The 144,179-nt window shown below is 42.3% G+C and overlaps 2 protein-coding genes, 2 long non-coding RNA genes and 1 pseudogene across 6 annotated transcripts in view; 3 read left to right on the top strand and 2 right to left on the bottom strand.

Annotated features, from left to right (window-relative positions):
* Window positions 1–19,194: 19,194 nt before the first annotated feature.
* On the top strand, window positions 19,195–19,858 carry LOC125931547 (uncharacterized). The gene is made up of 2 exons (XR_007460459.1): window positions 19,195–19,628; window positions 19,770–19,858. It is a non-coding gene; the product is annotated as an uncharacterized LOC125931547 (long non-coding RNA).
* Window positions 19,859–22,435: 2,577 nt separating this feature from the next.
* On the top strand, window positions 22,436–79,543 carry SMS (spermine synthase). 2 transcript variants are annotated; one of them, XM_049643586.1, is made up of 11 exons: window positions 22,436–22,832; window positions 46,251–46,371; window positions 50,096–50,186; window positions 50,734–50,798; window positions 56,492–56,667; window positions 57,454–57,608; window positions 58,597–58,686; window positions 67,193–67,307; window positions 68,539–68,618; window positions 73,723–73,838; window positions 75,533–79,543. In XM_049643586.1, the coding sequence occupies exons 1-11, from the start codon at window positions 22,451–22,453 to the stop codon at window positions 75,570–75,572; spliced, it is 1,431 nt and encodes a 476-aa protein (XP_049499543.1). In that variant the 5' UTR covers window positions 22,436–22,450; the 3' UTR covers window positions 75,573–79,543. The 2 variants fall into 2 exon arrangements, with proteins under 2 accessions (XP_049499543.1, XP_049499544.1); XM_049643587.1 differs by lacking the exons at window positions 73,723–73,838; window positions 75,533–79,543 and adding an exon at window positions 68,947–70,410.
* LOC125932419 (uncharacterized) lies at window positions 66,835–66,920 on the bottom strand (annotated as a pseudogene).
* Window positions 79,544–97,913: 18,370 nt separating the features above from the next.
* PHEX (phosphate regulating endopeptidase X-linked) overlaps window positions 97,914–144,179 on the top strand; it is a 223,282-nt gene continuing 177,016 nt past the window's right edge. The window contains exons 1-5 of one of the 2 annotated variants that reach the window (XM_049643585.1): window positions 97,914–101,955; window positions 102,807–103,081; window positions 104,397–104,632; window positions 109,329–109,397; window positions 117,602–117,763. In XM_049643585.1, coding sequence (XP_049499542.1) covers window positions 104,515–104,632; window positions 109,329–109,397; window positions 117,602–117,763 — 349 coding nt within the window. In that variant the 5' untranslated portion in view covers window positions 97,914–101,955; window positions 102,807–103,081; window positions 104,397–104,514. Of the gene's footprint in view, window positions 101,956–102,806; window positions 104,633–109,328; window positions 109,398–117,601; window positions 117,764–144,179 lie in introns of both variants that reach the window. The other variant, XM_049643584.1, reaches the window with a different exon arrangement.
* On the bottom strand, window positions 106,795–110,649 carry LOC125931546 (uncharacterized). Its single transcript, XR_007460458.1, has 2 exons — window positions 109,274–110,649; window positions 106,795–107,383 (listed from the first exon to the last, which is right to left on the bottom strand). It is a non-coding gene; the product is annotated as an uncharacterized LOC125931546 (long non-coding RNA).

Below are 144,179 nucleotides of genomic sequence, written 5' to 3' on the forward strand. Positions count from 1 at the left end.
GAAATATAATATTTTATTTCATTTATATTTTTTTAAGATTTTTTAATTTTTAAGTAATCTCTAACATCCAACATGGGGCTCGAACTCACAACTCCAAGATCAAGAGTTGCATGCTCCACCAACTGAGCCAGCCAGCCACCCCTGGAATATAACATTTTAGCCTGTATCTCTTGAGAGTAGGGATATTTTGCTCCAAAGTCACAATATTATTATCATATACAAGAAACTTAACAATGCAGCAATATTATCTAGTATATAGATCACATTCACATTTCCCCAGTTGTCCTTCAAATGTCCTTTATAGCTATTTTTCTCCCAACTCAGTATACAATCAAAGACCATGTAGTGACTCTTCCATATGAGACCCTAAACAAGAATTCCTGAACTGAGCCCAGTCAATTCACACAAAAAGAGGTAGTTTTAGATCTCTTTCTCTATATGTAATCAAGAAATAATATATACACACACACACACACACACACATATATATATATAATTTATTGACATGATTTTAAGCTTACAGAAAAGTTGCAGGAATAGTACAATGAATTCCAAAAAGTCTAGAGTCACCAAATGTTAATACTTTGCTATATCTGCTTTATTCCTCTTTTAGTCTCTATCATTGATCTACTCTATCGTTATCTCTCTCCCTCCCTTGTTCTTTTTTTTTCCCCTAGTTGTTTCATTTTTTTTTTTAATTTTTATTTATTTTTTAAATTTACATCCAAGTTAGTTAGCATATATAGTGCAACAATGATTTCAGGAGTAGATTCCTTAATGCCCCTTACTCATTGAGCCCATCTCCCCTCCCACAACCCCTCCAATAACCCTCAGTTTGTTCTCCATATTTAAGAGTCTCTTCTGTTTTGTCCCCCTCCCTGTTTTTATATTATTTTTGCTTCCCTTCCCTTATGTTCATCTGTTTTGTCTCTTAAAGTCCTCATATGAGTGAAGTCATATGATATTTGTCTTTCTCTGACTAATTTTGCTTAGTTTAATACCTTCTAGTTCCATCCACATAGTTGCAAATGGCAAGATTTCATTCTTTTTGATTGCTGAGTAACACTCCATTATGTGTATATACCACATCTTCTTTTTTTATTTTTATTTTTAATTTTTTTAGTGTTTATTTATTTTTGAGACAGAGCATGAACGGGGGGAGGGTCAGAGAGAGAGGGAGACACAGAATGTGAAGCAGGCTCCAGGCTCTGAGCTGTCAGCATAGAACCCAATGCGGGGCTCGAAATCACAGACCTTGAGATCATGACCAGAGCCAAAGTCAGAAGCTCAACCGACTGAGTCACCCAGGCGCCCCTATACCACATCTTTTTTATCCATTCATCTATTGATGGACATTTGGGCTCTTTCCATACTTTGGCTATTGTTAATAGTGTTGCTATAAACATGGGGGTGCATGTGCCCCTTCGAAACAGCACACCTGTATCCCTTGGAGTATGCCTAGTAGTGCAATTGCTGGGTCGTAGGGTCATTCTATTTTTAATTTTTTGAGGAACCTCCATACTCTTTTCCAGAGTGGCTGCACCAGTCTGCATTCCCATAGTTGTTTCTGAACTAAGAGTTAGCAGTAGTATGATGCTCCTTTATCCTTAAATATTTCAGTCTGTATTTCATAAAAATAAGAAATTCTCTTATGTAACCATATACAGTTTAAAAAACAATTAACATTTATACAATGCTATAGCCTAATCTCTATACTAGATTAAGATTTCATCAACTGTCCTAATAATGTCTTTTATAGCAGAAAACAAAGCCTCTAAAATTCCAAGATATGCAGTTGCCTTCAGTTATCTTGCCTCTTTAGACTTTTTAAATCTGGAACACTTTCTGAGTCTTTGTATTTCATGACCCTGACATTTTTCGAAAAACTCAAGACAGTTATTTTGCAGATGGCCTTCACTTGCAGTTTGTCTCGTGTTCCTCATGGTTAGATTCAGAGCATGCATTTCGGGCTGGCATGACCGTGAGGCCCGTGAGGTTGGTTCAGGCTGGTATCTGCCAGTGAGTAAAGTTACTGCTTTCACCTTTCTAATTAATAAATTTTGTTTAAAGAGATACCTTGATACTCAGTAAATATCCTGTTACTATCCAAACTTTCTCCTGCTGGTTTTAGGACTCACTGAGGATTTTTTTTTTTTTTAAGATTTTACCTTTAAGTAATCTCTACACCCAACCTGGGGCTCACACTCACAACCTCAAGATCAACAGTCATGTGCTCTACCCACTGAACCAGCCAGGCACCCCAGGACTCATTGCCTACATCAGTTATTATTATGACAATGGCCAAATGGCCAAATGGTGATTTTTATATTTCCATCATTCCTTCACATTTATTATCTGCCTTGCTATAGTAGGGAAGATTTTCTCCTCTTATTTATTTGCTTGGGTTTGTTGTTGTTCATTCATTTAAATGTGTAGTCATAGATTCTTACTTTATTCAATAAATTATAACCCTTGGGGCACCTGGGTGCCTCAGTCGGTTAAGCATCCAACTATGGTTCAGTTCGTGGTCTCACGGCTCGGTTCATGGGTTTGAGCCCCGCATCAGACTCTGTACTGACAGTGCAGAGCCTGCCTGGGATTCTCTGTCTCTGCCCCTCCCCCACTCGCGCAAGAGATCTTTCTCTCTCTCTAAAAAATAAAACTTTAAAAAACACTAAAAAATAAATTATAACCCTTAGTGTTATTTACATTTATGCTCAAATTTTTCCAGAGTTTTTCAAAATGGCTTCTGTGACCTTTTAACATGTCCCCACCATGTCTTGAGCACTTCCTTACTTTTTGGCACAAGATGATCCAGGCTTATCCTGTATTTTCCTTGCTCCAGTCCTAAAATCAGCCATTTCTCCAAGGATCCCTAGTTCTTTTTAGTGGAGAATGTTATTTAGAAACCAAGATCTGGGTTCTGGGTATGTTTAATTTTGTTGGGATTTGATTACTTCTAGACCCTCTCAGCAGACAGAGCTGGGAAATAGATACATGTATGTACATATACATACGTATGCATATATAACACATGTGTATTGAATACATACATAACATTCATACATATCTATATCATTTCTATTTCTAGCTGTCTCTACGTATTAAAACTGATACTTCTGGTTCCAATCCAACACAGCAGTTCCATAATTGTAACTACCTTCTCCAACAATGAAAATCTGGATCTCATCATTCACAATATATTGACTTATTCAGTTAATCCTAGAATGCATAGACAGTAGTTTCAGAATTGTGATCTCATGCCTATGCTAAAAAAGCTTTCTTACTAGAGTGCAATATTTGTTAAGAGTTCATTTTCCCTTTAGCCTTGAGAGCTTGTGGTCCAAATTCTGGGTATCAAAATTACTTTGATTAATACCTCCTTCCCCGATGTGACTATGTTATGCATTTGAAAAGTGCTTCTGTTTATTTGTTGTATTCAATTTTAAGATCCCCTAAATTGTTATTTTAAGCCACTAAATTCAGCAATGGATAACCAGCAACCATGGCACCATATCATGAGACACTTGATGTCAGTTTGCCCCATTATCATTAACGAAAAGTTGGATCATTTGGTTAAGGTCTCATGTACCAAATCACTCCATTATAATTATTCAGTAATCTGTGGGGTGTCTTATCTTTTTTCTTTAGTAAGTCTTGATACATGAACTTAAGACCGCCATAACTACAATCGAGGGACCCTACTTCAGAGTTACATTTTTCTCTTTGGAAATGCCTTCCTTAATACCATAGGAATACAGAGAGAAAGCTAGCACCTATTGACTGATTACCCAGCAGGTGGACTCCACAGCTTGCAGAGAAGGTGGAAACCCAGCTGTGATGAAAACACTTAATTCTATTTGTAGTTCAACAGAGTCTGTGCTTGAAACAGAATGCTACAAACTGTAGGTTTTCCAACTTGTGATTCTGATCCCAAATCATGAGATTTGGAGAAAGAAAAGAAGCAAAAAGCAGTCTTTTTATTTTAGGCTTTTCATAAGGAGCTCGGATCGGAAGCCCACTGAGAAAGAAGTCTATTAAGGACACTGCTTATCACTTTCAGAGTAACACAGTTGTTTCCTAGTTAGGACAAAGGTCCCACCATGTAAAATTAGTCTGTTCATGTTGCTTTCTTGGTTAAGTCTTTTGATTTCTGCTTTTAAATATATCGTCTGATCATATACAAGCAATTAAATCACAGTCCTTTTATATTCCAAACTTACAAACATTCATGGCTAGGGACACCTGGGTGGCTCAGTCAGTTAAGCATCTGACTCTTGATTTCGGCTCAGGTCATGATCTCACGGTTTATGAGCCCTACATTGGGCTCTGCACTGATGGCATGGAGCCTGTTTGGGATTCTCTCTCTCTCTCTCTCTCTCTCTCTCTCTCTCTCTCTCTTTCTCTGCCCCTCCCCTGCTTGTGTATGCACTGTTTCTCTTTCTTTCAAAATAAATACACTTTTAAAAATTTAAAAAACACAAATGTTTACGGCTATATCTCTGGTGCCTAGGATGGCACTTAGTAGGGGTTGAGTGTGTGCATACACGCATAAGTGAATACATGGGGATTCTCATTCTTTTATTCATACCTTACAGATTTATAGCCTGCCCACTGTCCTGTTAGATGCCAGGAATTACTGTAGGCATTGAATCACAAAGGTTAATAAAATACAGCCCCTGCTTCAAGGGCTCACAGGCTAGACGGAAAGAAACCTAAACAGTGAATTATAAAACTTGGGAGGGGGCAGACACTGATAGAAATATGCACTGGGTTTGTTGTTGTATTTATAATGTATTTATTATAGGGGCGCCTGGGTGGCGCAGTCGGTTAAGCGTCCGACTTCAGCCAGGTCACGATCTCGCGGTCCGTGAGTTCGAGCCCCGCGTCAGGCTCTGGGCTGATGGCTCGGAGCCTGGAGCCTGTTTCCGATTCTGTGTCTCCCTCTCTCTCTGCCCCTTCCCCGTTCATGCTCTGTCTCTCTCTGTCCCAAAAATAAATAAAAAACGTTGAAAAAAAAAATTTAAATATAATGTATTTATTATAATACACTGTCCATGTATTCACAGTTTAGACGCATCGAAGTATTATTCATGGGGAAGTGCAAAAAAAGAAAAACCACAGCATCTCAGCAAGCAGCACAAAGAACATATCACAATTCTAGAAAAGACAGGTGGAAGACACCACAGTCTTGTATACATATTTATCAACGTCATCACCATCATCATCATTTTTTATTTTTTTATTTTTTTAACGTTTTATTTATTTTTGAGACAGAGAGAGACAGAGCATGAATGGGGGAGGGTCAGAGAGAGAGGGAGACACAGAATCTGAATCAGGCTCCAGGCTCTGAGCTGTCAGCCCAGAGCCCAATGTGGGTCTCGAACTCACGGACCTCGAGACCATGACCTGAGCCGAAGTCGGACGCCCAACCGACTGAGCCACCCAGGTGCCCCCATCATCATCTTTTAAAAGGATTACTTGAATTAGCTGACGAGTACCTGGGGTAACCAGTGTTGCTAAACTGTTTCAGAGTAATGCACTTTTATAGGAACAGGGAAGAGAGGGGTGAGAAAAGGCCTCCTACAGTTAACCTGAGTTAAAATTGTAAAATGCTTTTATGAGATTTTTCTTAGTGTAAATTGTAGTTTTAAAAATGAAGACAGTTGGAGAAGCACCTGGATGGCTCAGTTGGTTAAGTGACGGACTTCGGCTCAGGTCATGATCTCACGGTTCGTGGGTCCGAGTCCCGTGTTGGGGTCTGTGTTGATAGCTCAGAGCCTGGAGGCCGCTTCAGATTCTGTGTCTCCTCCTCTCTCTATCCCTCCCCTGCTCGTGCTCTGTCTCTCTCTCTTTGTCTCTCAAACAAATAAACATTTAAAAAATAAATAAATAAAATAAAAATAAACACAGTTGGAGGGCACCGGGGTGGCTCAGTCGGTTGAACATCCAACTCTTGTTTTCTGCTCAGGTCATAATCCCAGGGTCATGGGATCGAGCCTTGCATCGGGCTCCACATTGAGGTGGAGTGTGCTTAAGATTCTCTCTCTCTCTCTGCCCCTCTCCCCCACACACGCTCTCTCTCTCTCTCTCAAAATAAAAAAGAAAAAGAATAAAATTTAAAAATGAAGACAGAAAAAAAAATTAAGACCGGGTGCCTGGCTGGCTTGATCAGTGGAGCATACAACTCTTGATCTCAGGGTTATAAATTCATGACCCATGATGAGTGTAGAGATCCAAAAAAATAAAATAAAATAAAATAAAATAAAATAATAAAATAAAATAACCGCCCCCCAAAAAAGTTAAAAATGAAAGTCAAAAAAGAAAAGTATTTACAAATCATGCATAGGTCCACCCATACATAATGGTAAACATCTTTGTTTATATGCTTATTTTTCTAGAACATATACATTTTAAAATACACAAAAATAGAACCAGTCTGTATATTCTCTTTTGTGACCTGCTTGTTCTCACTTAACAATACTCTGTGAATATGTTTCTGCATCAACAAATATTCTATGATTTCAAAGTTAAGGGAAGCATATATGGAAAGAGAGAATGTTGGAATAAAATTGCCGACTAAGCTACAAAGTTAGATACAAATGCAACTATTAGTATTGTCATTTTTACCAGGGGAAATCATTTACAGTTCTGCTAGACAGAAAAAATTACGCACAGTCTAATCCATCTTTTCTACAAGTTAACATGTATATATGTAATTTCATGGAATCTGGGCCCTATCAATAGTAATTAGTAAGTTAAAGCTCCATTTCTCTAGATCTACACTATTCAACATGGTAGCCACTAGCCGTATGTGGCTGCTGTGCAACTGACAACCTGAGTTGTTGTTTTTTTTTTATATCGTGCATGTGCCTCTCACCATAAATAATTGATTTTTGTTCAAGTATAATTAACATACAGTGTTATATTAGTTATAGGTGTACAATATGATTCAACAGTTCTATACATTCTCAGTGCTCATCATAAGTGTACTCTTAGTCCCCTTGGTTTTTAATTTTTTTAATGTTTATTTATTTTTGAGAGAGAGAGTGAGACAGAGTGTGAGAGGAGGAAAGAGAATGAGGGAGACACAGAATCTGAAGCAGGCTCCAGGTTCTGAGCTGTCAGCATACAGCCTGATGCAGGGCTTGTATCACAACCGTGAGATCATGACCTGAGCCAAAGTTGGACACTTACCTGACTGAGCCACCCAGGTGTCCCATCTTAGTCCCCTTTATGTCATTCATCCCTCCACTCACCTCCCCTCTGGTACCATCAATTTCTTCTCTAGAGTTAACACTCTGGGGTTTTTTTTTGTTTGTTGGTTCTGGTTTTGGTTAGTCCCTTTTTCTCTTTGTTCATTTGTTTTGTTTCTTAAATTTCACATATGAGTGAAATTATATGCTTTTTTCTGATTGACTTTTTTCACTTAGAATTATACCCTCTAGATAAATCCATGGTGTTACATATGGCAAGATATCATTCTTTTTTATGACTGAGTACTATTTCATTGTATATATGCCACATCTTTATCTGTTCATCAATTGATAGATGCTTGGGTTGCTTCCCTATCTTGGCTATCGTAAATAATTCTGTAATAAATAAGAGTGCATATATCTTTTCAAATTAGTTTTTTCATTTTCTTTGGATAAATATTCAGTAATGGAATTACTGGATCATGTAGTAACTCTATCTTTAATTGTTTTTAATTTTTAATTTTATTTTTTTTAATTTTTGAGACAGAGAGCATGAGTGGGGAAGGGTCAGAGAGAGAGGGAGACACAGAATCTGAAGCAGGCTCAAAGCTCCAAGCTGTCAGCACAGAGCCTGACATGGGGCTCAATCCCATGGACCATGCCATCATGACCTGAGCCGAAGTCGGATGTTTAACGAACTGAGCCACCCAGGTGCCCCTCTATTTTTAATTTTTTGAAGAGCCTCCATACTGTTTTAATTTTTTAAATTAAATTAAATTAAATTTTTAAGTTTTTATTTAAATTCTGGTTAGATAACATACAGTGTAATATTAGTTTTAGGTGTATAATATAGTGATTCAACATTTCCACACAACACTTGGTGCTCATGATGACAAGGCCACTCCTTAGTCCTCACCACTTATTTCGCCCATCCCCCACCACTTCCCCTCTGGTAACCATCAGTTTGTTCTCTATAGTTAAGAGTCGGTTTCTTGGTTTGCCTCTCTTTTTTTTTCCCCTTTCCTTGTTTGTTTCTTAAATTCCATATGAGTGAAATCATATGGTATTTGTCTTTCTCTGACTGACATATTTCACTTAGAATTATATTCTCTCTCTAGCTCTATCCATGGTGTTGCAAATGGCAAGATTTCATTCTTTTTTTTTTACAGATATTTTTTAAGTGTTTATTTATTGAGAGAGAGAGGGAGGGAGAGGGGAAGGGGCAGAGAGAGACCAAGCAGACTCCACACAGAGCACAGAGCATGACACGGAGCCCGATCCCACCACAACCGTAAGATCATGACCTGAGCCACAATCAAGAGTTCCACGCTAAACCGACTGAGCCATCCAGGTGCCCCTTCACTCTTTTTTATGGCTGAGTAATATTCCATTGAATATATATACCACATCTTCTCTCTCTCTCTCTTTTTTTTGCCCCCTCAGATCTAGGGTTAGGGTTAGGGTATGTGCCAGGGTGTGGGTCTGTGCCTGGTATCCTGTAGTACAGAGACCTCTCCAGAGGGTTAGGATTAGGGTAGGGATTAGGGGTTAGGGGTTAGGGCTAGGGTTAGGGCTAGGGTTAGGGTGTATGCCTGGCATCCTATAGTTCAGGGACCTCTCTAGAGAATAAACCCCAAACTTCTGCTGGAGTGAGAATAGACATGGAAGCCTTCTATCAAACTGAGACAAGGAAGGTTTTGGGGTTTTCAGAAATATTACCCATTCTTAAATGTTTGGGGTCTTCTCCAGAATAACTAGGCTGCTTTTCAGCTTTTCTTATCATGTGTTCAGGAAATGTTTTAAATTTTATTTTATTTTTTTATTTTTAATTTTTTAGAAATTAAATTTATTAATTTTAGCTTAATTTTAATTTTCAATTAATTAATTTTAAATTAATTAAATTTGGAAATTATTTATTTACTTTGAGACAGAAAGAGAGGCACAGAATCCCAAGCAGGCTCTGCCCTGTCAACGTAGAGCCCCATGCAGGGCTCGATCTCACAATCCAAGAGATCATGACCTGAGTGGAAATCAAGAGTTGGACACTTAACGAACTGAGCCACCCAGGTGCCCCTAAATTTTATTTTAAAATTGAAATAGTGTAAACTATTTTTCCATTCCGTTCCATTCTATTCTTTTTGGGGGGAGATCAAACCATTTTATTCAAAGGCTTCGGGGAAAAGTCAAAGTGGAGTAGAAGGTGATCTACGTTCTCCGCTCAGCAGGAATCTTGCGAACCTCACAGTCGCCAAAAGCCCATTCAATTCTATTCTTTTGGTAGGACATTTCCCTTAAACTGTTGCAACTCATAGATATCGCTGCACTGTACTTCCTGGCTTTAGTAGGTGAGTCATCTCCAGTATTACACATAAACACATTATCACTCTAGTTAGGATCAGAAGATTGAGTAAATTCAATAATTCAGTAACTTCCTATGTACTAATTTAACATGGAAAGGTGTTTACTTGAACTTTTTATACAGAATGTACCACTTACACGGATGCATTCGTGAATCATAATTGGTAACTACACTGAAATATTTATGCACACTGAAATATTTATGCTTTAAACTATGATGGAATTAAACTATTTTTTTTATTTTTTATTTTTTCAACGTTTTTTATTTATTTTTGGGACAGAGAGAGACAGAGCATGAACGGGGGAGGGGCAGAGAGAGAGGGAGACACAGAATCGGAAACAGGCTCCAGGCTCCGAGCCATCAGCCCAGAGCCTGACGCGGGGCTCGAACTCACGCACTGCGAGATCGTGACCTGGCTGAAGTCGGACGCTTAACCGACTGCGCCACCCAGGCGCCCCGGAATTAAACTATTTTTAAAATAAGAAGTATGGACTAATTTTTAAGTTTAAAATGAAGGCATATCACTGAGGGAGAATTGAGTGGAGATGTAGATACTAGTAATGTGCTAGAAGAAGGAAAAAAGAAAGAGATTAGGGGCACCTGGGTGGCTCAGTCAGTAAAGCATCCAATTCTTGATTTTGGCTCAGGCCACCATCTCACGGTTCATGGGATCAAGCCCTGAGTCAGGCTTTGCGCTGATGGCATGGAGCCTGCTTGCGATCCTCTCTCTCCCACTCTCTCTGCTCTTCCCCCACTTGTGTTCTCTGTCTCTCTTTCTCTCTCTCAGAATAAATAAATTTTAAAAAGCACAAAGAAATTAGAAGACAGTATGTTTTAAGTGTCATGTAATTTGCTGCAGGAGAACAAAACAGAAAAACTGTTTGTTGTTTTGTTGTGTAGAGACTGAATAAAGATAATAAAATGGACAATAATACGGGACATTTTTGGCAAATACAGAGCAAATTTGATGAGAATAGTCAAGAAAGAATCAATAAGATTAGTTGCCTGCATTCAAAATTGAACATTCAGTGAAAATTGTTTTAACAATGATAACAAGTTCTGAACTTGTAACTTTGGTCAGCTTGACAATGGTTTGGATTTTTGTGCATAAAAGAAAACCAGTTTTAAATTGCTCAGTTCTCTGAAACAGACTGTATGAAAAGCATCATGGATGCAGTTGTTAAAACTGTTCAACATATATGTGTAAATGCTTTGACTCATCACCAGTGGTTTTGGAACTGTTGAAAGAAGTAGACAATGATTTTAATGATCTTGTGTTTGTTGCCAGTGCTCGTTGGTTGAGCCACAGAGAGTTTTAAAACTTTTACTGTGCTGTTGACTGCAAGTCTAGATTTTCTTGAAACAAAAGGAATGCTTGCTAAATATTCATTAATAAAAAATGGCGATATGATTTACATGTTTTCCCATAGATATTACACTGCATATGAACAAGATAAATTTGAAGCTCCAAGGAAAGGAAAAGCTTATTTGGGATTTAACTAGACAGAAATAAGAATTTTTGTTAAAATTGACACTTTTCATGATTCAAGCCAATAATAATAATTTCCTACATTATTCTAACATGAATCAGTATGCAGATTTTAATTATAATAGGGTTATGTAAATTGGCTATAAAAACTAAGAAAAATTTTGAAGAATGCTCATTTATATTGATAAATTCAGCATTGGTTTTCAAATAGCACAATACCCCTTTGAAACTAATACTGAGTTGACACAAATTAATGAATTTACTTAGCTTGGAAAGATGTAGTTTTGAAGTCAAAGAAGTAGCAGAAACCCAAAGACAGTGAGGTCGTGGCAGACACAGGAAAAAGTTTTGAAAGATGTAAAATAACAAAGAAAGATGAAGTAGTAAAAGAACCAGAAAAAGTGAACAAAGATTGCCGAATGTAGTGAAATCCCAGGCATGTTGGGGGAAAAAGAATACACACACATACGCATGTACATGCTTACACATACATGTGTGTTTGTATACCATTCATCACCAATGTGAGGCTCTCCTCATCCTGAGCAACAGGTGGGAAGGACAGGCAGAGGAAAGGTTGATTGATCCAGGATTGATCCAGGGTTTCGAGTGTGCAGGGACAGAGGACTAGGACTTGAGGACTTGACGGTGAGAGGACCAACCACAGAGAATGGAAAGGAGGTGAGTGAGAGAGTGAGGAGGAGATAGGGTGGTCCAGGGACTCACATCCAAGGTCCTGATGTGATCAAAGAATGGGCACAGCACACATATTCTGAGTGGCCCATGACCTGTATGTGACGCTGCCTCCTCTCCTGCCCTGCTCCAGGTATCCACAATTACTGAAGCTGAGATCAAGGAACTGACACAGGGCATTGGCCGAAATCTTCCACCCAGAAGCCCAACTCCTCCCAGGATGAGGCAGCTTTGAGCTGAGGTCATACAGGTGTCAAAGTTGGCAGTGAAGGTGAGCTAGGACCTGGAGGCCTGGTAGAGTGGCTGGATAGGGCATGGACCTATTGGGGATTTTGATGAAATCTGTGAGCAATGGGCTGAAAGTATCAAAAAGGAGACCTTCCTGTTTTCCTCACCCCTGCACTTGAAAAGGCAGACTGTTTCCCTTAAGTCAAGCCTGCCTGTTACCAAGAGATTCAAGCATGTCTTAGACACTGCTGTGTCATATATGCCTCAGGAGCATGGGGTTTTTGTCCTTCTTCTTTTTAACATTCTGTTTTCTGTGCAGTCACCATTTGATAACCTTATTTTGATAATAATTTTAACAGAAAAGTTGCAGAGTACAAGGAGCTCTTGTTTATCTTTACCCAGTTTCAACCATCATGGACACTTTATCCCATTTGCTTTATCGTCTCTCTCTTTCTCTGCATATATATATGCGTACACGTATCTATACATGCATATGTAATTTTTTTTCCAAACCAAGAGTTAGTCAGAGACATGATGCCCCTTTACCCAAAAAGCTTCAGGGTGTAATTCCTAAGAACAAGGACGTTCTGTTACGCAACCGCAGTGCACTGATCAAAGTCAGGAAATTGAACATTGCTACAAAGTTATTTCCACAGTCCTTGTTCCACTTTTGTCAATTGTTCCAATAATGTCTCCTATGGCTATTTTTCTTTCCTGCTCCAGGATCCAATCCAGAATCACACATTGCAATTTAGTTGTTATATATTCTTAGTTTCTTTTCATCTGGAACAGTTCAGTTCCTCAGCTTTTCTTTGTATTTCTTGACCTTGACATTTTTTGTAGAACATGGGCAATTCATTTTGTGGAAGGTCCCTTAGTTTGAGTTGGTCTGATGTTTCATCATGATTAGAGGAAGGTTGTGCATTTTTGGCAAGAAGACCTCAGAAAGGATGTTGGGTCCTTCTCCGTATACCGCAGCAGGAGGCACGTGAGGTCAGGTTGGCCCAGTCAACAATCTTACCTTTACTTTGTAACAACAGCAGAACGTTCTTTTAGCTTTATTCTTCTCATTTGGCAGGTATCTTGCATTGCAGTATGATTTTCTGTTTTGCACAGGCATAATAATGTGAAGTTTATATTTTTGATTAATTGCAAATAACCAAAATGCAATAAACTGGTGTTTTTTTTTTTTCTTTTTTTTAAGGAAGCATGTTTAAAATAATATGTGTTAGGAGCTCCTGGGTGACTCAGTCGGTTAAGCGTCTGACTTCGGCTCAGGTCATGCTCTCACGGTCTATGAGTTCGAGCCCTGCGTTGGGCTCTGTGCTGACAGCTCAGAGCCTGGAGCCTGCTTCAGATTCTATGTCTCCCTCTCTCTCTGCCCCTCCCCCGCTCATGGTCTGTCTCTGTCTCTCAAGAGTGAATAAATGTTAAAATTTTTTTTTAAAAATGTGTTAATGTTCACTTGTGGGGTTTTAATGTCAACTGGTATACTTAGATTGAAACCAAATCTATTTCAGACAAAAACGAGAAAACTATATATTTGTAAATAATTTTGAGAATATGCAAGTTAAGACTAAAAAAAAAACTTCCTGACACAATGAACATATTTGGAAAATAGTAACATCAATATATCCTTAGAGTGTTAAGACTTTTATGATTAACATGGTGATATGCCAGGCAATACATATAAAACCAGAAGAAACGTATGACTTAGTGGGGAGGAGTGAATTATCATCTACAATGCGCATCTTAAGAGTAACTGCTATATAACAATTTTAGGCAGATTCTCAGAGCCTGACAGAGGGGGGTCATGGGACTGGTTGTGCCAAGGGGAAGAAGCTGAAAATGGAGCCAAAGAAGATTTTAAAATCAGAGCTGTGCCAACATGCATAAATTCACTTGCTTTGAAGAAGCTGCAATGGGATTCAGGAACCGGTAAAAGAATATTTATTGTTTTGTCTTTGCATGACAAAATGTGATCTCTTTTTCTTCTACCCTTTCCTTAAAACAACAATTGTCTGCATGTAGAATGAGTATATTTTAAATGAACCACTCAGTGATTTTTATCTGCTCTCATTTCCAGTACTGAGCAGCAACATGATAGACTAGAAATTCTCCTGACTTTTCGGCACCTGGGTGGCTCAGTTGGTTAAGGGTCCGACTCTCGGTTTTGGCTCAGGTCATGATCTCACAGTTCAGGAGTTCAAGCCCCACATCAGGCTCTGTGCTGACAGTACAGAGGCTGCTTGGGATTCCTTCTCTCTCCCTCTCTCTCTGCCCTTCCCTGCCTCTCTGTCAAACTAAATAAATAAACTCAAAAAAAAAAAAAAAGAAAAAGAAATTCTCTTTATTTTATAGTCAGACTGACCCACGTTCCAAACCTCACTCTGCCACAGACTGGCATGTGGCCTTGAGCAGGTCACATGGCCCCAGTGTCTATGTCTTTAAACGGGGAATAAATTTTGCTGGATTGGAAGGATTAGAAATGACATACTTTACAAATACTGTGGCCCATAGTGGACAGTATTCAATAGTGGAAGTTGGACATAAGAGCAATATAGTTTAAAGAAAAGAGCCCTGAACTGGAAACTGGGGTACCAGGATCCAGGTCCCTGGTCCCTGGTTCACTAACAAGCACCTGACCATGGCTGGTCATTCAAATTTACTGGATTGTAGTCCAAATAAGGAAGGAGTGTTGGTTGGAGAGAAACAGAGGTCAAGTACAAGAGCTGACTGCCACGCTGTGGGAACACGGCTGAGCAAGTGAGTGGGCTGTGGCTGACATTGATCTGAGCCTTGAATGATCACGTGTGGGCCTTTCCACTGGTCACAGGAGGTGTTTCAGGTGAGGACAAAGACCCAGGGGACCGGTAGGTAAAAGGGCAAAGCGTTGCCATGCGGCAAAATGGCAGCTCCACTCCAATCCCAGTGCAATCAGCTTCGGGGACTACCTCTGAGTGTTGAGCTGTATCAAATACATTTTAAGATAAATGGACCCTTTGCGGGCTTTGGAAATCTTTTAGCTCTGCCGTAAAAAAATGGCAACTGAAATGGGAGTTGCTCTGTAAGCGCCCATGTACTCACCATGTGGACTGGGGCAAAGGAAACTACCAGTTAGACATTAGTCTTAACTCATTAGTAATTTGTAATTAATCCTTCTATGGGGCTTTTTACACATTAGGCACTGATCTAAGTGCTGTATCTCCATTAATTCACTTAATCCTCAGGACAATTGTGTGAAAGAGGGATACTCCCTTCACAGATGAAGAAACAGACGCGGAGAGATGAGATCATTTGCCAAAGGTCACCGGCCAGCAAATGGAAGAATCAAGATTAGGATCCAGGCTGGCTGACAAAACCCCTGATTCTAATCATTCTATGAACTGTCTCTAGAGACTGAGGAAGGAATCATTCTTGCAGAAAAATACACATTTAACTAGCACTGAGAGTTGAGAATTTAGCCGCATCTTCAAGTACAGCTGTACTTAAATGCTGCATTCAGACAAAAAGCCAGGCGTTACTTTTGGACCCAACTACACTCCATTATTTTCTTTGGTAACACTTTTAATTATGTCATTATTTGGGCATAGGCGCTTAGGTAATGCATTGCAATAAATAAGTCTTCCCTCCCCCTAATGTGTCATTCTTTGCTGGAAGTGAGAGGAGAGGAGGAAATGGAGTGGGTTGGACAGCATTTCATGTAGGGGCTTTGTGTCAAGTGGAAGTTCTCTTAAAAGGCCCGGGGAGCCAGTGTGTTAAGCTTCTGCCTCTTGATATCTGCTCAGGTTGTGATCTTGTGGTTGTGGGATCCTCACGTCGGGCTCCATGCTGAACATGGAGCCAGCTTGGGATTCTCTCTCTTCCTCTCTCTGTCCCTCCCTCGCTCATGCGCACTCTCGCTCAAATTAAATAAGTAAACATTTTTGAAAAAGGCTGGCCTGGTGTATCTTCTCGGGTTGTGTGACAGAGACTCAGGTTGTCAGTTTTCCTTCTAAGTCAGACTTTGTCAAGCTGGGGGAATACTCTGGGGGTGTTCAGATACATCTCAGGGCACTGTGAGTCTGCAGGGGTAAACACAGCGGCTGCAGGGTAATAGCAGGAACTGACTCTCCATGTCTTTGTGTCCTGCCTGCTAGGTCTAAAAGGGTCAGCAGGGACAAAAATGAGGATTATGACTGTCTTGAGGAAAACCTGTTTTGTTATTTACTTGTCTTAAATAATTATCCAGAGTTCTATCAACAAACTTCTCAGGGCTTCTGAATAGGCTGTGGACTGCCTGGCACTCTGGGGGGTGGGACTTTGGGTCAAACGATGAGGAACAGAGTGGGGAAATCGCACGGGCTGCCTGTCATCCTCATCTCCCTCCCCAACCTCTGAACCCAGAAGACCTGCTCTTTGCTTGGGGTCCTTTGGGGTGTCAAGCATAATGTTCTAGTCCTCAGTTTATTTCAAAGACACAGATATTGAAGGCCTACTGTGTGCCAGGCAACATGCCAAGCACTGGTGAAAAGAGGTGTCCTGAAGGAGCATGGTGCTGAGAGTAAGGTGTGCCTTAATAATGATATCAACATCTTCATCACCGTCTCTACCTACCATTTACTGAATGCTTGTCACATGTCAGATGTTACCCTCTGTGCTTGTCATGTATTTACTCAGTTAATTTTCACAACAGCTCTATGAGGTGGGTACTATTATTAGCTCCATTTTACATTTTACAGAGGTGGGGAAGCAGGCCCAGAGAACTTGGTGAACCTGTTCACTGTCACATAGCTAGTAAGAGGTGGGTTAGGAATTCACCCCAGGAATTGTTTGCTGGAGATAGGCAGTAGCTCCAGAGAGGAGGGAGGCAGGACACCCTCTCCAATTTCATACACACCCCGATGGGGAGGGGCACCTGCTGGTGGGAGGCAGGTGGACTCATACATCTTGGCTTTCCGGAGCTGTAAGAAAGTGCAGACATGTTGAGACACAGGCAGGGTTATCAGAGGTGGTACCATGAAGGGGGGAACAGCCGGACTAGAGAGCCACCTGTCTGGCTTCTAGTCTTGGCTTCACCATTTTCTAGCCATCGAACTTCCTTGTACCTCGGTTAACCTGTTTGTAGAATAGGGATAATTACACCTGCTCCTTAGGGCTATTGTAAGGATTAAGAAAGCATTTGAGACTGAAGAATGCTCTTCTCTGGGAAAACCACAACCATGAGGCTAGTTTCCCAACAGCCTTCAATTTTGCTCATTTTCGTGAATATCTCACTTCAACTCCATCCCATCTGCCATTTGCTTGAAATTTGCTTGAGGTAATGAAGTTCACTTAAAAATTTCTATATAGCAGGGCTGCCTGGCTGGCTCAGTCAGAAGAGTTAGTGACGATCTCAGGATCATGAATTCAAGCCCCATGTTGGGCATGAAACCTACTTAAAAAAAAAAAAAAAAAAAAAACAACTTAGGGGCACCTGGGTGGTTCAGTCGGTTAAACTTCTGACTTTGGTTCCGGTCATGATCTCATGGTTCCTGAGTTCAAGCCCCGCATTGGGCTGTCTGCTCTCAACACACAGCCTGCTTGGGATCCTCTGTCCCCTTCTCTCTCTGCCCCTTCCCTACTCGCAGGCTCTTTCTCCCTCTCAAAAATAAGTAAACATTAAAAAAAAAAAAACTTAAAAAAATTTCCATATAGCTTTACTTTACAAACTTGGTTTAGCTACAAGTCTTTTTTTCTATTTTTCAATTGAGATAAAATTTATATAACAGAATTAGCTATTTTACAGTGAAAAACTCACTGGCCCTTAGTGCAGGTACAATGTTGGGCGACAACCAGCTGTATCTAATTCCAAGACACAAGACATTGTCATCACCCCCAAAGAAACCCCATACCCACTGTCCCCTCCCCCCACAACCATTAACCTCATTTCTTTTTTTTTTTTTTTAATTTTTTTTTCAACGTTTTTTATTTATTTTTGGGACAGAGAGAGACAGAGCATGAACGGGGGAGGGGCAGAGAGAGAGGGAGACACAGAATCGGAAACAGGCTCCAGGCTCTGAGCCATCAGCCCAGAGCCTGACGCGGGGCTCGAACTCACGGACCGCGAGATTGTGACCTGGCTGAAGTCGGACGCTTAACCGACTGCGCCACCCAGGCGCCCCTAACCTCATTTCTATCTCTATGGAGTTGCTTGTCCTGGACATTTCAAGTGGTATCATACACTATTTGTCCTTTTGTCTGGCATCTTGCACTTAGCATGATGTTTTTGAAGTTCATCTATGTTGTAGCTTATGTCAGTCCTTCATTCCTTTCTATGACTGAATGATATTTTGTTTATCTCTGCTCATTTATCACTGGGAATTTGGTTGTTTCTACCTTTTGGCAACTGTAAATACAATTGTGTACAAGTTTTTGTTTGAACACTTGTTTTTTATTTGTTTGGGTACATACCCAAGAGTGGAATTGCTGGATCGTATGGTAACTGTACGTTTTAGTTTTTAAGGACTCGCCAAACTGTTTTACAGAGTGGCCACACCATTTCACATTTCCACCTGCAATTTCCTCATGGCCTTGCTGACGCCTGTTACTTTCTGGCTTTCATAATGTATTTACTTATATCAGAACTATCCTTGTGGGTGTGTAGCTGTATGTATTGTGGTTCACACTGCTTTTTGGTTTTGCAGTGGCACACTCAGTTTTGTGTTGGAATCTGCTGGGTTTTTCTTTAGCAATCCCCATGTTTGGGTGGCACCTCTGTCAGGTTCCGGGCAGCAGCCGGTTTTAACCTCATCCTGAGGTGATGCCAGTATGCAGGCAAAGTTGAGAATCGCTGTGTCAAAGATTCCAAACCAGTCTAAGTTACATACTTTTTAATCAGAAATTCACATCACGTTTAACTTACTGGGCCAGGCCCACATTTATCTGAAAAATAGTGGGGGAGTGATACGGCTTTCTGACAGCCATTTCAACCCTAAGAGCTAAGGCCAGAGTTTTGTTTTGTTTTTTTAAGAGAGGAAGTGATTTCACCACAGCTGCACACAGGGGGCAGGGAGGCAGAGTGTCTCCATGGGTCTCAAGTGAACTGCTGAAAACAGAAAAAATAAAACAGTTAAACAAAAGGCTAGTGGCTTTGATGGCAGGTGCAGCTGCTAAGGGCTGCTGGTCCCCACCCCACCCCGCCCCCCACCTCCCTTCACAAGGAAGGCTTGGTGGCCTCTGGGTTCTTACAGCCTGGGAGGTTTCCAGTTAGCACTCTGTTTCCCTGCCACGGTCACCACCTTCCCCTCTTCACTGGAGAGCCTTTTTCCATTTTCTTTTTTAATTTTTTTTTTCCACAGAGAAAGAGAGAGAGAGAGGGAGAGAATGTGTGTGCAAGAGTAGGGGAGGGGGCAAAGGGAGAGAGGAGGGACCAGGCAGGCTCCACCCCATGCTCAGCATGCTCAGCATGGAGCCTGACAGGGGGCTTGATCCCATGACCCTGGGATCATGACCTGAGCCGAAATCAACAGTTGGACACTCAACCGACTGAGCCACCCAGGCACCCGAAGTCTTTTTCTATTTTTGACTTCTTTTTTCCCTCTAGGTAGTTACTGTTGCTGAGCAATGTGACTCCGAGTTTATAAAAGCTCTGCTGCAGACGTCCAAGTTGGCCTGACTACGAAGAAGCAGGTGGACTCATGTGAAGGTGAGTTTTGGGTAAGAGTAATACCTAACACAAGTAGCGTTTTGTTAAGAGGATCACCTACGCATTTTTCACTCTAAGTACAGACTTCATTCATGTTATTGTCACTATTGTTACTACCCTCCAGCCATCTCTCGCCCACAGGAACACACCTGGAGCGGAACAAGCGGTTCTGCTCTCCTGGCAGCGACGGACAACGTGCATCACGGGGAGCCGCGTCGGACAGGACCCCCGTAGGACTGGGCCTGTGGGAGGGGCTTTAGGGGAGTGTTTAAGTAAGCCAGGTGATCTCTGGATTGGATGCTGGCTGGAAGTGAGGGATTTCCACGGTAGGGGGTCTTCATACATCTTCCCGAGAAGCAGGGAAGACCAGAGAAAGGCTGTGATTGGTAAAGGAGCAGCAGTCACTCCTATTGGCCAGGATTCGGGGATGTGTGGAGACTGTTGTGGTTTGGACAAGGTTCACTTGTTCTCCGTGTTCGGACAGGATTACGGAGTGGTCTTGTTTTTGTCTTGTCCCATCCTGGTCACAGAGTGGCCTTGTCTGATGTTGGTGTTCTGGGGAATTATTTATGTTCATTGGAAGATGGCCCGGGCCAGTTCCCATATGGCAGGGGCTGCTTTTCTGTGTCAGACTTCACTTTTAGCCAAGAGCAGACAAGGTCAGGCCAGAGGATATGAATCCCTGATATCCACATTTTCACCATCACCAAGATTTTGATTAGGAGGTTGTTTCAAGAGTGCAGGCAGTGGGGGGCTTGGGTGGCTTAGTCGGTTAAGCGTCTGACTCTTGATTTCAGCTCAGGTCATGGTCTCGCGGTTGGCGAGTTGGAGCTCTGTGAATTCGTGGGGCTCTGCGCTGGTGGCTTGGAGCCTGCTTGGGATTCTCTCTTACCCTATCTCTCTGCCCCTCCCCCACTCGTGTATGTGTGAAGTCTGTCTCTCCCTCAAAAATGAATAAATAAACATAAAAAAAAGGGTGCAGACAGTAGTTTGGTAAATTTCTCCTGCTTTTCTGTTGCAGGATATGTTGCTGAATTATCTGGTGTGACAAAAGCTGCACAGGATACACTGGTCAATTGTAACACAAACAATTCCCACAAACAAAATGATTATTCATCCTGTAACAGGATTTATCCTGGCCTCCAAGCCAGGGGCCTAGCTTATAAAACCCAGACAATGAGAACACATTCCAGAATCTAAATAGGTACTCACAGCCCAGTTGGAGACGCTTAAAGAGGCCTCAAGACCTTGGTTCCTGTCCATGACCTACCTTTAATAATCTTGCCAGGATTCTGTCATTGGTAGGTAATACACTACATTGTGAGCATCTTTACAATAACTCCTAAAATTACCTCAACAAGTCGGCTCCATTTCAAGGCCCATTTATCTCTGATGTTGTGCTAATGTTGCGAAGCATTGTTGTTAAACTACACGTTTGTTACAGCTATCGGAGGAGCTAATGGCAAAGCAACTCAAGGAATTTCATTTCTATTTCGCACCTTGCACAAGCAAGGTGAGGCACTTACACTGGCCACTGCTGCCTGCACCACAGGACACAAGCTGCTGAGCAGGACTGGCTACATAATTTGCAGGCTCAGTGCAAAAGAAAAACACGGGGCCCCTCGTTCAAAATTACTAAGAATTTCAAGAAAGTGAGAGCAGAGAAACCAAGTGCAGGGCCCTTCTGAGCGTGAGGCCCTGTGCCAACGCATAGGTTACATGCCCTAGAGGCCCACCCTGCCACTGACTGGCAAGCAGCCCACTTGAGACCTTTGGAGTCCTACTGTTCCTGCAGTGTGACAAGGGACAACTGTATCCTCCTGACCTGACTCCAGAGGAGTGGCAAGAACTGGAGAATATCCCAGGATGAAAGCAGGAGCTGCAGACTACGCTGTAGAGACTGAAGGGTGAGACAACAGAATAGCTCGTGAAATTGAGAACCTGGGATCCCAGAAGAAAGGAAAACACGCAGAGCAGCAAACAGGTGGCTGTGGGTGGGAAAAGGTAAATGCAAATGGTAAAAAGGAAATCTAGTTCTTAATGGGATAGTTTGTAAAGATCACTTATGAAGACACTGCCCAGTTCCTTGTAGAAGGGTGAAGGACTCAGGAAAATAGCCACTAGGGACTGCTTGCAGGAGAGGGGAGTTTAATACCTAGGTTCTTCCTGCTTTTACGGGGGTACATGAGTTCACTGATTTAAACTTTGTCCTGCTTTTACAGCAATTCCTGTGGAGCTTCCGGACGCCCAGAGACTCACAGAAGACTGATGGGATGATGGAGTCATTTGCCTAGTAATACTGTCAGTGGAATAAAGGAGGCCTTCAGTGCGCAGAAATTGATGTTCTCTCCTTTGCCACATCGTGTTGAATACCAGCCATAAGCCCCAACTCAAAGACAAGCCCACAACGGAAAGGTTCACTGCCTCGAACAGAGGCATCCGTAATGGTGGAGCAACTCTGAAATCTGTAATTAAATCAACATTAACAGCCTTATCCTCCGACTTGCTTCTCCACCATTCCCATTTTTCATGCAAACCTAGGTAACTTAAATACCCAAGAGATTTCTCTTTGGTTCTGAAATGCAAACCGACCCTTGCTAATAATAATGGCAATAATTCTAATGGGTTTAACTGTAATATTCGAAGAGTTAAGGAAAAAGCGGCAGTACTTTTAGACTACAGGGTGGATACTAGCGCTTGATTTTCTGGACTTGGCCAGGAAATAAGAGGGGCCCTGGCTTGGGGGATGGTCTGGGGGAAGTGTAGGGGGTGGGCCCCCCGGAAGTCGTGCTGCGCTGTTCAAACCTAAGGTGACCTAACGGATGGCGGGAGCGCCCGCCCGATCTTCGGCGCGGGAGCGGCCATTGGTGACGCACGCCGGGGAGCACGGCGCCCACGTTTCCACCATTACATTAGCGAGGCCCCACACCCTGCGCTCTAAGTTCGGGGCTGCGGGCGTCCTCGCTTCCTCCCTCCCGGAGGCGGGCCCGACCCCGCCCCCGCGCCCCGGATCGCTCCCGGCGGTCCCTCCCACCTCCTACCCTCGGCCTCCCGGGCGCGGCGCACTCCCCGCCGGCCGCAGCCTGACACGCCGCACGGCCCCCCAGTCTCCCGTGGCCGCCTCCCCCAGGCATGGCACAGGGCCTCGCCTCACTATGGCAGCAGCACGGCACAGCACGCTCGACTTCATGCTCGGCGCCAAAGGTGAGGGCGCGCGGCCGCCACCTGCCCGGCCCCGGCGTGGCCGCCCCCGCCGGGCCGGGGCCAGCGGGGACCAGGCGGGGCGCGCGCCGCGGGCCGAACAATGCGGATGGCCCGCGCGGCCCCGGCGTCTCTCCCGCTGCCGCGCCGAGCGCGCTGAGGGGCCGCGTGGACCGGCGACCCGGCGGAGGCCGCGCTCCTGGTCGCACCGCGCTCGGTCCCCGCTGCAGCGTGGGGCCCGGAGGGGCCCCTTCCCCGCACCCCTCCGCCGGCGGCGCCGCCGCCCTTCGAGGCCCGGGTCGCCCACCCGCGCCCCACGCGGGCGTGGTCGCCGCTGCGAGGGTCCCCTTTGCGCCGCGTGGCTCGGGAGGAACACCCCCCACGTCCGCGGGCCCCGTTGGGGTGGCGGTGCAGGGGCGGGGGGCGTGCGCCGCGCGGGGCCGCCCGCGTGACCTTTTCCTGTTCTCGGAGGCGGGTAAATTCCCTGCACCCCGGGGCGCGGGGTCCCCTCGTGGGTGCCGCGCGGCGCTTGCAGAATTCTTTAGCAGACTGCGTAGGAGACGGGTCCCGCGGAAAGAGACGGCGGGGGGGGGGGGGGGGGGGGGGAAACGATGATTTTGGGGGGGGGGGGGCGGGCGGCGAGATCTGGGCGCGGGAATTATAACTCCCCCAATCGAGGAGGCTCGGAACACAGAGCCGGCCACAACAGAGAGCTGGAAAGTTGGAGCTGTGTGTAGGAATTAGGAAGGGGAAGGGTATTTTGCATGGTTTCTCTAGGTGCTTCTCGTGTGTGTGGGGGGGGGGGAGGGGTAGGACTGCCAGCCTTTTTTCTGGTGGCTTTTAAACCTTTAGGCGCTGCAGACTTGAATCAGCGCTTCCCGTACATTCCATTTGTAGCGTCTCATCCATATCTCGCCTTTTCACCGTTTTCCTCAAATTGGATGGAGCAACCTTTTCGGTTCCCACTTAAAACCTTGACTTTCTCACTTTCTCTTTCCTTGAAATTTTGAATACTCACTTTGCATTTCTCTCCCCCAAGTTTAAAGGCTTTCTAAAGGCAAAGATTTAATTAAAAAACAAAAAACAAAAAAAACCTTTCAGGGTTTGAAGCAAGACCTAGGTTTGCATCTTTCTTGATTGACTCTGCATGTGAATTTGGCCTTAGGTCTCAGCCTTTCCGAGTATTCCCTTCCCGGTGGTTAAGAAAAAAAAAGTGGGAGAGGACGGTGCACACTTTATAGAGCTTAATGTTAAGGGAGTTGCTATAAAACATACAAGGTTGTTAAGTAATGTCAGTGTATTCGGGTGGTTGGGAAGTGACTTGGAGAAAACAAAGCATTTTTTAGTTCCCACATTTCTTAGTTGAGGGTATCGAGAAGGCATACAAATGAGAGAATCAGGAGATAAAATGGTGATTGGGGCCTGCAGCTAGTGTGGGGTATGAGATAGCTAAGGTTTTGTTGAGTGATTGACCTGCCAATTTTAGGGATTAGTGGTTACTGAAGGTTGTTGCATACTCAGTTTAGAGGTGATGTATGAGCTTGAGGCCTGAGGAAGAAATAGTGGTTCAGGGTCATCCAGTTGCTAAGAGGTGAGTCTAGGAAGTGTCCTTGGTAGTAAGCATTTGTGAACACTCACCTGTACTTACTGAGCATGGTTTTTCTAGGCTTTAAGAACGGTAATCTCAGGAGGAGGCTGGAAGATTATGGCATTCTCTCCATCTGTGTCCTTGCCTGAAGCCTTAAACAGCTTTCAGCTTCATTCAAGTGTTCTATGTTGAAATGATGGCTTACAGTGGGCATCTGTGTTCCGTTGTGAAAGTGGGGGGAAACCTTCACCCTATGAAGAAAATGAAAGAGAAATTTATTATTATTATTTTTTTATGTAGGCTCCACGCCCAACATGGGGTTTGAACTCATGACCCTGAGATTAAGAGTCACGTGTTCTACTGACTGAGCCAGCCAGGCGCCCCAAGCAAGAGAACTTTAACACTTGGGGTTGATACTGGCTAGAGAGGGAGAGAACCATAGACCTAGAACATAGGCACATATCACAGTTTAGAAGGGAGCTGGAGAAACTGGAAGGTTCTGAGCTGGCAAGGTGTGTAAGTGGCATCTAATTAAAGAAAAAAAAAATCCTAGCCAATTATCCTTAATTCTCAATCTGTTGGTCTTAAAGATGAGAAAGTTTTGTGTGTGTGTTTTTTTTTAAGTTTATTTGTTTATTTTGAGAGAGAGCTCATGTGTGTGCTTGCGAATTGGGTAGGGACAGAGAGAGGGAGAGAGAACCTCAAGCAGGCTCTGGCTGTCAGCCTCGGGGCCCGATGCAGGACTCAAACTCATGGTTCTTGAGATCATGATCTGAGCCGAAATCAAGAGTCAGACACTAAAAATGACTGAGCCACCTAGGCACCCCAAAGATGAAAAAGTTTTGATGGCAAGCTGAAGAAAATTCTAGGAAGAAATAACTACTAAAGAGGGAGGTGTGTATGTATGCATCTTTGTTAGTTCTTGAGTCCCTACAAAAGTGTTCTGGGAGTAAGAAAACTCTGATTCTTATTGTATTCCCCCATCACTTGATTTGGGGGGAGACCTGTCACCCTTGCTGCCTGTAGGTGTATACACTTGGAAAATAAGGGGATTTGGCTAGAGTAGGATCTTACAAGTTCTTATTTTCATAATTTATGTTTATTTATTTTTTAGAAAGAGAGAGATAGAGCGCAAACTGGGGAGGGGAAGAGAGAGAAGGAGACAGAGAAAATCCCAAGCATGTTCCACCCTGTCAGTGCAGAGCCTGATGCCAGGCTCGAACTCACAAATGGTGAGATCATGACCTGAGCTGAAATCAGGAGTTGGCCACTTAACCAACTGAGGCACCCAGGCACCCCCGTTCTACTTTTCATTTAGGGGCACTAGGTGAGAAATCTACCACCTGTGTGTGACGTCTCCAAAAACATTTATTTTAATTGATAATGAGTCAAAAGGCATTAGTCTTGGCATGGTGAGTAGTGGATGTGACTCAGGGGTGAGTCAAATGCCTGTGGAGCCTGGATTCATGTTCTTTTTCCCATTTGTCAGTAATCCTTCCTAATGCTCGAGTTCCATGATGTGATTTTAATGGAATTAAACTTGAACCACTTAGTTATTATATTGCGATTCCATATAACTTAAGAGTGCAAGCCAGCTGGTACCCAGCAGCCACTGGGCCACTAAGGGCAATTATAGGTTGGGCCTGGTGGTGCCTCTTTAGTGGTGTGGCTGATGACATAACTCGGGAAATTTTAATTTTTGCTAAAAACAAAACTTCATCTTTGGTCATCTTGTCAGTAAAGTATTGGACTCTTGAACCCAGAAAACATTTTATGATTTCTCAGCTGAGGCTAACAAGAACCAACATGTCCCATGTTTGTATGGTTTAAGCATCTCTGGGCTGGCGGAGGACACATGGTTTTTGTTCCTAGTCATAGACGCTAGGCAGCGTCTGAGAAGAGCTCCACCGTCTTCCCTGATGAGGGTCAAAGGCACAAAATAAGAACCCCTACCTTGGTACACAGGTGAGTGTGGTACACATGGCCTCTGCCTGCCCCGTTAGAGCCAACAGTCTTCTAGCTGGCTGGTCAGCTCTCAGGTCTAGCAGTTCTTTCCATGCCTAATTTCTTCCCCTGAGCTGGGAGTATCTTTGAAGGCAGACCCCAATGTCTGTATCCTGGACACAATTCTGGTACATCCTAGATGTTTAGTAAGTGTTAAATGGACCCGATTGACGTTACAGTAAAGATTGAAAGCTAGTTCAAGTACCCTAGGGGAAAACAAGGCACACATTATGGGTCCTGAGTAAGGAAACCTGTCTCATGCTGTTATGTTCATGTTTGGACCGCTGGTCTCTATATAGGGAGCAAAAGTGACTTGTGTTAATCCAATTCAGAAATTAGTTTTATAACAAAGATGTTGTTTAGTAAATTAAGAACAGAAGGCCGCTTGGGGATTATAGGCTTGGCCAAAAAGGTTTAGGGTAGGAGTTCTTCTTTTGTGCCTTTGACCCTCATCAGGGAAGACTGGAGCTCTTCTCAGAGTAAGAATTTGCTATATATTTTTTTAAGGTTTATTTATTTAAGCCCCCTCTACACCCATCGTGGGGCTCGAACTCATGACGCTGAGATGAAGAGTCTCATGCCTTTCTGAGCCAGCCAGGCGCCCCCTCAGTAAGAATTTTAAATGCATAAAGTAACCTAATTACTTTAAAATACAATTTTCAAAATAAAAAAAAATCCCACATATGTAGCATAGTAATATATGCTTCTTCAGTAGCATACTAAATAACACAGTATCTGGCATCAGGCCTAATAACTTCCATAATTTCGAGGTAGAGCTGAGAAAGTCGGTATTTCAACTGTGATGTAAGAAAAAGCTGTAATGATTTTATTGGTGACAATAGCCCAGTATAGTTGATAGGTGGTTTTACAAGCATAATTGAAGAAAATGCTAAATTTCAACTAGTGTAAATGAGGATGCATATTTTTTCTCATCTAAGTTAACAGACCCCCTGAATTTTGTCTACTGGCCCCTGGGGAGTCCAAAAGCTCCGTGGTTCAGAGCCCCTACAAGCTGGAGAGAAAGGAGACTGTCTTTTCTGTGTAGTTTCTTTTAGGCAGAGTAGGTTTCCACTCAAGGCCAGAGCTGTAAGCAGATATCCCTGGTTCCTCTTCAAGACAGACACCCTTTGAAAACATAAAAGCCAGTATTTATTAGTTGCCTCCTGGGCTAGGCATTGCCCTAAGCGCATTACACCTTATTTTATGTAATCCTCACTACAACCCTGTGGTAGGTCCTGTTATCCCCATTTTAAAGATGAATAAATAGGCCCATTGAAGCTTTTCACCTTATAAATGTGGTAGCTGGGATTGAAAGCTTTGTCTATTTGATTCCAAGGCCTTTGTTAATTCCACAACTGCGAAGCCTCTTAGTTTGAGGCTGTGATTCCCAACCCTGTCTCCCCCCACCCCCGTGCTTTCCTGGGGGCATTTGGCAGTATCTGGGGTCATATTTGGTTATCATGAGTGGGGAGGCCAGGGACGCATGCTCAACACCCTACGATGCACAGGACAGCATCCCTCCTGCCCCCAACATTGACACCCCAAGACATCAATGGTGCTGGGGTAGAGAATCCCCGAAGTAAATTTTTAGCTAGGTCATTGCTGTAATCCAGGTGACTGATCTGGTTCTTTTTGGAAGTCTCCATTATACACACATGAGTAGTCCTAGAGGGAGGGAGGGTGTTACCTTCCTCCAAGGTTTGCCCTGGGGTTGGTTCGGAGCAGAGGGCTTGGCCAGCATTTCCTACGCAGCTGAGCCCATGGCTTCTGGTGATCTTTGCTCCTTGATTTCCTGAACCTTCCATCCATTCTTGGAGCTCCCACTCTTTCCTTGTATTTGTTAAGTTGCTTTCAGGTAGAAGCATATCGTCTTTGTGTGGTTGAAACCCCAAAAAATCCAGTTTTGATTGCTACTATTTATTGTTCAAGAGGAGAAAACTTTCCCCTTTGTCTCAGCATTATCATTCCTCTTATCCTATCACACTTTATCTACCATTGTGATAACAACACCCCCGCCCCCTCAACACCAGCTTTAACAATGAAGCCTTGAGGGGGCTGATGACTGTGAAGAGGGGAGTGCCTGCTTGGGGTCCTTTTCTAGATTGGCCAAATCATGGTCTGGGCTGGGGGGGAGTTTCTGGAATTTGCATTTTTAGCCAGCTTCCTTCCACTAATTCTGATGCTAATTACGTACCAGAACCACTATAATAGGATCCTCATTAAAACAAAAAACTCTTGTATCAGGAACCTGGGGCATCCCCCAATCTCAGGCACCAATCAGCCAGTTAAATCCTGTGCATTCTACCTGCTACACCCAATTCCTTGCTCAGCCATTTTCCCAGCTACACTTCTTGGCCACATTCTCCCAGTTTGTCTCCATTTTGGGGAAGGGCTTGATCGCCAGAAACTCAACAGATTCCTGTCCCTTTTCTCATTTAAAAAGCCTCCAGTGTGTCCTCATCTCCTTGTGGCTAAAGGCAGAACTCCATATCATCCCTTTTCTACTCAGTTCTCCCTCCCTACTCAGTTCTCCCTCCCTACTCAGTTCTCCCTCCCCCAACACACATTTGAGTCTCATGCTCCCTGTGCTTCCAAGTAGCTGGGAGGCACCCACACTAGGAATTGAACAGCTCTGGGTGAGGTATTTTTTGTCCTTTAGGTATTCTTTCAACTTGAATGTTGTTTGCAAATGTTTTATGGACTGTTTGGGGAGGTCTCTGGAATCTCTCTTCCTTTGGCACACTCTTTGTTTTTTGTTTTTTTAAAACTCTTTTTACCCCAACTCTGCAAAGATTCTTAATTGCACTAATGAAGCTGTATTTGACTCCAGGCTGAGTAATTGCACATTGCTGGGAATTAGTTTTGTGAGCTTGCCATTAAAAAATTGTATAAACCATAATGAATCTTTTTAGAGTGTAGTTCCAAAGTTACACCCATTTTTTTAAACCTGTAGAGGTAGTGTATGGTAAAATTACTTTGTGCTTTATCTCAAGAAGCCTCATCTAGTTATTTGGTGGTTCTCTATCATAATTTTAAGTGCTGTGGAAGGGATAACAGCTGTTTAAGAAATTGACTCCATAATCCGGGCATTAGGAACAGTCTCCACTCCACCTAACGAGAGGTGCATTTTCAAGTAGTCTGAAGTCCTGCGTGTGACATTTGTTAAGGATAGCATTTTCCAACTTAGTAACCAACAGTGGGCACTTTGTGTTTTTTTGAAGGGGGAAAGCTGATTTTAAGTTGGCTAAAATTAAGATAGAAAATGTATGCATCATGTATGGCAAAAACTTAATATTTTTAACAAACAACAAACCAAAGGTCTTATAACTAGACACTAGTATACCGTTAAATAAAATCATATTTGGGTAATATAGAAAAAACATACAAGTGGCATAGAAGTATACATGATGGTGTTCAACCCAACAAGGAGAGAAGCAAATAAAAATAGAATGTTCTTTTTAACTTCCCAGATTGGAAACTGAAAAAAACTTAAGATATTAATATTTACGTTAATTGATATTTAGGGGCACCTGGGTATCTCAGTTGGTTGAATGTCTGACTCTGGATTCAGCTCAGGTCATGGTCACAGGGTTGTGGGATTGAGCCCTGTGTTGGGCCCCGTGCTGAGTGTGGAGCCTGCTTGAGATCTCTCTCTTCCTTTACCCCTCTCCCCTGCTCTTCCCTGTTCCCGCTTCTCACTTTCTCTAAAATATATTAAATGAGCATAAGAAATTCGTCTAAATATAATGGAAGGTTTTGCAGTGCATGAGTTAGCAGCTTGGAAATCTTTGCATCTAAATATAACGAAATGGGCTGTATTTGAATGGTCACGCAGGACTTTGGTACTTTGTTGGGAGATGGACGGAACAAAGTGCTGTGGTCTCATAGCTTTGAAAAGTTAGAGCTTTTGATGTCAGGCTCGGTACCTGGGTAGGATTTGGAATTATGGGCTTTGTCGTTAGAATTGAGACCACCGCGGTCATACTAATCCTTGGCAGGTAAGGATTGGTTAGAAAGTTCCTGGATTGTGGCTGGGCATCTGTTTAAAAACGTGCTCAGTGAAGCTGTTCCTGAGTTTAGTATCTGGAGTCCCACACATTCCAAGCCTTTTAATCTGCCATCTCACTACACTTGTAACCCAAGCCTGCTGGTGTGTGCTGCCACTCCAACCACCATTTCATGGTAGTTTACTTACAGGCTCAGTTCTTTTGAAGAGTCGGGAAACCTCCTCAATCGAATCTTTAAACCAAGTATGTAAACCATTGCACAAATGCTCTTTGAAACCCTTACAACTAGGCACTTCTCCAGACCCCGGGAAAAACAACTCGGGGGCCCTAAATTGTGGTGGGCCTGGATTTCATTAAACTGATACTGTCATCTGAGCTCTGGAAGGAGCCACTGAACTAGTGGCCATGCTTGCGATCACTTGCATTTATATGCCAAGCAGTATACCCAAAAGGAGCTGGGAAGAACTGGTACCATGTTCCAGAAGACCCTCTGGGTTAGTTTCACATGCACCTTAATTTCTCCCTCTGCCTGAAGGCGCTAATGATACCAAAATCCCACACACTGTGTTGTTGGGTGGGATGTCCAATAAAATGTTTGGAAGAGTGTCAAATGATACATAAAACACCTAACACTAATTGCAATACTGAGTACTTTGAAATTGTGCCAGTGGATAAAGATGCTCAGTTATAAAGACCTGTGAATTTAACTTACTGAAAGAGAAGGCAAGTTCTGCTGGCAAAAGAAGAGGCAGGAAGTAAAGCATTGGCATGTGATTTGAAGGTTGGTCTTTATTTAAAGGAGCTTTTTAAGTTAAAGCAGAATTTTTAAGGAACACTCTGAGTTTTAAGGTATGACATGTGTTTGTGTTGCATGACTCCATTTCCTTAGAATGGACATTTCTCCAGTGAGAATCCTGAAAAATTTCTAGGACCTTGTTGTATCTAATATTTATTTATTTTTGAGAGAGAGAGAGAGAGAGACAGACAGACAGACAGACAGAGTGTGGGTAGGGGAGGGGCAGAGAGAGAGGGAGACACAGAATCCGAAACATGCTCCAGGCTCTGAGCTGTCAGCACAGAGCCCAGTGCAGAGCTGGAACCCACAAACTGAGAGATCATGACCTGAGCCGAAGTCTGTCGCTTAACCGACTGAGCCACCCAGGCGCCAAAGACATTGTTATGTTTAAGACCATGTCAGCTCACCAGCTCACGCTTCTGCTCAGGGCATGATCTCACGGTTCTTGGGATCCAGCCGTGCATTGGGCTCTGTGCTGACAGCATGGAGCCTGCTTGGGATTCTTACTTTCTGGGATTCTCACTCGTTTCCGTCTCTCTGCCCCTTCTGCTCTCTTTCTCTCAAAAAAAAAAAAGGGAAACTGCACGACTGATATGCTAATGGACATTCTTAATTTCTAGAGGTGAATAAATAAGTATCTTAAACTTGGTACAGGGTGGAATGCTTTTTTTAATTATTGAAGTATAATTGATGTATGATATTAGTTTCATATGTACAATGTTTTGATTTTATATTTATGCATTGTGAAATGATCAAGACCATAGGTCTAGGTAACATCCATTACCATACATAGTTAACAAATTTTTTTTGTGATGAGAACTTTCAAGATCTGCCCTCAGCAACTTTCAACTATATAAGGCAGTGTTAACTAGAGTTACCATGGTGTGCATTACATCTCCATAACTTTTTAAGCATTTTGTGAATATTAAATTGTTAATAGAGCTCTTGTGTTTTTCTCTTTGATAAAGGATCTGGCTTTACTTGAAGAAACTGCAGGAGCTGTTCACGTAATGGTTTATGTGTTTGTCTTTTTACATAATTTTTTTGTTTTGAAAATTATTTGCTCATTTTAGCCTATGTGCAAGATATGTAGGGAAATATAAAGAGGGGAACCCAGATCTATAATACTATTAGAAGTAAATAACCACTGTTGATGATTTGCTATATGGAACAAATTACTTATTCTTGTCACAACTATAATTGAGCAAAGACAACACGATGTTGTGATTAAAAGCACTGGATTTTAGACTCAAAACTCACTGAATTTGAATCCTGGATCTATAACTTACTAGCTGTGTGACCTCAGGCAAGTTCTTGACCTCTCTGTGCCTTACTAAGCTGGCATTAATAGCATTCAGTCTTGCCATTAAGTACAATGTTAGCTTTAGGTTTTTTACGCTCTTTGCCAAGTTGTGGAAGTTCCCCTCTGTTACTGCTTTTTTTTGTGTGTCTTTTTATTTTGAATGGATGTTGGATTTTGTCAGATACTTTGCATCAATTAATAATGTGATTTTTCTTTAGCGTCTTATTATATATAGTGGATCACATTGATTTTTGTTTTGTTTTAATATTGAACCAGCCTTGCAAACCTGGAATAAATCCCACTTGTTCATGGTACATAATTATTTTTATTTATTGCTGAATTCTTATTTGTTAATGATTTGCGAAGGATTTTTGTGTTTATATATTCATGAGGGATATTTGTCTGGTCTGTAGGTTTCTCTCTGTGGATTGTCTTTGTGTGGTTTGGTATTAGGATCATAGTTTCATAAGATGAGTTAAGCATTCCTTATCCGTATTCTGTAAGAGATTTTGTATAGAATTGGTGTTACTCTTTAAATGTTTGGAACTCTCCAGTGAAATCATCTGGCTCTCAAGATTTCTGTTTTGGAGTTTTCAAATTACAGATTCAATTTCTTTGATAGTTATAGAGCTATTCAGATTATTTCATATTGGTGAGTTATGGTAGTTTGTTTTTTTTAGGAATTGGCCCATTTCCTTTTAAGTTGCTAAATTTATGTATGTAGAGTTTGTGGGATTCCTTTATTCTTTTGGTGTCTGCAGGTCTGTATTGATATCTGTCGTTCTATTCCTAATATTGGCAATCTGTTACCTTTGCTCCTTTTTTTCTCTTGTCAATCTTGCCTAGAGTTTGTCATTTTTAGTGATCTTGATAAAGAAATGGCTTTTCACTTCATTGATTTTTTTTTTTTCCTCTGTAGTTTTTCTGTCTTTAATTTCATTGATTTCTGCTGTTATCTTTATCTCCTTCTGTTTACTTAGGGTTTATTTTTCTCTTTTTCTATGTTCTTGAAGTGGGAGCATAGATTAGCAATTTGTGACTTTAAAATGCTGACTAGTACTCTTTTTTAAAAAAGTATTTTTTAATACTTATTTTTGAGAGAGAGAGAGAGAGAGGGGGGGGGGGGGGGGGAGGGGCAGAGAGAGAGGGAGTCACAGAATCCCAAGCAGGCTCCAGGCTCTGAGCTGTCTCAGGGCACGAACTCAGGAACTGTGAGATCATGACCTGAGCCGAAGTCAGTCACTTAACCGACTGAGCCACCCAGGTGCCCCTTTGACGAGTACTCTTAAATATTGTCATTCTCCAGTGCAGCTTATCTGTTAGCTGCTAATGTTACTTCTATGTATTCCTTAAAAAGCAGGGTCCTAGTTATATAGGTTATTAGCTGTTATTCCCCCCCCCCCCATTTAATAAGTTGCCAACTTGAATGGAGGAAGTATTCATATTATTCTAGTCTCAAATTCTAAGAACGTCACTTCTGGAAATTCAGGTTGTAGAATTACAGCTGAGTGTCCCTATGCCTGTTGGTTAGGAATTTAGAGCTGGAAAAGACCTTAGACTAGGGGTCAACAAAGTTCGGCCCTTGGGCCACATCTTGCTCTTCTGGCATCCTTTGTTTGGCTTCCTGGTGACTGACACAGCCCTGATTTGGCCTGCAAAGCCTGAAATCTTTACTGTGTGGCCCTTTATGGAACAAGTTTGCCCGCCCATGTCTTTAGACCATCTAAGTCCAGTGGCTTGCTTTAGAGCCATCTGGAAAAATATTCAAGCACTGATTCCCAGCAACCCCCCCCCCCCCCCCCCCCCCCCGGGGCCTTTCTCTCATCTGGAATCCATCATAGTACACACCCCTCTCATTGTCCAGGGAGTTTTTGACTTGTGTCCTTTGTCTTTATCTCTGTGGCATTTATGGTTCCAGCACCTCCTGGGTGCTGAGTAATCTTGGAGGTTCATTCTGGAGGGTGCCATCCTGAATGTTGACTTTGCTGAGTGTGCCCTGGCCAAAGCCGGGAGGAAGAGAAGGTGCCAGAGGAAGAGACGGTCCTGGGGTTGCCTCAGGAGCAGCTTTGATATAAGTGTAATTCTTTTGATAACATGAACTCCAAACTGCTTTATCTCTAGAAATACTGTTCATTGTTGATTTGCAGTCTGGCATGGAAGCTTGGGCATAAGCCCTAGAATTGTTTGTAGAAATATAACTGGGGGGCGCCTAGGTGGCTCAGTCGGATGAGTGTCTGACTTTGCCTCAGGTCATGATCTCAAACTGAAAAGTCACACTTACCAGTATCAAAAGGAGTATATATGGCTTCCAAAATGAATAAGATAAAAGCAAACACTCAAAAGGGAAAAACAAATTTAAAATTCATAAAACAAATTAAAAATATAAGGCAACATTAAAAATAGCATAAAAATATGACATTTATAATAAAAGTGTTAATGATCATGATAAATATAATGGAATCTACTCCCCTATTAAAAATTAAGATTCAGGGGAGCCTGGGTGGCTCAGTCAGTTAAGTGGCTGACTTCGGCTCAGGTCATGATCTGAGGGTCCGTGGGTTTGAGCCCCGCGTTAGCCTCTGTGCTGACAGCTCAGAGCCTGGAGCCTGCTTCGCGTTCTGTGTCTCCCTCTCTCTCTGCCCCTTCCCCTCCTAGTGCTCTCTCTCTCTGTCTCAAATATACATAAACATTAAAAAAATTAAAAGGAAATATAAATGGTTGATAAGACACTCTGCCCACCTGAAGTTAGTGGGAAGAGAGCTGGATATTCCTGGTACTGGGTAAGTGTTCCCGGATAGTAGAATTGGCAATCCCACAGTTAGTGCTTTGGGGAAGAAATCTGGTTTTCCTTCTGGGTGGAGCTGAAGGAAAGCATTGCTGTCTGACCTTGGGCCAGCTTGTAACCCGTTTTCATCTCTGCTTTGTGAGATGAAGGGATGGTGGCAGGTGGCTCCTGGGACCTTTCCACTCCTCACAGTGGACTGTGGATGGCAGTTGTGAACTGAAGGTGAGGGCTGGTTATTTTTCTTGGTCCAGGCGCCTTAGATTAAATCTTCTCCTGTCCTCTAACGTCAGACTCTACAAGTCCCCTCTTGCCACCTTGCTCATCTGTTTTATGCTGCAGCTGGGTCTGGTTTCATCTCATTTTGGGGGCTTCTAACCGTTGGGTTGAGTGCGGCCCCCAGAGAGGGCTTTTTGTGGTCCTGGCCTCTTTGTGTCCTCTGCCTTGGTGGTCTTCTCTCTTCCACAGCTCTACCCTGAGTTTACTACTTCCTCTTCTCTGAAAACATGGACCTTGGACCTGTGCAGTCTGAGGCATGCCTTGTGTTGCTCAAATGATGCCTTCTGGGAGAGGTCAGGTGGCCAGATGTCCAGCATCTCATGACCACAAATCGTTCCATTCTCCCCATGTGAAAGCCAGGCTTTTGCATAATCTCCCCTTTCTGTGCCTTACTTGATAACTCTTGGTTAGCCTCCCATGTGGGCTAGGTCAGAATGTGGGCACTCTCTGGGGGTGCTTCCCTCTCTGCTCACTGAGGCTTGTGGGTTGTGGCTGATTTGAAGACTCTTTGTGGGGGAAACGGGTGTACCAGGAAGAAGAGGGTACAGTATTGGGTTCCAGAATAAAGAGGGGTTAGGATTGTGTCTCATAAATTATATTTTTATGAACCCTTCTTTAATTTCATAAGGAGATTAGTTCATAAGGCTCATGGAGAGACGTAGAATGAGGCTCTTGCCTCTTTCCAGTAGGTGTTGGGGGTGACGGGAAATGCCTCTTGAACTGCTCTCTTGCTTTCTTGCTCTCTTGCAGCCGGGAAGGGAAGGCAGGGCAATGAAATAATTAGCAACATATTTACAGTATGCCTAGTGTACTGTAATGTGAGTTTTAAGAAATAGTAGTTGTGGCCGGTACTGTAAACAGCCTCATGTGGGTTTCTTAATGCACATTTGTGTGAAAAGAGCTTGGGTGTCAATTCTGTGTTGTGTCGTATGGTTGTCAGTCTAATGTCCGTACTTTTTTTTCTTTCTTTCTGTAGCTAACTTTTCCTTGGTTTGGTTGTTCTCTGTGAACGTCAGAAACTGCTCGGAAAATAACCCCCCAAATTGTCATTTGTCCCTTTCTGTGTTTTGTGGCCCTACATCACTGCTATGATTTTTAAATTTAAAAGAATTTTTAAAATATTAATTTATTTTTGGGAGAGCGCAAGCAGGAGAGGGGCAGAGAGAGGGAGACAGGATCTGCGCTGACAGGCTGATGTGGGGCTCGACCTCGCGTGAGGTCGTGACCCGAGCCTAAGTCCTATGCTCAACCTCCTGAGCCACCCAGGTGCCCTAAGCATTTTTTTAATTGATGTGTAATTGATGTTAAGTATTAGATTTAGGTGTACAACATAATGATTTGATATTTGTATTATCTTGTGAAGATCACCACAGGAAGTCTAGTTAAGATCCGTCACCATATATAATTACCGGTTTTTCCCTCGTGATGAGAACTTTTAAGATCCACTCTTCCCAGCCACTTTCAAATACATGATGCACTGTTATTAGCTATAGTGGCCATGCCATACATAGCATGGAACTGAGGCACTGAGTGATTGAACTGAGGCACTGAGACTGGCCGCAGGTGTGTGTTCGTGGCATGAAAGCCATGTCTGCTGCTTGGACAGTGCCTGCACACACCAGCTGCTCAGATACTTGTTATTCGTTAATGGGTCAGGTGGATGGGTAGAGGAGACTGCCCCTTGGAGCCCCTTTAACCTGTGCCTAAGGCCTGGCTTATTTATGGTTGGTTGAAGGGGAACAGTCGACTTCTGGAACTTTCTGTTGCCTTGACTACTTCACAGTACCTGAGAATCTGAAAGTGCAGCTTGTGTGTTTGTATTTTTTGGGACAGGTTTATTGAGATGACTCTCTTGCCATACTGTTCCCCCATTTAAAATATTCACTTCAGTAGTTTTCAGCACATTGATTTGTGTGACCATCACCACATTTTAGAACATTTTCATCACCCCAGAAAGAAATGTGTAGCCCTTAGCCATCATCCCTATTCCTCCTAGCCTCTTGTTCCTCCCAGCCTCTGGCATGCGCTCATTTGCTTTTAATGTGTAGGGATATACCTTTTCTGGCTATGTCATATAAATGGACTCCTTCAATATGTGGTCCTTTGTGACTGATTTCTTTCACTTAGCATCATGTCATCCATGTTGTAGCGTATATCAATATTGCATTCCTTTTATGGCTGAATAATAGTTCATGGTATGGATATACCACGTTTTGTTTATCCATTTATAGCTTGATGGACAATTGGGGTGTTTCCACTTTTTCATTGTTATGAAACATGCTGCTCTGAACATTGCTGTCGTCTTGGGTTTTGTGTGAGATTAATCATCTTGCAGCTGTTGTAAAAAGAACTGGATGTGGGACTAGAAGACCAAGCCGTAAGATAGCCCAAGGAACCACATGCTTGACCTTCACTTTAATCCTTGGAAATTTATTAGGCTTCTGAATGTCTGAGAAGTCTCCTGATGCACAAGACCCTTTGTTAAAATTTAAAAATAAAAAAAAAAATGGGGGTGCCTGGATGACTCAGTTGGTTAAGCGACCGACTTGAGCTCAGGTCATGACCTTGTAGTTCATGGGTTTGAGCCCTGTGTCGGTCTCTGTACTGACAGCTCAGAGCCTGGAACCTGCTTTGGATTAAGTGTTGAGCTCTTTGCTTGTGAAATGTGAAGGTTTTCTCTCTATATCACTTGATTTCAGTAATCTGGGCTTGCTGCCTGTCAACACTGATTTTGTGATTACATGTAGCATATCCCAAGTGAGTTCAAAGATATTCTCACACCCTTAAATACTTGTGAGCACGCACTTGGGTGAGAGGGAGCCCATGAGGAATGCTGTGCTATTTTGTTATTCTCAGAGTGGTTATGCCAATGGTGGTGGTAACTCTGGAATAGATTTTTTTTTTTTTATAAAGTAGGTTCACGCTCAGCTTGGGGCCCAACTCAGGGCTTGAACTCCCAACCCTGAGATCACGACCTGAGCTGAGATCAGCAAGAGTCCAGATGCATAACTGAGCCACCCCAGATGCCCCTGGAATGGAGTTTTTTTTAATGTTTATTTATTTTTGAAAGGGGGAGAGACAGAGCATGAGCAGGGGAGGGGCAGAGAGAGAGGGAGACACACAGAATCCCAAGCCACACAGAATCCCAAGCTGGCTCCAGGCTCCACTGAGCTTGTCAGCACAGAGACTGACGCGGGGCTTGAACTCACAAACCGCAAGATCATGACCTGAGCTGAAGTCGGATGTTTAACCGCCTGAGCCACCCAGGTGCCCCATGATTTTTTTAAACTTGATATAATTCATGTTGAGTAAATTTTGTGTATAGTTCTGAGTTTTGACCAATGCATACAGTCACGTAACCACCACCATTGTTGAGATTAGGACCTCTGAGTGGATTTTTATTTTATTTAATAAATGACTTTTATTTTTTTCAAAATTTATTTATTTATTTATTTTGATAGAGCAGGAGCTGGGGAGGGGCAGAGAGAGAGGGAGAGAGAGAATCCCAAGCCAGCTCAGTGCTGTCCGGTCTGACGTGGGGCTTGAACTCAGAAACCGTGAGATCATGACCTGAGCTGAAACCAAGAGACGCTTATACGATTGAGCCATCCAGGCACCCCTGAGTGGATTTTTAAAGCAGATACCTGAATGACTTCAAAGTGTGTTGGAATGCAGTTTGCCTTTTCTTCCACTTTAGGTTTAGGAGCCTATCAAGGTGACCTGAAAGCTGGTTTTGTGTGAAGGAAAACTGCACAACGCAAAACTGGCTCTTAGCTTCTCTGACATCAGATTCTCAGGTTTTGGGTAAAGGATGCCTGCGTTGATGCTTCTCCTTGCTGTGAGCTGCTGACTTCTCTGTTGCCACTGCCCACTAGTGGAGTACGGCTCTCAGAAAGGAGGAGGGGGGTCGGGGTGGCCCCTGACCTGAGCATAAAGGGGAAGTGGGATGGGGAGACAGACCCAGTGGGATCAGAGAGTCAAGTGAAATAAGACACGGGGCTCTGGAGGTACCAGGGTCTGTGCAGTAGGGGCAAACTGGAAGGAGGCCGGACGTTGGGCTCCACCACTTGGGTATGGTGCGATGATGGGAGTAATCCACCCCTTGGCTATGAAGTAGCTTGAACCATTGTGAGGGAGAGCTAGGAAGCAAAGAAATGGGGGACGGAGGCTTGATGGGGACGTGTGGAATTTCCAGCCCTCATAATTAAAGATATGTTTGGCAAGAATAGAAATTTGTCTCCTAATTTCACTAGCCAGATGCTGCTTGAATGTGAGCGAATTCACTCATTCCAAACCCCTGACTTTGCAGAGGTGGCCCCTGGGGCTCTGGCCCATGGCCGGGCAGGCTGATGGCCCTGCACAAGAGGTGACTGACACACACCCTATGTCCTGAGTTTTCTTTACTTAAGTTTCTGAAGTTGAAAAGGACTTAAAGATGCAAAGTTGGGTCTGCAGGTGCAGAGAGAACCTGCAGAGTTTTTTTTCTGGGTGTATGACAATTGCTTCTTCCCTCAGGGCATCCTCTGCTGGAATTCATCTTGTTAAGGAGGTTACAGTATCTTGACCATTACTTAAAATGGAAGAAAGAAGTGAGAATATGTATGACTGAAGCATGTTTTCCCCTCTTGATGCCAGGGTGCTGGGTATCTTAGGTTTTTACTCAGCACGAATCCCTTACTCAATGTTTTGGGCTTGTAAGCTGGGTGGGTGCAGCTGATCTACTGAACTTCTGTGACTGGGGCTGCCCACCTAGTGGAGCAATGATTAAATGGCAGTACTAGACCAGGAGGGATGGAGGGAATGAACACTGGTGTCAGGTTCCCTGCAGGAAACCTGCAAAGTGGTGTCCGCATCTTATGGTTGAGGAAGTGAGGTATGTGAGGGGTGCCTGGCCAGTGAGCTTGGATGGGCAGAGAGGTTGTGGTGGGGGATTTGTGGGAAAAGTTTCAAGGGGAGCTTCCTGGGGGATTTTAAGTGGCAAGGGTATTAACATCTAGTGGGGGTGGAGTAGAGAAGTCCAAGCCCATTTTCAGACTTGACTGGGACAGTGTGGCGAGCATTTAGGCAGGAGGTACCTTCCAGCTGGATATATGCATTTGGGATTCAGCCATCTGGAGCCGATAGTCACAGTCAGAGCTCTCCAGGAGTGAATCTCTGGGAGAAAATGAGGCAGGAAGATGAAATGTGGGCCTTCATTCCCTGCTCTTCTCCCCTCACCCCCCTCTTCCCTTCCTTTCTCTCTTCCCTTCCTTTCTTTTGATAGTGGTGTATGTAATTTGGATCAGACCTCTAAGTTGATTTCTTTTAAAGTTATGGTTGAATAAACTTAAAGTGGGCAGTGGTCTGGAAACGGGGGCATTGAGTTGTCTAGTTGACAAATGACATATTTTGCCCTGGGACAGGTCTTTGTGTTGCTGAGCAGTTTGGAAGGCTGAGTGGTATACTAGTTGCACATCATTCTTGCCTGGCCAGAGTTTTTTTAAGAACTTCTGCCAAACGACATTTTATTAGCCTAGTTTGGATTACCATGCCTACTTGAAAGCTGTGTGATTATATCTCTTAGCATTTGAATCTACTTTCAAATTCTCTGGTTTGTAGGCATTTATGACATTGCAGTCTTTGTGTTCCCAAATTTGGATATGCTCTGACCCCAGGCTCAGTTTTACTAGTAGTTCTCAAGGGATTGTATTGCCCACTCCACTTCTGCCCCTGGGCAATGATGGTGTGGAGTCTTTTAAAAAAAATTTATTTATTTTTATTTATTTTTTAAAGTATTTATTTTGAGAGAGAGAGCGAGCACACGAGTGAGCACGTAAGCAGGGGAGAGGCAGAGAGAGAGGGAGAGAGAATCCCAAGCAGGCTCTGCTGTCAGCACAGACCCCTATGTGGGGCTCTATCACACAAACCGTGAGATTATGACCTGAGCCAAAATCAAGAGTCGGTTGCTTAACCAACTGAGCCGTCTAGGCGTCACTGTTTTTTTACTTTTTAAAGTTTATTTATTTGTTTATTTTTGACAGAGGGAGAGAGAGCATGCATGCACACAGGAGGGGCAGAAAGAGAGGGAGACAGAATCCCAAGCAGGCACCACACTGTCAGCACAGAGCCTGATGCGGGGCTCAATCACACAGAGAGTGCCCTCCCTGAGCCAAAATCAAGAGTTGGTCACTCAACTGACTGAGCCACCCAGGCGCCCCCTTAAAATTTTTTTTTTTTTTTAACAAAGGGAGGTACTACCCACATGTAGTGTGTATGAGTGGGATTGCCAAGGTCCTGTGAGGCACAAGACAGTCCTTCACACCATATGTTGTCATCACCAATTGAGGAGCCCTGATATAGCCAAATATATTTTGTTCGGTCGTGTTACATGTTTCTTACTAGATGGGTATGAAAGGTTGAAATTGGATAATAACTGCAGAGCATTTTCTGGAGTTTTTCTGGGGCATGTCCTAGGCTACCTGTGGCTATAGTTAGTAAGGAGTTTGGGTTTTTGTCAGACTTTGTTCAACATTTTCTATAACCTTTTTGTGACTCGAGTGTAATTAGTTTGGAAATAGTGAGGATTTCTTGTTCATTCTTGTTATCTAGTGGTTTAGATCAGTGGTTCTCAACCATGGCTGTGCATTGGAATTTCCCAGGGAGCTTTGAAAAATACTGATGCCTGAGTGCCACCCCCAGACTTTTATTTGATTGGTCTAGGATGTGACATACCGGTTTTTAAAACTCTCCAGGTGATGATAATGCACTGCTAGGATTGAAAATCACTGATTTAGAAGTTATAGAAACTCTGCAAGGATATAGCAATATGGATGATTAATTTAGCTAACTGAAATAAATTCATTTCCCCGCAAGACATTTATTGAACACCTGAGGTTAAGATGACCAAGCTAGCCATATCATTAAACCTAGCAGAGCTCAGGTCTTTGGCTTCATTTTATTTTATTCATTTATTTTGTAATTAAAAAAAAAAATTAGAGTGCGAGGGAGAGAGAGCAAGCAGGGGACAGGGGAAAGGGAAGGAGAGAGAATCTTAAGCAGGCTCCCTGCTTAGTGTGGAGCCCACCTTGGCGCTCGATCCCATGACCCAGGGATCATGACCTGAGCCGAAATCAAGAGTTGGACACCCAACTGACTGAGCCACCCTGGCACCTCATGGCTTTGTTTTCATTTGAAAACCTTGGTTCTGAGAAAGAGTTGCTGGGCAGTTGCTTCAGCTCTGGCTCCCCTTTCTCAGTCTTCTCCAAGGACTGTGAGTGATGTGGATGACGAGAGGAGAGGGCAGGAGGATAGTGCAGAAAAGCACAGTCCCTGTATCCTTGGCAGGGCTGGCACGTTCTTTGCCCACAAGGGACCAGGCGGTGGTGACAGCCAGGAAGAACATTCAGACCTGGCATATTTGTGTTGAATTGAGGGGCAAGCCCACAGTACAGAATAAGTAACACTCTCAATTGGGTTTCTTTCATAATGTGTTTTTCTTCTGTTTGAAACCTGGCTGGATGGGGGGCCTCCATTAGCCCCCTCAGTGCCTTTCTGCCAGTGCCAGTTAGAAAAGGGGGATGGTTACCATGCTGGGTTTGGCCAGCAGACAAGGGTTTTAGGTGTATCAAAGATCCCCCTTTCCTTGGCCCAAGGGATAGATTTTGCCCTGGCTCAGCCTTGGAGCTGAGGTCTTCATTCACTGTACAGCCTGGCCAGTGATAGGGTGGCCCTGTCTAGATTGTCCCCTTCACTGGCATGAGGGATTTGTGTTCTGTTTTCTAATGTGCCAGCAGGACCCAGTCTTGAGGCCATTTACCAGGAGTGATGATTTGTTTTATACACTTTCGAAACAGAAAACATCTGTTCTAGCCGAGGAGGGATTGAATAATGACATAGTGGTTTTCCTATTCAGGGCAAGTACTGCTTGGGGTATGTGGGACTCGGGCACGCTGGGCATACTTGTCTTTACCGCCCTGCAGCTCAGTCACTTCCATGGTGGCTTGACCCCACCAGGCTTCAGTGACAAACACACTGAACAAGGTCAGTTCTTTTTTATGAAGTTTGAAATCAGAATTTTTTTAGGGGGTGGATTTCTGTCTTAAAACCAAATATAATTCAGCAGATAAAATTCAGGCTTCCCCCTTTTAATTTCCTGAAACCAATTTCAGAATAGCGAAGCCAGCTATTTTCTGCCAAATGAATTTCCCAAAGGCATAGTTCTGTGGGAATGAGCTAGACTAATGAGACATGAGGTCACCACTCGTGTTGGTTGATGCTTATGCTGTGGGTGTGGTGTGCATTTTGCTCCAGTAGTCTTTCCCTGATGGGGGGCTTTTCCCTAGAAGCAGCCTCCCTTCATTTGCCCGTCATAGGGGTTGGCCACCCTGACATTATCTGGCTCCATAAACTATCCTGCTCTCTCTCACTGTGTACCCTGCTCTCTCTCACTGTGTCCCTTCTGGGTGCTGCCTTCTCAAAGGAGGAGAGCCCTTCCTTGTGCATGAACCCCAACTGGTTTTTATGAGCAATTTGAAGTCCCTTTGCTTTCTCACTTCCTCTCACCATTGCTGGTACCACACAGGCCTCTAGGTTGTGACCTGCTTGTCTCTACCTGCTCCTGTTTGGGCGCTTGGGGGTGCACACTTATAATAGTTTTATTTTAAATGTTGACCGTGAGTTTTAGTTGTGCTATCCTAATATCTCTGTCTCTGGGGATTTGTAAGATTAAAAAATGATGCCTTCACTGCCATTTTTGCTATGCTATTTGCTGTTTTTTAAAGTTTATTTCTTTTGAGAGAGAGAGAGAGGATGAGCAGAAGAGGGGCAGAGAGGGGTGGACAGAGGATCCGAAGTGGTCTCTGTGCTGACAGCAGAGAGCCTGACACGGGAGTCAAACTCCTCAACCGCAAGATCATGATCTGAGTGGAAGTCAGAGGCTTAACTGACAGAGCCACCCAGGCGCCCCACTATTGTTTGTTAAGTGATGTTAAAAATATGAATTTTGGTGGGTGTATTAGTCCTCCGGAGCTGCCGTAACAAAGTGCTACAAATTGGATGGCTTAAAACAACGGAAACCTATTCTCTCTCAGTTTTGGAGGCCAGAAATCCAAAACAATTGTTGGCAGGGCTGTGGTCCCTTCTAAAGGTTCTAGGGGAGAGTTCTTGCTTACCTCTTCCAGCTTCTCATGGCTCTTCCATGTTCTCAGCCTGTGGCTGTTACCAATTCAGTCTCTACTTTGTCTTTCTGTCACCTACTCCTGTGTCTCCTTTTCTGTCATAAGGGCACTTGTCATTGGATTTAGGGCCCACCTGGATAATCCAAGATGATCTCCTTTCTAGATCCATAATTACATCTGCAAAACCCTTTTTCCAAATCAGGTCACATTTCCAGGGTCTGGAGGTTAGTATGTGGACATATCCTTTGGGGGGGGGGGGGGCACCATTCCACCCACTACAGGTGGGGGGGGGCAGGTGAAATCAGGTTTTTAAGGGGCAACTGACTTACATTTTTTAAAAAAGTCTGTGCCGGCCAGAATAAGACATGTCTGCTGTCCAATTTGGCCTCTGACCCCATTTGTGGTCTTCATTTACTATGCTCTGGAAGGTCTTCAGAACATAGTTCCAGACATCACTGGAGATAGATTCTATGTAGAGTGAAAAAAATACTAACTTCTAGTCTAGGTTTTGGCACTAGTTTATGGAAGGAATTCTAGTGTAATTTTCTTGTGAAACCACACTGTGGTCAGCTGTGAATCTTTCTGTTTTTTCTTTTGCCTTGGTTCAGGTCACAGACCCACTTTTCATTTTGACGCTTTGCCGCCTCCGCTATTTTATGTGGAAAAAGCACCAGCCTGTGCAGGGCTCATGGGCCAGTACAGAGTAATTCCTTTAGTCTCATCTCGGTTTTTTATCTTACCCTTCTCAGAAAATGACTGCTTAGCATGTAGAACTAGAAGAGAAAAAACGGCATTTTGCCTTTCCTCTCAGTCTCATAATGTTGGATATTCTTGAAGATTCTGGCTTCAAGTGAGTCTTCAGAGATTAATGCAATTTCTGTAACCTTGATTGAGCTCCATTTTGGAGGTGGGTGGGTGGGAGGGGGAAGAGTGGCTTCTGGCCAAGGAGGGGTTCACACTGCATAGCAGGTTGTCCCATATGGAGTTGTTCAGTTTCTACCATATAGAAATATGTTACTGAGTGGCCCTGTTTGATTTATGTTTTTCAAATTATAATAGCAACCCATCCTTACTGTGAGACATCTGGAACATAGAACCAAAAGTTTAGAAGTCATTTACAATACCCATCAACAGAGGATGGAATCCCCTTTCTAGCACTGTATATTCTCATTAATTTACCCTAAAGTAGAAGCTCCTTTATTTGCATATCTTTGATTTCTGGTTTAGGCTAAATACTTTGTTGTGCCATCTCTAGTTGGCTGAATACATGTCTGCATCCTCAGCACAATTATTTTGTGGGTTTTTATGGTGTCTTTATTGTGTTACCTGGTAATCTGTGTAGTGTCTCCTCATGGAGTTGACACAGCTCATGACAAAAGGGATAGGTGAGACTGGCAATTCTTTGTTCAGGTTTTCTCAGAAAGTTCGGTCGTCAAACTGCCTCATTGGCTTTCCTCTGGAATGTACTTCATCCTGACCACCTTGCCTTCTCTCCCTTGTTCTCTAGCTGATGGTGAGACCATTCTAAAAGGCCTCCAGTCCATTTTCCAGGAGCAAGGGATGACGGAGTCGGTGCACACCTGGCAAGACCATGGTTATTTAGCGACCTACATAAACAAAAACGGCAGGTGAGGTGTCCTTGAGTGCTGCTCTTCAGATCTGAGTACTTCAGTTGGGGGTGGGGGGTGGAGGGTGGGGGCAAAGGGCAGTGGTGGGGTGGTGTCCAGGTATTTTTATTTCCTCCTGTGACACCTTGTAGGAGGGAGCTAGAATTCAGTGCTTCGCAGCCCTAACTGCACAGTAGACTCACCTGGGAGCGCTTTCACAAGATGCCATTACCCCAGTCATTCTCCCAGAGATTGAGGCCACTGGGCATCAGTATTTTTCCAAACTCCCCTGCCTAGATGATTCTGCTGTGTGGCCAGGACCCAGAACCCCCCTGGGCAGCATAAGCACTGTGAACTGGCAGGCCATGATTCAGACTTGGTTAAAAGATTCCTGGGCCCCACTCCAAGAATTTCTGATGCAGTATACTGCTCTGGGGCAGCACCCTAAATAGCATTTCCAGCAAGCTCCCAGGGCGTGCTGGTGGTGCTGGTCGGCAGACCCCACTGTGAATCCCACTGCGATTAGCACGGTTACAAGTTATTATCAATTAATGCAGACCATGGTCAAATGCAGGATGAGAATGTCTGCAAGAAGGTTGACAGGAAGATGAGGAGATCCAAGATTTCAAGTTTTTTTTTTTTCTTAAGACTTTATAGACTATCTAGACTTTACATAATCAGTATGTAGATGAAAGCCAGTATGTTCTGGGAGTTGGAAAGGAAACCTAAATTAAGAACTGACCGATAAGAAGCTGCCAGTGCGTTGAGCTCTTTGTGCTCTCCTAAGTCTAGGTTTGTATTCTATCTAGTCTGGTTTAGCGTGGAAACTAGTAAGATTCTTAGTGATTTGCACTATTAATTTAAAACATTAAATTTTTTTTAATGTTTATTATTTATTTTTGAGAGAGAGAGAGACAGAGCGCAAGCGGGGCAGGGTCAGAGAGAGAGGGAGACACAGAATCTGAAGTAGGCTCCAGGCTCCGAGCTGTCAGCACAGAGTCTGATGCGGGGCTCGAACCTATGAACTGTGAGATCATGACCTGAGCCAAAGTCGGACGCTTAACCAACTGAGCCACCCAGGTGCCCCTGCCCTGTTAATTTTAAAATGTGAACTCCTGGGTATTTTCAGTGACTTTAATTCCATTCCCCCAAGGTACAAAGTACTAGAATTCCACATGGTTTCATTAATGTCCCATATTCTCTCACTTGTTTTTCTATTAAAAGAAAAAATAACCACCCCCATGCTCTTACAGAGGTCCAGAAGGCAATGCTGGAAGATGAGGGAAACTTCTTAGCATGCCCCCCCCGCCCCGCCCTTTCATTATTCTCTGTATAAGTCAACATGGTCCACCCCATGGGGGTAATGGACTTCCCTCTCTTGATGCCTCTCAAAGACTTCCCAGCTCCTCTCTCCCCAAGCCCAGATATGTATTTCTAACTATGTAGCAAATCTCCATGTATGTGTTTAGCAGATACCTCAAATGTATCTAAAATAATTTTTTCCTCAAGGAAGATGTTGATTTGACCCCAAATCAACATCACCACCAAACTCTCCTGCCTCCCCTGGTCCATGCTCTGACCCAGTTAACAGCACGTTCCCTGGAAGTAGAGGTTTGCAGCTGTCCTTGATCCTTCCAGCTCCTGCAGGTTTGCATTCAGTCCCTCTCTGTCCTGGCCTCTTTTCTCCACCTTCCTGCCATGGTCTCTTGCTGTCCTGGGTATGGGCCATCCTTTGGGAACCACAACAAATTGAGCCATGTCACCCTGCCACCCCTGGAGGCTACTTCTCCACTCTAGGTGAAGCCTTGAATCTCATAACAGTCTCCTAACTGCCTTTGCAGCCAGGCCCTGCCTACTTCTGTACCTCATTTCTTGAATCTTGTACCATATACACCCATTCCAGTTGTCTAGGGAGTCTAGAATTCTTCCTGGAAGGGAATTTTGAGTGACAAGAGCTGTTTGCTTCTGAAAGCAGAAAAAATGAGAATTAACATGGTTATTTTAAATGTTTTTACTTAGAGAGCCCGCAAGCAGGGGAGGGGCATAGAGAGAGGGAGACAGAGGGTCTGAAGCAGGCTGTGCTGATAGCAGAAAGCCCCGTGTGGGGCTTGAACTCAAACCTTGAGATCATGACCTGAGCTGGTCAGATGCCTAACCATCTGAGCCACCAAGGCTCCCCAACTTGCTTTGTTTAAAAACTTATTTTCCACATTGGTCTTCCTCTTCTTTTGCTTGGTCAACTGGGACTCATCCCTGTGGTTCCTGTCCTGAAACCTCACTTCTCCCGCCCAGGCATGGATTGGTGGGGGGGGGGGGGTGGTTGGCAGGCCACCAGGCTCAGGGGGGACAGCACCCGCTTCTGGCTTGACTTCTGGCTAATGGCCACATTGTGATGCTGACGTCCTGATCCTCAACCACCTTTTTACATGTTTTCCACCCCGCGGGGCCCCCGCCCCACAAATTTTCCTCTCTATTTCTTTCTGTTTTTAATGGTTGAGTTTGTTACTAGACCTTAACTTCACGCATTGTCTGTGTTCCTGTGTTTCTGCAGTTCTCTGGCAGAGGACTCAGCTAGAATCAATCAGGTAGTTAAAAGTGATGCTTTTCTACCCTTCCCCCATCCCCAGCCCCTGTCCTTTGTGCTGCTGGTGGTGGAGTGGCAAGGAAAGATGATTAGCTACATTCAGATGTAATTGATTTGTGCTTTCCTGGGCCTGAACTTGATTTTGGGGCTGAAGGTAAAATTAACTAGTAGTATTTATTTTTTTAATCTAAGCACACTGCCGGTATTCTCTGAACAGAATTCTTCTAATTTAGTGTGTTTCAAATGTTTCTTTAACCACAACTTATGCTAGGAAGTAATTTTATGTCATAACCCTGTACATATTCCTCTGTGTCTATGCAGTACAGATATACGTGTATGATTGAAACACGTTTTTTGAAGTTTTTCCAAATAATTCTATTAGATGTGATACACTGACATTTTAAGAGAAATGTGCAGATTCACCAAATTAGGGGTCAGAAAGCTTTTTTGTAAGAAGCCACATAAGTGTCTGTCACATTCTCTCTCTCTTTTTTAAACAACTCTTTAAAAAATGTAAAAACCATTCTTAGACTGCAGGCTTTGCAAAACAGCTTGCAGGCTGGATCTGGTTTGCAGTATAGGGCTGGGGTGTGCCAATCCACAACTAAGTCAGTTTAACCACCACCTGCTTACAGTCAGAAAAACACGGCTCTGGTTTGAACTCTCTGAAGGTTAATTGGGAGGACCCACTTGCCCTTTCCTACCCTCCCTTCATCTTAAGGCCATGGTTACTAAACCTGGCCCAATCATGTGCCAGGGAACCTTCTTAAAAAGCAGGTTCACAGGGGCTTCTGGCTGGCACAGATGGTAGAGCATGCGACTCTTGATTTCAGGATCGTGTGTTTGAGTCCCACTTTGGGGGTACAATTTACTTTGGGGGAAAAAAAAATCAGGTTCACAGAACTTGCTACTGAATCACTTTCTGGGCCCAAGAACCTGTTAACGTGCAAACGTTAGCATGTGGTGATTCCATCTAAATCTTCCCTGATAGATGGCTCCCTCACCCCCAAGAAGAGGCTCTCCTAAGAAACCAAAAGGGTTAACTATGTAATTTAGGGGAAAAAAGCAATGGTCTTTCCTTTTAATTGGGTGGGTTGGTGTCTTTTTCTTGGGAATGCCATGATACAATTCCTAACCTTAAAATTATACTTTCCTTTGTAGTTTTGCCAATTTGAGAATTTACCCACATGGACTGGTGTTATTGGACCTTCAGAGTTATGATGGTGATTCACAAGGCCAAGAAGTTGACAGTGTTGGTTTTTCACTTTTATTGACTTTTTATTTACTTCGATGTAATTAATAAGTATTAGAGGATCATTAAATGTCTATTTTAATGGTAAAGTTATTTTACTTAATTGCTGACATCCCAGTTGACTTTAAACTTTCCTCCCTCCAGATCAATGATTTTAGAAGAAAAATAGTTGTTCCTCAGTTATTGTTAGGAACCTGGCTTGTCATCATTCCCTTGACTGCTTGAATACTGAGTAATTTTACTTGTTGCCACTGGATGGAACGTACACCTTTAAGCAGGATGTTCTATGTGCCTTATCCTTCTGCTCTCCCCTTCCCTGTTATTTCACTAAGTCCCTGTGACTTAGACTGAGGTTGGGTCAGCACCTTGAGGCCTGGTTGGTGTGGTGTGTGGAACTGGGCCAGGTCTGGAGGCTGCTGAAGGGATGGGGGAGGACAGGAGTAAAAGCACAGGTCTGTCACCACGGCCTCAGCCTCCTGGTCTGTAACTTCGGTGTACCTCTTAGCCTGTTCTGTAAGCCCATTGACTTCTTTTCTTTTAATTGTAGCTTCTGAACAAAGTAGAAGAAAGAATGAAAGAATTGAGTCGGGACAGTACTGGACGGGTGAAGCGGTAAGTTCACTCCTGAATGTCGGGTAAGATCATCGGAATGGTTGTGTTGTCCCCGAGTACGGGCTGCTTTTGGCAACATGATAGCCTGAGCTAGCGGGTGCCTCACACCCAAACAAGACAAGGTAGAAAGGAGATAGGGAGTGAGTCTCAGGAGCTGGAACTGTATAAAGCAGAGAGCTGATGGGGCTTCCATCTCAGTCACAGGGGAGTTAGAAAACTTCCCAACCTGGTCCAGTAAAGTGAAAACGCGCTCTCTCTGCTCAGAACTCTGCGCTCTCAAGTGGAATTCAGTTCTAAGATTCAGGACAAGATGAGGTGACAGAAAATTTGCCTCACAGCTTTCAAGTAAGGTAACTGCAAGATAGGAAGAATTCAGAGGCCACCCACTTTGAGCAGCCACAGGTCGGTTCTTTTGAAATGGTAATGAAGACAGTTTTTGGCTGTTTAAACTTAAGTTAATAAAAATAGTTCCATTCCTCTCCTCTCACTAGTCTCCTGTTAGTAGCTAATGGCTAGTGACTATCATAGTGCACAGCACAGATAAGGAACATTTCTGTCCCTACCGAAAGTTCTCTTGAACAGTGTAGAGGTATTTGTCCGTGATGTCAATTGTTAAAAGAGCTTTGATAGAAATAACAGTTTTGACATTTGATGGAATGGACAGAGTCTCGGGTGGGTCCTGGGAATTAAGAATAGAAGTGAATCATGGATGCCCAGCAGGTAATTCTCAGCAGTTTGCTCTTCCCTGTCTGGGTGGCTCCTTATCAGGCCCCAGGAGTAGGAGGCTGGCCCATTACTCACAACAGCAAACACACTGTACCAGGGTTGCACCATCACTGATGGAAGCGACCAGAATACAGATTTCCCTAGTTGACAGCACTTTCTAGAAGAGGGAATTCATTTTGGCAAGACCTAGGATGTGTAAGGACTGAATTGCTCAGCATGCTGAGTTCCTCAGCCCATAGGAAAGCTCCAGGGCTGATGTAAGCTTAACCAGAAAGTTGTTTGATCTCTGGTAAGGTAGAAAGCAGGGAACTGCCAGTAAACCGAGTGTAACAGTCCACAAGTTGCCCACTTTGTTGAAATCTGCCAGAGTACCTAGATTTGTGTATCCCGCCTAAGTTCAGTGTATGCATCTGCAGCTATATTTCCCTCTTTCCTATCCTTAAAAATATGTTCACACACACACGCTTGTGGATTTTCCATCTTTCCCTGCTTACACCATTTTCATATCTGCACCAGCTTGCTTTCAGCAGGTTCCCACTGTGTTATAAAATGTGTTAACTCCATGATAATGAATTTGCCAACATCAAAATGCCTCTGATTTTTATTGGTCTTTTATTGGGGTTGTTTTTAGGAGTGAGTAAATAGATGGAATGCGTTTGTGGTTTTCGGCATTCATGACAAGTCTGATTCTTTTTGGTAGAGGAGTTTTGAGAGTGGAGTTAAGCTTCATATTTTCAATTCAAAATACAGACTTTGCTTTTGCTTGTTGCTGCTCTTAAATCTTTTCATAAAACCGGGGTGGGGGGGTCAAGAAGTTATTGGGAATATTTGGTGGTAGGTTTTTTTGTTATTGGCCTCAAAAGGACAGGGATGGTGCCACTTTTCTCTTTGGGGAATGACATGGTTAGAAATTCAGTCACTGGGGCGCCTGGGTGGCTCAGTCGGTTAAGCGTCCGACTTCAGCTCAGGTCATGATCTCGCGGTCCGTGAGTTCGAGCCCCACGTCGGGCTCTGTGCTGACAGCTCAGAGCCTGGAGCCTGTTTCGGATTCTGTGTCTCCCTCTCTCTCTGACCCTTTCCTGTTCATGCTGTCTCTCTGTCTCAAAAAAATCAATAAACGTTAAAAAAAAAAAAATCAGTCATTAACAGGTAACTCAGTAACATCTGAAATTATTGTTCCCCTGTGGCTGATGACTTAAATCTGAATTTTCAACTAAGAAGCCATGGGATGTATTAGAGAATTTATTTTCATATTGTTTTTCTTTTTTTTTTTAACATTTTATTTATTTTTGAGACAGAGAGAGACAGAGCATGAACGAGGGAGGGGCAGAGAGAGAGGGAGACACAGAATCCAAAACAGGCTCCAGGCTCTGAGCTGTCAGCACAGAGCCCGACGCGGGGCTCGAACTCACGGACCGCGAGATCATGACCTGAGCTGAAGTTGGACGCTTAACCGACTGAGCCACCCAGGTGCCCCTCATATTGTTTTTCAAAAGAAAAGGAACAGGAAAACAAACTCACATCATTTAAGTTTTGTTGAGGAATAGAGGGACATATTGTGGTTTACCCAGTGTACCTGAGGCCCAGGACATACTTTACCTGACTTTTTCTCTAGGATCCATTTTCAATGTTCAGCAGTGACAGTTGAAACCAGAGTTGTGTGGGGCTCCGGAATATCTCCTGTAGCCCGTTCCAAAGAGATAGATGTACTTCATGCTGGGATGAGTGCTTCATCAAGATAGATGGCTTCCCCATCCTGTTAGAGATCCTTTTTGTTTCTTTGCCAGGCTTTAAAAACCAATGTGTTGGGGTGCACGGGTAGCTCAGTTGGTTAAGCATCTGACCCTTGATTTCGGCTCAGGTTATGATCTCACGGTTCATGAGTTCGAGCCTGAATCGGGCTCTGCGTTGATGGTTCAGAGCCTGTTTGGGATTCTTTCTCTCTGTCCCTTCTCCACTTTGTGCTCACGCTCTCTTTCTCTCTCAAAATAAATAAACTTTATGGATTCTTTTTAAAAAATATTTATTTATTTTGAGAGAGGGAGGCAGAGGCAGAGAGAGAGAGAATCCCAAGCAGGCTCCATGTTGTCAGTACAGAGCCCAATGTGGAGCTCAATCTCCTGAATTGTGAGATCATAACCTGAGTCGGTGGAGCATTGCAGCTTCTGATCCTGGGGTTGTGAGTTCAAGCCCCACATTGGGTGTAGAGATTACTTAAAAATAAGGTTTTTAAAAAAGTGTATGTATTTTGAGAGAGAGAGCACAAATGAAGGAGGGACAGAGACAATTAGAGAATCCCAAGCAGGCTCCGTGCCATCAACGCAGAGCCTGATGTGGGGCTCAGACTCAAGAACCGCGAGATCATGACTGACCTGAGATCAAGAGTCAGACACTTAACTGACTGAGCCACCCAGGTGCCCCAGAAATAAAATCCTAAAAAAAAAGAAAAACAGAACCATTGTGTTGCAGTCAAGGGAAGAGCTCTTTAGCCAAGGCACTAGTGACACAGTTGAAAACGGACATGTATTTTCAGCAGGTTTGTGCATAGTTCAGTAATTGTCGATAGCTGGCTGGTGGTCAACCAGGGGTGGATTTCCTCCCTTGAAAACCCATGACTTGATATTTGTCACCGTCATCTAATGTCACAGGTGGTTTACCTCCCCACCTCCTTCCACCCACCAACCCTCAGCCAGGGTGGAAGAGGCTTACCTCCAAGTCCTGTTTGCCTGTTCTGGAGAGAGGGAGTGGGAGATATTACCCTGTTTGGGGCACCACATTTTACAAGACAGACCTCTTGTCTGCTAGTAATTACAACAGCTGCATTTGTTCACTTAAAAGATCAAGTGGTTAAATCCGGAGTTGTTAGGATTAAATGAGAGTTTATGGAAATTTGCTTTGTAAATCTCTATGTGTTTTATAGTTGTTAGTGTTTGCTCAGAGGAAGCTTCATTAAGACAGGTTCAGATTGTATTCCTGGAAACAGGTGAGTGAGGGGAACAGAGAGTCATCAGAGCAAGTCAGAGGTAGCAGATGCCAGTATACAGCTGTTTTATTGCTAATCTGTTTTATGGTTGAAACCACTGTATCTGAGAACATATGACTTGCACATAGTTGTGTTATATGTGTAGTCAGTTTTCATTTTGTGTTCCTGTTAGATTTGCCAAGCTCCTTTTCTGGGTCTTGTTTTCATTGTCATTTAGTGTCCTCTGCTGGTAGTTTCTAGTACATTCACCTTGTCTACAATACTGAACTTTTACAAAATGGAATGGAATGGGAAAATCATCAGTTTGCAGTCCTTGTAGTGATAATAACTGGTTTGGCCAAGAATTTTCTAGATGCCAAAGCCACTACTGGAGGTTTATTGGGAGATCAGGACCTTCACCCAATTTCAGAGGACTACCCCATAGCTTGCTTAGTAATTTCAAAGGGCAAAAAGGTACTGTTGCAAATGAAGAGATCTGGTGCCATCTACCTGAACCAAGTGGTCACACTTACATCTCTAATGATAGGAAGCACACATCTTCTGCCCCTGATGTGAGGCCTGTGTAAATACATGCCAACCTGACTTTGATGAAGAGATCTTCAGGCAAACCCTCATCAGGGATTTTCTGCAGAACACCTGGTTTGGACTGAGAGGTCAGGGTTGTGAAACACATGAGAGGAAAAGCTATACTAGATGAAATGAGGGTCAAAAAAGGAAAACAACATATAGTGTATGATCTTCATTCAAAAGTAGAATAGCTATCAATGACATGATTGAGACGATTGTGGGGATATTTAAATATGGATTGTGTACTAGGTGATAGTATTGCTTCCATGTGCGCGTGTATGAATTTGGTAATGGCAGTGTGGTTGTGTAGGCAGTTTTGATTTTTGCTGAAGTATTTGAGGTACGAAGTATGATGTCTGAGGTTGCCATTTTCTCCCAACTTTTTTTAAGGGAAAATTAAATTATGCCAGAAAGGTTTATTTAAAAAGTAAACTCTTAATGTACCACAGTTGTTTAGATTTGGTAGGGGCCATGTTTGTATATAGCTGAAAGTCCAAGCTTTAGATTTATATACTACTCAGGAATTGGCCATGAGGTCATTATGCCTTGCTTTTTGTACACTCATGCTTCCAGGTTCACTTAAGAAAAAAAATTTTTTTTTTTTTTGGGTCGCCTGGGTGGCTCAGTTGGTTAAGCGGCCGACTTCGGCTCAGGTCATGATCTCGCGGTCTGTGAGTTTGAGCCCCGCGTCGGGCTCTGTGCGGATGGCTCAGAGCCTGGAGCCTGTTTCAGATTCTGTGTCTCCCTCTCTCTGACCCTCCCCTGTTCATGCTCTGTCTCTCCCTGTCTCAAAAATAAATAAAAACGTTAAAAAAAAATTAAAAAAATTTTTTTTTAAATTTATTTTGTGTGTGAGAGAGAGAGAGAGTGAGTAGGGGAGTGGTAGAGAGAGAGAGAAGGAGAAAGAAAATCCTAGGCAGGCTCTGCACTGTCAGCACAGAGCCTGATGTGGGGCTCAAACTCATGAACCATGAGATCATGACCTGAGCTGAAGTTGGATGCTCAACTGACTGAGCTACCCAGGTGCCCCCACTTTTATTTTTAAGGTACTCTCTACCCACAATGTGAGGCTTATACTCTTGTGGATCACCCCTGAGATCAGAGTTGCATGCTCCACTGAGCCAGCCAGTTGCTCCTCCAGATTCACTTTAAAAAAAAATAATAATAATTTTTTTTAACATTTGTTTATTATTGAGAGACAAAGACAAAGCATGCTCATGGGAGGGGCAGAGAGGGGGAGACACAGAATGTGAAGCAGGGGCTTGCACTCACCGCGAGATCATGACCTGAGCTGAAGTCAGACCTTTAACCAACTGAGCCACCCAGGCGCCCCAAAAGATTCGCTTTTAAGGTAGTGTCACCATAAGCAGCCTGTAAGCAGTTCATGTAAGGCTCATTCCTTTTTCCTTTTTTCCAGATTACCACCCATAGTTCGAGGAGGGGCCATCGACAGATACTGGCCCACTGCTGATGGTCGCCTGGTTGAGTATGACATAGATGAAGTGGTGTATGATGAAGATTCACCTTATCAGAACATTAAAATTCTACACTCAAAGCAATTTGGAAACATTCTCATCCTTAGTGGGGATGTTAGTAAGTATTCATTCCATCCCTACCCCAGTTGCATAGCAAAGTGACAATGTTTTCCTCACAAATACACCATTGTGGATTTGTCCTACTTTGTCCTTGGCAGTGCTGTTTTTTTGTTTTGTTTTTTTTTTTTTTTTGATAGGAATGTTTATGTCACATTAACCTGTGAATTATCTGGGTTTTCTTGTTTTATGGCAGAGCCATGAAAACTTGGTCTTGATGTTCCTTTTTCTTAGTTTTCTTAGTGTTGAGTATTCGGATAATACTTCTGTAAAGAAAATATGATTGCTTAGTTTTTAGGAAATCTTTTTGTTATGGAAAATTTCAAACCTAAGTGTACAAAATAGTATGATGAACCCATGTATGTTCACCATTGAGTGACAGTAATTAGCAACTCCTGGTCAATCTTGTTTCCTCTAAACCCTGGTTTGCTTTCTCCCTCTCATATTTGGAACAACTCTTAGATGCTATACTTCATGTAATGAAAGATGTAATTGCTTTTAATTGGCATATCAGAACATTTGTAAGACTGAGTTTTCTTCAAGGTATATGTGTGTGTAATCTGTATGTAATATATTGTATTAGGTGTCAGATGGGTAGGGTTGATGAAAAATCCACAGTCCAGAAAAAATAAAAGTATCTCTGCACATTGTTGACAGTTTTTAAAGATCAAAAATTTTTTAAATTTGTATTTTAGGCTAGATTCCAGCACTTTCTAGTATGGTGAGTCAGGTCATGGTATGGCCTTGGGTAGAGTCACCATTTTGGACCTGTGTTTTTCCTCCCTAGATCTGGCGGAGAGTGATTTGGCGTATACCCAGGCCATCATGGGCAGTGGAAAAGAAGACTACAGTGGCAAAGACGTGCTCATTCTAGGGGGCGGAGATGGGGGCATATTATGTGAAATAGTCAAACTGAAACCAAAGATGGTCACTATGGTAGAGATATCCTTTACTTAGAGATCAAGTTCAGTTGGCTTCTTTTGCTTTCTTCTTCCTTTTTTGTCTTAAGGCTCCAGTTAATGTTATGAGGCAAATGTGTTATAAATACTGTCTTGAACGAACATTTCAATTTAGTCCTAGTAGCCTTTTCATGTGGTTACGAACAAAGCAGCAGAGATGCTCTAGTTGCGAAATAAAGAGGAAACAATCTTGGTCCAGCATCTACTGCTTAGCACTTCCTGGAAGGGCTTCATGAGGAGAAAAGAAAATTCAGTCCCTTTTGAATGACCTTGGTACAAAAATGAAATCATTATCTCATTCATGGGTTTTTTGGGGGTAAATATGGAACCCATTAGTGTTATAAAATAATTGTCTTACCTTTTCTTTATTTTTTTAAAGATTCTATTTTTTTAATTTAAAAAAATCTTTATTTTTGAGAAAGAGTGTGAGTGGGGGAGTAACAGAGAGAGAGGGAGACACAGAATCCAAAGCAGGCTCCAGGCTCTGAGCTGTCAGCACAGAACCCAACGCAGGGCTCAAACTCACGAATGGCAAGTTCATGACCTGAGCCTAAGTCCGACGCTCAACCTACTGAGCTACCCAGGTGCCCCTAAAGATTTTATTTTTAAGTAATCTCCATCCAGCTTGCGGTTTGAACTTATAACCCTGTGATCAAGAGTCACTTGTTCCATTGGTTGAGCCAGCCAGCTGCCCCGTACCTTTTCTTTAAGGTGTTACTGTTTCAGGGCACCTGGGTGGCTCAGTCGTTAAGCATCTGCCTTTGGCTCAGGTCATGATCTCATGGTTCATGAGTTTGAGGCCCACATCCAGTGAACCCCGCTTCTCCCCCCTCTACCCTCACCCGCCTCTTGTGGGATTCTTTCTCTGTCCCTTGCTCACTGGCACCCTCTCGCTCTCAAAACAATAGTGTTACTGTTTCAGAATTCTTTGATCTAAATTCAGGATGAATTTCTCCTTGACCTGTTTGAACATTGACCAAATGGTGATTGATGGATGTAAGAAATACATGCGAAAAACATGTGGCGACGTCTTAGACAATCTTAAAGGAGACTGCTATCAGGTAATTATATTTTCCGGATAACATTTTTAAGTCAACTGATACATTATTGACTTGAATTGTGCCTTCCTAAAGCAGCTTTAAGTATCATTGGTTAAGAAATAAATAGATCACCTTGTAGGGAAGGAAAAATTTTCTCTCTAGAACATGAAGGAAGGAGAGTAAAATATCCCCCCAAACTGAGAAGGCACTTTGTGACCAGAAAACAAAGTAGGACACTCCATACAGGTTACACAGAGTTTTATTCAGAGACACTTGCTGACAGGTTGGCAGAGGATGACCCGTGGCAGCTGTATAGTTATTCTCTGCAAAGTCCAGACTGTAATCCACAGATTTATAGAGTGAGAGGATATGCAGGAAGGGCATTGTAGTGAGATCAGAGGGTTTGGGTGCACCTACTTGACAACTAACCTTTAATTATATTTTATGGCACTACCTGTGCATCAGGAAGGGGGAAAGACTATGTTATCTCTAACAGATTCATGGGAAGCCAAACCTATCCTGGCCTTGATAGGCATTTCGAAGGTATGTATATTAATCTCCGAGGTGCTGGAACACATAGCTCCGTGAGAGGTCACTGAGCAAGCATGAACAAGGTGGAGGGCCAGAGGTGGACAGACTCTGTATTGTCAGCGCTCTTACCCCCTGCCCTTCTGGTTCTTGGCTGAGATTCCTGTAATGAAAGACAGCTTAACAAGAGAAGGACAAGTTCATTAACATATATAGTTCGTGTATACTTGGGAGAGACCTAGGGATAACTGAGTAATTCAGAGGTAGCTTTAGGATTTAGACTTAAATATCATCTGAATAGGGAAGGGGGTCATAGGTGTCTTAGAGTAACTGTTAGTAAAGATAAAGGGCCCTTGGAAGAACAGATGGGACAGGTTTGATGTTTGTGACAACTTTGGTGTTCCGTGATAAGGGTCAACCTTCTCTGGTTGAATCCCCCAGAGAGGGGATCTCTGACAATTGAGTTTCTTTCAGAGGCTCCATCTTTTAGGCAGATGAAGGCAGAGTTTAGAGAAAGCTTCTCTGCATTTGCGGTTTTTCAAGTGCCTACCACTCAAAATAATCAATATATGAAAGTGGCATATTTTGAGGTGACGTGTTCTGCTACTCTTCAGACCTCTTTGTGTGATTTATATGTGTATTTAAACATTTGCTTCTTGCTAAGTAAATTAGTTTCTGTTCTAAATTGTACTGTGCTTGCAAGTTAACCAGTCGTTACAGTTTATAGGGTACATTTTGAATTGTATTTTGAACATGCATGTGTTTAGTGCCCATATCTACAGTACTTGTTAGAGCAAGATAACCAAGCAAATACATCTTTTTAAAAGTAGGCTTCACGCCCAGTGTGGAGCCCAACATGGGGCTTGAACTCATGACCCTGAGACAAGACCTGAGCTGAGATAAAGAGTCAGACAAGGGGCTCCTGAGTGGCTCAGTCGGTTAAGCAGCTTGGGTAGTTTCCCTTCCATTCCAATTTTATCTTACCTAAAAGACTTTAAAAAAAAATTTTTTTTTTAATGTTTATTTATTATTGAGAGACAGAGCATGAGCATGGGAGGGGCAGAGAGAGGGGGAGACAGAATCCGAAGCAAGCTCCAGGCTCTGAGCTCTTAGCACAGAGCCTGACACGGGGCTCCACACTCACAAACCGTGAGATCATGACCTGAGCTGAAGTCGGACACTTAACCGGACGCTTAACCGACAGCCACCCAGACGCCCCTAAAAGACTTTTTATTAAGAATGACTGCTGAGGGGTGCCCGGGTGGCTCAGTTGGTTAAGTGACCAACTTCAGCTCAGATCACGATCTCACGGTTCGTGGGTTCGAGCCCTGCCATTGGGCTCTGTGCTGACAGCTCAGAGCCTGGAGCCTGCTTCTGTTTCTGTGTTCCCTCTCTCTCTGCACCTCTCCCATTCGCGCTCGCGCTCTCTCTCTCTCTCTCTCTCTCTCTCACTCAAAAATAAACATTAAAAAAAATGAAAAATATAAAAAAAGAAATAAGAATGACTGCTGAATATCCCTAAATGTTTTGTCTGTTAATACATTATTGTTTCTTTTTAAATAATTCATATAATGAATCATGTTGACAGATTTCTCAAGATTCCCATCTTTGTTTCTCAACTACATCTTTCTTGGGCCTAATACAGTTCTTTAAATAAACTGCTAGATTTAATTACTCTTTTACTTGAAAATCTTGTACACTCATCAAAATCAATCTTTATTTTTTTTGTGCTACTTTTAAGGATTTTAGTATTAAAGTTACTCTATAATTATAAAAGGAATGGGGAGCGCTTTGGAACATTTTCTAATTTCTAAAAATGGTCAACAGAGTATCCGTTTTTCAAATGATAAACATTTGCAAAGACCTGGTGTTTTTTAATGGTAATATTTTAATGGCTAAGGGGCTTGCCTGTTGCTACCCCCCAGACCAGGAACCCTCAACCCCTTGAACACACCCAGAAAACTCTCAACCTCAGAATTTTCCAGGCTCCCCTTAATGGTTGTTCTAATCCAGCAAAGTTGGGGGGGGGGATGCATTCAGACACCCACCTTCCTCAAAAGCCAAACCATTTCAAAATAAAATACTACTTTTACCATTCCCTAGAATGTCTAAATGTCAATGTCACTACCTGCCTTTGGTGCTCTATTTTCAGACAGACTTGCAAGTCAAGAGTTGTTTTCCAAGGACATTAGTAAACTGTCCCACATATATCCAGCCTCTAATTACAACAATCTACAACTCAACATTACTGCAGGTTTGCGTTTGTGGTTCTGTTTATGCTTAAATTGTTTTTCTGAATCCATATAAGGAAGTTAGAAAAAAGAGCCAGGGAGACAGGAATCTGAATCACCCTTCTAAAGTTACCCTATAACCTTGTATAAATGTCCTTTGAACTCTCTAAATTTAATCTCCACCCATAAAATTGAAATAATACCCACTTGGCACAGGTGTGAGGATTACAAGTTAAAACACCTTAGCCAGAGTCTGGCTAACAATGCAAACATTATTTGCCAACAATGGTAACTTTTAGCTTTGTGTGAAACAAATCTGTCATGCTCTGAAGAACCTAATCCCCTCTCCCTTTTTAAACTCTCAAAATAGTAGATGTGAAATATGTATGTATCTTTTTCTCCCTTTGCCCACAAAACAATCACAACTACATTTTAATATAGATAGAATTCTTGCCTCGGCTTAAAAAATTAACACACATGTACCATGAAATCAAAATTGGATGCAAACACATTAGGGAAGATGGGGTAGGGAGGGGTAAGTAATTTACATATCAACAAATTAAAGCACTCATCTAAATTGTTTATAAATCTGGAGATACACATTCAAGATTCTGTTCAAATAAAATGTATTTGCTTGGGGTGTCTGGGTGGTTCAGTAAAGCATCTGACTTTTAATTTTTTTATTAATGTTTATTTAGTTTTGAAAGAGAGAGAGACACAGAGCACTAGCAGGGGAGGGGCAGAGAGAGAGAGGGAGGAGACACAGAATCCGAAGCAGCCTCCGAGCTCTGAGCTGTCAGCACAGAACCTGACACCAGGCTTGAACTCACAAGCCAGGCTTGAACTCAAGCAGCTTGAACTCACGAGCCATGAGATCATGACCTGAACTGAGCACAGAGCCTGCTTGAGCTATTCTCTTTCTTTCTCTCTCTCTCTCTTCCTCTAGCCCTCTCCCTTGCTTGCATGTTCTCTCTCCCCGCCCACGAATAATGAATAAATAATAAAAAAATTTGAAAAAGAGAAACTTAAATATAATGTTCTATAAAATATCAAAATACATAAGGCATTTCCATTAAAATTAGAAATAAGGTGAAAATGCTATTATTACCTTTATTCACTTTTGAGGCATTAGCTAATGTAGTAAGATAGAAAAATGAAAACAGTCAAAATATAGAATCATTTGCAGATGATACGAATGCTTAGAGAATCTAGGAAACTCACCTAGAAAACTAGTTGAGTTCATGAGAATTTGGTGCAGTGATTGGACAGAGACAGTCTAAAAAATTTTTTTTAGCCTTGTTAAATGCAAAACAGTTTGAATAGAAATTAGAGGTGGAGAATGGGTTGGAGAGCCTATTCAAAATAATGGCCAATTGAGGTTTTTTTTAAGCTTTTAACTGTTTTTTTTTACATTTTTATTCATTTTTGAGAGACAGAGACAGAGTGTGTGTGGGGTGGGGGGGGGGTGCAGAGAGGGAGGGAGACACAGAATCAGAAGCTGGATCCAGGCTCCGAGCTGCCAGCACAGAGCCCGATGTGGGGCTTGAACCCACGAACCATGAGATCATGACCTGAGCTGAAGTCAGCTGCTTAACTGACTAAGCCACCCAGGCGCCCCTAAGCTTTTAATTTTAGTACCAGTGTAGTTTACAGATTGTTATATTAGTTTCAGGTGTACAATATAGTGATTCAACAATTCTATATACTTCTCAGTGCTCAGCATGATATATGTGCTCTTAATCCCCTTCACCTAGTTCATCCACCTCCCCTCTGGTAACCATTGGTTTGTTCTCCATAGTTAAGAGTCTGTTTTTTGGTTTCTCTCTTTTTAATTGTTCATTTGTTTTGTTTCTTAAATTCCACTTATGAGTGAAATCATAGGGTGTTTGTCTATCTTATACTGAGTTATTTCGCTTAGCATTATACTCGAGCTCTGTCCATGTCATTACAAATTGCAAGGATTTATTCTTTTTTTGTGGCTGAGTAATATTCCATTGTGCGTGTGCACAGGCCACCTCTTTAATCGATTGACACTTGGGCTGCTTCTGTATCTCAGTTACTGTGAATAATGTTGCCATAAACATTGGTGTGCATGTATCCCTTTGAATTAATGTTCTTGTATTCTTTGGGTAAATACCTGGTAGTGCAATTGCTGGATCATAAGGTAGTTCCATTTTTAACTTTTTGGGGAACCTCCATGCTGTTTTCCATAGTGACTGCACCAGTTTGCATTCCCATCAACAGCGCATGAGTGTTCCTTTTTCTCCGCATCCTCACCAACACCTGTTGTTTCCTGTGTTTTTGATTTTAGCCATTCTGACAGGTGTGAGGTGATACCTCATTGTGGCTTTGATTTGCATTTGCCTGATAATGTGCATCTTTTCATGTGTCTGTTGGCCATCTGGCTGTCTTTGGAAGAATGTCTGTTCATGTATTCTGCTCATTTGTAAATTGGATTATTTATATTTTGGATGTTGAGTTGTGTAAGTTCTTTATTTCATCCTGACCCTTTATCAGATATGTCATTTGCAAATATCTTCTCCCATTCCATAGTTTGTCTTTTAGTTTTGTTGATAGTTGTGCAGAAGCTTTTTATTTTGACGTAGTCCCAATAGTTTATTTTTGCTTTTGTTTCTGTTGCTTCCGGAGACATATTTAGAAAAATGTTGCTATGGCCAGTGTTAGAGATGTTACTGCGTGTGTTCTCTTCTAGGATTTTTTATGGTTTCAGGTTTCACATTTAGGAATAATGACCCATCGTTAAATACCTAGGAGTATATTTAAATAAGAATGGTATTGTGGGACTGATAAGAATTAGGTCAAGATCTTATTGAAAGACTAACTGAAGTTGGAACATATGGAGAGACATGTTATATTTCTAGAATGAGAATACTGGAACAGTGTCTGTAACTTCCTATTACAACTAATACCAATCAGAATCCCAAGGAGGTTTTTAGAATTAGACCAAATGGTTTCAAGTTCATTTGTAACAATACATACCCTAAGAATAGCCAAGAAAAACAATTTTAAATAATCATAGTGAAGGGAGATTTGTGCTGTTGTTTGTTAAAGCATAATCAAATAGGAAGTATGATGTTGACACAGGAATCGACAGATAAGAGGAATGGCACAGAGACTTTGAACATGTCTGAGTGTGTATTTGTACACACACAGCTAATACATGACCTAAGGTATATTTCAAGTTTGCTTGGGAAAAGGAGATTTAGTTGATTTCATAAGTGGTGCCAGCACAATGGGCTGTTCTCATTTACATGAGAACAAAGTTAACATAACCTCAGAAGCCATAGAAAAATTAATCTCAGATGGCTTAAGGTCTAGATACATAAACTTAATACATTTAGGGAAATTTAGCATATTTAATCTTGAAGTTGGGAAACCTTTTAAAGAAAGACAAGAAACCCAGAAACTGTAACAACATAATACCATAAAGGCAAAAAACTAGTAACAAAAGTGACAGGGATTTAATCCCTTTAATAATACAGAGAGCCCCTCCCTACAACTTAAAACCTACTAGGATGACTAAATAGAAAAATGTAAAGGATATGAACTGGTCCATCTCAGGAAATGAAAATCAAATATCCTATACATTTTTTTTATGTTTATTTTTGAGAGAGAGCGAGAGCGTGAACACACAAGTAGGGGAGGGGCAGAGAGAGGGAGACACAGAATCAGAAGCAGGCTCCAGGCTCCAAGCTAGGAGCACGGAGCCCTGCTTGGGCCTGAACCCACAAACCGTGAGATTATGACCTGAGCTGAAGTCGGATGCTTAATTGACTGAGCCACCCAGGCGTCCCTATCCTGTAAACTTGTAACAAAATATTCACCCGTTAGTGACTCTGCGAGTATATGTGGAAGCATGAGCAAGGGAAGGGACCTGACATAATAGAAGAGGGACAATATACAGTGCTGGGGAGGATGCCAGGGAAACAGATGCTCGCAATCATTGCTAGTTGGAGTGTGAATGGCCATCAAAACTAAAAACTAAAATGTACATGCCTTTTGTCTCAGCAACCCAATGTTTGAGTGTCTAGCCTACAGACAGGCATCTATACACGGAGGTCGAGTAGCACATTTTCAGTGGAATGATACAATTTTTAAAAATACCATTACCTGGAATGGTGTTAGATGAAAATTTTCAAGTTCAGCATGTGTGTGATCCTAGCTTGCTTGCTTGCATTCTTTCTGATCCTAGTTTTACAAAATAGGACAAGCATTTGTGTTTTTGTGTTGGTAAAAGTGTATATGAGCATAGGAAAAAACAGCATATCAAATAGGATTGATTAGTGTTTTCTCTGTCTTTATATGGTTGCACTTAGATGGTGTATTAAGTGAAGCAAGTTACAAAACAACAGGACTATAAAATTGTGACTGAGGATTTGTATAAGAACATTCATAGGAAAAATTCTGGAATAGGTTGTTTAGGGAATTGTGGCAAACTTGACTTCTGATTTACATGAATTTGTTTCACATGAGTGTGTATTTTGTAACTAGAAAAATAAAAGACAAGGAGAGTAACTCCTGCTAGTTCAAGATGTTGCCCGCAGCCGACGCATCCCCAGCATGTACCTGCAGTACTTCAAAGAGAAGGCAAACCCCAAACTTCCTGTACAGTTGACCCTTGAACAACATGAGGAACATGGGGGTTAGGGGAGCTGACCCCCCCAACCCTCCCCTATAGTCAAAAATCTGCCTATAACTTTAGACTCCCCCAAAACTTAACTACTCATAACATGCCGTTGACCAGAGACCTTATCAAGAACGTAAATAGTAGGGGGGGTGCCTGGGTGGCTCAGTCGGTTAAGGGTCTGCCTTTGGCTCATGGTTCAGGAATTCTAGCCCCACATTGGGCTCTCTGATGTGCACACAGAGGCCGCTTCAGATCCTCTGTCCCCCCTGTCTCTGCCCCTCCCGCACTCCCGCTCCCTCTCCCTCTCCCTCTCCCTCTCCCTCCCCTTCTCTCTCCCCCTCTCTCTCCCTCTCCCTCTCAAAAATAAATAAATAAAAACTTTTAAAAAATGTGTTATTCATAGCAAATACATTGGCATGCATTAAAAAAACATAAATAGTAGGTTAACACATTTTGTATGTTATATGTATTATATACTGTATTTTTTTTAAGTTTATTTATTTTGAGAGAGCACACATGAGTAAGGTAGGGGCAGAGAGAGGTGGGAGAAAGAGAATCCCAAGCAGGGCCCACACTGTTAGCACAGAGCCCGACTTGGGACTCAATCTCAAGAACCATGAGATCATGACCTGAGCCAAAATCGAATCCGATGCTTAATCGACTGAGCCACCCAGGTGCCCTGGCTCCGTTTCTTATTTTGGGTACCTTTGGGCAAGATATGGTACCCATCTCTTCTTTCTTTCTCTCTCTCTCTTCCGGAAGTATTTGTGTGTCATCCTTGCACAGGGGCCATGCTAATCTTCTCTGTATCGTTCCAATTTTAGTATGTGTGCTAGCAAAGCAAGCACTGTGTAACCTCTGTTAACTTTGTTTTCCACTTATAAACTAGGGGTCATTAATAGTACCTGTAGATTGTTGCTTAGATTAAATGAGAAGGCATACTAAAGCATATAGTAGGCACTGAATTGTAGCTCTTACAGGCATGGATGGAAGTCATTCCTTGTTCATGGAGGTGTTGTGGATCTCAGCAACGGCTTGCATTTTCCTCCCTCCTCTACAAGGGCTTAACTGCTTCCACATGAGTTGGCTCACATACATCTATTCCTTTTCTCTTTGGAAGGTTCTAATAGAAGACTGTATTCCAGTACTGAAGAGGTACGCCAAAGAAGGGAGAGAGTTTGATTATGTGATTAATGATTTGACAGCTGTTCCAATCTCCACATCTCCAGAAGAAGGTAGATTCTGTTATTTGTTTTCTAACCAAGACAATGTTCATGAAAATGTTTTTCTTGGCACTTTGTGAGAATGAAAGGCTCTTAGAGATTGTCTACATAGTAAGTTCCTTCATTTTTTCAAGGTAGTTAAACTGCAGCGCACGGTGGAAAGATGGCTGGATTTGGCTTTGGTCAAATCCTGTTCTGTCACTAAATAAGCACATTTACTCAGTCATTTGAGAGAAACATTAAATAAAATGACTCCATCACATTATTGAGAAATTAGCTTGTTTGGTAATTTACTTAAATTATGTGATTTAAAAAAAAAATTATTTGAGAAAGAAACAGTGTGAGCAGAAGGGCAGAGAGAGAGAATCCCAAGTAGGCTCTGAACTGTCAGCGCAGAGCCAGACGCATGGCTCTTACTCACAAAACTGAGATCATAAACTAAGCCGAAATCAAAAGTCGGTGCTTAACCAACTGAGCCACCCCGGCTCCCCTACATTATATGATTTTTAACCTGTACTAGGAAAAACTGGTGACCTTTCTAAGCAACACCAGTGACTATTCCCCTTCTCAAACCACACGCTGCAAATCACTGCTGGTTTGGCATGTCAGTGTTACTGTTTTTCTATAACCTTGTCTTCCTGCTGAGTTTGCAGACTGGGTCCCCACCTGATGACCCTTGCTGTTTCTCTCTTGGGATGTTGCAACTTCCCTCTTAAACCTGTTGTCTTTTAGATTTCATCCACTGCCTTTCTGTCTAATCATTATTGGTACTGTGAGAGCAGTGCTAAGCACAAGGACGTTTGCTTTTTTTTTTAATTTTTTTTTTTTAATGTTTATTTATTTTTGAGGCAGAGAGAGACAGAGCATGAACGGGGGAGGGTCAGAGAGAGGGAGACACAGAATCTGAAACAGGCTCCAGGCTCTGAGCTGTCAGCACAGAGCCCGACGCGGGGCTCGAACTCACGGACTGCGAGATCAAGACCTGAGCAGAAGTCGGCGGCCCAACCGACTGAGCCACCCAGGCGCCCCAAGGACGTTTGCTTTTGACGTTGAGTATATGCACGTGTGTGCAAGACACCCCAAAAAGACAGTACATTTTTACAAATAAGCTTTTGAATATGGAGTCTCAAGCTCTTGGCTACTTTCTTTTGTTGGTATTTTTGAATATTAATGTGAATATTTGACATTAGATGTTTCTGATGCATGTAAACCCATATTTATATAATTAAATTTTTTTATTCAGATTCTACATGGGAGTTTCTCAGACTGATTCTTGACCTCTCGATGAAAGTACTGAAACCGGATGGGAAGTATTTTACACAGGTATACACTTAACTCTTTTACCCCAGAACGCTCGATAAGAATTTTTATATTTTGAAATTTGCATGCATATTACTGAAATTTATATTTGTTAAGGATAGAATATCATAACTGTATTATGTTCTTTCAAACAAGTTTATAAATAGCTGACCTGTCCTCTCCAGAATTAATGAGTTCTCTTATGTCCTTTTATTGCCCACTGTCCTAATTTATCAGCCTTGGGCTGTGGCTGTAGTATGAACTCCTGCCACCAGATGGAGATACAGATTGTGATTTTATTTGTTTTTTGTTTGTTTGTTTGTTTTTTAATTTCTCTCCCCTTATCCTCTAGGAGATTCTTCATTGGAAAGCCAATTTATCAACATAAAGCTTAATAAACTGCTTTGACTGTAGTATGAGTTCCTGCCACCAGATGGAAGCAAATTGTTTTTTTCCCATTCTCTAGGGGATTCTTAAATTTAAAAGAAAGTTTAAAATTTGTATCTCTTGTTATGTAATATATATATATATATATATAATATATATATATACATATACATATATCTTGTTATGCATGTGTGTGTGTGTGTGTGTGTGTGTGTGTGTGTATACACACCCTGCTAAAGTCCTGAAGAAAATTCTGAAAATGACCACAAAAGGTGCTAAATGCTGATCGAGTCTCTTTACTTGGTACACCAGTCCCTTAATTCATAAGCAGAAAATAAGCACTTACCTAGGCAGTATTGCACTCTGGTCCCTGTAATTCTTAAGTGTTTTCAGGAGCCCTCCCCCACCCCTTTAAAAAGCAATAGCATATTTAAATGTCAAAAACTAGTAGAGAAGACTTAATTTTATTCTCCCAAAGAGGCATTTTAATGCAGGCTCCGGGCAGTTGTTGGGATCTGAGATTAATAATGGTGAATACAACTTGGAAACTCTAAGGGACACCTTGAATTAGTCTTTAGCCCATCCTGTTTTCCTTTTCTTTCCCTTGCATGTAAGACCCCACTCTCCTCCATGGTGATTAATCTTAGAAACCTTGAACTTGGTGAAAGTATTGAGAAGCTTCGAGGGAAAGAAACAGACAACTGTATATGAATGGAATTTTTTTGCCTGATGTTTAGAAATGAGTTTTTTTAACACATTCTAGACTTGAGTCTCTAATTTTTTTTAATGTTAATTTTACTTTTGAGAGAGAGAAACAGAGCATGAATGGGGAGGGGCAGAGAGAGAGAGGGAGACACAGAATCCGAAGCAGGCTATAGGCTCTGACCTGTCAGTGCAGAGCCAGACACAGGGTTTGAATTCATGAACCGGGAGATCATAACCTGAGCCAAAATCAAGAGTTGGACGCTTAACTGACTGAGCCTCCCAGACGTCCCTGTAGTACCTTTTTTGAAACTGCCATGTGATAATGCTCAGGAGATACTCTTGATTCACGTCTACCCCCTTTACCTCAGCATGTAGCTTAGAACTGAAATGTAAAGATGGAATGAAAATGTTTGACCTCTTAGCGGACCTCAGGCAGACTAAATGTCCTGCCTGAAATTGCGTCACAGTAGCAAATTCATGATGTCATTAGTAATCACCGTGGCTGCATGAAGGCAGCCTAGTTAGTGCCACAGAGCTGGGGAAAGCTGTGGAAATGGAGTGGGTGGGAACTGAGCTGGCTCTGGTGGGCCAGGGGAATTTCAATCCAGGGAATATTTGCTTTCAAGACCAGGGACTCGACCTCCTTCCCTTCTCTTCCCCACTCCCCTTTAAAAAAAAAAAAAAAGTAACAAAAAAACTCTAGAGGTTCTTTGATACATACAAACTTACATGAATGTATGTGGCATTCATGTAAGTTATTATGCAAAATACTACCCCCTCCTTGAGAAGTGGACATAAGTGGTACCCTCGACACATCTACAATACTCCCTAAACGCCTGTCCCCCTTTTAGAAGGTAACCCATCTTTAGTGTTACTCTTTTTCATTCTTGTACTTTTTTTTCTTAAGTAAACTCAGTGCCCAAGTGGGGTTTGAACTCACAACCCCGAGAGCAAGAGTCACATGCTTTACTGACTGAGCCAGCCAGGTGCCCCCCCTGTACTTTTCTTTATAGATGTTTCACATATGTGTAATTTCCTGTCATTATATTGTTCAGCTTGTTTTTGAACTTGCTAAGAATGATGTTATTAAGGATGTATTCTTCCGGACTTGCAATTTTTTTTTTTTTAATGTTACAAAAATCATACATACTGTTAAATTTAAAAGATAAAAACAATATAGAAATCTAGAGTAAAAAAGCAGTGTCACCTACTCACACCTAACATGGGCCAAGGAAAACTTCCTAGAACCAAACTACTGAATAGGGATTTACCTCTTAGGATGCCCCCCTCCCCCCGATTATTCCCTTGTCAAACTTAAAAAAAAATTTTTTTTAATGTTTGTTTATTTTGGGGAGACAGAGTGGGGGAGGGGCAGAAAGAGAGAGGGAGACAAAAAATCCGAAGCAGGCTCCAGGCTCTGAGCTGTCAGCACAGAGCCCGATGCAGGCTCACACCCACAAAGCGTGGGATCATGACCTGGGCCGAAGTCAGAGGCTCAACCAACTGTTCCACCCAGGTGCCCCAGTTCCTTTGTCATCCTTAATAGGTATTTAATTCTCTGCTATTGGGTTTTTGTTCTGCATCTCCAATGTCTGTCCTTTGTCCATCCAGCCTTCCTTTTTTTCTTTTTTCATCGAGGCATTGGATTTGCACGTATGCATTACATGGCTAGAAAAAGAATCCCAGGATTTTCCCTTTTGTGGATTTTCATCTTGTTTCCTCCTGCTCCACGATGCCAACTGAGGTTGTCAGTACGATGAAACCGAACTGGTAGGACGGAAGCAGATTATTCTAGCATTTTTCTAGATCTTTTCGTTGTACACCAGATCTGGGGCTGGTCATTCTATACTTGTTTAACCTGCCCGTGAGGTCACAACAATTTTCCCAGCTCTGTGACATTAATGGTTTCAGATTTGCCAATGTAACCATGCTTCATCTTCCAGCTAGAAACCCAACAATGACTTTGGAGCATGGCCTAATAAGTACCTGGTGTCTGTCTGCCTCTCTCTTCGGCATTGTTGCTGCTCTTGAGAGCAACCGCTTGGATGTTCATGCGCACTGTTACGGTGGCACTGAAAAAACCGATATGTCTTTCTTAAGACAAGAAAAAAATGTATTTCCATTTAAATACACAGGAAAGTAAAATGTATCACATTACTTTTTTGGGGTAGGTCTCCATTTGTGGTGAGGTTTTTTTTCCTTTTTTTAACTGCTTTTTGACAATGTTGGGGAAGAACAAATTGAAACTTTCCTATCTCCTTACCACATTCTCAGTAAGGAGATCCTCCCATATTGCCTTCAGTAAAGAGAGTCTGGTGTCAATTTTAAGATGGCAAGAAAAACCATTGAACTGTGCACCTAGGTGGCATTTCCATTCTATAGCTTCCCCAGTAGTGATATGTTCTAAAAACATCCAGCATTGTTTTCTATTTGTGAATCTTAAATTACATGTGTGGTGTTTATATACTCTCATGGTGAACTTAATGTTGAAACCAAATTATATGCTGGTGAAGGGCACTTTGGCCAAATCCCACTGCAGGACCCTAGATGATGGGTTACTAAACAGGCTGGCACTGAAGGACGACGTCATGCTAAACAAACGTGCTAAGTGAAAACCGCCAAGCCCGGCTCTCAGAATAGTTCTTTTGCCCACTTGCCTGTGGCTAGTTGGTTGGTTTCGAAATGCCTTTCATTTGTGATGCTTACATCACTGAATGCCTTCATTTGTTGAGTGTCGCTCACAAATAATTTTCATTTGTGAATAATTTTCATTTTACATTGTACTTGGCTATTCTAAGGCAGATTGATAGTGAAGTTCTTAAGAAATGGAATCACCACATGCATTCAGTAGTCTTTAGTTTGTAAAGAATTTTAGAGGTTAAAAGGAAATAGGTGGTATTAAGTACCCATTATGAAAAGCTACAATTAGGAAACTTGAGCTAAAATGATAAAACCTAACCCTGACCTAATGAATGAAAATCACGTGTGATTCATATGCACATTAAAGATTAAGAAGCACTGCTCTAGGGGTGCCTGGCTGAGTAAGTGGGGGGGGGGGGAGCATGTAACTCTTGAGTTGTGAGTGACTTCAAGCCCCATATTGGGTGTGGAGATTACTTAAAAACAAACAAAAGGCACTGCTATAGAACTAGGCAGATACTGTATCCTTTCAGTAGCTCTGCTCTGTTCTTGGCCAGCATCTGATTCATCCTTTTTTTCTTCATGGTCACAGAGTGGTTGCTGCAGCTTCAAATGTCACATCTAGGTCATAGGCTGGAAGTAAGTTGAAGAGGCGGGTCACTCTGTTTATCCTTGGTTGATTGTCCAGAAGCGTAAACTTTCCTGGTAGCCCCCGGCAGAGTTAACTACATCTCACTGACCACTCCTAACTGCTGGGGAGACTGAAAAGGTGGTGGCAAGAAAGGGAGAAAAATTAGAACAATGAAGTCAAGGGAGGATGCTTGATAAGGAGTGGAACTGTGGGATATCCTTACTTAGTATACATATTGTGAGTAAACTTGTTTTCTTAGGCCTGAAAATCACATATTTGGGGGAAAGCATAGAGGTATGAACATAGTTCTTTGGCAACGTCTTAGATTCTTATGAAGGTCATAGTTTTAAGCCATTCTGGAAATGAAGAGCATTATCTTTCTGGTGTTTCATTCTCAACATAGTGGTGACCAGTGGGAAAACATTTTGAATGGCTCATGTGTATGAATCTTTGCTAATTGCATGGTGTTGATACAGTGACTGTGTTACTAATGAGAAATTGGTCTCACTGCTTTCTGTAGCTTCATTCTCTGAATGTGAAATGGCTTGGTAAATGAGGTAGAAGGATAATGAGCTAATTAATGGATCTATAAGTAGAATTGAATGCAGTTTGTCATAGCACAGAAGCCTTCTCTCATTTTCGAAGAGGAACTTTCATCTAAAGCTAAAATTGTTTTCATTTATTAGAGACCTTCAAATGAGTGGGGGGGGGGGCCTTCAGTAAGACTCAAGAATCCCATTGTTTGCTTTCCTGTCTTTGATTTAGGGTAACTGTGTCAATTTGACAGAAGCCTTGTCGCTCTATGAAGAACAGCTTGGGCGCCTGTATTGTCCTGTGGAATTCTCAAAGGAGATCGTCTGTGTTCCTTCATACTTGGAATTGTATCCTTCGACATAACATAACATGACATGTTGTTAGATCAGAATACCCAAGTAAATCCCATGCCAGTTCAACATTTTAAATCCCAATAATAAATGGAATTAGCTCTATACTATCTAAGGCCATGGTCTTCAGATGTGGCTGCACATTGGAATTCCCTGAAGCTTTAAAATAACTACTGATTCCTGGATCACTCTCAGATTCTGGGGTGTGGCCTCCCACAACTCCCCAGGTGGTTCTACTGATTAAGCAGCACTGGTTCTCAAAGGCTGTCCCCAGAACTGCAGCATCCCCTGGGAACCGGTTAGCATGAAGATCCTCAAGCCCCACCCTGGCTTCCTGCTCCAGCAGAGGCTGGCAGAGGCTGGCTTGAGGCCTGGTTACCTGCCTGGACCGGTCTACCAGGAGATTGCTGTGCACATAAAGCTTCAGAAGCCCTAGTCTAAAATACCACCTGAGCTGTAGCGGGCAAAAAGACTAAACATGCTAATTCTATTTTTTTTTTTTTAAGTTTATTTATTTTGAGAGCGAGAGCGCATGCACAGGGTGGGGAGGGGCAGAGAGGGGAAAGAGAATCCCAAGCAGGCTCCACGCTTGTCAGCAGGGAGCCCACGAACCATGAGATCATGATCTGCACCGAAATGAAGAAATGAAGAGTCGGATGCTTAACCAGCTAAGCAACCCAGTCGCCTCTCATTCTATTTTTTATATTAAAATCATCCTACTTTGATATTAGTTTCTGCACTTCACTCGATTCTGATTTGCAGTAGAAACCAGTGTTGGTGTTCTTCATTTGTTCCACTTAGTAAAGTTAGTCCAGAGAAATAAAAGTACCCAGAGAAAAGGCAGAATGGGAGCATTGTCACTGGAAATTTAAAATACGTTTCCTCCTAAAAGGCAGACTTCTAGTCTCCAGATAAAAGCTTCCTTATCTGAGGTGGCCAAGTCTAGTTTTCTGTAACAGCTGTCTTCATTGCTGTCTAGAGAGATCCTGTGACTGCCGCTGGCCTGCAGTGAGGTCCTTGTCCGCAAACCCTGGCAGCCTCTGACAGACATGGGCCTTAGAAAACCCCTAGATCCCCCTGGAAGAAGCTCTCTGTGTATGCTGGGCAGCCACTTTCTTTCTGTGGAGATCTCTGGTAACTCTCCCCTAACCAACTGTCCACCTTCATCAGGCTTTCCTTCTGGAGCATTTTTTCGGTAGAAATCTAGTTGATAACATTTGGAGAAAAGGCTTCTGCCCTCTGGCTCCAATCCATCCTTCTACCTGTTTTTCCTTCTCTTTCTCCCTCCCTCTCTTTTTCCCTCCCTCTCTTTTTCCCTCCCTCTCTTTTTCCCACCCCTCTCTTCCTCCTCCACCCCCCAGTCTCTCACCTTCCCACCCTTCCTTGTCATGTTAATTCCCTAAGAAGTCTGAAAGACCTCGGAAAGCAGTAGCATACCTGAGGAAGTATTTGTTTGCCTTTAGCCTTGTCTCCATTTGCTCCCCGCTCCTCCCCACCGGCGACCCAGTCACAGGTGGTAAGTATGCAGGCTGTTAAAGTGGCCTTGTTAAGAGGACCTAATGCTCATCACTGCAATGCTTTAAGCCTTGAAACTTGCATCCACCTTCCAGTTTGTAGGCCAGCAAACAAATTTTAAATGCTGTCTGTTCTTCCTTGAATTATCTGCACTTATTCCTTGACTCCCTGTCCAGGTGGGTATTTTACACTGTTTGGAAGAAAGCTAACCCTTGAAGACCGTTGTCCCCAATCGTGTGTGCTGCAAATAGCCTTCCTGACCTTCATATGCTGTACATGACATCGAAAGGAGTCAGGCAATTGATTGTGAATTCCTTCAAGTTTTCTTTTCTTTTTAATTATTATTCTTAATTTAAAAAAAGCAAATGGAAAATGTATATTTTGATGAGCTAGGGTGTTATTTTTTTTGAAAGTCAGCTGAAGGATGATTAGACAGCACAGCGAAGGCTGCTAAATGCACTGAACCCCTAGAATGTGATTTTTGTTACTTTCTTTTGTGTGTGTGGGCTTTTTATTTTTGTTTTGGTAGACTTCAAATTTGGTTGTTTGGAGGAATGAACATCATTGTTTTTGTTCTGGAGGGAAGTTCTTGATGTTTTTTTCCCAGAAAATTGACTTAGTTATTAAAATTTGGTGCTTATAAGAAAGAGTTAAGAAAAAATGAATAGCAATGCTTCAATTAAAATTATAAATGAGAAATTTCATGTGTTTGTTGTTTTATTTCAGCCAGGTCCCCACTTTCTCACTGCTGATCTCACAGAACAAAGGTGTCTCCTGATCTTTTTTAGTTCTTTTCTATCACTCAGTGCCATTTATCTCTATAACAGGATGGCCTTAGGGCCTTTGTTTGAACAGTAGTAATGACTTCATTTACCCCCATGGTAAATGATATACAACCTATTACATTCACCAGTTCTTCATTATAAAATTGACCTGAGGATAGGAAAAGATTTGGTCTTACTGGAAAGTTGAAAGTCAGAAGCTTATTTCTGTTCCCATTCTTATTGGTGTATTAGATGTGGAAACAGAGCATTTTGGATTGCTGCTGTAAAACTTTTTAAGAAGGATTTTAGATGCACAGATAGATGAGAGTTTGTAGAGGCCTGCAATGAGAGCGGCATAAACTCAGTAAGGAAGTGCAGGCAGCTAACAGCTTGTAAAGTGTATTTGTGGATAAGAATCCACATCAAAGGTGAAGGTACACTGACTTGGATTATTAGACATCAATGGTTATTCTGTTCTTTTTATAACAGCTTTATGTTTTATCAAGGCATTGTGTTCATTTATGGTGAATTTGCAGTGAGGAAAGCATTAAAAATTGAAATATTCAGTGTGTGTTTTGAGAGAATTAGTGTCAACCCAGAACATTCTTCCTCCCAAGATAGGTTTCTCTGACAGATACTCTTTTTTTTTTTTTAATAGTTTTGTTTTGATTTTATTTTTTTAGGATTTTATTTTTAAGTAATCTCTACGCCCAACGTGGGAATTGAACTCACAATCCCGAGATCAAGAGTTGCTGCCAGGCACCCCTCTAACAGATATTCTTTAAAAAATGAGTGCATGCCTGCTTTTCTTTTTGATTGGATTGGCACGGAGAGAAACAATAATGGAATAAAGGGAGAGTTTGTCATGTTGGAACTAGACTGGCTTTCAGCAAATATTTTTCTTGTGCATTGAGCTTTTATAAAAAGCATTGGTAGACAGTCCTACCTACTCCCTCAAATTCTTCTGTAATGTTTTGCAAAGGCTTTGTACTTGTATACCGTGTGAGATTAAAAATGGTGGTATTATTACTGTTAGAACACCACTTTGGCTTAACAGATTGGATTTTTTTCAAAGAAACCAAGTCTGTCTGCTATCTGGTTATAGTGTTACTAATAAGTCAGCATAATTTTATACTTGAAGGCTAGCTTCGTGCAGAGGCTAAACCCTGTGATGAGTCTGATGACACACATGTACCGCCAAGAGCTGAGAGTTAGAACTGACCCGGACCAGGCTGTGGCAGACGTCAGAGATACATTCGCGAGAGAGTAAAGGGTGTGGGGTGGGAGGAGGAAGGAAAGGAGATTTTTACTTGGGGTGATAATGGTAGATTCTGACCCTGCTTGTTTCTTTGTATTGGAGAAAGGATGATGCCTGACTGTTTTTGAACATCTTTGTAATTGTTTAAAATGAAGCATGCAAACTGATCTCTGATAGCCAAAAACAACCTGTACTTTAGCTGCATTTTAAGGAAATACTATACAATATTAAGTTATTTTATGTTAATGGCTGTTGTGTTTTATATAATCTATAGGTAATCTAAAAGAATACTGTTGTATCATACAGCCACTTTTCAATTAAAGACAAATATTGGCTGTGTAATCTAAATTCCATTCAACACATTAGCAGATATCAAGAATTGGTTTATTTTATTTTTAGTGTTTATTTTGAGAGAGAGAAAGAGAGTGAGCGGGGAGAGGGGCAAGGAGAGGGGGAGAGACAATCCCAAGCAGGCTCCATGCTGTCTGTGTAGAGCCTGGCGTGGGTTTGATCCCACAAACGGTGAGATTCTGACTATGGTGAAACCAAGAGTCAGAGGCTTAACCGACCGAGCCACCCAGGTGCCCCTGGTTTATTTTAAAAAATGGTGCTCGGGGCGCCTGGGTGGCTTGGTCGGTTAAGCGTCCGACTTCGGCTCAGGTCATGATCTCACGGTCCGTGAGTTCAAGCCCCACGTCGGGCTCTGTGCTGACAGCTCAGAGCCTGGAGCCTGTTTCAGATTCTGTGTCTCCCTCTCTCTCTGCTCCTCCCCTGTTCGTGCTCTGTCTCTCTCGGTCTCAAAAATAAATAAACGTTAAAAAAATTAAAAAAAAAAATAAAAAATGGTGCTTTCTCCTAAAAATGTGATTGAGAATTTAAAACACTTGATTAATGGCTGAAGGAAGGCTGGGTTAACAGTGTTTTTCCTGGGTGCGAGCAGTACTGATGTCAAAATAAAAACGTGCCTTCCATTTGCTGCACAGTTGAATTGTCACCTCCTTGCTTGCATTAACTATGGTAAGCTCCAGTGGTCTCAGATTGATGGATTTTGTTCTGTTCCCATGGTTCCTGGGTTAGGGTGAAGGGTGTGTGTGATGTTCCACATCATTGGCCTGTGTTGGGGACTTGAGAGCAGTGCTACTCACAGCGTGGTCCTTCAACCATTTCTTTGTTTTTTGAGTATTTTGTTTAATTCAGCTGAACGTCTTGTTCCAAGCAAGACCTCAGTGAAGGAAGCTGTATGCTGATTTACACTGTAGCTGTGCTTCTTCCCTAGTTTGGAATAGCACTTTGAGTGGCACTGTTCTAGAGGCTAGTTGGACAGCATTATTTGATAGGAGCTGCTATGTGTGGTCGTGAAGAGACACTTAACCTCTTTCTGTTTCCTGTTGCTAGGTGTCTGTGCTAAATAATCTTTTGTATTGCTATGCTTTGGGCTAATACACCACTTTTATTTACATTATCTTGCCCACTTTTTTGTTTTTAGGTTTTATTTTTGAGAGTGCCAGAGCGAGTGGGGGAGGGGCAGAGAAGGAGAAAGGGTCCCAAGCAGGCTCTGCCCTGCTAGCAGGGCTTGACCCATGAACCGCGAGATCATGACCTGAGCCTAAACTAAGAGTCAGATGCTTAACCAACTCAGCCACCCAGGCGCCCCTGTCTTGCTCAGTTTTAAAATAATTTTGTGAATTCAGTGTCAGTATCACTGAGTAGGCAGCAATCATAATTTTCAGTGTGTCCCAGAGGTCCCATAGCTAGTCACAATTTGAATCTAGGTTCTAGCGTTCTGAGCCTGCGACAGTGGTTCTTAACCCTTTTTTTGTACCTTGGATTCATTTGGTAGCTTGATTAAACCTGTGAACCCTTCCTCAGAAACTTGGTTTTTAATATGTAAAGTAGATACGATTATAAGGAAACAAGTGATACTGTCTTTTAAAAATTTATGACTTAACATTTGTGCTTTAATAACTTGTTACATAGGTGAGTGTAGTGGTGGATCAGATACCATGATTTTGGAGTAGTAATGAATATAATTATCTGCAGCAACTGAAATGTGGTTAAGAATGCATCTGATTTCTCTGGTTGACAAAGTCCTAGGTACTGCCAGTACTAATATGGCTTGTCACCTACACTGGTACTTAAAGGAAGTGCTAAATTTCAGTTAGAGGTTAGTGAAAATAAAGATAGAAATGTTTTCCCGTTCAAGTTTAGGGACACATAGTTCTGTCCATAGGCCCCAGTTTACGAACCTCTCTGGCCTACAGTTTTTCCTTCCATTGTTTGATTGTATTTAGGTGGTGGGGAAGGGTAGCTGGGTCCCTTCATCCTGCTGTCAGAACCTCAAATCAATGCTGGCAGATCAGTTCTTCTCAGCCAGAACTGTTTAAAATCTCAATTACCTAGTGCACTTATTCCACTGATTTGTGCTTTACTCGTTATTTCAAAAATAAGAAATAGAACATGGGCAAGAAATAGCCCAGTGTTTTTGGAAAGCGATTTGAATACCCTTGGATGGGATTTCCCTGGGAAATCAGATGATAAATGTGACTGGACAGGTATGCTTATCTCCGGTATCTGGGGGTCTTGGAGACATCCTGGCCGGCTCACTAATACAGACGCCAGCCACCAGGCAGCAGCCAATGACGTGTGGTCATTTTCAGCGAGCAGTTTCTTTATGATATAGTATTAGGGAGCAGGCCCTGTCTGTGCCACTTTGCTCAGGAGTATAGCAGAAAAAATCAGGGGCTCTGCCTGGGAAATCAGACTAATCAAGAGAGGTCTGTTTTAACAGATGCCCTCTGATACCAAAGAGGGAAGCCTGGAGGGCTGTCTCCCCCCATTGCCCAGAGATGAAAACCCAGGAGTGTAAAGACAGGAAAGGGGCTGGTCTCTTACAGATGAGGGCTTTGCCTCTGGTGTTAACTTAGTATTGTTCCTGATAGGTTGATGATTATGTTGGTATTTAGGTTCTCACTAAGTGATTCTGACAGCTCTGAGTTCATTGCAGAGCGACAGAAATGCTCCTTGGGCTATGTTCCGCGTCCTCTACTTTCTAGATAACTCTGCCTTTGCCTGTTTTCAGTTGTGGGAGTTAAATTTGATAACCTGAAACTTCCTGTCCTTCCGGTGCTAAGGGGGAGCTTCTGTCAACATAGCCTGTGCACTCATTGCATGGGCCCTTCACAGTCCGTGTTTCTCTTTTTTTCTCATCATATTAAATATTCTTCATTATGTATTGTCCACATACGTTTACTGTTTAGTGTCTGAAGACAGAGTGTGTCCTGGTGAGAAGGAATACACTGCAGGATGGTTTTTGACTGCCACGTAAGAGCTGGAGGTCTTTAACTGAAGTATGTGGGCAGAGAAGCAAGATCTGAGGCTCAAGTGTGGTTGACAGATGGCTGGAACGTAAGCTCCAGCCACCACAACCTGGTGCCCATTGGTCATATTGAATGCTTTGCACATGTAGTAGGTATTAAGAGGTTAAAGTGCACCATAAAAGGGAATGCTTAGAATTCCATTTTCCATGTGGGGCATGGAGGAAATAGGCTAGTGTAAAGAAATTATACAGAGTTGGGTATGTTCAAGAAGAAAAGCAGAGATAAAGGGAGAAGTCCTTGCATCTTTGCGCATCGAAGGAGCAAGAGTACAGTCCCAATATGGGTGAAAGTGCTGTGTTGGTGAAAGGGGTAGTTCTCTAGGGCTTGTGTCTTTTGGGTTCCTTCTAGGTGCCCTGAAGGGCTGAAGAAGAGCAGAAACTCAGGAAGGTGTACAGCATTCAGACCGTAAAACTGGAATGAACTGAGAATCTGTGGCCATTTTGGTGTTAGCCGTTTCTGTGAGTTTCCCCCCCCCCCCCCCCCCCCTTTTTTTTTTTTTTCCTGTTTGCAGTCCACTGTCAATTTCATCACTCTTCAATGACTCCATCCTTGGTGACTCCTCACCTACTGGGTGGAATTCTTGCACCAGGCCTCCACTTTGGGCCCATGGCTTGGGTTCCAGTGCCGGTCTGTGGAGACCAGGCAGCAAGGCCACAAGACTTGAGCCAGGCCCTTGGCTTCCAGTGGATAAATCTGGAAGGGTTTGTGCACTAAAGTAGTTAAGTATGGTGATGAATTATAAACCAGTGGAAAACATTGGAAGTCATGAGGGTATATGGAAAACAAACGCATGAATAAGTGGGAACGCATATACAAACAGATAAGGTGCTTAGAATCCTGAGTGCCAACTAAGTGTTGTGAGTGCTGGAGTTGAAAAATTAGCATTTTGTAATCCTCACATGGAAGACGGAATCAGGCAAGCATCACCCTCTGATGTAAAATCTTGGGGAAAATTTGACAAGAAGCCTGTTTATATGGCTATAAAGTCTCCCAGAGATTGCTTATGAGCTGTGTATAAGTTTCCTATTGTAGCTCCAACAGATTACAGCAAACTAAGTTCCTTTTAAGGTGACACATTTATCATCTTACAGTTCTGGAGATCAAAAGTCTGAAACTAGTCTTTTTTTTTTGTTTTGAATTTTTTAAACATTTATTTATTTTTGAGAGAGAGAGAGACAGTGTGCAAGTGGGGGAAGGGCAGAGAGAGAGGGAGACACAGAATCTGAAGCAAACTCCAGGCTCTGAGCTGTCAGCACAGAGCCTGATGCGGGGTTCAAACTCACAGACCACGAGATCATGACCTGAGCTGAAGTCAGAGGCTTAGCTGACTCAGCCACCCAGGCGCCCCCTGCGGTCTTTTTCTTTTTAATGTGTGCAAGAGCATGTGTGCAAGTTGGGGATGGGCAGAGAGAGAGAGGGAGAGAGCATCCCAAGCAGGCTCCATGCTGCATAGCCCGACACGGGGCTTGATCTCACAAGCCATGAAATCATGGCCTGAGCCAAAATCAAGAGTCCGATGCTTAACCACCCAGGTGCCCCTGAAACTAGGGCTCAAATCAAATCACCTTGTGGGCAGGGTGGGTTGCTTCTGGAAACTTTAGGGGGAGAATCCATTTTCTGCTTTTTCTAGCTTGTAGAGGCCATCTGCAGATGGCTTTAGTGTCTGTTCCTTTCCTCCAGTCTCAAAGCCAGCAGTGCATTAACCTCTTCAAGTCTCTCCGCTGCTGTTTTCACATTGTCTTTCTCTTCCTGAGTTCCTGTGGTAAGGCCCCTTTGGGATTACATAATACTACCCAATAATCCACCACCTCCTCCATTCAAGATCTCTACCACAGCTGCAAAGGCGTTACAAGGTAACAAAGTTCTTGGGATTAGGGTGTGGACATCCATAGGTGGGCATTCTTCAGCCTCCCACGCATTGCTAGAGAAAACAACTTTATAGTGGAAAAGCTGAACGGCACCTTGCCGAGGTGATCAAAATCCCCAATAAGGAGCAGGTGGATACACATGCCTCCAGTACTCTGAGAAGGGCCCCTCTCCGCCTGTGCAGTCCTGTGTCTGGCTAAGTGCATATCTGAATCTAATCACAGGGAAGCATTAGACCCAAAGGGAGAACATTGTTTTAAAAACACCCTAGTTCTTTAAAAGCATTAATGTCAAAAGACGCACAAGGCTGTGAAGAGGTTTCCAAATTGAAGGAGGCTAAAGAAATGTGGCAATGAAATGTGATGCCTGGCGCTACAGTGCATCCCATATTGCTTCAGTTGACAAACTGGAATATGAACGGTAGTTTCGATACAAGTATTGGTATTAAATTTACTCAAGTTCTTATTGCAACTTTTCTCTAAGTTTGAGATTCCTTCCAAGTAAAATATTTAACATTAAGAAAAAACAATAGGGCACCTGGCTGGCTCAGTCGGTGGAGCGTGCAGCTCTTGATCTCAGGGTTTGGGTGTAAGTCCCAATTTTGGTGTAGAGATTACTTCAAGTAAAATAAAATAAAATCTTAAAAAAAAAAAAGCAAGTGGTGCTCCTGGCACAATTGGTCTCCTGTCTGCCTGATGGACATGACAGCAAGATTTTTGGACAAAGAATGAAAAACCTAAGAGGAATGATGGTCAAAGGATCCATAGAAGCATTTGCTGCTTTTACGATCTAGTACAGGAGACAATAAAATGCAGTGTTCGTGAGGCAGACATTCTAATGGCGAAATTGTTTTTGAGGCTTTCTGCCTGTCACTACACAGCACCTGCCGGGGGCCCCACAGGAGACCGTGAAGGCTGCGGTGGAAGTAAATAGAGATGCCAGGAGGAGGAAGAGGATGTCGTGGCAGTTCGGTGTCCATCCACACTCAGGTTCTTGGGGGTCCTGCTGGCTTAGAGACAAAAGGCCTCGGACAAAGAAGATCTTCCTTTGAAGACCCCACTGTTTCTTTGCTGTGAGATGTTTGTTTCTGAGTTTCTGTTAAGAGGCTGCAGGGTGTGAAGAGGTTTTTTTTTTTTTTTTCTTGTGTATGTGGCAGGAGGGAGGAATGGAGAGTGAAACCGGCCTGAAGCCTCTTCTTGACTGAAGGCAAAGAGCCCTATATTGTAATATTTTAGATTTGAAAATAGGATAACATTAAAAAACTATTTAATTAGTTTTACAGGAAAACTGGCTGAGGACTTTAAAAGGTTCAGCTGGAACAGTGGCTGTCTTGCTATTTAGAAGTAGGAAGAGAAAAATGAGGGCGGTGCTTCCCAACTTGAGTGTGCATGAGGATTACCTGATTTTATTTCCTTCAAAGACAGTCTGATTCCCTAGGTCTGGGGCAGGGCCCAGGACTCTGCAGTTCTCACAGTCCAACCCGCTGAAGTCCGTGCTACCGGTGTGTGGACCGTGTTCTAAGTAGTACTGAGCTAGAGTGCTGGTGAGTGGAAAATCAGATGGGTGACATTATAGGAAAAATGCAGAAAGCTGTTGGCATGGCCCACTGCTGAATCAAAATGTTTTGAATATCAACTTATTGTTACAGGCAGCCCCAAAAGCAATAGACGTTGCCATAGTAATTGTTAAAGTGAGTTTCATCTGATTTCCAAGGGTTAGAAATGTTCTCATGGGTTTTGTTAAAAAGACCATTAGATAAACCATTATTTGGGGTTCAGTTTTAAGCTCCCAGTACTCCCCAAATCGAAAGGCATTTATACCCCCAGCATGTGAAAAGTCAGCAATGGATGGAGGCCATTTAGTGGAGACTTTGAAGCGATGAATAGTGTCCGTTTTCAAGTCCTCTTCATGATTCTGAAAGGATATGGAGGCCCTGTTCAGTGTGCAGACATCGCCCTGACAGCTAGAAGGTTCTAAACACAAGGATAAAGGATTATACTTCTTATTCAGCCAAACCTGCAACTTACCGAAGCCTGGATTGTGCTTTGATTTGATGGGTTTAGGTTGAGTTTGTTTATTTCTGTGGAGAGTACAACCAGAACACATTTCATTTTGACACTGGGTCTTTTGCAGGTTTATTCAAGATGCAAAGAATGATCAGGGGGAGGATTAGAGGTTACATGATTCAGTTCTGATGTACTAACAGCTTTCAGTAGCACTTATTAGCCCCTTTGGCCACAGCGGCCGCTGTGTAGGAGGCCATAGAAGACCATGTTTGGGATCTGTTCAGGGTATTGTGCAGAGGAAGAAAACTTGTGGGCAGCCTCTTAAGCAGCAAAGAAAAATAAGCACAAAACACCAGCGCAGAGCAATAGGGCGCACTGTGAGAACTGCAGGAGGTTAAAGCCCACTGGAGTGAGGGTAAGGCTTAGTAAGGTGAAGGCTATAAACAGAACACACAGGTTTTAGTTAAGGGATGGGTAGGATGGAGGTGATTTATGCAAATAGATTACAAAACACCAAATGTTTAGAAGACAGCAAAACCTATTTATCCCAACTACAGCTATGCAAAAAGATTAACTCTTAGATTTTCCTTAACCAAAGCCCATCAGGCCCTTGCAGTCTTATTCTCCCCCACCAGAAAGGCATCTGGGATGGTGTTGTGGTTGAATTGTGTAATTGTGTCCCCTGTAAAAGATGTTCAAGTCCCAACCTCCAGTATTTGTGAATGTGATCTTGTTTGTAAATAGGGTCCTTGCAGATGACGAAGTTAAGAGGAGGTCATTAGGGTGGGCCCTCATCTGATATGACTGGTGTCCTTACAAAAGGGCACATTTGGACCCAGAAACATGTACATTGTGGAGGCAGGAGAATATTATTCTACAAGCCAAGGAATGCCTAAGGAGAAAGGCCTGGAACAGATTCTCCCTCACAGCCCTCAGAAGGAGCCAACCCTGCCGACGCCTTGATCTCAGAGTTACAGTCTCCAGAACTGTGAGACAATACATTTCTCTTGTTTAAGCCAGCCAGCCTGTGGTACTCCATTACATTGATCCCAGGTGCTCTTCAAAATAATGAGATGGCAAAAGAGGAGGGCTTCTTATGTATTAGCTGTTACTGCAGTAAGACTGCCTGCGAGCAAACTTCAAATTTCAATAGCTTAGAGCAACAACGAGCGTTGGTTTCTCTCTCGCCCACCTGTGGGTTGGCTGGGGTTCAGCTGATCCAGACAGGGCTCTGCTGGGCTTTGCTCAAAGGTGTGTGTTCCATCAGGGTCGGCTCCACATGGCTCTCACCCTCCTCAGACCACTAGTTACCTGAGACATGTTCTTATGGTGAAAGACGGGAGGGTAAGCACGATGATGCGGGTACCTGTCTAGCCTCTATTTCATGTCTGTCGCTGTCCGGTTGGTCAAAGCACAGTGTGTAGCCAAGCCCAAGTCTGAGAGGTAAGGAAGTGCAGTCCAGCAGCATGAAGCCATAGCCATGATGTGGACGACTGGGGAGTGAGGAAGTGAGAACTGTAATTCAACAGACCACATTTGACTTCAGAATTGAATGTGAAATCCAAGGGGTGCTTGATGCCCCTGGTCAGAACTCATGGTGTTTAAGGAAATAGGAAAATGTGTTTTTCAGAGGGAGCAGCACAGACTGTCCATCTTGACTGACATGTGTGAAGACTGAATCTTAAAAGCCTGTATTGCACTTTGAATGAAGCAGTCAACAGATGACCTCTTGTTAGCGAACAGCTGGTAAAATTTTTAAGGAAATAAAGCAAAACACGAACATGTGCCTCACAAGGTAACACAGTACTGTGAATTTAAAGATCTACTACTTTGGTATGAGATGCCAAAGTCTGTCACTTCCCGGATGGGACATCATTCAGAAAACTTAGGAAAGGTGCCGTTTGGCAAACATATTCTTGGTAATTAGGGAGCCTGAAACACCAGACTGTATTGTTTCTTGCACATGGAAATCAAGGCAGCATTGTTCCTTCACTCCACTCCTTGCTTTTAGTAATAGCATCAAGACTGGTTTGAGAAACCATTATGAATTTCCAGACGTAAAAGTCAATCGTGCTAACACATAGTAGTGATATTACATTCAGGACAAGGAATGCTGACTCCTGCAAATGCCGTTTACTTGTGGGATGCAGAATGGGAAGGTGCAGAGCATAGGCTCTGGGCCCAGACTGCTGGCTTCAAATCCTGCCTCTGGGATGATGGCCCTCTTTTGGGCATCTGTAAAATAGGAACAATAATGGCAACTCTGTCTTAGCCCATTCCAGTTTCTAGAACAGAATACCATAGACTGGGTGGCTTATAAACAGAAGTTTATTTCTCACAGTACCGAAGGTGGGGAGGTCCACAATCAAGGTGCTTGGCGGATTCAGTGTCTGGTGATAGCCAGCTTCCTGGTTCATAGATGGCCCTCTTCTCTCTGTGTCCATATAGTGGGAGTGTCAAGGAGCTCTCTGTGGTCCCTTTTGTAAGAGTACTAATCCTGTTCATGAGGGCTGCCCTCTATGACCTAGTCACCTCCCACGTGCCCCCTCTCCTAATACTGTCACATTGGGGCATAGGATTTCTTATAAATACGTACATATGTATCTATATCTATATCTATATCTATTTTTTTTTAATTTGAAAGAGAGAGAGAAAGAGGGGGAGGTACAGAGAGAGAGGACGACAGAGGATCCAAAGTAGGCTCTGTGCTGATAGCAGACAGCCTGACACGGAGAGGGCTGGAAGTCACAAACCGCAAGATCATGACCTCAGCCAAAGTTGGATGCTTAACTGACTGAGCCACCCAGGCACCGTGGGGGTTAGGATTTCGGTATATGAACTTGAAGGGACATAAGCATTCAATCCATAGCAACTTCCCTCTGGATAATTGTGAGGCTTGGACTGGTGCCTGGCACAGAGTAAGGGCTCAAATGTTAGCTTTTATTATTTACCAGCAAGAATCAAGTTTCAAAAATGAGTTATGCAAAATCAGAATGTATAGCACTGCAGCCAAACTGTCAAATATTTTGGGCCACTGCTGCCTTTAAAAGAAACCACGTGGTGGAATCTTAAGGAATATTAAGTGCCATGCCCTTGCCAGTCTTTGTATTTGCCAAGAACAGTTATTCAGCTTTGGTTTTACTTAATCTTTAAAACCCACTATAATTCTCCCAAATGCTCGTTTTTTTTTCTCTCTAATTTCTCCAGACATCTTCAGGGTAACTGGCTATATTAACTGATAATTAAATGGGGCAGTAAAGAGGTTAAGCATTTTTGATATGTCCTGGAAGGACCTCTGTAAGGCAGGTTTGGGTGATGTTCTATTTGTGTGTTCAAATTGGTTAAGATTTGATATTTGTGTTATTATATAAACTTTTGGAGAGTAGGGACCATTCCCTAAAGAGCTTCACATCCCCACAGTTTAGCAGGACACAGTACCCGGTAAAAAGAATTAAAATATAAGTGATCTAAGAGTCTGTGGAATGTAAATCATCAAAGAGATACCATATCTGGTAGCTTGGGTATGAAACACCCAGTAATGTACAAAAGACTTAGCAAGCGATTCAGCTTAACAGTAAGAGTAGTGACTAATTTATGTTTCATTTTGACACTGACATAGGAAGAAATGAACAACTCAAAATGAGATGACCAGCTTTCTCTTTCATGGAACAAATGCATTTAACCCGGCTGAAATCCACAGGCCATCAAAATTTGGAGGACTAATGTCAACATCCTCATGGAAGAATCAGAATGCTACAATAATGTTACTAGGAAGAAAGCAATGGAGAGGTTGGAAAATAGATTATTGTGGGTTTCTGTTATGTGCCAAAGAACTCCTTTAAAACAATGCTTCATGTGAGGGGCTAATAGACAAAATCATCAGAAGTTAGAAAGGTACTTGGTCACATTTATCAGAGGAGACCTACAAGTCTCCTTTAACTATCTGCTACCCCCCCCCCCTTGGTTTCTGGCCTTTAAATTTACAATTCTTTTAGAAATGGCACCTCATGGTAGACTCATTTAAAAACCAACATCTCTTCCAGTACCTTCTCATATGGTTGCTTCTTCAGGCTTCGACTTTATTAGATGTTGCCAAATTGCTTTCCAAAGTGGAAATTTAGATCAAGTACCAATTTACACATTTATGACAGGACATCAGAATTGAAGTTGCTCCATTTTCAACATCTAGTATTGTTAGATTTAAAAATTTTTGCTGGTCTAGAAGTGTGAAATGGTAATGGTTTAAATTTTCATTTACCTGATGACTAATGAGGTTGAGCACATTTTTATAACTTAATTGGCTAGCCAGTGTTCCTCTTTGGAAAAATGCCTATCTTCTGTCCTTTGGGCTTTTATTTTCTTGTTGATTTATTGTGTTCACATGTTGAGGATATTAATCCTGTGTTGCTTATGTTTATTTATTTTTGAGAGAGAGAGAGACAGACAGACAGAGCATGAGTGGGGGAGGGGCAGAGAGAGAGGGAGACACAGAATCCGAAGCAGGCTCCAGGCTCTGAGCTGTCAGCACAGAGCCTGAAACAGCGCTCGAACTCATGAGCCATGAGATCATGACCCGAAGTCAGATGCTTAACTGACTGAGCCACCCAGGTGCCCTAATCCTGTGTTGCTTATATTGTTAGGAGTATCTATTCCCAGTCTACCCTTGAGAAATCTTTCTAAGTTGCACCTTTTTTTAAAATTACATTTTGTAATCATCAGAAGACTAGCGTTGGCCATGCTTTATCTTTTCACTTATTCATGGTATTTTTTGATGCACATGAGTTTTTTATTTTTTAAATGATTTTTTAAGTTTGTTTGTTTATTTAGTTAGTTAGAGAGAGGAGAGGGACAGAGAGAGGGAGAAAGAGAGAATCCCAAGCAGGCTGTACACTGTCATTGCAGAACCCACTCGAACTCACAAACCGTGAGATTAAGATCTATTTGTCAGTCTATTTCCCTTATGGCTTGTGTTTATTGGTCTTGTTTTAAAAACGTTTCCCTAGCCTCGTCATACACACACACACACACACCCACCCCCCCCCCCCACACACACAGACACAAAATCTGCCATGTTTTGAACTTTTGCTTTTTATAATTAATTCTTTCACTTACCTGGCAACTTTTTTTTTTTTTTTTTGTAGGAGCAAGGAAAGGTCTTTATGGGTTTTTTTAATTTTGTTTTTGGTATGCTGTGAGGTGTGAGGGTATTTTGTTCCACTGTGATCACCACTTGTCCCGATACCCTTGATTAAATTGTCCATTCATTCACCAATGATTTGAAATGCCTTTGTTGTCCTACATTAAGTTATTCATTTATTCATGGGCCTGTTTCTGAGCTCAGCAGCTTTTTTGGACTTTGAGAAAGTGATATTTGACGGGGCTGTGCCAAAAATGTACTTTAAAAAAGATATACAGATGGCCACAATGCCAATGGATTGTATTTTATTCTAGAATATTACAAAAAGGAAAAGATGCTGATCCCAGGCTAGATGAAATTATTTTTTTCTGATGGCCCACTATATACTTTATTTATTTTAAATTTTTTAAAATTTATTTTTATTTTTTGAGAGAGCAAGTGCAAGCTGGGGAGAGGGATAGAGGGAGAGAGAGGGAGAGAATCTTACACAGGCTCCACATTTAGCGCAGAACTGGACATGGGGCTTGATCCCACAACCATGAGATCATGACCTGAGCTGAAATTAAGAGTCGGACGCTTAACTGACTGAGCCACCCAGGTGCCCCAATTTATTTTTAAACATTAAATTTAGGGTGGCTAAATTTAATGAGCCTGAGCCTGAGCTGTTCTGTCAGCACAAAGCCTGATTGTGATTCTCTTTTTCCCTCTCTCTTGTCCCCTCTCCCGTGCTCTCTCACAATAAATAAACTTTTGAAAAACACATTAAATGTAAACATTTAAATTAACAGCTAAGTTGTGTGGGGTCAGTTATCATAGGCTATACAACCGCATTATAACAAATTACTGAAGATGCTGTGCATAAAATACTTTATCAAATGTGGTAGTTATATCTAAGTTTATTAAGTTTGTGGACAAAGCAGTTCAGCATGTGAAATCGACCAAAAAAAAAGAGCTCTATCTGGGGAACAATTCAAGTGCTAGTAAATGTGTTAAGCCGGGGCCCATGTACCACCTTAAAAAAGAAACATTACTTAGTTTTTTGAAGACCACAAAATTGTGCTTAGCTAAGCAGTGAAATCCATGTGGTTATCTGTCTTTCTTCATACTCTGTAACTCATCTATTCCCCAAAGTGATAAGAGGCAGCTCACAGTGTTAAAAACACATTTAAAAGAAGAACAACATCAGCTGCCATATTGTATTGCTCCCCTATTCCAACCCCATGCAGAACGATTCCCTTCTAAGTATTTCCAGGATCTGATGTCTTTAATTTCACCTCTAAAAAACAACCTTGTATTAAGTGCAATGTTGTATAATTACTCAAAGCCTAGCCAAACCTAGTCTCCTGGTGATTATAAAATGTAATTAAAATGAAGTGTATCTTAGAAAAGATTTCACAAGGGCATGCCTTGTCAGTCTTGTCATTGTTCTGGGAGTTCTCTGTCATACGCTAGCCAGTGGGATTTGAATGGAATCATCCAGGATGTTATAGCTACAATTTCTCACTCTTAGATTCTAAACCTTGTAGTGGTAGCACACTGATTTAATTTGCTTACACAGGGAACTGATTCTGACATTCTTTATGCCCAAATAACTCAACACTATAAAGTTTGTGAGGGCAAAAAGATAATCATTTGTTTGTTCAATAACACTAAGGGTACTAACATGTGTCAGGCCCTGGTGGGGATACTGAACATATCAAGGTGACTAAGGCCCTCAGAGACATCCTCCAGTCTACCTGGGGAGACTAACTCACAGACATAAAATAGCGGGCTGGGGTCTCCTGATCCTGCATGGTGTGCCCCATGGACATTTGAAACAATGAGGGTAACAATCTAAAATAGCGAAAAAGGGACAGAGGAAGGAGGGAGGGACTGTTTTTCAGTCCTTGAACGGAAACTCTGATGGTTAGGTGGAAGATACAGTGAAGGGATAGCTGTATATTTTCCAGGTTTCTTTTTTTTTTTTTTTTCTTTTTTTATTCATCCTCATTTCAGATAGAAATGTTTAAGGGAAACCAGGGAAGGACTGCCAGGAACATAGCAATTTGGTTTTCCAAGATCATTATATTTAGTACTTTAATGTCTAGCTTTTGAGGTGGGGGTGAGGGTGCTGAATTTAAGAAAAAGTAAACAGTTCTTAATTATACCATACTGTGAGACTTGCTATGCTCACTTCAAACAAAAATAATCCGGCCTTTTCCACATTACAGAAACCTCAGTGATTAAATGGGATCGATTGTCTGAGTGGTTATGATTGGGGGTTATTACAGTTAAATAATGCTAAGCCTTTAAGATGAGCAGTAAACTCCAAATGGAATTCATGGCTAAGAATATCAGTGAGGCAGTCTGTTGCTTAATACAGTATTTATCACCTCCCAGGGAAGACAAATGATCTTTCCTGTTTGGATAATGTATTAGGTTTTTTTGAAATTCATATATCACCTGATAAATTTTATATAATACCAACACAATAAAACATTCCTGGAATTGGACATGTTGAACAACATTGCTCCTTCAACAAATGAACTTGCATAAATTACTTTATTTAAGAATGCCTCATAGATCTTTTCCTTTTTGTTTCAGCTGTGCAGTCCCTTGGGTGCAGTGGGTAGCTCATTCCCAACACCTGACATCTAGATTTCTCTTAAAACAAACAAACAAACAAACAAACAAACAAACAAACTCTTGCAGGGGTGCCTGGGGAGGTTGAGCATCCGAGTCTTGATTTCAGCTCAGGTCACGATCTCACGGTTCGTGGGATTAAGCCCCACATCTGGCTCTGTTACAATAGTGCAGAGCCTGCTTGGGATTCTCTCTCCCTCTCTCTGCCCCTCCCCTGTTCACTCTCTCCCTCTCTCTCAAAATAAGTAAGTAAACTTAAATAAAAAATAAAACATAAAAAAAATATTGTAGGTTAAATCTATTTGAGTAGGTTGGATGTGAAATGACGTAAAGTGTAAGCTGTGTGATAAGGGCTACAGTTTTGCCCTGAGAACTGGGCAAGAGGACCCCCGCCCTGGGTCCTGGTTTCAAGAGGCCTTTCACTGAGGCTGTCCTAATAGCTGTGCCCCTCACCACTGGGTGAGCTGTCTGCCGTGCCAAGGGGTGTGCCTGTGTCCCCTTCCAGAACACAGTTTGTATCCCCGAGACTTGAAATTTCCTGCCCAAACCACTCAGAGCACACTTCCAGGGCCCATGGGGGTCTCTTTCTCAGTTTTCATCCCATCTTTCTGATGGAAGACTCCTCCTGGGCTCTGGCAGGTGGGCGAGGTGCTGCTGCTGCTGGGGGTATGAGCAGAGAAAAGGTGGTGGGCTGAGGGCCCTGGCCTGCCAACATGTTTTTGCATTGAACTGCACAGAGTTTGAGAATTCTGAATTGGGACCTGGCCTTCCAGGTGTAGAAGTGAGATACTTACACGTTAGGAGAGGATGTATTTAATGGTTTGTAGACTCATTTACAGCTTTAAATGGTGTATGGATGCATTTGCGCCCTGATCTCAGATCCCACAGTGTAGGAATGAGCCTGAGGAACTGCATAAAAAATGTTTAAAAATATGGACAGTGAGTACTCATAAAAGCTATGTTTGGAAGAATAATGGCAAATATTATATTGTGTCAAACAAGCTCTTTGTAGAGTCAAAAATTTTCACATGCTTTATGAAACTGAAAATAGGGGTGCCTGGATGGCTCTTTTGGGGGAGCATCTGACTTGATTTTGGCTCAGGTCATGATCCCAGGGTGGTGGGATTGAGCCCTGCATGGGTCTCCGCACTGAGCATGGAGACTGCTTAAGATTCTCTCTCTCTCTCTCTCTCTCTCTCTCTCTCTCTCTCTCTCTCTCTCTCTCTCCCTGCCTCCTCCCTTGCTCTCATGCATACAGGCTATCTCTCTAAAAGAAACAAACAAATAAGAAACTGAAAATAATCAGTTGAAATTTGAAAATCTTATCTTAGTTCCCTTCCTCCATTTGTAGAAGATGCCCTATGTAATGGGCATGCATCCTTTTTTTCCCCCACTGAGTATTCGATTGGCAGAAAGTTCTAGAGAAAAGGAATAGGTCTTCATTTGATAAAAACCAGGTTCAGTGCACTCAGAGAACACTTGACATTAAGGAATACAATGGTGAGTTATTATGGCAGATGAGACATGAACAAGAAATAATTTCCCTCTTGTCCTTGATGATGTCTAGTAACTTCAGAGAAAAGGTTCATTATCGCTACTCTCTATTCCTTTCTTTTCATCCCAGCTGCAAAGTCACATTCTGAACCCAGCCTGTTCAGGCTAGCTTTTCAGTCATCTCTGAGATTCCAGTTGCATTCATCCTGCAATGTTAAGTGCCTTCTCTGGAAAGTCCCAGGGGTGTAAAGATGTCCGGACCATGAGCAAGCCCTCAAGTGGCTCAAAGACAGGAGAAAACAGACAGGTGTGTGTTCACACTTGGCTATTTTTACAGCCAATAGGAACACAACCAACTAGAATTGGAGGATGACCAGGGTCTGTGGTGAAGAGCAAGAGAAAGAACCAGAGAAGAGGGGACACTGTTGTGGTTCTAATTTGCATTTCCTTAAGGACTAATGAAGTTGAGCTGCTTTTCTAATGTTTATTGGTCACTTGGAGAACCTCTTTTTGAAGTGTCTCTTCAAAATCTTTGGTTCACTTTTTCTATTGGGTGATCTGTCTTTTCTTACCGCTTTGTACACATTCTGTATATATTCCAGATATGAAGGACAGGCACCACTTTGACATACCTTCCAAGGAAAGAGAAAACCATCGCAATGCCTTTGGCAGAATTAATCTGTGCATCTTGTGTTGGGGAAGAGTAGGAGGTGGTGTGACTTTAAGATCATGGATGAGGAAGGGAGCCAGCCTGGTGTTCTGCTGGTAAGCAACTGGATGGCTCTGCTGCTTCTTAAAATACTGAAATAATTCTATGCCTCTTGGAAAGGAGCTGCTGCCCTGAGCCCTCAGGGCCTTTCCCTTCTTCTCTTCCTCTCTCCTGTCCTCCCCTCTGTTTCCCTTCCCCCCTCCCTTCCTCCTTCCCTCCTCCAGTCGATCTGCACTGAATACTTCCCATTGGCATAGATAGCCCTGAATAAGAGTTAAAAACAAACACCAGGAAGCATCCACAGGTATATTTCTTCAGGCACCTTTTTAAGAACCTCATCTTATGATAACGCTAGAAGACAAAGATTGTTGTTATCCCCTTTTGTCCGATGACAAAACTGAGAACCTGAGAGATTAGGCAATTTTCTCAAGGTCACATAGAAGTAGGTAGCAGCGAATGCTAGGAATCTAGCCCAGGAAGTTCACTCATGGATGCCATGCACTTAACCACTGTCACCACTGTGCTGTGCTGCCCGGGAGCATGGAGATCGGCATCAACCTGAATGGCACTGCTGGCAGTTACAGAAGGACAGGGAAGGGAACCATGGCTGTCAGTGTTCAGTCAGGAAAGCAGAAACCACTCTGCCTATCTTAAAGAGGGTGTATTTGCATTTTTTAATGTTTATTTATTTTAGAGAAAGAGAGAGACAGAGACAGAGACAGAGACAGAGTGTGAGCAGGGGAGGGGCAGAGAGAGGGAGACACAGAATCTGAAGTAGGCTCCAGGCTCCGAGCTGTCCGCACAGAGCCCAATGTGGGGCTTGAACTCACGAACTGCGAGATCATGACCTGAGCCGAAGTCAGATGCTCAACTGATTGGGCCACCCAGGTGCCCCATAAAGAGGGTGTGTTTAATGCAGAGAATTGGTTCTAAAGGTATCGGAACCAATTGGCAGAAGGAGCAAAGAGGGGACGATGGCACTCAGAGTTCTGTAACTTCAGAAAGCTGCTATTGCTAGCAAAGGAGGAAATGTGTGGACCCGGAGTCCACAGAAACACTTGCCCCTGCGGCTGCTGCCTGACTGGGACTCCAGGAGCCACAGTCCTGCTGATGCTTCTGGAGTCTGTGGGCACCGGTGGCCCTATGCCTCTGCTGCTGTCGCCTCTGCCCCCGCTGTTGCAGGAGCCCACTGTTGACTGCTGGAGCCACCGTTAGGAGCAGGAACAGCTGGCAAAATCTGGAGCAGACTTTTACCTGCCTCCTGCCCAAGAATGCCTTCCACTGACAGAATCCAGAACTCAGATGGCAAGGGAGCCCGGAAGATGTTGTCTGTGGCCTTGACATTGAACATGCTAGAAGGTCAGAATGAAGCTGAGAGCCAAAGCGTATCCTACATACTCAGTATTGCCCAAAGAGATGTGGGTACAGGGAAGGAAAAAAAAGCTTATTTCGTTGAATCTAAGATACAATTGATTGTAAGATGTACTACCATACTATATACCATTAAGAGAGAAAAATGCTGTGTAAATATGAGGTACACTCTACTTCTAGAGATGTTAAAGCTTGAAAAAAAGTCCCTCTTAAAACTGATGCCTTATGGTAAATGCCTGCCCCATGCTTGCCTGTAGTCTAATGGGGTGGATCTCTATAGAGATCTCATCATCATACAATCCAAGTGACGTGACAGGTCACTCCATGACCTGGATAAGAACAGTGGTTTAGGACGTTTTCCAAAGGAGTCTGAACTAAGTCTTAAAAGACGAATCTGAGTTTCTCAGGAAATGGTTTTCCAGGCAAAAATCTTTTTTCTGAGAGCACAAAGGCTGGATGAAGTTGGGTGTGTCTGGGAACTTGAAGGGGTTTAGAATGACTGGAGGATTGTGAGGGTTCAGTCACGCAGGAGCTCCATGTGACGCACTTGGACATTTTCCCACAGGCTGACAGCCGCTGCCGAAGGGCCTTAAAGCACCATCATAAGTTCATTTGAAATTTGACTCAGGATCGCAATTCAGTTGGCTCCCGCTGGTGTGGCTGTAGCTGTTAACTATTGAAATGCGTCCTTACTTGGCAATGGCTCCAGGCCCTCCTGGCAGCCTCATCCACCCCAGCCCCTCCCCTGGGCCCCTGCAGATCCAGCAGCTAAGAAGTAGTGCCTGTTGGAACGTTTAGCTAAGCTACCCCATGGTGCTGTTGCCTCGACATCCATTTTGTTTGGCCAAGCAGCCCGTGGGGACCTTCAGTTGACCCTCACCCCTCACGCAAGCACGTGCCCTGGATAACAGCCCACAGGATCACAGACACATGTAAGTTCCTGATCGGATTTCCCCAGCAGCCCTTATCGAGGAACGGTCGCCCTCGCCCCTCAGGGTGCCCCTTAGATAAACCTCCTCGAGGCTTACCGCAACTCTGCCCTTTTTAGTTTGAAGTGACCAATTTGGCCTTAGCCTGGGAACCCCAAAGCGCTCCACCCACAGGGACTAATGAAGGCATGTGCCCAGGTCCTGCCTCTTTCTCTGTGTGCTCTGCCTTGACCTCCCCATGTCCTGCTCTGAGGCATTGCCGAGCACGTCCTCCACGACCTCCATGCTGGGCAAGTAAGAAACTTCTCCATTTCAATTTCTCCTGCAGTCGTTTGTTGAACCATGGCTCACAATCTACCACCCTGTGTTCTACTTAACAAATGTTATTTTAACCAAGTCATAACAGGCTGGCTCTTTGATTATTTAAATCTTGTTAAATATTTTGAATGTCATCCCTGGGTTCGCTACAAAAGTTTAATGTTTAGTTTTGTTAGTTCTTCAGTTTGCCTTACTGAAAGATTCAATGGTGTTTCTAAGCCGGCGGTCCTCAAAATGTGGTCCTAAGTCCGACGGCATTAGCATCACCTGGAAGCTTGTTGGAACTACATATTTCAGGGCCACCTGGATGGCTCAGTTGGTTACGTGTCTGACTCTCGATTTCAGCTCAGGTCATGATCTCATGGTCTGTGAGTTCAAGCCCCACATTGGGCTCTGCGCTGACAGTGTGGAGTCTGCTTGGGATTCTCTCTCTCCCTCTCTTTCTCTCTGCCCTTCCCCTCCTCTCAAAATAAATAAACTTAAAAAAAAAAAAAGAAATACACATTTCAGACCATCCAAGAGCTACTGAAACACACTCAAGGGATAGAGCCCACTCATCTGTGTTTAAACAATTTTTTTTTTATGTTTTATTTTATTTTTGAGACAGAGAGAGACAGAGCATGAGTGGGGGAGGGTTAGAGAGAGAGGGAGACACAGAATCCGAAGCAGGCTCCAGGCTCTGAGCTGTCAGCACAGAGCCCGACGCGGGGCTCGAACTCACAGACAGTGAGATCGTGACCTGGGCCGAAGTCGGAAGCGCAACCGACTGAGCCACCCAGGCGCCCCTCACTCATCTGTGTTTAAACCAGGCTTCCAGGAGATTCTTGCTTTCATTAAACATCCGAGTAAGCCATCCTTGAACCGTTGGCTATAATTAATCAAAGGCATACAAACTTCTGTATCCTAGTAGTCTAACCAAGGGGTCAGGGTGGATCTGATCACTTTGAGGATGTAGCATGGAAACACTACTTGGATGAACAGTTATTACATTTCAGTAGATTGCTATGCAGTAGAATGTTTTGGGAAAGGTCTGAAGGGTTTTGGAGCTGTGTTACTCAAGTCTTTAATTTTCTATACTTTGTGAGTCTTTGACATCTTTGGGCCTTGTGGACCCGCAGGGAGGGCCTCCCAGATTAGCTAATTCCTAGAGATAGTAAATGACTTGCCTTGTAGCGTGCCTTTGAAATGCAAACCAACCCGGGGCACCTGGGTGGTTTAGGTGAGCGGGTGAGCAGCAGACTCGGTTTTGGCTGAGGTCGTGATCTTGCGGTTCATGGTTTCGAGTCCCTCATCGGGCTCCACCCTGGCAGTGAGGAGCATGCTTGGGATACTCTCTCTCTCTCCTCTCTCTGCCCCTCCCCCATTTAAGAAAAAGAGAGAGAGAGAGGAAGAAAAAAAAAAAGAAATGCAAACCAACCAATTCTGCATCCATCCCCTCACCTGCCTCCTTTTCTCAGGCTCCTGCAGTCCAGGACATCATCCATCCAGAACCTAAATCACACCAAGGCCAGGTGCTTGACAACTAGAGACCCCTCCTATAGACCACCACCTGCTGACATTATTCATTATTCAAATTCTACCTTCCTAAGCCTGCCTCAGCTGCTTAACCTGCCTGCCCATTTCTTTTTTTGAAAACCACAATAAAAGGCTTTTGTGCATATTTTCCCCTTGCTCCTTCTGCCACCTGACCAACCCCAGTGCTTCCCCATGTGGCCCTGTGTGACATGGCATGCCCCTTCCTCTCGAAAACTGCAAGTAATAAACTCTTCTTTCAAAGTCTTTCTCTGTGTCTGTCATCTTACTATACCTGTTAAAACCAAATCCTGGGTACATTTCCAAACAAGAGTTCGACAGATTTGAGTTCCCACTGGGCACTGACAATTTGCCCACCATGTGACCTTGGGAATATTACCTATCCTCTGACAGTTTCCCTGTCTTTGAGTGTAAAACAGAGAAGATTCCTATACCATAAGACTGCTGTAAGGACTGGGGATAATACACATGACGTGAATGTGCACTGAAGAAGCTGTATGGCCAAGGGTGTGAGAAAATCAAGAAATAAAAATCCCCCCAGGGGCGCCTGGGTGACTCGGTTTGTTAAGCATCTGAGTTCGGCTCAGGTCATGATCTCACGGTTCAAGTTTCAGACCCGCGTCAGGCTCTGTGCTGACCGCTCAGAGCCTGGAGCCTGCTTGTGATTCTGTGTCTTCCCCTCTCTCTGCCTCTCCCCCACTTATGCTCTCTCAAAAATGAATAAACGTTTAAAAAAATGTTATAAAATCAAAAGAGAAAAAGAAATGAAATCCCCCTTTAGGCTCAGAAGTGAACAGTACAATACACGGATAGAAAGCCTTTCATATTTATATACCTGTCCTAGTGTTCACTTATGAGCATCAGCAAATCAGGAGATATTTTGTGCGTTGCTATTCTTGTTGCCCAACTGAACAAAGGTTTTCCTCATATTTAATGATGACTGCTGTTCCTGTTAAGGAAATAAGAGCTGATAATTAGTCTTTTCAACAAGAGAATTACAGGAGGCATAGTTTATCGCTTTTCCTAGGTCTCAAGAGTCATTTTGACATGCTACACCTACCTTCACTAATTACTTGAGGTAGATAAGCAAATTTATCAAGTAACAGGGCAGAGAGAAAAGAGGTTGGAATTTGAAACCTCTCAGGCCTTGAGACAAATACCTGCTGTGTGACCTTGGGCAAATCACTTAATAGCTCCGAACTTCAGTTTCCTCATCTGTAAAAGGAGACAGAACACCTAGCTAAGAAAGATGTTGAAAAAGATCAGAGATAATGTAAGTAATGAGTCTCATTGGTGGAAGGCCTGGGACTGGAACCCTCCCTAGTCTGAAGGACCTGCCAACAAGTAACAGAGCTCTGCCACAGCCCTCAGCTCTCGAGTTTTTGGCATTTAGCTCTTCTTTCTCTTTGTTCCCTCCCTCTCTCCCTCCTCCTTCCAGGGGATGGATGAATACATTTTTCAGGTTTTGAATCATTTCCTTCTTCCTCACTGAAATTGCAGCTCACATGGGATTTTACTGCCTGAAACAGAAGACCCTGTACAGCCAAGTAACGAGCAGATGCGCTCGTCTAGCATAAAGACTCAGCTTCAGTTGTCTTCCCGCCACTGAGGCAGGGCACAGGTTGCAGGATTCACTTACTTCTGGATGAATGATCTTACCTGTGAGTCCGGCGGGGAGAGATGTAAATGCCCAGGCAAGTCCCATGTTGGGGCGGGCTTTGGCCTGTCTGGAAGCCTTTCTTTTCCCTCAAGCTGTCTGTTCTTGCGGGTCCCCCTGGAAGTCTCCCCAACAAATCTGGCCCTCAGGGATTTCTACTTTCCTGGACACTTGTTGGCCTTTAGTGTTCTGTGACTAAGTTGCCAAGGGTTTTGCATATTTTTGTGACTGAGCCCAGTTTGCCAGTCTGGAATCTCTGGCATGGCTTCTTTGTCTTCCCTCACAGGGCCTTGTACGGGGCCAGGCACCCGAGAAATGCTCAAGAAATTTCTGCTGATTCCATTGACCGATTCTAGTTAGAGCTCCAGATAGTCCTGGATGTTCTTTTAAAATATTTTTTTAGATTTATGTATTTATGTATGTATGTATTTATTTATTTGTTTTAGAGAGACAACTTGTGTGAGCGGAGGAGAGGGGCAGAGGGAGAGAGAGAGAATCTTAAGCAGGCTGTATACTCAACACAGGGCTGGAACCCATGACCCTGGGATCATGACCTGAGCTGAAATCAGGGGTCAGACGCTCAAATGACTGAGCCACCCAGGTGCCCCGATCCTGAAGGTTCTTAATTGAAACAATTGAGTGGGTGCATACCAGATTATAAAGCGGACTTCCCTGCAGAGTGACTTTTCAGTTAACTAATTTTCACAGCTCTTGAGAAATTATAAAATTTTTTGACATCCTCCTTTTTTATCCCAGAATGACACTCTACCCCAAAACACACTAAGTAATATGCCATAGTTTTAATACAGTTTTAGACAAAGACACATTGACCAATTTCCCTAACACGACAGCTTGTATTCAGAGAACATCAAATGGAACGGTTTTGAGAAGCCGGCCGAGTGCGAGTGAACATTCTGCTTTCTGTATGTGTGCCACATAGGTAGTATCTTCTATTGCTCTTTAGTCCATGGTTTCCGTAAAGGGCCAGAGAGTAAATAAGCTTCATGGGTCATATCTGTGTTGCAGAGCGACTCAACTCTGACCTTGTAGCATGAAAGCCATCGTAGACAGTATGTAACTGAATGGGGGTGACTTTATTTCATAAAACTTTATTTACAAAAATAGGCAATGGGCCCGATTTGGCCCATGTGCCCTAGTTTGCAAACCCTTGCTTTTGTCTCTTGTAAGCACTCATTATATTTCTCTGTACTTTGAACTTCTTTATTTTGCTATAATTTTTTTTCTGAGCTACAACTTTTTTCTTTTCTCTTTAAGATTTTTTAAAAAGTAATTTCTATACCCAATGCGGGGCTTGAACCCACAACCCTGAGATCATGAGTAGCAAGCTCCACTGACTGAGCCAGCCAGGCACCCCGTCTGTGCTACAAATGTGTTTTTCAATGTAGTTTGAGTGAAAGATAATTGACATCTCCCAAAAGGTAGAAAAATTAATGCAGAAAATGGCACAGAATGAAGACTGCACCTTCTAATGGGTGATTCACTGGCACCATTTCTCCTACCAATCCTCACCCACTCTCAAGTCTTCCTTATTCCTTTGGTGAGTAAAATAAAACTTCATTTCTTGCATTACATGAACAAACTGTATTTATTTTCAACACCGCACAAGTTATTACTTTTATAGGCTTGTTTTCATTGTTGAGTTAATACATTTTCTTTCTGCATTTGCACATCTTAGTTTGGGATGGACTGCATCGTAGTTTTCCTATTACAATTAACGGAAGTATTTTTTGGTTTAATGGCTTTTCACTTTGCAATTGAGAGTTCAGGAATGATTTCATGTGGTTAAGTGATGGATAGGTGTAGATCAGGGTAAGTCCCCATTGCCCTCACCTCTGGGGAAATCACCATTCCAAGGTGGGTGAAGGCTACCCCAGCCGGCAACCAGCAGCCACCACTGCATGCTAGTCTGGACCCAGAAGGTGTGAGGAGACTTAGAGAAGAAAGGAAAGCTGGAGGAGGTGGGTCCTGGTGTCACGTTTGTGTGTATGGCCTCTCCCACGTGCACAGGGACCTCTCTCAAGCAGGCAAACAGTGTATGGCAGTGATCCTCTCTCCCCACCTTCCCCTTTCCTGAGTTTGCTATGCTGCTTGAGGCTGATCCTTGGGTCTCAGTGTTGTCATTTGCAAACCAGAGATAAAAAAAAAAATACCTTTGCCATCAAGCACGTAAGTTTACCATGAAGTTAAAATGGGATATGAAAGTGCTACACCTAGGTGATGTATCGTTATCATTTGAGCATTTAGAAGGAATTGGGAGCCTGAGAGACCCCCAGACACTAACATCTGAGTTTCCTCAAGCTGCTTTTTAAGAGTGAATGCCTGGAGCTAACTTGCCTGATTTTCCTTGTTCTTATTTCTCCCTTCACTGCTATGGGCCATGGGCTGTAGGTGCTGGGGCTGTAGCATTGAACTTGATGGACATGATTCCTGACTTCATGGAGCTCACAGTCTTAAGAAGTACTATGGAGTCAAGTCCAAAAACTCTTCTGAGAATCCCATCCTAGGAGCCAAAGGCCTGCTAAGATGTGTATGGTGTAACAGCAACAAAATAACATCAACAGCTAATGAGCACATAATATCTACAATATACTGTGATGTCATAATTTGGACAAACGCTTATGCTTTTCTGGCTTTGGAGCAACATGAAATGAGCAGAAAGTAAGGTAGGATGTGCTTTGGAATAAACCTCAGAAGAATCCCATGCTAAGGATCTAAGACCTGACCAAGACCAGCCGGATAGGACCATGAACACGTGGCCATGTTATACTGGGCTCAACAGCGTCTGCTAGCTCTGGTGTGACACACAAGGCCATGGGCACAAGTTTTGCATGACAACTGTGCTCTACTGGTTTTCAGACTGAGCCTCCATCCCCACCCCCACTGTCCTATGACCTATAGTGAAACAAAAGCAGATAAGTAGTAATTGTGTTGAGAATTAATGATATTTGTATCACTGGATAATAAAATCGGTAGCATTTCAATAGCATTGGGATCTCAGTTGCCCTTCCCCATGAAGAAAGCAGATTGTCATAATTTAAATTGTTAGCATAATTAAAGAAATCAAAGACCCAGTCATTAACTGAGTCTTTCCAGAGAAACAAATTGCCTTTGATTTTATCCTGCAGAATCTGCTGAAATGGGCATTTTATGTAAACACAAAACTATGAACCAATGGCTCCCTCCATGGGACTGGAGGACAAAATACCTGGGGGCACTTTCCATCAAAACATGCAGGGAAGCAAAAATCTTTTACCATCTCTTCTGTGGTTGCTAATAAGCTGAATTCGATCACTTACCCGCGTTCTGTACAATTCCTAGCACCACAGAGAGGAAATGCTTTTTCCTTTTCCTTAAAAAAAATTCCAGTCAAAACCATCAGCCTCCGTAGGTTGTCTTAATTGCTACTTTGCACTGCACTGGACTGTGACTCTGATTTTTGGCACATGCCGTCATACACAAAGTTCCTAAAATAAAATGCTCCAGGATATCCCAGGAACTCTTAGAGGGCTTTAAAAAGGGACTTGCACACAGAAACAATATCTTTGATGGAGACAATTCAGGCGAGCAGAATGATTATTGCAAAAGAATTACGTGATTCATTGAGACCTTAAAGTGGGTCCGGAGAATCCTTGCCACCTAACTTATCATGGTTTGGAAGAGTTTGATGAGAATCCAGTTTTGATAAAGACAATTGTTTTTTCCTCCCCAAGTGACTATACATTTAAATAGCTAAAACATCTGTTCAGCAGCATAGTAAAACATGTACACTCAGAACGCCTGAGAGAAGAGCCTGCCAAACAATCGGTTGAGAGGGACTTTGCTGGGGGGAGAGCCCCAAGATAAAGCAACCACTGTTTGTTTTGTCTGGTCAGGGGGAAAGCCAAGGCAACCAATATTTTGGGTTTCTTTTATTTCATTTGTGAAGAAATATTTGAGAAAGGGTGGCGAGGGAAGATTTTCTGACGGGATTTTTTAAAGCTGTCTTTTAGTAGAAGAGCAAGAGAACCTTGGATGTCAACGCCTCACAGGTTCTTGAGACCAGCCACCAAACCACAAAAAGTGACTTTCTCTTCGCGTGGCCTCTACGTCCCTCCTGATGGAAGCAGAAATGGGGAGCAGCACGGAGCCTGGAAAAACAGCCAACAGAGGTACTCGAATCGCCCTGGTTGTGTTCATTGGTGGCACTCTGGTGCTGGGCACGATCCTCTTTCTAGGTAAGTGGGGCGGTGAGGCCAGGGAACAGGGCGAGTGCAGTTAAGTGTCCTTGTGCTTTATCCTGACAAACCTTGTCAGGATGCAGGCGGGGGGTGGGGGGCCGCTTGCACGTGTTAGTAGGTGGCGTGGCCTTAGCTTCTATTAAATATGTAAGTGCGAAAGGGGCCTTTTCTTTAGGACGCGGAATGAATAAATACGCCCAAGCACGAGGCATATAGTCCATAATGTGAAGTGGGTATAAAGTGGATTCCGGTGGCTGGAGGATTTGGTCATACTGGGCAAACATTTTCTTTACGCGTTACATTACATTTAGCAGAATGAATGTTTGTGATTTCATAGTCAGATACTTTCATTTATTTTGTGAGGAAAGACTTTTACATTGTGATCAAAACCACGCTGGAATTTTTTGCCCCTTTGATTTTTGTTAATGTTTGCCTGAACGAATCATGAAATTTAACTAAAAAAAAAAAAAAATACAAAGCAGTCTTTAAATATGCACCTTGATGATATTCTTCAGTGCCTTTCTAATCCAGTGACTCTGGTGGGATGAAATGTTAACTCTGCCTTTCTAGTAGATTTAAAAATTAATATGAAGGAAAACAGAGGTTTTCCTTCCAGCATTTGAAAGGTACTGGGATTCAATTATTGTAATGACTCTTGGTAAGAATGATGTACCCAGAGAGCATATGTGATGAAAAGCACATTCCTATGAATAAGGATGAAATGTCTTGGAAAGGGGACACAGGTGTTCTAAAATTGTAGGCATTTTGAGCCCTTGATTATTACCCTTTGTGTTTTTTTCATACAGCCCATACTATTTCACTAGCTTGAAAGGTATATAGGAACAAGCCCTATATTTAGGAGAGTTTAGGTGCAGTCTGAAATACAGCAAGCCTGGAAACATTCTTTGGTGTGTACAGGTTTCAGGAGGCCATGTTTGTTTTGGCAAGGGAAATCAGTGATTAAACTTTACAAGAGTTAGGGTTGTGTGGTTGAAAACTCTGCTAAAAGCAGCCAACCATCTTTCCATGTTTTCTGTGGCTGAAGATTTAGGAAATTAGATAGGTTTATTGCTTTCAATATACAGCTAACCTCCTACTCCTGCAACTGAATTTGTGGCTCTCAAACACTTTTCTGAGATTTCTCAGCACTTGGGATTTAGACGTGTCCTACCCTGAAGTACAAACAGGAGGAAAAGTGATACAGGCATGCCGAGGGACTACATAGGATGTGGGAAGTGAGTGCAAAGTTAGACTATTTGTGTTTTGCGAACACTCCTACACTCAAAAATCCCAATGATGATTGCTTATTGAAAAATATGTGCTCTTTTTAACGATGTTACTATTGCTTGAGCATTTTGAAATTCCACCATTATGATTACATTCTGAGGCTGTTCCATATTAGTTGGAATATTCTCAATGGCAGCAAATCTTTGTTCTTTAAGAGGAGATGATTCTTTGGAAACAGCTCTAAAGGTTTTAGAGCATAGTAAAGTTCATGAAGCCAGGCAATGCTATTATGGGTAAGGAGGCCTGCATAAAGCAGAAAAAAATAACTTTGCAGTGTGCCCAGTAACCTGGCTCTTACTGCAGATTTCTAAGAGCAGCCTGAATGATGTTAGAGAATAAAGGTGTGGCCTCCCAACACCCTCACTACTCAGTGCGGTCCATGGACCAGCAGCATCAGCACCACTTGGGAGCCTGCGCTTCAGCCCAAGACCCACTAATTCAGAATCTGTGTTTTCATAAGACCTCCAGGCGATTCATTTGCAAATTAAAGTTTGAGAAGCGTTGCTTTAGCTGACCACGTCCATTTGGATGTATACATTTGGGGATATTTGCTTTAAGATAAATGCACATTCTTTAGTAGCTTTTGTCAAACATCTCTGCACTGTTTCAGCCTTCCTTCAGCCAGACCCTTCTTTACTGCCTAGTCCCCCAGGCTCTGCCAGCCACCTCCACCCTGCACCTAGTGAAGTCCTCGTCTGAAAATCTCTAGGGACCTGAAAGGCAATGCTCTGTGTGACAATATTCTGGTTAAGTCCTCTTCTCCTCAAGGTGCTTGCTGGTTGATATTTTTTCTGTCTGTTCAATTTCAGGCACAGGTCTGCAATTTCTAGCATCCCTCTTTGTATTTTAGGTTCTGGGCTAATCTCTTTCCTAAATCTTAGTCCTTCCACAGTAAGAGCGACTGCCACTGGCCTTGGGGTGGTCTCAGAGAAGCTACAGTAATAGAATTTAAAACGACAGGTATAACCATATGCCAATAATCAGTTTATTTTAAAGTGTCCTTTCTTTTCCTCCTCCCTCACCTCTTCATCCCCACAGTCTCTTTCTCAAATGCAATGGTGGGCAAACTTTTTCTGGAAAGGGTCAGATAATAAATGTTTTCAGCTTTCTGGGCCATACAGTCTCTGTTGCTGCTACTTGACCCTGTCGTGGCAAGAAAGCGACCGCGGACAAATGTGTACACAAATGCGCATGACTGTGTTCTGATATAATTTGATTTCTGAACATTGAAATTTGAATTTCAGATCATTTTATGAAATATTCTTCTTGTGGTTTTTTCCAACCATTAAAACACATAAAAATCATTTTTAGCTCACAGGCTGTACAGAAACTGGCAGGAGACTGGACTTGGCCCCATGGGCCATAGTATGCTGAGCCCGTGCTTTATGGTTCTTCTCATGCTGCCGATATGTGGATGACTCCACTGCATTCTGAGGTCATTTCCACTGGTTACAGAAAAATCTAAAATGAGAAACCAAACTGTTGTTAAGTTTTTTTTAAAGCACCTAACCAGTAAAAAGTAATACTATCATGTTTTATATTAAAAATGTTTTCCTTGTTGTCCTGATGTCTCTCACCTGCACCCTAACATTATCTGGGTTTGTTGATCCTTATTTATTTGTGGGATCTCAACCCTGCATGGATATAATGCTCTTCCTCGAGGGGTGAGGTCTGTCTGCATCTCAATTAATTTAATTTAAACCTCCCTTTTACTCATATTCAGACAAAGATACCTAGTTCTGCTTCCTTAGAGGGTTTGGGTCAAGAATTCTTTTCCATGAAAGTGGTAACTCTTTAAGTACAGCATTTCATTAGTTTTTTTTTAAACAAATAAGATAAGGCTAGTATCAAGGTGGTACTGTTCGTAATCATAACAATGTTGCTTATAATAAGGCTTATTTTCTCATTGTAAAAAATAACACAGGCTCATCAAAGAACATTTGGTAAACATATAGAAGTAGACTGAAGGGAAAACGTCCCCCATGGTTCCCTCACCCAGTCCTAAGAAAATATTCCATACTAATGTTTATGCTGCACATTTATATTTTTATCTAACTTTTCTTTGCTCTTTAAAGAAATCAAAACACACCATTATGCTAAGATACGTCTTAAAGATAGGCCCGAGATGTTCCATAGGCAGTTTTCTTGTATCTGTATTGTATCACCAGTAAAAAGGCTGTTTGGAGGTTGGCAGCAAAGAACAAAGACAAAGCAGGCTCCTCTTACAGTGTGGGTTAATAAAGAATACAAATCGGCACACTGACAACAGATGTACAGGTCTTCCATTTCTAGCAGAAATATCGGTACCGCTATGCTTTCTGATCCTGCTTCTCAGTGGACAATGCCACAGAAAGCCTTGGCTACCCTTCACCCTCCACCATCCATCTCCCCACGGTCACATCTCCAAATGATTCCTTATTTCTGCTCACAGAGTACAGCAGTAATGAACCCCCCTTAACTTCCTTGGCTACCAAGAACATTTTCGAAATCTAAACCCACATCTGCTAATGCCCAGGTGCTGCCTGGAGTTGACAAACAGGGCACCCTTCTGTCTTTCTGCAGACATCCATTTAGATAATACTGCCAGCCAGATGGGTGAAATTAAGCTATTGGTGAAAAGCTAATTCCATCTCACAGGGTTTTGGTTTTGTTTTGTTCTGGTGGAAGTAGTTGGAAGCTTGGCCCACATGCTGCCTCTGTCCAATAGCTATGCTGAGCTAGATGGCTGAATAATATCCAGTGTACTCCCCCAACCCCTTCACAGATCTACGGATAGTTCACAAAAGATTCAGAACTTGAAATGCTAATTTTCTCCTTGCACTCTGGATTTGCTCCCAATGGTATGGTTGGTAAGTTTCACTTTTTTTCCCATCTCTAAAATGAGAATGTAGTTGTAAACAAAAAGAGTGAAATTCTGAGACTTAAGTCACGGATAATTGGAGATGCAGGAGACTTTAGAGATCAGCTAGCCCAGAGGCCCTCACACCTGAGCCTGCATCACAATCACCTGGGGGGCTTGCAAAAATGCAAATGGCTGGGCCCCACCCCCACAGTTTCTGATTCAGGTCAGAGGTGGGGCTCAGTAATTTGCCTTTCTAAAGAGCTGCCGGGGCGGGGGCAGTGGATGCCTGGACACCCACTCTGAGAAGCACTGGTCTAATTGTACCCCCTCATCTTATATTCCAGAGAACCGAATTTCAGAGCAGCCAAGAGGCTCACCAAGGTTACTTAGCTTGTGACCAGAGTCTGGCCCTGAGATAATGAGCCAAGTGGATTTTTCAATTCTGTGTCAATGCTGAGAAGGATGAACTGACATCACGTGTCTAGCATATGTGCCTGACTGTGGGTTACCTGATGGTGGTCTGCTACCAGCCAGTCATTTCTTTATTTTGGTCTGTTTTTTCAGTGAGTCAAGGTTTCTTAAGTCTCCAAGCTAAACAGGAGTACTGCCTGAAGCCGGAATGCATCGAAGCTGGTAAGTCAGTTCTCCCTCCTGTGTCAAGATATAATTATGGTACCTTGGGGAGAGGAAGAGAAAACAGGTGGTATTTTTAGTATTCTGTTTGCTTGAGGTTTACCATGTACGAAATGCAAGTTTGATGAAATTGAAAGTTTACTTTCGAGTCTCTGTGTGAAGTTGTGGAGTGCAGGTTTCCTGTTTTCGTTTTCTTGGCGGAAAAACAGCTGTGCGGTGTTCCAAGTCATTGTATGGAAATCGGGAAGGGCTTTAGAAGGCCCGATGGCCTTTCTTAAGACCCGAGCAGAGAGACCATCGGCATTCTTTGGGCCTCAGCTCGATATATGTCCGTATTTACCATAAGCAGTCTCTCTGAATCATTTGGTCAGTGGGTCTGACCTGTCAGCCTCCGAGCAGGAACCCTCTGTAAATCTGTGCTTCCGCAGTCACGTGGAATCACTTCAGGGCCTGGCGAGTCAAGCTTTTCTTGAGGTGACTGGGCCATGTATCAGTGGGTGCTCCACAATGAATATGAGGGTTTCAAGTTGCCTCAGTTTTGCCACAGCTATTATATTCCGTCTGTAGGGAAGAGGGTTAGGGTCTAGATTTGCAGGGCCCAGAGTCCAGCCTCCCACCACCCCCCACCCCGTTCTTTAAGTGGCAGGAACACTAACTTATTTTCCAAGGGGAAAGTCATAAGGAGGAATTAAGCACATGGCCCTTCCACTTCCTCTTGGTCTTAAGAGATTAATGAATTAATTTGCCAAATATTTGCTGCAAGTCAGGCCCTGACGTAGCAGTGAAGGTGAATGATCAGGTAGGGGAAGAAAGACCATCAATACACATGAGGTGATCACTGTGCAAGAAAAATACCGACTAGTGGTAATGTTATGCAGAAAATCAAAATATTAAAGTAGGACACTGTGATAGTAAGTGACCGGATGGCTAGACTGAAAAGGCTGAGAAAGTAATGCTGAAGTGACCCTGAATGAGAAGGGACGTGCTGTGGGAAGATCGAGGAAAGGGCTTTCCAGGTATGGGGAACAGCTGGGGCAAAGGTCCCGGAGCGGAAGAGCTTACTGGGTGAAGGGGCAGAGGGCAGGTGATGAGGGTCAGTGGGGAACCCAGGTGCCAGTGATTGTGGGGTTGTCCTAAATGTACTCAAAAGCCTCCGGAAGGTTTTGAGAAAGAGACATGATCTTATTAGCATTTAAAAAGATCTCAGCGGAGTCTCTCTGGGTGGTGAAGAGAGCATAGGGAGCAAGATGGAAGAAGGTCATCAGGCAGGAGCTTATTTCAGTAAGCCAGATGAGAGGTGATGCTGTCTTGAATTCTGAGATGGAAGGGCACAGTGTACAGGGTTTAGGCACCAGAGGGCTGTGAAAGGATTTGATGTGCGTTGTGAGAAAAGGCAGAGAATCAAGGTAATGCTTAAATTTTTAGAGGTGGCAGTGATTGAGATGGAGAAGACTCAGGTGAAAAAGCTTTTAGATTCAGCGGCCTTATACAAAGGTAATGGATTAGACAATTATGTTATTTTTTTGTCCTATTCTTGATCGATCGATATATATCTTTTAACCAGGCATTGTGTTAAGAGACCTACAGGTGCCATGTCATAAAATCTTCATTAGAACCTGGTGATGTCAGTGCTATCACCAGGCCCAACTAGAGATGAGGATATGGAGGCTTCCAGAAGCTAAATAACTTGCCCGGGGTCACCTCCTGAATCAGCAGGCTGGCTTCATGTCTGTTTGCTCTCCATCATTGCTTTGGTGCCCTAAGGCCGTGCCACGAAACTCTTTGGCCTTGGTCCTGTCTTGCTCTTTTTTCACGATACTATAGACCTACTAGTGTGAGGTGACTAGACAATCGTTTCAGCTTCCTGATCTCATCCCAGGAATGGCAAGAACGCTTTGGGAATTCCCATGCCCTTTCCTGTTTCCACCTTGAGCAGCTGACCTAGAGTTTCCCAGTGGAGAGAAGATGGCCTAGAGTAGAGTGGGGCACCAGGTGGGGCTGTCAGAAATCAGATTTTAGTCTTCATGTCACCTTGTGCTTTTGCTGTGGTACAGTCCTTGCAGATGTGTGAGAATGAAATTTTTGAACTAAAAACTTTTCATTTTGAGTTTAGGCAACTTTTTGTATGGACAGCCACTTACTGCATGTGTTTTATCTCTATTTACACATCGTAATAATGCAAGAGGAAAACTTACAGAATGACATTTGATAATGTCACCTCCTGCCAGCTAGTGTGTTTTGCCTGGCTGTTCTGTTTTTAATTTTCACGTTGGCGAATGGCTTTCTAATATTGAAAAAATTACTGATTTTTCTGTTTCTGTGAGGAAAGCCTCACCAAGGATACATCCTTTTCAGTGTAACATGAGCTTCACTGTGCTTAGGGGCCTGCAAAACAGCTGTTAAGTATACACTGAATAAATGTGGCCCAAGGAAGTTCTCAAATGAGAAAAGGTGGGAAGGTTTGGGGCCCAAGTGCATGGGCAAGGGAGCGGGGGTACCCTAGTGAGTGCGTGCGTGGGCGGGACCTGCGTGGGGGCGCGTGCGTGGGTGAGGGAGCGGGCCCGCGTGGGTGCGTGCTTGCACGTGTGTGGGCGATGGAGGAGGGGCTGCCTGCGAACGAGGGCAAGTGAGGGGGCCTGCGTGGGTGTGTGTGTGGGGGGGTGGGGGGTGGTGCCGCGTGTGTGAGCTCTGCATGATGGAAGACAAAAGTGACTGATCACCTTCTGGACCTTTTCTGAACAGGTGCCACCCCCTTCTGAGATATCTGCTGTCTTTAGTTCTCTTTTCCTCCTCTTCTCCATATCCTCTTCTCCTAGTCCCGCTTTCAAATTAAGAGGTGGAGAAAGACGTCAAGGAAAGGGCATATTAATCATGGGTAAGGGCAGACAGGCTGACCTGAGTTTGAAGCATGATGTGGCCACTTGAAAACCACATGATCTTGGGCTAATTACATAAACATCCTAAGCCTCTTGTTCACCCTCTGTGAAATGGGAATACTGGTTTTTACTTAGAATACTAGTTGTGAGAATAGAAGAAAAACAATGGCGGCAGTTGTAGAAGTAATCCGGGTCCACAATGCGTAATTCTTAACCCCAGACCCAGAGAGCATTTTAACTGTCAGTTTGCAAGACTAGACCTGATCTCAGTTCTTAGGATGGCAAAAGTAGATCTTAATTCATGTCAGGCTGTTGTGGGTGTTCTTTATCCCATTTTGGAAAATATGCATGTATTTCTTGTGGAATTATTAATGTGCTTGATTCAGGAGTGCCACTCCAGACATTGCTGGGGGTAGTAAATTATCTGTGGTTATATGCACTGTATTAGTTTTGGAAAATCTGAAAATCTATGATCTCTGAAACCTATCTTACCTCAACAGTTTCAGATAAATAGGGAATGGTAATAGCAAAAAATTATATGTATGGTTGCCAGCTTTAGCTACATATGTACATTCAGGATGCTCAGTTAAATTTGCATTGCAGGTGGACAACAACTGCTATTTTTTTTGGTACATGCCCCCTGAAATACTTGGTACGTACCTAAAGTATAAATGCGGTCATTGATCTGAAATTCAAATATCACTAGGCATTTTGTATTTTATTTGGCAACTGTATTTATTTGGCAGTATGCCTGACACTGCTCTAAACACTTAATGTGTATTTACTCATTTAATTCTGGTGAAGATCCTGTGGAAGTCATCCCTTTTTACAGATGAGGAAACTGAGAGGTTAAGTAACCTGCCCAAGGTTACATAGTCTTTTTTTTTTTTTTAACGTTTATTTATTTTTTCAGAAGAAGGCAGGGAGCACATGTGGATGAGGGGTGGATAGAGAGGGAGAAAGAATCCCAAGCAGTCTCCACACTGATCACAGAGCACAATGTGGGTCTTGATCCCATAAACTGTGAGATTACAACCTGAGTGGAAATGAAGAGTCAGATGCTTAACCAACTGAGCCACCCAGGCACCCCATGTTACATAGCTTGTGCATGATGTTGCTGGCATTTATTTATTTATTAAAAAAATTTTTTTTAATGTTTAGTTCCGAGACAGAGAGCATGAGTGGGGGAGGGGCAGAGAGAGAGAGAGGGAGACACAGAATCATAAGCAGGCTCCAGGCTCTGAGCTATCAGCACAGAGCCCTATTCGGGGCTCAAACTCACGGACTGTGAGATCATGACCTGAGCCAAAGTCGGTCGCTCAACCGACTGAGCCACCCAGGTGCCCCTGATGTTGCTGGCATTTAAACCCAGGTAGTCTGGCTCCAGATGATGCTGTACTGAAAAGGTCTGTTCCTGGCACAGAGGAAATGCTCATTATTAAGGATTTCATTATTACCGCCACCACCTTCTCTCTTAAGCCTTGATTAAACTTGAAAACTCAGGCTGGTATGTGGGGTGTGATGCTTCCACCTCTACATAAACACTAGTAAGAGACCACATAGTCATTTGCCTTATATGCAATAACTAAAGAGAACACATAGCCTGGCCTTTCACAGCTTTCTTTGATCATCATGTTTCTTTTATTAAAACAAGACATGGGGCGCCTGGGTGGCTCAGTCGGTTAAGCATCCGACTTCAGCTCAGGTCATGATCTTGCGGTCCGTGAGTTCGAGCCCTGCGTCGGGCTCTGGGCTGATGGCTCAGAGCCTGGAACCTGCTTCCGATTCTGTGTCTCCCTCTCTATCTGCCCCTCCCCCATTCATACTCTGTCTCTGTCTCAAAAATAAATAAACATTAAAAAAAAAATTAAAACAAAAAACAAGACTACTTGGGTTTTCTCCATGGAACTGAGCAGGGGAAAAGGAGTTGTGGTGTCTTGACAACTGTGGTCCCCCTGAAGTCTCAGTTGTCCTGCAGAAAGCACAGCCCTGTGCCCAGCTGTGAATTCTGAATGATGGATTAGGAGGTTGAAACTAGAGTTTTCCTACTCAGTGGGCTGACTTCCAAATTCTGTGTGAGTGATGTATTCCCCCACCTTACGTCAGGGCTGAGGTCAGAGTGGATCCTGCAGTTTTGGTAGGTACCTGCACGAATACTGAGAAGATGGGAGAGAATACATTTGAGGCTGGGGGCAGAGGGAGGTTTGGGAAGGTGGCCAGAAAGCAGTGTGCTTATGTGAATAAAAATGTTTGTGAAGGTTCTTGTGTGTGATTGTAAATATTGTGTGGCACTGAAACTTGTATAATTGATGTCACTGGGGTGTCATGTAGCAGATTTATTCTGTGGCTATACAGCCAGAATCATCATGAATACAAACTGAAATAAAGATCTTGTATGTTCTAGCTTATTTGCACATTTATTAATGATAAAGTAGTAGCAGTAAGTAAAAATGTAATTGGAGACCACTGAATTAATTCTGGAAGATGAAAATATTAAACCAGTTTTAAATTTATCAAACTTCTAAACCAGTTTTTTTCTTTGTCTTTTTTGGGGGGGAAGGGGTGAAGTGCTGGGGATTTTGAAGTCCTACAGAAACTAGGATATTAGTACATCATTCACTTTATCGAGGACAAAAAGCTGTTGAAAATTTTCATGGCAAGTCTAGGCCAGAGAAATATCTAGCCTTAGGGTTTTTTTTGTTTAATTTTTTAAATTATTTTTAAATTGACATCCAAGTTAGCATATAGGGAAGTGATGATTTCAGGAGTAGATTCCTTAATGCCCTTTACCCATTTAGCCCATCCCCCCTGCCATACCCCTCCAGTAACCCTCTGTTTGTTCTCCATGTTTAAGAGTCTCTTATGTTTTGTCCCCCTCCCTGTTTTTATATTAGTTTTCCTTCCCTTCCCTTATGTTCATCTGTTTTGTATCTTTAAGCCCTCATGAGTGAAGTCATGATATTTGTCTTTCTGTGACTAATTTCGCTTAGCATAATACCCTTTAGTTCCATCCACGTAGTTGCAAATGGCAAGATTTCATTCTTTTTGATTTCCAAGTAACACTCCATAGTATATATATACCACATCTTCTTTATCCATTCATCTATTGATGGACATTTGGGCTCTTTCCATACTTTGGCTATTGTTGATAGTGCTGCTATAAACACTGGGGTACAAGTGCCCCTATGTATCAGTACTCCTGTATCCCTTGGGTAAATTCCTAGCAGTGGTATTGCTGGGTGGTAGGGTAGTTCCATTTTTAATTTTTTGAGGAACCTCCACACTGTTTTCCAGAGTGGCTGCACCAGTTTGCATTCCCACCAACAATGCAAAAGAGATCCTCTTTCTCCGCATCCTCGCCACCATCTGTTGTTGCCTGAGTTGTTCATGTTAGCCAGTCTGACAGGTGGGAGGTGGTATTCTCATTGTGGTTTTGGTTTGTATTTCCCTGCTGATGAGTGATGTTGAGCTTTTTTCATGTGTCTGTTAGTCATCTGGATGTCTTCTTTGGAGAAGTGTCTATTCATGTCTTTTGCCCATTTCTTCACTGGAGTTTTTGTTTTTTGGGTGTGGAGTTTGCTAAGTTCTTTATAGATTTTGGATACTAACCCTTTATCTGATATGCCATTTGCAAATATCTTCTCCCATTCTGTCGGTGGCCTTTTAGTTTCGCTGATTGTTTCCTTGGCTGTGCAGAAGCTTTTTATCTTGATGAGGTCCCAATAGTTCATTTTTGTTTTTGTTTCTCTTACCTCTGGAGATGTGTTGAGAAATTGCTGCTCTAGCCTTAGGTTTAAACCTGGAGGACACATGTAGCAAACTGATAATTGGCACATATAAATTTATGCAGATATTTGGGCAATTCCTTCTTATTTAGCTGAAAACTCATTGGGTTTTATTAGTTCATATAAATATATTCTGCCATTAATTAAAGTATGAAAATTACCGAGAATGTCATCTTTCCAATGTCATTGAAATATTGGCCACTTTTTTGTTTTAAATCAGTGCATATCTTTGTGTTAGAGTGGTAGCCAGCAGCTGTGTGACAGAAGAGAGTTGGAGTTCTGTATTAGGAGTTTTGGAACCTTCTCCTATTTTAACGAAAGATTTTTTTGAAGCTCATTTTTTTAAAGCTCATGGATACATATTTAAGTATGCACATACTTCCTATCTATTGACTATGTTTCACGTGTAATTGTGTGTGGGCTTATGAAAGAGGAAGAAATGGTAAATCAGTCTATTGTGTCTTTCTGTTAACACAAGTACTCAGTTCTGTCCTGTTTGCTGGGCAAGAAGGGCCCTGCCCTCATTTACACTGCCCCACTTTGCCTTCCTCTGGCCGTGCCTCTCCCTGAATCCAGGGCCAAGTCAGCAGTCATATCCTTTTATAACCCAGAATTCCCTGCTAAATGGCCCTGAGCCTCCCTGCAGGGCCCATGGGGATCTCTTCCAGGAATTCATTCCTCTGAGAGCTACATTGTATATCCAGGGGCTCAAGAATGCATACCTGGCTTTCCAAGTCTTTATGAAGGTATATTGTAAATATATCTTTTAGAGATTTAGATATGACCTGTGGGCCTCTGTTTCACTTAGCCTTCACTGTGGAACAAACTACCCCCAAACCTTAGCGTCCTGAAACAGTGATTTACTATTTCTTATGCTTCCGTGGGTTCATTGGGAGTTTCTCTGTTGCTGTTGCCTATGCTCATTCATACAGCTGTATTCAGCTGGAGGGTCATCTGGCCTGGAAGGTTCCTGATGGCTTCAGTCTGCTGATTTGGTTAGTTTCTGTGTGGCCTCACCTCCTTTACGAGGCTTTGTCATAGGGCTCCATTCAAAGGGAATTAACATGGAAGGTACAAGGCCCTTTTAAGGCCTAGCTTTGAAACTCAAAAACAGTCACTCTGCTATATTCTGGTGGTCACAGTAAGTCACAAGGCCAACCTAGATTTCTGACAGGAGAAGTAGATCCTATCACTTGATGGAATGAGTCACAAAATCACGCTGCAAAAAGAGGAGAGGGATGGAAGGAAATGTTGCACACATCTTTGCAGACAGTATACCAAAGGCTCCGTTTGTATTCGTGTCCCATGGCCCACAGATGTTAGGGGCAGTGCTGCAAAAACCATAAATACCACCAAGCTTTTGCCTACTCAATCTGATTATGGTAATTTCATATCGTGAAGTTGATTTGGGGAGTCATTTGAGAGGAAAAGTAAAAGCCAAGGCTTGGAAACTGGTTCATGTGAAATTGTTGTTTAATTTGGAAGAGAATAGTACATAGTGTTCAGTGCTTGTCATTAATCCTATGATTTTCTTTTTAAATAGCTGCTGCTATCTTGAGTAAGGTAAATCTCTCTGTGGACCCTTGTGATAATTTCTTCCGGTTCGCTTGTGATGGCTGGATACAGAATAATCCAATTCCTGAAGATATGCCAAGCTATGGGGTTTACCCTTGGCTGAGACATAACGTTGACCTCAAGTTGAAGGGTAAGTTTCTACTGGGGTTTGGTGATTTCTTTTTAGAGAGCAGTACTTGACAAGAAAAACACAGTTTTGGATTTGAAGCATGCCTGCTTACTTTTTAACTAAATTCATTTCCAAGGCTTTTAAAAACAAAATATTGAAAGGAAAATAGTAGGATTTCATTCTCCCACACCTCATACACAAGCCTTCGCACAGGCTTCATTACGTTTGCATTTGGTAATAGTAAGTTCTGCTGAAGGGTAAATAGCATTTCATGGAGACTGGGAGCAAAGGAATGGTTAATGAAAGTTATTTTATATCAATATACTTATTTGTCTCTTGTGTTCAGAGCAAACTTCATCACTTGCTCATTTGCGTCCTGGATTTTCATGGCTACAAGATGTACTTAACACCTCATCGTCTTTTGAGAACTCTGGATGACCTTGTGTTGGCCATATTGTTCCTATTAACTTCTGAGTTGGCTCTGGGGGGACTTTATTTTCTCCCATGGCCTCTGTAGCAACAACAGGTTCGCACACACATACTCACATATGTGTGCATACACATAGCTATGTGTGCATGCATACACACACTTCAAAGATTGGAAAAGTCTTTTACTAGAGGTACTTCTCTTCATATTAGATCTATTTTTTTATTCTGAGCTATTGGAGAAAGGCACTTTGGGATGGAAGTAGGGAGATTTCAAGGCTAGATAAGGTAATTGTTTTGAGAAGACAAAGATAGGTATGTTTTTTTCCTCTTCTTGATAACTGTGAGTTATGCCATGTAAGACCTAGAATTTCTGAGACGTTATAAGAATCATCATTTTTCTTTCTACTTGATCTCCATTTCCCCAATATTTTAAGTACATGAAAATGAAATCTATCAATTTATATATACATTTTAACACGTCACTATTGGTACAATAATTAGATACCTGTTGTCAGTAGTAAGGAAAAATGTGCTTAAGTTTCACAACTAAGTATAAATCATATACACTTAAATTTTTTAGGCGGGCTTTATCTTTTCATAAGCTAGAATAAAAGAGAATTTTCAAGAATGTCACTTATCCCCTAACCCAACAGGTGAGGTTCCTGTAGTATAGAATGATAAATAACACCTTGAGAAATGAATTTACTTACTTTCCTGTATAATATTAACTTACGTTGGTCCTTCACCTACCATTCTTGCCTATTTCCTGTTTCCTTTCTTTGGCTTTTCCTCCTAGACAGATGTGTGCACAGGTGTGTGCATAGACACACATACAATCATGCACGCAGAAATGACAGTGAAAGATAAGAAAAAGATAAGATTTGCCGTAGATGATCCTTATATGTTAATTAGAGCCAGAAGATTTCTATCTTCAGGGCATGAAGCAGTTACAATAATTTAAAGCACTTCCTGGGGATGTCTTAATGTAAAAATCAAATTCAGTATGCTTTTTTAGGAGGATACTGTATATGAGATCCTTGAGCATTCATAGAAATAAGACTAAATTGTTGAGAGTGGCACAAGGGTTTTTTGTTTGCTTGCTTCTTTTAAAAATGAAGAATTTGACTTCTAAGCTCTTCTGGGAAAAGAAAAAGGAACAAAAATTAAAAGCAAAAAGTAAGAAAGTTGCTCATAAATCCACCCCTAGAAATGATGACTAATGAAGTAATTGGGTATACATCTTTCCAGATTTTTTCTTTTCCACTTGTGGGTATATATGCAAAACCTCATGTACACACCCATCTATTTAAACACTTAGCTAATGGATCCTGAGAAACTTAACAGAAGACCATGGGGGAGGGGAAGGAAAAAAAAAAAAGGTTAGAGAGGAAGGAAGACAAAACATAAGAGACTCTTAAAAACTGAGAACAAACTGAGGGTTGATGGGGGGTAGGAGGGAGGGGAGGGTGGGTGATGGGTATTGAGGAGGGCACCTGTTGGGAGTAGCACTGGGTGTTGTATGGAAACCAATTTGACAATAAATTTCATATTTAAAAAAAAAACCTAGCTAATAAAAGAAATAAGTCAGAGAAAGACAGATGTCATATGTTTTCACTCATATATGGAACTTGAGAAACTTAACAAAAGACCATCAGGGAAAGGGGAAGAATGGTTTCAAACAGAGAGGGAGGGAGGTAAACTGTAAGAGACTCTTACATATGGAGAACAAACTGAGGGTTGATGGGAGGGGGGGTGGTGGCGGGGAAGAGGGGAAAATGGGTTTTGGGCATTGAGGAGGCACTTATTGCATGAGCACTGGGTATTGTATGTAAGTGATGAATCTCGGGAATCTACCCCTGAAACCAAGAGCACGTTGTATACACTATATGTTAGCCAAGTTGACAATAAGTTATATTTAAAAAAAATTAAAAAATTAAATAAAAACTTAGCTAATATTATGAATACTACTGTGTCACATGCTTTAACACTATAGTAAACATACATAACACTATAGTAACAATTCCATTTCGAATACACATGGATATTTGTGTTGAAAGAGTATTCACAATTTAATTTTTGCATACAGCCAAGTTGTCCTTAAAAAGTTATTTCTAGGTCTTTATATATTTTCTTCCTGCTTTAGATGGTAACTCCTTTCCATCAACTGTTTTATGTTTGTTTTTTGAGGTATGAAGTAGAGGTCAGCAAACTATGGCCTGTGGGCCAAATCCAGTCCACTGCCTATTTTTATAAATAAAATTTCACTGGGAGACAGTACCTCCATTCACTTATGTGTTGTCAAAGGCTGTTTTTGCACTACAGTGGCAGAATTGAATAGTTGCTACAGAGACCGTATGACCATGTGACCTGCAGCCCTAAAATATTTACTCTCTGACCCTTATGGAAAAAGTTTGCCAACTCCTGATGCCTGTTGTAAAGCTTTGATATATCCATATGGGACCTCATTAGAATGGGCTTATTAATTAATAGCTTTTTGGTGGCTTCTTTGGAATTTTTTAGGTAGGTAATCATAAACTTAAGAAATAATTATACTTTCTGTCTCTCCCATTCCTTTTACTGTATTGGCTAGAGCCTCCAGAACAGAGTTGAATAATAGCAGTGATAATGGGTATAGTTTCCTTATTCCTCGTTTGGTGGGTAATGCCCTCAATATTCCCCCCTTCAACCCCTAATTATATTTTTCTTTGTTTTGAATAGGTATTCTTTATCGTGTTCTGTTACTCTTAGTTTGCAAGAAGGCATTGTTCAAGAAAAAGGTGTCTTCACTATTTATGGAGAGAATCAGATGGAGTATGTCTTTAACCTCTCTAGATTTTCTTACACTGAATTAACCTTAGAATCTTGAAATAAACATTACCTATGAATGGTTTATTATTTTTCTTTTAAGACATTGCTGAAGTTGAATAGGCTGCTATTTTGTTTCATACACTCGTGTCTATATTTATGATGCAGGTTGGTCTGCGACTTTTGTGTGCTAGGTTTGTCACATTCTCTTATCAAAATCGTGCTGGCCTTTTGAAACGACATGGGAGGCTTCCCATATATTTCTCTGCTCTGTTAAAGACCCAACCAGATAAATCCCAACTTATTCTGTGACAAGCACGGTAAAGGATGAACTCAAAAATTGATCATTGGGGCTCTTGCTTTAAGTGCCAAGAAGGAGTGCAAATAGTCAATTAGGGTCTCTTTAAAAATTAGTATCATCTTGTACCAGATGTATGTGTTTGATATATAAAATACGTCTTCTTTACACTTTTTAATTTTGAAGTAATTCAAACTAAGATAAAAGTTGAAAGCATGGCATAAGAACTTCCATATACCCTTTATGCAGATTCCTTGGTAGTTACCATTTTGCTACATTTGCATTATTATTATTCTTTCATTCTGTCAATATGTATATTATCTCTTTGTCTCTAACTGTACACCTATACATAATAGTGAGACTATATACCTATAAAAGTAGAAACAGATTTATAGATATTTTTGTGATTTTGCAAGTATGTTGCAGATGATTACATATTATTAAAGTGTTTAAATGGAACTTTTCAAATGTCAGATGTGCTGACAAGTCTTGCTTTTTTAAACCTCTGATCTTTAAATTCTATCCGTGTCCCTTTGTATACTGTATGTATCTATGTATCTCACAGTCTTTCTACCCATCCATCCAACTGTCCAGGTAATACAAGCTCATCGTATACCAACTATAAGTGAATAACAAGAAACAAATAACATAGGATTTCACTTACATGTGGAGTCTGAAGACCAAGTGAATAAATCCCCCAAACAGATTCCTATATACTGAGAATAAATGGGTGGTTGCCAGAGGGGAGGGGCATGAGGGGAAAGGCAGAATAGATGAAAGGTACAAACTTCCAGTTGTAAAATAAGTTGTAGAATTGAAAAACACAGCATAGGGAATACAGTCAATAATATTGTAATAACGTTGTATGGTGACTACACTTATCATGGTGAGCACCCAATAATGTACAGAATTGTTGAATCACTGTCATACACCTGAAACTAAGGTAACATTGTATACCAATTATATTTGAATAATAAAAACAACAAAATAAAAATTAGTCGAAAAGAAGAACCTATGTAAAATCCCACCACCGATAACTTTTTAAATGCAAATATACATACAAAGTTATATGTATATGTGAAAAGAGATCGTAGATTCTGTTTTTATAATTTCCTTTTATTGGACATGTTAACATCTTTTCATGTCCATAAAAAGAGATCTTTACTATCCTTTGCCATGACTGCTTTATATGGATATACTGTAATTGATTCAGTCAATTCCTGTGTTTCCGTTTGGATTATTTCCAGATTTTTGTCCTCACTGTAAGCCCCTCAGCATGAGCATTGAAGCTTCAGGGCTGGATTTGAATCTTAGTTACTTTTCATTTCTCCTCCGTGTCACCTGTGGCCGATTACTTAATTCTCCTAGCTCAGTTTTCTTACCTTTCAAATGGAGATGAGAGAATCTTTTTCATAGGGTTTGTGAGGACTAGAGGAGGTGACCCGTATAAATTACACTTCATCCCAGTCAAGTTCCTGGCATATAGCAGGTCCTCAGTAAATGTTTGTACTCTCTGCTTCCATTTTTGTCTCACAGCTAGTTCTAAGGCTCATGAAGTAATGTCTTCCAAATGCTTTACGCTTTATTCTGGTCTTATCATTTGTAAATATCATGTGCTTTCAAAAATATTGAATACTGTCTAGATATTTTCCTCACCCTTGATAAAAAGAGAGAACATCCAAAAATAAAACCCAATACCACCAATCAAAAGAATACCATTTTCTTATGGCTGATAGAGAACACACAGATACGGCTGTCCAATTTGTGAAATAAAATGGATTTGACAGACCTGGCTGATGAAAAATTGCCCTCTATTGAAGTCACCAACCTGGCTCCGTGAATTTTTTCTTTAAATGGCATATAAGACTCAGATTTCTACTTGGAAGATAAAATTATTTCGTATTCTCTCCAAGAAGCAGGGTTGTTTTTTTTTTTTTTTTTTTTTTAAAGGCTGAATATAGTCATGTGTTTGGATGTCTCAAAATTTCCTTCCTACAAAACTTCCCAAATTTGTCTTCATGTGACCATGAAGATGACACAGCAATGTGTTGCTTATGAACGAGCAGATGAAAATTTTGCAAATGAGCGCTTATGAAACATGAGGCAATAAGTGAGATAGAACACTTGTGTCAAACAGAAGACAGATGACTCAAGGTAGAGCCAGCTCATCTCTATTATGGAATAGCAATCTTTGCCACTATTTTGTAAAGAAATGCAGTATATTATTATGTTCGAGCAAGACAGCATCAGCAGAACTATAAGATGAAGTAGGGTCTATGCATTAATGAGCAGAGAAAGATGATTGTGATTCATAGATGGGTTATTTATTTGTAAATATCTGCTGCCTGAGATTCAAGTGGTTCTCATAATTAAATACCCCCCCAATCATGTTTTTGCTGTAATGATCCTAGCCAAATCATCTTCTAAAGATAATAGAAAGCTGAAAACTTGAGCACCTGTAAAGTCATTTGATAGTTAAGAAGTTCAGACGATTGAAGACAATGAATTTTGCCATTTTCCTCCCACCATGAACATAATATGATGTATCAAACTGAGCTTTGACATTAAGTTCTTTGAAACACATGATGTCAGACTAGAAAAAAAACATGGGGATACGGTGGGGAAGTGCTAGGAAGCAACCAGCCCTTTTGCTGGGCTGCTTATTCCCAGTGAAACTCAGCCCCAGTAAATCTCAGTGAACCTGCTCTATAGATGGGATTTAGGGTGGGGGGTGCCCACTCAGAGAAGATTCCTATTTTTGTGACCATGGTGGCTCTTTTTTATGTAGCCACACAGGAATTAGCAAATTGCCAGATTATACCTATGTCATCACAAGTCCTGCATACACAGAGGGGTGGTGTATGAAGATTTGGGCCTGTACAGAAGACATTCAGAATGTGAAATGAAATGACTTTACTTGAAAAGTAAAGCATTTTTCCTAATCTCAGTACACCATTTGAACTTGGGTGTGTATAGTGTGGGGAAGGAGAAAGAAGTTGTCAAATTTAAAAAGTTCAGCAATTTCCTGCTAGTAAACATTCACTTTGAATATACAAATGCATTTCTTCCTGAAGCCTCTCTGAAAAATGTGTATGTAACTCTAGAATATATTTTCCTAAATAGCTGAAGGAAGTGCAGAGGCCATGAGAATGGCCATCAAGTGTAAAAGCTTGTGTTCCAGTAGTTCTGACAGCATTTTAGGCTTTCTTCTTGTGCGTCCTTTTCTACCCCCAGTGCATGTCCTTGTCTTTTTGACTCTTTTCTGCTCCAAGCACTCATTTGTAAGATCTCATCTTTTCCCTTTTGGCCTTCAGGTAGCTCTTCTGTCATAGTGATTAATATTACAAATAAGTTGGGTTCATTACATTCATCCTGAGTTTTATGCTCTTTAATTTGAGGGAAATACACTCATTTCAAATGTATTGAAATGCACAACATTTTGACTGTATTAATGAATCTGTGAACGTAAGACTATTGTTTAGGCATTTACTTTTTTTGGGCACCACTTGCCTTCAGTCACAAGTAGTAGAACCCCCAACTCCAACTGGCTTAAAAAAAGAGAAATTTTCTGGTTCATGTAACCAAAATGTCTGGTGATAATGTGGATTTCAGGTAAGGGTTGATCCAGCAGCTGAACCATGACATTAAGGGTCATGTTTCTTTATTTCTCTCTACTTTTATTTTCACTGTCTCATGATTCTTTCTTTATTTTTTTAATTTAATTTTTTTTAATTTTAGAAAGTTTGAGCAGGGGAGAGGGGCAGAGTGAGAAAGAGATAATCGTAAGTAGGCTCCAGGCTCAGCATGGAGCCCAATGCAGTTCTTGATCCCATGACCCTGGGATCATGACCTGAGCCAAAATCAAGACTCAAATGCTCAGTCAACTGAGCCATCTAGGCACCCCTGTCTCATGATTGTAAGTCTGTTTGGTCATAAGATCCTTGCCAGTAGCAATGAGAATTTATACTTCCTCATTCCTATCCAACAAGAGCCATTGTGTTAGACATAGGAGGATACAGAAGTGCAGAGATTAATAAGGTCCCCAAGACTACCCTTATGGAAGTTAAAAATGTACACATCACAAAATATTTCAACAGGTACTATAATCAAGAGTCTAGAGCTGCACTGTTCAATACGGTAGCCACTAGCCACATGTGGCTTTTGAGTACTTGAAGTATGGCTAACTGGAATTGAGATGTGGTGTAAATATAAAATACACACCAAATTTCAAAGACTTCATTTAAGAAACATGTAAAATATCTCACCAAGAAATTGATGATTTATTTCCTCAATTACATATTGAAATGATAGTATTTTAAGATCTATTTGGTTAAAACATATTGTTAAATAACCTCACTTGTTTCATTTTTCTTATTTTTAAATGTACAAGGAAATTAACAGTGATATATATGGCTCAGATAATGTTTCTTTATTTTTTGATTTCAGAGAGCATGTGCAAGCGAGAGAGAGGGAGGGAGAGAGAGAGAGGGAAAGAGAGGGAAAGAGAGAGAGAGATAGAATATCCCAAGCAGGCTCCATGCTCAGCCCAGAGCTTGACACAGGGATTGATCCCACAACCCTGGAATCATGACCTGAGCCAAAATCAGGAGTCAGACACTCAACCCACTGAGCCAGTCAGGCACCTGGCTCAGATAATGTTTCTATCAGTCCTGTTCTAGAACCCTGAATAGGCTATTAGAAAGGTGAGCTATCTGGGAATAAATTACAGTTTCTGTCAGTGGTAGAGTTAAGCAGTAGAGAAAGGTCACAGAACACCTTTGCTAAAAATAGTTCTCTCATCTCCAGTCCCTTTCTATGCTGTTACCCTATTAGTGTTCTTTGTGGTACTAAGAACCATTTGAATTACCTTGTTTGTGTACTTGTTTGCTTGTTTTTCTTAACTAGGGTGCCATTTTGGGCTTCACTGTGACCCAGCACAGTGCCTGGCATGTAGTTGGTCTTCACTAATACTTGTTAAAGAGTGGAGAGAAAGACTGTGCCCTCTGTGAGTGGCTGGCTGACTCAGTGGAGAGGGGTGGCTTTCTTTTGTTTCTTCCCCTCCATCTGTGCCTGAGGCCCGGCATGTTGTTCCACAAGATCTGGCATGAGATCCAAACAGAACTTGCCCCTGGTGGAGGGGAAGGGTAATTGTCAGTTGCTCTTCATTCGTGTTCGAGGCCTCAGGAAGGTAGGACAGAGGAATGGACCCTGAGACAGGCTAGAGACCTTCCTGAGGCTCCCAGACTCCCTGGTAGTGTGATCGTGTGTAAGTTACAGTAAAGAAAAGGAAAACTCCCGGGATGTCATTTACGGTTGGGCTCTGGAAAGCATTTGGGATTCTGCCACTTCCTGGCTCCCTGACTGCTGGCAAACCACATTCCTCTGAGGCTTAGTTTCTTATCTGGTGATCCTGTTGGATTAATTCAATGAGGTGCATCAACAGTCTTCCACACAGAGTTCAATAAATAACATCTGCTGTTGTTAATTTCATGAGCATTAAATTACCATTTTGAAAGCACTTGGCACTTAGTAGGTGCTTGAGAAATGTTAGATTCCTAGCCAATAAAAATTACAAATTTCATAAAACTTTACCAGCATCATTAAAGTAAAATAGCGTGATGTAATTTTTTCTGGAAGTCTCAACATGCCCGTAAATAACACAGTTGATCTTAAAAGAAGCAAGCCTGGAGGTGGAAACAATAGGTTAGGACATTTGTGTGTATTCCCAGCTTTTATTGCCACATCTTGGTCATGACCTCAGACCTGGAAGGTCTCGATAATCTATTTGGTTCGTCAACAGATTGATTGGGGGAATGGGAGCTGTAAATCCCACTTGCAGAAAAAGAAAGAGAAAAGGGGTGAAAATGAGGAAAAGTGTCATGTTAGGCTGTTCTAGATCCTCTTCAGATGCCACTCTTTGTCATTTACACCACTTTGCCTTTCTTTTTTCTCCCCCCCCCCTCCTTAGGGGATTCTTTTTTTTTTTTTAATGTATGCTTATTTTTGAGAGAGAGAAAGAGACAGTGTGAGTGTGAGAGGGGCAGAGAGAGAGAGGGAGACAGAATCTGAAGCAGACTCCAAGCTCTGAGCTGTCTGCACAGAGCGTGACACGGCGGTCAAACCCACAAACTCCAAGATCATGACCTGAGCTGGGAAGTCAGAGGCTTAACTGACTGAGCCACCAAGGTGCCTCCTCCCTAGGGGATTCTTTATGACAGAAGGCTGTCTAAAGATTTCCAAGGACTTGAAGGGGAAAAAATGCAGCTTTATTTTCACTAACCTCTAATGGAACTTCAGCATTTTCTTTAATTATGAACTGTGTGTTATTGGGTGTGATACTGTTCCCAATGGAAATCTTTATTTTTCTGTATTAATATAGATGTTGCAAGTATCTTGGAATATTATCTACATACATCACCACTTCACAGTCATAGTGGTTCTTAGACCCAATGCTAGATCTTACTATTAAATGAGTTAATGAAGTAGCACATATATTATGATGTCAAACAGTAAATCAAATGTTTTGTTAACTGTGTTGCAGAATAACTGGTTTCTGTTGGAAACCTGTGTTTCTTATGCACTCAGAAACATTATTTTGTGAATGGTCTTTAGGTTTTAAGAGCCTGCCCAGGAGATGTATGGCACAAAAATGATTAAGAACCCCTGTCTGGGTAAACGTTGCTGGGGCAGGCCTCGAGAAAGTAGAGTTTCACTGAACTTCAGCCTTTTGATGCATCCTAATTCTAGGTGTTTAAAGAAGAGTTGGCTATTATGTAACCCCATAGGTCCATTCATACCCAAATCTCTGAACAGTCTACTGTCTTGAATCCCCAGGTAATGAGCACATTACCAACAGTTCATATGTTTATAAGGATATTAGATGAAACCAGAGATTTGTGTCTATGCCATACCTTGAGCTGATTACAATTTGGGCTTTATGCAGTTACGTATGCCACGGAATAAATGTTTTATAGATGAGATTATTAAGAGCTGTCACGTGCCTTTTACAAAAGCGGAGAGTTAAAGGTTGGCACCCAGCTAGAGATGGTACAGCTTTTGGTGTGGTGTAGTTAAAAATACTTACAAGCAATGCAAATGATTGAAGACAGTAATACACAAAGTAGAATCTTCATTCCAAGTACACAATACGTATTGTTTGAAAGAGCTTGCTTGTTAGCTGATCTTGAAGACACTTACTCTTGGTTGAACTGGGAAAGGTGGATGTAGAGGGGAACTTGAGATTGGGAGGTGCTGTGAATGAAGTTCCTAGGAAAAGACAGGATCCATGTAACTGGGCTTGGTTGGGAGGAAGGCACGAACATGTCTTGGGGAGAGGTGACAGGAATGAGATGGGCTGATGAACATGTTGAAATTCATTTGTGAGATTTTTGACTTGCAGCAGGAAATGCTAAGGTTCATGAGAAGTGGAGCTATAGCTTGGAAATGCTGTGCCTGCAAATACCAACTGGAAAAAGTAGTGGGGAAGCAGATGAGGGGCATTTGTGTTGTGTAAATATGAATTTACACATTATGAAGTTTCCTGCTAGTTAGCTTGAATGTTGTAGGAAGAAAGAGACATTTTACTTGAGAAGATTGTCGACTAAATTTAGGTTCTTTGGACTAAATATAAGTTCTTTGGCCTGACTGATGACACAGGATATGTGCCTCCTGAGAAAGGCCTCTGTACACCTACAGTGACACTTCTCAGCTTGCCCACACCCAGGCCCTGTCTTGCATGGTTGGTGTAAGTGTATTTTATTTGGCAGTTGTTCAGAAGGGTTGCATATTTTTGAAAAGCTACTTCCTGAAAGACGCTGACTGTTTGGAAAGGGAAGAAAAATCCTAGCTGTTTTGGTGGTAACAGTTCCGAGGTATACCCACGTGAGCTGTTGTGGTAATGATTCCTGAAGCTTCTCCAAGTTCCCACGTGTTCTTGCTGTTGGTTGCCACAAGCTGGAATGGGAATGGAGCTGAGAATATGGGATTGTGTAGGAACTTCCAGGGGTCATCCAGATTTCACAGCAGAAGCAGATGACTCAGATAGTCTGGGCCTTGAAACCCATGTGTTAAAGAAATGGGTCACATACCTTTACTAGACTCCTAATTGGTCAGTGGCAAAACTTAGGCACCAGAAAAATTAAAAAGTTGCTTGCATACAAAAATACATGCCATACTGAGTGGAAAATTTCAGCCTCGCATTTCCAGTCTCCCTGATGAGATGGCTTTAGCTGTACTCTCACCTTCAATTCAGAGAATATTTCAAATGCAGCTTGATGGTGTGGATGGGTTGAGCATCTTTAAGATGTGGCAAAATCCCCATTTCTCTACTAGTATACTACTAATGGGCACAATTTCTACTCATGGCTATAAAGTGAGCCTTTAACCATTCAAAAAAAAAAAATCATAGGAATCTCACACTGAGAAGGGCCTAGTAGGCCAGGCACTTTATAGAGATGACTTTGTTTAATAATACCCTTAGTTGAACTCTCTAAACTGAACTGCCACCAGGTCTGTAAGCTGAGAGATTTACCTGCGTTTTGCAAAAGAGGAAACAAAAGCACTGAGCAGTACCATTAACCAGCCCAAGATCACATAGCTGATAAGCAGTGGAGCTGGGATTAGAATTCAGATGGTTTGACTCTTAGTGCCTGATAAACAGCTTGAAAACTAAGAAGGTGGTATTGTCCCATCTTACAGTTGTGAAAGCTGAGGCTTGGAGAGGTTATATATATATATAGCTGGTGACCTATAAAGTCAATACTGTCCAAAAGAAATGTAATGTGACTCACAAATTCAAGTCACGTGTAATTTTACATTTTTAAATGTTATTTATTTTTGAAAGAGAGCAAGCAGGGGAGGGGCAGAGAGAGAGGAGAGAGAGCATCCCAAGCAGGCTCCACACTGTCAAAGCGGAGCCCGATGTGGGGTTTGATCTCATGAACCATGAGATCATGACCTGAGCCCACATAAAGAGGCGCTTAACCAACTGAGCCACCCAGGTGCCCCGAATTTACATTTTTTAAAAATGTTTATTTATTTTTGAGAGAGAGACAGAGACAGAGTGGGGAGGGGCAGAGGGAATGAGACACAGAATCCAAAGCAGGTTTTAGACTCTGAGCTGTCAGCACAGAGCCTGACGCGGGGTTCGAACCCACAAACCGTGAGATCATGACCTGAGCCGAAGTTGGACGCTTAACCAACTGAACCACCCAGGTGCCCCCCAGCCCCAATTTTACATTTTTAAACAGCTGCCTTAAAAAGGAAAAAGGAAACAGGTGAAATTACATGATTCTATCTAAACCCACATAACCAAAGAATTATTCACAAGACATGTGACATTCTTTTGTTCTTAAGTCTTTGGAATTCGGTATGCTTCCTGTACTTGAAACACATCTCCACATAGACCAGCCACATTTCAAGTGCTTAATACCAGCTTCTGTAGTGGATAGTGCTGCTCTAGAGAAGTGCTTCTCACTGATTGCTGCACACCAAGATCACAAGGGGGCCTAAAAACAGATCCCTGGGTCCCATCCTTAGGGGTTTTGATGTAATTGGTCTGGGGTATAGCCTGGCCTTCTGGATTTTTTAAGTTTGTTTGTTTATTTTAAGAGAGAGGGAGAGAGAGACCCCACAGCAGGCTCCTTGCTGTCAGCACAGAGCCCGACATGGGGGTTTGAACTCATGAACTGTGAGATTATGACCTGAGCTGAAATCAAGAGTCAGTCGCTCAATCGGCTGAGCCACTCACGTGCCCCTGGCCTTCTGGATTTTTAACCACTCCCTTCCACCAGGTGATTTTATTATGGAGCCAAGTTTGAGAACCTTCTCAAGGGTGATAACCAGACCAACTGAGTCGAGAACTGTAGGCACTGTCCATTGGAGAAAGTTCTGTGAGTTTTCTGAACTGAGACCCATTCAAAACTACTGCTCTGGCAGCATGCTTTGCTAGGTGACATTAAAGAATGCCAGGCAATGCCCTAATTTATTAATTTCTCTCAATTTACATTTCCCAACCTTTTGGCCAAGTCCCAGGATAATGTGAGAAAAGAAAAGGGATTTCTTTTTTCTCTTGATGTACTCACTGGTCTGGATACACACCAGTGCAAATAAATTAAGACATAAAGTTCCTTTATTTTAATTGAAGTCAGACATGTTGGTGTCGGCCTGGAACCTCTGAACTGTGGAGCAGAGGAAGTTAGGGTTTAGAAGCTGCAGGTCATTGCCAGAATGAAAAATGTCTGGTGGGGAACCTGTGGGAAGTGCTGGGTGAGGAAAGCAGGCAATTGTGGCTCCTGCTGAGGTCTGAAGGCTGCACGGCCCACGGTGTGGCAGGACGTGTATGGAACTGCTCTTGCCAGAGGCCTCGTGTCTGCCTGCGCGCTCGGCCAAACCCGAGATGTGCGTGTGACACCCAATATTGAGGAATTAAAATGCCTCAACTCGCTCAGGGCTTCACTTGTCCTTCAAATGCTTTTGGAGTCTTTTGGAAAAATTTTTTATATTGCCCTTTTTTATTTAAATCCACACAATCCTAAATTTCTGGACATCTTTATTATTTTTCATGATGAAAAATGCTGGGTCTGGGGCACCGGGGTGGCTCAATCGGTTAAGCATCTGGCTCCTGATTTTGGCTCAAGTCATGATCTCATTGTTCGTGAGTTCGAGCCCCACATCAGGCTCTGTGCTGACAGAGGGGAGCCTCTGTCTCCCCTCTCTTTCTGCCCCTCCCTGCTTCTCACTCTCTCCCAAAAATAAATAAGTGTTTAAATAGAAAAAAGAAAAATTCTGGGTATTCTGTAGTGGTAATGTTATAGTTATATGCAATTTTCTTACATTTATTTGACTTAAAATTTAGCAAGACAGCACACAAACACTGCTGAGGCTTACATAGCCTTAACTAAATTAATATCATATTTCAGTAAATAAAAATACTTTCAATTGTAAGATGCATCATTGCTTCATGCCAACAAAGACTAAGCCATCACACAATGCCTCCTTTTCACCTGAAATTTTTACTTGCTTGAAAGAGTTCTTTTAGATATTAATTTTTATCATATTATTCTTTTGCGTTAATTAAAAAGAAAAATGCAGGCAGAAGAGACTGGTTAGAGTAGTGCTAAAACTTCTTCACAGTCCTTTTGATTTCAAGTCATCAGTGCTTTGTTTTCTCACAAAACATTGTCTTCTTTCCATTAATAGCAGCAGTGATTCAGCGTTTCTGAAAAAAGTGCTCCCCAATTGTCTCAGCTGTTTTCCTCCAAGATTGCCTATTGGGATACGCAGTCAGTTTTTATTTCATGCCCGAATCATATGGAAATCTTTCTAAAGGCTTTTTAAGTGGCAGTTTACCGGCCATGCAACCAATTCATTTGAGATACCTACCGTAAGAGCTCCGAGATCAAGTTCCCACACGGCCGGGCGATGGCAACTACATCATGACTGTGCTTAGCTGACAGTTGTAAGATGGATTCCCATTTCAGACATGTTAAGATGTGAAAAAAAGTGTGCTTCTGAGAACTGATGAAATATGGCATATAAATTATATTTCCAATAATCCAGGCTCCCCAACTGCTTGTCACATCCACCTTGTTTATGTACTTTCAACAGTATTCAGTGAGGAGCATCTGGGTGGCTCAGTCAGTCAGGTGCCTGACTTCGGCTCAGGTCATGATCTCGTCATCTGTGGGTTGGGGCCCCGCATCGGGCTCTGTGCTGACAGCTCAGAGCCTGGAGCCTGCTTCCGATTCTATTTCCCTCGCTCTCTGCCTCTCCCCTGCTCATGCTCTCTCTGTCTCTCGCTCTCTCCTTCTGTCTCTCTCAAAAATAAACACTAAAAAAGGTTTAAAAACAATTAACAATACTCAGTGACATTGGCATGCTGTTCCCTCGTCTGCACTCCTCGGTCTTCATGTACACCACTTCCTTCTTCCCCTCTCGTGTGCAGCTACAAAGCTGGACTTTAACGCTATTCTTCCCAGCCTTTAATGTGTACATAAATCACCTGGGAATTTTTTTAAAAAGTGAAGATTCTGATTTCGTAGGTCTGAGAAGGGACCCAAGAGTCTGCATTTCTGAGAAGTTCTCAGGTGTTGGCCACACTGCAGGTCTAGGGACCACGTGTTGAGTAGCCAGGCTTTACTGTGTCTAAGGACACAGCACGCGACTGAAGAAATTCAGTACATCTCCAGAGTGCATGGGTGGTTTTGTTTTTCCTCCATTCATACTATCATTTTGATGAAAACCTATATAGTACAAATGTCATTATATTGGGTAAATACAAAGATTTGTTGTACATACAGGGTGTTTGTATGTACTGTTTTATGATTCAAGGAGAGCAATTTCTTTCCCTTAGTTTGTTTTCTGAAAGATATGTTCATTTTGTTTTCCCTTGCCTTCCTCCTCAAAAAACTTGGGCAACTTGAATTTATTAGGAAATCTGCATGTAATTGCAGATTAATAACCTAACCATTAATACCACATTAGTTCATTGTGATTAATAGCATCTCTCTGAATGCTTAATGAATTAGTAATGATGGACTATTTGCTTTAAAGTGTCAAGGGAACATTCCATGTAAAAAGGCACTACCCATAACAGGAAAATTAATTATATGTTGGCTGGAGAATAGCATGTCACAAATAAGAAATGTTTGTTTGGAAAGGCTCACTGGTGTTCATATTTATACAGTGAGAGGTATTTTTAAAACATGTATGGACCTTTTAATTTAGAAAACTAGAAGGGGATTTGATTTTCATCAGTAGTTTAGATGGGTGTGGGCACTGATATTTCTGAGAGAAACCCACACGGATGTGTGCCAGTATGCTCTCAAGTTTGCTTCCTATGGTGGTCACTTAGATGAAGTTCCAAATGGAACCAGTTCTACTACCTGCTGTCTATTCTGAATTCGTAAGTTCACTTCCCCAAGGCCCAAACTGTTCTTGTTACTAATTTTATTCTGTTAGCCTATCATTTGTTTTCTCTTTGGTTCCTCACTCTAATTTGGTGCTGTTGGCCTTCATTGTTTATTTCTGTCTTTGCCCTACATCCGAGGAAGCGAAGGTCAGGGAAATTATGTGACTTGCCCAAACCAATCCAGCCATATAATTTGTCCCCCACAGATTATGGGTCTAACATTTCAAATGGCTCCAATTTTAACCCAGGCGGAAAGAGCTGCATGAGCAGAGGCTTTGTCCAGCTGGTGCCTTTGAGGAAACCCAAGAAGCCCAGTGTGATTGGAGCTCAGAGCTGGAAGGGAAAAAGGGACAAAAGACAGGACTGGAGAAAGGAGGGGCCAGAGCATGTGGGCCTCTTAGCCTGTGTAAAGATTTTCCCCTCTGTCGTTGGGCCCGGGGAGCCATTTGTAAATGTCATGTTGAGGGGTGTGATGGGTTTTGCCAGAGCACACTGGCTGCATGTGGAGAATGATACTGGAGGAAGGAGTGGATGTATGGAGATCAGTTCAGAAGGCCCCATCATGCTGTCCTCTTGTCTAGCTTGGGATCCAGGTGAAGATAGAGATGTCTTCCTTGTTACAGAAAACTCCAAGCATCATTGGGGATTATTTTCTCTGTGTTCTCCTCAGGTCAGCGTGAAGGGTCCTTGTCTCTTCTCTGTAGCCCCTGGTTTCTTTGAACTTGGAAATGTACTTTGCCAAACACCTCCAGTCCCCTGGCAGAATCTGCTGCAGAAGCCACGCGGCAGCAGCTGGTGGGCATGGAAGTTTTCTGTCTTCCTGCCAGCCCTTCTGCCCCTTTGTCTTGTGCCCAACGTGTTGTTGCTTCCCTTCTTTGGGACAGAGCGGGGAAGAGAGCCTGGTTCCTAATCCCTCACTGTTAGAAATGCCATCTAAGGAGGATGGTTTTTCTTCACCACACACTGTAGTTTGAATGGCCGGGAATAGAGCCTCTGCTACTCTTACCTCCTCATGGAAGGTGGGAGTGAAGACAGGGTTTGGTTGGGAAGTGGCTTTTGAAAGCTATGTTTACAGTGTTTTTGATGCCACTTTCACAGATGAGGGAGGAGTTGTGAAGTCTGGGGCTCAGATTTTTCGGGATTTAAGGGACGTGGTATTTATCCCACTCTTTTTTGCAGTAGGGTGTGGTATAAGTGACAGTTAAAAATAGATGTCCTGTATTTTTTTTCACTTTGGAAGTTTTCCTGGCATCGTGTAGTTTTTTTTTTTTTTTCTCTTGAACCAGTGAATCAACCCTCACCTCAAACCCCTGTTGCATTTCACCTTTTAGAAAGGAACTTTTAAAGCTGGACTTTGCAGAACTGAGAAACTAAGTTGGACCTAAATGGGCCAATACGAGGAGAGTGTCTCTGGAACAAAACAGAGTAGTACTGTCCTTGAAGAATGTTGACGCTTAATTAAGATGGAGTTGTGGAGTGAGGGAATCAGCAGTGACTTTGGGTGGGATGGGGAATGGAGGAGGAGGGCCTGTGGGCTGGTGATGTTTTCTGGGATCACAGACATTAAGAAGGACTGGTGATAATTGTCAACTATACCTCAGTAAAGTTGGGGTAAGTAAAGGAGGTCTGGTAAGCGCTATTGCTTTTTAAAGCATGTTCCCTCAACCTGTAACATGGACATAACCTGAAAATTTGTTAGAAATGCAAATTTTTGGGCCATACCCCAGACCTACTATATTAGTCTGGGGGAAGACCCAGCACTTGGTGTTTTAATAAGCCCTTCCAGTGATTCTGATGCAGGTTCAAGTTTGGACACTACTGGTTTAGACTAGGGCATAATGTGAAGTCACACCTTAGGGACCAGCTAATTTTGTCCTGCCCTAACCTCACCAGGCCTCCCACCCCTGGGTAGGTACCTCAGGAGTGCATCTCCTTGCTCACAGATGTGGTCACAGGGCAAAGTGGGTAGATGGCTCAGCCCAGAGTCAGTCCACCACTGCAAAAACATGTCTCCATGTAACCAGGGAAGGCCTTTCTTCCGGTCAAGGTCAAGAGATCTGTTCAGGTCTATGAGGGCATTGCTGCCTCTGGATTACACACTTGGAGGCCTTGTTCTCACATGCAAAAGCAACATGTGGAGTTTTACTGGGCACCTGATGGTTGAGTGAGCAGGAGTTAGAGACCTAAGCCCAGATCAAAGCTCTAACCTTTCCTGCCTGAGTTTCCTTGGACAGGTTCTTAGGGTCTTGTTACAAGCAGAATGGGATCAGTGATACATGCTTTTGAGGGTTGGTGGGAGATTAATTGAGGTTGTATACAATACACCTAGCACAGAGCTGGTGCTTAATAAATGAATGCTGTCACCACTGGGTCCTTGGATGTCTCAGGACTGCTCGGGAAGGACCCCTGGAGGGGTTATATAACCATACATGGCCTTTTCCTTCTAATGTTAAGATAGTAGAAATAGGTAGGACAAAATATATAATTAGGGTTTTTACTATGGGAAAAAAAACTGAAGATGGATTTTAGTGACTTTAAATTCACACAGGCCTTACATTGAATTATCTGCTAAGGTACAAATGATCTAAATAGGAAAGCTATTTTTAGGAGTTAAAATATCATATTGGCAGATACATTGTAATTCTGTGTTGTCAAAGAGTAATGTTAAAATTTATTTTAAATTATCTTGAAGTACAACCCTGCTAAGTGTACTCCTCATAAATTCACTTACAAGTGAACATAATAAAAGAGTTACCTTCTATTATACTTTTGTAATGTCTGAATTGATTTCATTATGGGCAAAGAGGTCTTTTGTATTAAATGGGGAGTATTTTTATGTTGTTTGGTAAGCCCTGATTTAGATGGATGAGTTTAGAGGGTTTTAGTGCCCCTCAAGTAATCCCTGCCTCTTCTTCTTAAGCTGACACCAATCAACAATTATAATTTATAAGATGATCATAAAAAATGAACGGAGAAAAGGATTCTGACAGCTTCTCTCCCTATGTTTAGATGGGAGTTTCCCAGAAGAATGAGAAATATCAGTTCCTACTGTCTTTTCAGTGTGTCAGAAAGACTCAGGTAATCCCATGCTTGACTGGCTGTGGGCGGAGGAACTGCCAGGTAGAGTGTCGCACCGCTCGTGTGCAAACATGAGGGTTATGGGATCCACAGACCATGACTTCGTCAACTTGAATTTTATTTTTTAATGAGAGTAACAATGGGCTTTGCAAGTCGATTTAGACTCTCCAGGTCCACCTGCATAAGAGCTGAATGCCCATGCAGTGTGGGTTAGAAAAATGAAATTTCTCAAGTACGGTCAATAAACTGAGGAGCCTGGAAGCCAAATTGAAGTCTGTAGCCTGGAAAATCAACAAGGACTAAAAATAGTAAGATTAGAGGCGACATTCAACTATGGGCCATCCTAAGGTGGTTTTTAAGTACCACCAAACGGGAAACCAGGCCATGATATGATAGGTTTAAAAATACATACGTTTCTAAAGAGCATTCTGGTTGTTACCTAGGTGTGGAAGGGCATACCTTTCCTTAAGTGTGGATTTGACCTTTCAAAGTTTTGACTTTTCCTATTTTTTCTTTAACTAGAATTAAGAGGATACTCCCCCTGATTTCTAAGGGAGAAATGTTGGCGTAATCAATCATGAGATTGAGAATTCACATGGATGGCATGTAACATGAAGATTGAGAATGCAGTTACTGTTTGCTTTTAAGCAAATCAGGCAGACAGCTTTGCTCTCTTAGCAAGTAGCTAGACACATAGACGGATTGCAGGGTTGGGAGAAAGAACACAAAGGAGCATGTTTTGACAGAGTTCCAGTGCTCTTGAGCCATCTCATTCAAATGGCATCAGCTCAGCACTGAGGTTCTTGGTAGGTATTTGCTGATAGGCCTAAAACTTTGTGCATGTGAAATTTTTGAAAATGATACTAGGTGAAAGGTCCTAAATATTGAAGAAACTTCAAATGACTGGCCTGGGCTGCATGCGACTGTTTTGAGCTCTTGACTTACCAGGTCTTCAGGAGTCTTGTCCTTTGTGGAGAATTCTCTTTCCCGGTTCCAGAGCCCTCAATAAAGGCCTTGTCTCAGCAGGAGAAGTGAGTTGAATGAGTAGAATTGGTCGTCCTGTGTCAACTTGTTAACTTAAAGGAAGTTGAATGCCAACCAAGTATTTTCCCTCAGATGGAAGACCAGGGAAGTGGAAACGTATGATTAAGCTGAGACCATTGGTATGATGAAACTTAGGCACCCTAAAAACTCGTGTTCATGAAAACTGATGAATGAAATCTTGGATTGCATTGTATGGTACAGACGCTGGGATGTGAGAAAAGGAGATTATAGATGTTCGTGTAATCAGGACATTGCTGATTACACCCAGCAATAATAAATAAAGTCCAACTTCTCACAGTTCCTTTTCTGTTGGATGAACAACTCTCAGACTTAATTAACCTTTTTGGAAATTCAACTTTGCAAATGTGGACTGAGCACCAACCATGCCAAGCAGTAGGTCCTGGGTGCTGCAGGATGAATGTGACACAGCCCCTGCCCCACAGAGACTACTCAATTTAATGGAGAATAGCCACCGTTAATGCTAATTTTATGCACCGAAATTACTTCGTATGTGACAATACTTGGGGCCCTATGACCAAAAATAGCTTCCTCATTAAAATTGTCCCTTTAGTTGTCCCCTGTGAAGCCAGGCTTGTGTTACAAAGGCATGCCTGTTCACACCGTGGGCAGAAACCAGTGCTACGTGGACTGTAGATCTAAACATGAAACCATAAGGATTCTTAAAAAGGCATAGAATATTGTCATGATCTTGGGGCAGGCAAAGGTTTCTTAAGTGAGACACAAAATACACTAACCGTACACAGAAAAAATAGGGAACTTGGACTGTATTAAAAGAAAGCATTTTCCTTCATTACATGATGCCATTAAGAAAATGAAGCCTGATTGGAGAGCTTGGGTGGCTTAGTTGGTTGAGTGTTCGACTCTTGATTTCAGCTCCCGTCATGATCCCAGAGTCATGGGATCGAGCCCTGTGTCGGGGTCTGCACTGAACGTGGAGCCTGCTTGTGATGCTATCTCTCTCTGCCCCTCTCCCCTACTTGCACTCTCTCTCTCTCTCTCTCTCTCTCTAAAATAAAAAATAAAGAAAAACGAAGCTAATTGGGAGATTTTTCAATACAAATATTCAACAAAGGACTTGGTGTAGAATATATGAAGAAATTCTACAAATCAGTAAAAGATAGATTACCCAATAAAAGGGGACATAGACTTGAGTAAGCACTTCCCCAAAGAGGATATTTGTTGTCTTGATCAGAAGTAGTGAGGGGCGCCTGGGTGGCGCAGTCGGTTAAGCGTCCGACTTCAGCCAGGTCACGATCTCGCGGTCCGTGAGTTCGAGCCCCGCGTCAGGCTCTGGGCTGATGGCTCGGAGCCTGGAGCCTGTTTCCGATTCTGTGTCTCCCTCTCTCTCTGCCCCTCCCCCGTTCATGCTCTGTCTCTCTCTGTCCCAAAAATAAATAAAAAACGTTGAAAAAAAAATTAAAAAAAAAAAAAAAGTAGTGACTGGAAGGGAGCCCAAGGGACTTTTGGGGCTCTGGTTGTTACATTGGTTAGAAGGGTGTGTTTACTGTGTGAAAATCCTTCAAATTATGATCAATGTAGTTTTCTTGTATGTATGTTATAGTTTCATTAGAAATGTATATATCAGAAAAATGCCTTGTTGTTTAAGAGGAATGTGAGCAAAATATTTTTATGGGTTAACACTGACTGTGGAATATCCCTCATCATGGAGCATTGCCTCTACTGTGGAAGCAAAGCAAGCATGGAATGTGGGGCTCTGCGAGGTGGCTAGGGCTGCTACAGTTTGTAAAACAGTCCTGCACATGGAGCAGCAGTGTCTTGCATTATTTGGCTACCATTATCCTAAGAGGGGAGGAGGAAAAAACATTTATGGAAAAGCACAAGAAACAAGCTTGATTACAGTTTTGTAAATGGCTGACTCGGCCTGTAATCTTGTTTAAGCCACCATTGGTTGATCACGTAGGTGTCTGCCCATTGATATTGAGAGTTTCTTTGCATTAAAATGTTTGATCTTCACCACACTCCTGGGAGGTAGGCACTATTATCTTTCAAATTTGCAGTTGAAGAAATTGAGGCTTAGATTAAATAACTTGCCCGGTTCCAGCTAGAAAGAAGCAGCAAGCTGAAACCAGAAACCACTTTGGTGTGATTTGAAAGCCCACCCACTTGACGTGTCTATTTGTCTTTTTTTGAAAAAACAATTTTACTTGATTAAGATTAATGAGAAGAAAAGATACGTAATGTGTGTTATGTTCAAATTTGATCAGAAGCGCTTTGAAACCAGCTTTAAAGTCTGAGGTGTGTTGCACTGTAGGTTTTTATGAACTGGAGTTTCACTTTTCTGTCATAACATGGTTAAGGATGCACGCAAGGGGGTGAGGATTGAGAAATCATTTGAGAAACAACTTCGATTATGATGGAATGCCCTTGTATGGGTGACCCATGAGTCCTTCTCAGTGCTTTAGGGACATTTTAATAACCTGAGTAAGTGCCATTGATAGGCAGCCTTTGTTTTCTGCTCATTAATGACTCTCCAGGCTAGACTTTATTCCTCTTACCACTAATTCAAATACAGAGATACATAAAATGAATGCTGCCAACTGATTGCCATGCTATTGTCTTAATATCATTGCTCTCCTGCCTGCTTGGGCATGAGGTGGAGAGGAGAAGGGAAGGTGTGTGACAGGTAACCTGTGATAGCTACATTTGTTTTAAAAGCCACATTCTGGGGGCGCCTGGGTGGCTCAGTCAATTCAGTGGCCGACTCTTGATTTCAGCTTAGGTCATGATCTCACGGTTGTGAGATCAAACCCTGCATCGGGCTCTGCATGGACAATGTGGAGCCTGCTTGGGATTCTCTCTCTCTGCCCCTCATGCACATGCATGCCTGTTCACTCTTAAAGTAAATAAACTTAAAAAGTATTTAAAAGCCATATTCCGGTACAGAAACCAGAATTTTAACACATACAGGCATACCTCACTTTATAACAGTTCCTTTGTTGGGCTGGGCAGAGCTTGCATTTTTAAAAAACTTGCAGGGTTGCCACAAACCTTCATCAAGCAAGTCTCTTTTGTGCCATTTTTCCAACAGCATTTGCTTACTTTGAGTCTTTGCGTCACATTTTGGTAATTCTTGAAATATTTCAAACCTATTCATTACTCTTAGATTTGTTATGGTGATCTGTGACCAGTGAGCTTTGATGTTATCATTGTAATTGTTTGGGGGCATCACAAACCATATAAGATGGCAAACTTAATTGATAAATGTTGTATGTGTTCTGGTTGCTCCACTAATTGGCTGTCCGCCCATCTTGTTCCGTCTCCTCAGGCCTCCTTATTCCAAGACATAGCAATATTGAAATCAGGCCAGTTAATAACTCTACAGTGGCCTGTTAAGTGTTCAAATGAAAGGAAGAATCCTATGTCTCTCACTTTCAATCAAAAGCTAGAAATTATTAAACTTAGTGAGGAAGGTGTGTTGAAAGCTAGGCCTCTTGCACCAAACAGGTAGCCAAGTTGTGAATGCAGAGGATACATTCCTGAAGGAAATGATAAGTGTTCCTCCAGTGAACACACAAATGATAAGAAGGCCAAACAGCCTTATTACTGATATGGAGAAAGTTTGATAGAAAATCAAACCAGCCACAATATAGACACCCTAAGCCAAAGCCTAATGCAGAGTGAGGACCTAACTCCCTTCAATTCTATGAAGACTGAGAGGCGAGGAAGCTGCTGGAGAAAAGTTGGAAACTAGCAGAGGTTGGTTCATGAGATTTGAGGAAAGAACCTATAAAACATTGTTCCATAAAACAAGGTGAAGCTGCGTTATTCAGATACCTAAGTTATCCAGAAGATGCAGCTAAGATAATTCATGAAGATGACTGCACTAAACACATTTTCAATGTAGATGGAATAGCCTTATTTGGAAGTAGATGCCATCCTGGACTTGCATAGCTAGAGAGGAGAAGTCAATACCTGGCTTCAAAGCTTCAAAGGATAGGCTGTGACTCTCTTCTTAGGGGCTAATGTAGCTGGTGACTAAGTAGAAGCCATTGCTCATTTGCCGTTCTGAAAATCCTAAGGCCTTTAAAGATTATGCTAAATCTACTCTGCCTGTACTCTCTAAATAGAACAGCAAAGCCTAGATGACAGCACATCTGTTCACAACATAGTTTAGTGAGTATTTTAAACCCACTGTTGAGACCTATAGCTTAGAAAAAAATATGACTGCTCATTGACAGTATACCTGTTTACCCAAGAACTCTGATGGAGATATACAGTGAGATTAGTGTTGTTTTCATGTCTCGTAACACGACATCCACTCTGCAGCCCATGGATCAAGGAGTCATTGTGACTTTTAAGTCTTATCATTTAAGAAGTAAGTTTCATAAGGCTATAGCCGCTGTAGAAAGTGATCCCTGTGATGGATCTAGGAACAGTAAATAGAAAACCTCCTGGAAAGGATTCACCATTCTAGATGACATTAAGAACATTCATGATTCATGGGAAGAGGTCAAAATGTCAACATTCACAGGAGTCTGAAAAGAAGCTGATTCCAACCATTCAAGATTTCAGGGGAGGAAGTAATTTCTAATGTGGTGGAAATCACAAGAGAAGTAGAAGAGAAAGTGGAGCCTGAAGGTGTGACTGAATTGCTGCCATCTCATGATCAAACTTGAATAGATGGGGAGTTCTTTCTTATGAATGAGCAGAGAAAGTGGTTTCTTGAGATGGAATCTACTCCTGGCAAAGACACTGTGAAGATCATTGAATTGACAACCAAGGATTTAGAATATTACATTAACTTAGTTGATAGAGCAGCAGCAGGATTTCAGAGGATTGACTCTAGTTTTGGAAGAAGTTGTGCTGTGGATAAAATGCCATCAAACAGCATCATATGCTTCAGAGAAATCATTCCTGAAAGGAAGTGTCAATCTAGGTGGCATACTTAATTGTCTTATTTTAAGAAATTACCACAGCCACCCTAGCCTTCAGCAGCCACCACCCTGATCTGTCAGCAGCCCTCAACATGGAGGCAGGGGCCTCCACCAACAAAAAAATTGTAACTTGTTAAAAGCTCACATGATGGTTAGCATTTTGTAGCAAGCAAGTATTTTTAATTAAGGTATTACATTCTTTTTTAAAGACATGATGCTATTGTTGAAGTGCCTAGGTGGCTCAGTTGGTTGAGTGTCTGACTCTTGATTTTGGCTCAGGTCAGGATCCCAGGCTCATGGGATTGAGCACCACATTGTCTCTGTGCTGATTGTGGAGACTGCTTAAGATTCTCTCTCTCCCTTCCCCTGTCTTCCCTCCCTTTTCTCCCCTAGCCTCTCTCCCTGCTGACGTTCTCTCTCTCTCCAAAAAAAACCGTAATGCTATTGCACACTTAACAGACTACAGTATAGTATAAACATAACTTTTATATGCACTGGGAAGCCAAAAAATTAATTTGACTTGCTTTATTGCAATATTCAGTTTATTGCAATAGTCTGCGACTGAACCCACAGTATCTCTGGGATATGCCTGAACATATTATTGATATTTGTGCCTAGTTAGGGTTTTGGGAATGCCCTACTTAGTGTTACATGTTCTCTTTCTCCCTTCTTGTGATACACAGACTGCCTTGGGTGCACACTCAGGCATATGTTTAATGCTTTGAATTCTTTTGCTCCCGTGGCTTGTTTTTGGTCCTAAGGGCATTCTTGTTTGCAATCTGTGGAGTGTTTATAGCATCGGAATAACATCATGTCCTTAAATGGAATTTGGATTAGTTACTTTCAAATGTGTCTCCCTAAAAGTCCAATGACTGTGGAAGTAATACAATGGAAAGGCACATGATCTGATTTGAATAGAAAGATATGTGGGTATGGTTTTAGAGCTTTATGTTTATT

Source organism: Panthera uncia, chromosome X (assembly GCF_023721935.1).
Source record: "Panthera uncia isolate 11264 chromosome X, Puncia_PCG_1.0, whole genome shotgun sequence".
NCBI classification, from domain to species: domain Eukaryota; kingdom Metazoa; phylum Chordata; class Mammalia; order Carnivora; family Felidae; genus Panthera; species Panthera uncia.

Coding starts and splice junctions, on each gene's coding strand:
- SMS (XM_049643586.1), top strand. CDS start 22,451: ATGGCGGGAGCGCCCGCCCGATCTTCGGCGCGGGAGCGGCCATTGGTG. Junction 22,833..46,250: donor CTTCATGCTCGGCGCCAAAG/GTGAGGGCGCGC, acceptor CTTGTTCTCTAG/CTGATGGTGAGACCATTCTA. Junction 50,799..56,491: donor AGTACTGGACGGGTGAAGCG/GTAAGTTCACTC, acceptor CCTTTTTTCCAG/ATTACCACCCATAGTTCGAG.